Below are 111,999 nucleotides of genomic sequence, written 5' to 3' on the forward strand. Positions count from 1 at the left end.
GACCTGCTCGATTTACCCACTCTTCCCCTCGTAAAGATATACTATTAAATTGTAAACAAAGGGGTGTTTCGGCTATTGATGATATTTGAGAAGCAAACAGTATTACATAAGCGTTAGCGGTCTCGGAAATTTGTTTGTTAAATATAAGTGTTATTTTATTTAAGAGGATAGGGGCCACTCAGAAATTATTGTACCTACAATGTATTTAGCACTTAATACCTATTCGTCGTTTCCTTTCAGAAGTGTGGATGCTGCGTTTTCTACAATGTTATTGTAGAAAATAAATAGAAAAACATAGTAGAACATGTTTTGCCTCCTATCGCGTAAAAATAAACAGGGAGAAAAGTAGGAATACCTGCTACCTGCGTGTGAAATAGCAGTCGTGCCCTATCGTTTTAATAATCATTAAATATTTTTTTAATACCTATTTACTTACGCGTATATTTTCCATACATCTCATGAAAGCTAGTTACATCAAATATGTATATTTTATATCTTTAGGCGTGTAAGTAGGTATAGGTATGTTGCTTTTTCTTTAACTATGCGTTTCTGAACTGTGCGTTTCAAAATAAAAATACATTTACTACGGATAAGTATTTAATATTATTCTGTGCATGGCGTTTCGTGTGGTATGTGCGCTACGAACAAAAAATAATTATTTTATGATAAATAGTATTGCTTTGAGCGGATATTTAATTTATTTCATAACAGAGTTTTGTCTACTTCTGATTTAAAATTGCGTAGTCTAATATGTATGTACTTATAGTTTAAATTGATCGCCAGTCGAGATTAATTAATATACAGTTATAAGTGACGTATCTTAATGTTCGAATCGGACCGAGTGTCAAAGTTATTGCATAAGTTTTATCGCTAGTTATTACCGTAAATACCGCTAAATAATAACATAACAACGGTTTAACACCTTAGTTTCGTATTCAAGTAACTGTTTAGCCGAGCAACAGCAAGGCCCGTGATTTACAGCTACGGTTTAGGTCGTAAGCCGTAACTCCGGCGGTGCCGGTGTCGCCGCGATAAGGCCCACATGCACTTATTATGCACATTCTGTTCACAAGCGAATGTCTTTTTTACGGTACGTTTATAGGAGGTAAACGGGCAAATGTGTCGCCTCGCCTGATTGTAAGCAATTAATACCATAGGGTACACTCGCCTCATTCGGTGACACGCTTAACTCGGTGATAAAAGCTTTGAAGCACTATTCCAGAAGATGATTTTTGGTTGTTTCACCGAATTAGGCGTGTCACCTAATAAGGCAAGTTTACCCTATCTCGCAATCTATTACTTATATTATCAATAAAGATAAGAAGATAAGCACCTTTCGTGTTTTTAGTTTTGCAAAAGTTATTTATTTATTTAAACTTTATTTCACAATTGAAAAAAAAGTACAAATGGCGGACTTAATGCCTTAAGGCATTCTCTACCAGTCAACCATAGGGCCAAACAGAAATTCGCGAATGTAGGTGCAGTGAGAAAAATAAATTTAGAAAGCATGACAACTAAGCAATATTATTCACAATCAGTATAATACATAAATAATACGTTCATATCATTAATACACATATACTTACACAGTTAGGCTTGTGATTTACAACTCACAGTGTTGGTCGTAACTCCGACGGCGGTGTCGTGGTGATAAGCCTTGAATGCATTCCTTTACGCAGCATTTTGCTCATAGGTATGAGCTAAATGAGCAAACAAGAGGCACGATGGTAAGCAATTTCCGTCGCCCAAGGACAGGTATCCTCCTAAAAAAATTTTTTAAAGCGTAGCTGTAAAACGAAGAAATCCATATCCATAAAGAAATTACCTCTGTCTGTATATTGCCTATTTAAGCTTAAACAACTGAATCAATCATAATTAAATTTGGTATGTAGATAGTAGATCCCGCACGGACGAAGTCGCGAAGAAATCTAATTGTAAATAGATAAGACTAAAAAGCCGGCTCGTTCAACTCATTACAGAACCAAACGATAACAAATTAGCACTTTACAATACTTACATTACAATACTAATGAGCATTCTAATTTGCCCGCAGTTTCTTGCGGCGGTTTTTCGAAAAGTCGGCGCCGACTGAAGTCGTGTTCTGCTCGGTGCTCACATGTTTTTGCTCGTGTTCATGTTATATTCACATGAGAGTTTAGATTCCTTAATGTTCTGTTTGGATTTTTGACTTTTTTGAGCGCTGGTAGCGGTGTGAGCATGCGACTTTCAGGTTTCGGGCCCGCCGTCCGCATCAATGAGGTTTTCAGAACGAATATTATTTCAATCCATCTGTGGGACTACTATTTAGATTAAATAATTACCAAAATAACTTGAACGTAGGTATTTTATTTGACAAATCTAAAATCTAGAATAACATAAGTCAGTTTATGACAACGAGGTATAAAAATTATCTTAGCGGCCTGCGTTCGTAGGCGGAGGTACCTAAGCTAACCCAAGGATTCAAAAGAGGTTCGCCACACATCAATCAATCAATCAAAGTTTTATATGCAGATAAGTAACATGCATGCAAACATACTTAATTGATATTTTACCAGCGTATTTTCGTTGAAGAAAACAGACCTCAAAATTCGCAAGGAAAATCCTGGATAGACTGTAAAGAAAAGAGTCATGATATGTATGGTGCCGTATGCATTATGTGATTCTACTCTTTCTGCACATACTTACTCCACATGACTGTCAGCTGAAATAGTCATCGTAATAATAACACATCAAACCGCTATAAAAAATGGCATGATCAACAAGGATGTGGAAAATTTCATAAAACAAGTTGATAAATAATAACGATTCTTTTGCAATACTATCTTGTCCTCAAAATATTCCATAGTTTTCCTAAAACCTTGATCTGTCAGTCACGGATTGGTCAGCATAGATTCCAGTAGCCTTGTTCCGAGAACCGGCGCGCGCGCATCAATAATGGCGGCGTTCCCACGGCTCCGCTCCGAACTACCACCTATTTTTATAGATTTATAGAAAGGCGGCCTTTGGAGGCCTAAATCAAAAGGCACCGGCTAAAACAATGTCTCTTGGAAGAATGTGGACCCGTTTCCTGTTTCGGCGTTTCACTGGACAGTAAAAATTGTGAAACAAAAACATATAGTTACGCGAATAAAAAAAACAACTTATATAATTCGCGAAAATTTTCGCGAATTTTGTAAAAAATCGATTCAGATAAGTATTTGTACAGTTTACTATATAATTCAGGCCCCGTAGCCGAATGGCATTTCTACGACGCCAAACGAAAACGAAACGCCGCGAAAGGTAGTCTGGCTCTGTCGCGCCAATACGCAAGAGCGATAGAGATAGATATTTACGAGCGTTTCGTTTCGTGAGCGTTTCGTGAGCGTTTGTGCATTCGGCTACGCACGCTGATGCGTCCAATGACGAGCCCTGTGATAGTGTAGGTTGGTAGGTAATTCAAGCTTTCTCCAAGTCGCTCATAATACTACCTAAGGCGTATTGAAAAGTTAGAGTATTTCAGAGACTCTGCAGAGTAGGTACTATATACTCTATCGCGCTTGTAAGTAGGTACCTTTTGTTTCTAGCAACTAATTAAAAAAAACATTTCACCCTTTATAAGTTACATCTCGTCACATTTTTTGGAGACAAAAAATAAGGCAATGAAATGAGTAGGATTCACCAACTCGCCATTATCCGTGTGAGATGTCCACGTTCTCTAAAATAAAACTGCTAAGCTTGAAACATAATTTCCATACAACAGAGTACAGATTATCATCTGAGAGTGAGACAAAAAGCAATCGATCGAGTCGAGGGCAATTATAGAGACATCCGATATGAATCACGGCGCGATGCGGACAAAAACTCCATATTTCATATTTCTCTCCATTGCCGTGGATAGTATAGGTACCTATGAGTATGAATAGGTATCGTGTGGTGTATCATATCATAGACATATGTATCTTTTAAGACGAAAGGGGATCGTCTTATGGCTCATGACTGCTTTTCCATTATCTAAGGCCTGTGATACACATACTATTCATTCATATATATTCATATAATCACGCCTGTATCCCATAAAAGGGTTGGCAGAGCACATAAACTACTAAGTTTCAGTGCCACTCTTGGCAAAAAGGGGTTGAAAGAAATCCGAATTGTGACATTGCAGTGACAGGCTGCCAGCCTCTCGCCTACGCTACAATTTAACCCATATCCCACAGTCGACTTCTACGACACCCACGGGAAGAAAGGGGGTGGTGAAATTCTTAACCCGTCACCACACATACTATATATAATGATATACCTGTAGCTTGAACAACTGGCATGCCAGCCACATACATGATACATACTTGCATGGCAGTCCATACGCCAGTAATTTTATATGCGGTAGGCATATGCCAGTTAGGCAAGCTACAGGCACGTGAATCACAGGCCTAAACGTAGTTCTCTGTCTTCGTCTTCTCTCTAAATCTCTAATATTAACTACCTACAGTCCCTTCAGAACATATTTTTCTATGAAATTTTACTTACATACATAAATATTATACAGATGTACCTAGTGCGAAAAGATTTGCCTTCGAATTGTTACGGAAACGTACGAACGTGTCATGCTATTTCAGTCATGTCAGTACAAGATGTACCGACATTGACTGAACTAGCATGACAAATACGAACGTTTCCGAAGGAAACCCTTTTCGCACTACATCTGTACCGGATATCCATGAATTTATTTAGTATGTACAGTCAAGTGTAAAAATATGGGTGTACACATGTTACTCAAAAATATGTCCCATAGCACCTTAGTCCGGTGTAATAAGAGCGTAGTACCATATTTTTGAGTCGACTTTTTCAATACTTATTTTTGCACTTGACTGTACCATGTAATTGACTACTTTTTGGCAGGGCAATAGTTATTTGTTTTACAAGGGGGCAAAGTAGTTGTTTAACTGCACGTGCCAATATGATACCCTAGCCAAGGGCGGCTCACTCCGCGATTCTATCGCCGCGCTACAAGTACATCCTGGCGGCCGCGAGTTCGCGGCCTACTCAGGGGTTGCGCGCGTTCTCACGGAATGCACGTTCGCACTTTCTATTGTTACTTTACGTCGCGAGGTTTTTAAAGCGATTTCCGCGTGTGGAATGGCTAATAATACTTAGTTAAATAGACATATTGAATAAAATAAATACCATAAGACATTCTCACTCAGATCTACTACTGATTAAGTCCCACGGAAAAGTTCAATAAGGCTTGTGATGTTGGAACTTGAACAAAAATATATAAATACAGTATATATACCTAGAAAGTACACAAGACTTGAATGTAATAGTATTAATAGTATAACATTTTATGTGAGTATTAATTCGTTTGGATCCATTGGTAACCCTATCACCGGACGCCGCGCACGTGCGGCTCGTTTCTTTGTAAGAATTTTGTAGGTATTTAAAAAGGCGGCATTTCGTGAACATCAAAGCAGTGGGCCTTCTGTACTTGTACTATTATATATTCTGTGCCCTAGCAAGCGAAAGATTCCAAAAAGTGGAATCTTGAGCGTTGCGAGGGTATCATAAGGCACGAAGGTTAAACAAACTTTGCCACCGAGTGAAACACAACATTTTTCACCACACCAACAAGAACAAAATACTGACTATAAAACATCAAACTAAATCAAATCCATCAATTTATTCAATATTTATTATTCAAAATCATCATTTATAGGTAAAATCTAGCAGCCAGATTAAGACATCGAGTAAAAATTTGTATGAAATTACTTTGCCTCCATGTGGATAAAGTGCAATTTTGCTATCTGTTTTCGAATAGCAAAGAAAACCTTTACCAGTTGGTGTGGTGAAAAATACTTTGTTAAGTTTCATATTTTGTCATGCGAAGATTGCAAAGTGAACCTAACACTAAGTGCTTTTTCACATTATCCGATCCGATATCGGATGTCGGACTGACATCCCAAATATTTACACCGCTATCTTTGAATTTTTCCTTTGAATTCCTTCCTACATTTGATCGGATAATGTGAAAATACACTAACACGTACTAACGGGGTTAATACATACATACAATCATACAATCACGCCTGTGTCCCATGAAGGGGTAGGCAGAGCACATGAAACTACTCAGGTTTCAGTGCCACTCTTGGAAAATAAGGGGTTAATAGATTTACAGAATTTTGACTACCTACACAAATTCGATTGATTCGATTCCGTGATCTAGAAACAAAGACAGTATACACAGTAGACAGTGTCTTTCAAAAAAGTTTTATACATACGTTACATTACATCTCAAGATCACGTAAGTAGGTACATTATGTTTGAGACAAGCATGGATCGTCGATATTCTCACCGCGGCATTGGTGGCTTGCGGCCAGCGTCCGCGCCAAATCTGTCCACTATGACGGCCATCTCGGCAACGCCGAGCATCTGCATGCCTCAGGTGACGGGGCATGTGATACGCTTGTTATATCTTTGCTTATTATACAATAAGCTAGCTGTTATGGCGCGAAAGGATAATTCTAGTTATTCTAGCTGTCGGGAATGTGACGCTAATTGTCGGCCGTCCTGAATATGCATACTGGGTGCATACCGTATGCTTATGAGACACGATTAATCTCAAGGACATACCTGTACTTATATCGTTTTAAATATACTGAACACTCGCATAATGACCGGGTTACGAGTGCTAATAAGCTAGTAAAAGGTATTAGGTACTATCCTCGCTTAGATAATGAGCTAGTGCTGTCTGCATAATGCCTCACCAGTCCACTGATTTCATTGTTCTGGCTGTAGAATCTAGTTTCCGTTCAGCTACAATTTTTTTGACACTGTCACTGTAACTCACTGGCTTTACAAAGTATTTGCGATAGTATTTAGTAAAACGTTCCACTTTGTCGCTAACTACTTAACGATTTGCTTGTATCTTTATACAAATAAACTGACATAGCGTTGGCGGCTTTATTTTAAACTTAGCAAACGATAAATTGGGACGTTTTACTAAATTCACTCACATTTATTTATGCAAGGTCTTTTTTTTATTTATTTTGAAAAAAACAACTCAAACTAATTTTTTACATTAATAAAACTTGCCAAACTGTTACGTTTAGATTGGGTACTTACTACTTACGCGTAGGCTAAATAAATTAAATTAAATAAAAAAAAAAATTGTGCTGCGTAATGGAATAAAACGTAGGTTGGTACTTACGTATTTCTTAAGCAGTCCAAAAGTCTAAAAGTTATGGTAGAAGCCCAGGCAGGTTGTATGAAATTCCTCGTGTTAATCGTCCTTTCTTTAAGATTTCTATAAGTACTTATTCATCCTTGGTAAGGTTCACCCAGCATCAACAAAAGATTACCCGACAATGGTTCGCGGATCAGCGGGCCGGGCCGCGCCAATATCGCGCGACATTACCTCGTTTGTTCCCCAATTTGAGCGTGAGCGCAGTAATGGAGAGGGGGCGAGCAAGGGGACGTCACCGCACCGCGGAAAACTAATAAAAGGCACATATTGCTTTAAAATCCAGTTATGCGTGCGAGTATGTGGATGTTGGGTGCTTGTAGGGAAATGGTTTTTGGGGGCCTTGACAAGTTGTAACAGAATTTTTTTGTCGGTGTATCTTGCTTCCAATTTTATCACTTATCTATGTCGATACCTACAGTATCCGTCACGCTTTGGTCAAGTATGTCGGTGTGAGACTTGTGAGAGTGGATAAGTGATAAAAATTTTACGTCAATATAAAAAGTCTAAGGATACCATCCCTACTTACTCTTTGAGATCCAGCTGAGGTTGAAAAAGTAAGAACCTCTACACCAGCCCTAATATGTATTAAGTAATAATCGTCCTGTACCTATAGGTAGGTATAGGATGATTAGTCCTATTTTTACTAATTTAATTTAATTTATTTATTCAATTCAGACAACAAATGGTCCAAGAAATGTGTTAGTTAAGTCGCTTATTTTCTATGTTAGTAACAAACTTAAACAAGTAATATTTAATAATTAATAATTAAAAGTGACTAAGGTATTATCTACAACAAAAATCGTTTAGCATAATGTGGATACAAAATGAAGCCATTGCGAAGAATATCGCACCAGTCGCATCAAAACCAGTTCCAAGTCAAACAAAATTGTTAAATGAGAATCGGCCACTTGATTTCGTTTGTTCTAGGTAAGGCAAGCTTCTCCGAAGTGTCCTCGTGAGCTTCCTCGTGGTTCGCAGAACGGCGCAGGCGCACAGTAAATCTGTCCAGAGAGTCTAGCCGAGGGTTCGCGGAAAGATGCTTCAACCATAGCGGTTCAACGTGGCGTAAGCCGAAATGACAATCGTCCAGGGTTAGCCGAATGCACAAACGCTCACGAAACGAAACGCTCGTAGATATCTATCTCTATCGCTCGTGCATATTGACGCGACAGAGCCAGACTACCTTTCGCGGCATTTCGTTTCCGTATCGCATCGCAGAAATGCCATTCGGCTAAGCACCTGGTCTGGCTCTGTCGCGCCAATACGGAAGAGCGATAGAGATACTAGCTATCGATAACGATATTATCTCGAGAGTTTATGCATTTGGCTACATACCCTAGACGTTAAAACTAGAAATTTAATAATCAACCGAACAAGTCTGCCGTTGCTGAGCATTTACCTATTGCCTAATCACTGATTAATCTTAAATTAGTAATTTCTACAGGTTAGTAAACGAGCTTAAAAAGCCATTGAAATAAAATAAATAACAAAATTATATTTACAAGAATCGAATGTTCAAGAGTCAATCCCATAGACATTCTATTTAAGTATTTATTTATAGCCATCACCGCTATATTTAACCAACAAAGTATAATGGTTCCAAACAAAAACCCGGGCGGGACACAATTAGACAAGTATCGTACAAGCTCCCTTCAATCGGAGACAATAAAACGAAGAGGGCCATTAATAAAGCTAAAAAGAGCTCCTAAACAAGGCATAATTTAGAGCCAGTGAGCGGCGGCCGAGAATAAAACGGTGACGCGGTTGAAAACTTCAGTGGTTACCGCTTGCCGCTTCCTTACTTACTTATTGTCACATTGTTCAGAAAAGTTACCGAATAATGTAGGGGAAATGAGATTTTATGTCGAGCTACGAAATATTTTCTTTTGATTGTTAGTGTGCAAAATCAGACTGTCGCTGAAAACTTTATTTTAGGTAGATATGCTAAGGCATTTGAGTTTAAATAATACATACATTAATCTAGATATAATTCACGATATTTTTTAAAATAACAATACGCGTCTAAGGTCTTGTCTGTTCTTCAGTTTGGCGGAAAGTGTAACTGATAAGTTGTATAATTTTCCTAAATATTTTTTTTTGGTTTCTGTACCAAAAAAGTGCAAAAGGAACTTTTATGATGTTTTTAATCTAAAATGATCTTAGTTCAATTTCGATTAATTGTATGGTAGCAGATATTTATTATCGCGCTTGATAACTTCCTCACTATAAGTAGTTATCGACAGACAACTTCACTGAATGCTGGTAGACTCTATCCCATCGCAGGAAGGCCCAAGAAAGGCGAGTGGTCACTCGACAGTGTCAACGATGGTAAAGTTTATTCAGTGGCTGATTCTCGTATAGAGTTTGCATTATCCGACGGATTTTTAATATTCGAATAATTCGGATAATACAATTTTTATTATTCGAATATTCGAATAATTCGGATAATTTCGGATAATTTATTAAAGGGAACAAAATTAATGTTACAGGTGCGTATAAGCATGGAATTGATAACGGCTGAGATAGATGAGCGCCATAATGCGAAATTTACCTACATTTTTATTTATTTTTTGCGTAAATCAGCAAACTGTAGAAATTAAAACATGCCTAGCTCTCTATCTTTAGTTCTATGACTAGAATCTTGCAATCAGATAGTGAGCTGTTGATATAAGACAGTTAGTAGTAGTGATTAGTTAGGTGTTAGGTATAACGAGAAGTTTTTCTGACAACACCTTTACCTTGGAAATGGATGGTAGAGAGGATGGCTTCTGTAGAGTGGAACGTGAGACAACATCATTGGATATGATGATGGTTATAGGGCCATACAGCGTTGTCATATTATCCGATCCGATATCGGATATAGGAAGGATGTCAAAGGCAAAAATCAAAGATGGCGCCTTGAATGATTTCGAGAATGTATAGGAGTCGGTCCTTCGCTCGATCGGATCGGATACTCATCTAATCTTAAATCTGCGGGGGCCCTTCCGGATACACTTCGACCCATCGGGATCTTTTGTGCAATTACCCCTTCGATCTTAAGATCCTTCAGCTATTCAGGAGCTTCTCGACCATCTCCACGTATCGGATGATGAGGCTCATGGGTAGCTCTCTGATGTCCTTTGGTACTAGGTAGCCTGCTCCAAAGTTCTTCATTCTTTGTCTGGCGAGGGCGTGACATTCACACATTAGATGTCTGATGGTCTCTTCCTCTTCGCCGCACATGCGACAATCTGTGTAGTCAGCGTGTGCCATCTTGGCCAAAATTCCTTTGATCCCGTAATGGCCTGTGAACACCCCCGTTATAATTTTGAGTTGTCTTTTGCCTAGCTTTCCTAGCTTTTTGCTGCATCCAGATTCTACCCTCCGTATAAAGAGCTTTGAATGCTTCAGACCTACCAGGGCATCCCACTCTTTTTGGTGATTAGCCTTTGTATGGTCTTTCATAGCCGTTTTAATGGTTCCTTGTGACGTTGTCTTCAGACCTGGCCTTGGCAAGTTCATTAGCATTTTCATTGCCAATGAAGCCTTCGTGCCCCGGTATCCATACCAGTTGCACCTTGTTTTGCCTTCCAAGCTTGTTAAGAGCTTGGATGCCGTTTAATACCAGTCTAGAGTCAACTCTGGGCGATGTGAAGGCTTTGACTGCCGCCTAACTGTCGCTGAGTATATAGATATTCTTTTCTTGGGTTTGTCTAACTATATTCTTATGGACACAGGTAATTATTGCGTATGTCTCGGCTTGAAAGACAGTGGCATAATTGCCCATGCTGATACTACCACTGTAGTCACTAGTCATTTGCATAAATGCCTACGCCCGTACCAGATGCCATCTTGGACCGGATCGGATACTTAATATAAAAAGTTGAAAACTCTTTTCGTAGGCTCTAAACAAAAGCGTCCTAGTTAGGGTCTTAGAACAGGAATGAGGAAAGATATAGGTACTCGTTCAAAACAGAATAACCAAAAAAAGAGAAGACCAATTAGTCGAAGACACTTCCTATCCAGGTGTGGATCATTTTAGACCTTAGTTGCACAGTGGCTGGTACCAAAGTACCAATGGAAGGGGAGAGGTGATAAATAAGTAAGTAAATTCTTTATTGTACCACCAACATAAAATATACAAGACATAAAATTTAAAAGAATGAAGAAGGAGGAGGTACAAAGGCGAACTTATTTAAATATTCAAATCCAAAACGCCTCAATTTGCTCGGCAGCGATTTTATGGGTTTTAGTTTCCAAGCTGATCTGTAGATCGACTAAGATTTCAAAGTATAAGTAGTAATTAGACCGATTTTTGTGTATGCATTTAACTAAGGACTTAAAAGGAAATTGCCTTATATTTATTAGTGAAGTGGAGGGAATTCTGGCGTACTAAATTGCCATGGAACTGATAACAGCTAAATTCGGAGTGAGGCGCTAAATTTCAATTTAAAAAAAACAAGGGACCAGGAAATCTAGGTATAAAAAATGCGTGTGTGCGTGTGTTACTAGTGAGACGTGTTGTACTAAGCTCCCGGTCATTTTATAAGATATCCCCGTAAAATGGCCGAAATCGACTTAAATACGGTGCTAAGTGAAGTGAAAACAACGTTATCTTCACTATCAGAAAAAATCGTAAGCCAATCGGCCTTAATTAAATCGCAAAATGAGCAGATTGCATCTCAACAAAAGGTGATAGAAGACCAAAAGAAGGTACTCGATGATTTACTTTTACGTCTTGATAGAGCTTGCGTATCTGTGTGTGCGAGCGCGTCATCAGCGCAACCCGCCGCGGTAGCGTTCAAGAGCGGCAAAGAGATATCGGTAAACCCAACTAGTAGGAAGAGCATAACGCCAGTCAACTCTACGAATATAACCGATCGCGGCCGAAGAGCAGCTGGTCGTGCGAGCAAGACACATATCGCTAATATACAGCAGGCAAAACCAAAACCAAATAAACCATCAGCAATGAGTGCGAAACAGATAACAACATTACCCCGAACTGCATCCGAACAACAGGAACTAAATTCTTAAACAAGATTCACGAATCGAAAGAATATACAGCGACCGGCACGCATAATCGGTTTTCGGAACACTTATATGAGCTGATAAAATCGCCACGTGGCCACACGGCGCACTGTTTCTCGACTGCGACCGAGCAGCGGCACTCCGGCGCAGTGACGCAGATAACACACATGCAGAATGACACAAACAGCGCATCGATTATTGTATGCCATCAGAACGTGCAATCACTGAACAATAAGGTAGATAAGTTAGAAGTGTTGCTTAACAATGATTTAAAATGTGACGTGTTAGCTATTACCGAACACTGGCTATCAGAAGTAAATCTTAAGTGTATTAACTTAGACAAATACCTACTGGTATCATCTTTCTGTCGAAAACAATCGATCCACGGCGGGTCGTGTCTATTTGTGAATAAAAATATTAAAGCAGTTAACGTTCCTGAACTTGAAGACATCTCTAAAGAATTAATATGCGAAGTATCAGCAATTAACTTGTTAGACTTTAACCTTCTTGTCATTTGTTTATATCGAACAAACTTAGTTAATACTAAGGACTTTTTAATTTACCTTGAACGTGTGCTCGAAAAAGCCAACGAATTTAGTCAAAATTTTATTTTAGTCGGAGACATGAACATTAATTGTATTGGGGAAAAGACCCTTGACTTGAAATACCTAGAGGAGGTTTTGACATCACAATACTGTAGGAACGAAATTATGTTCCCAACTCGAGTTAACGGTAATTCATCAACAGCACTCGATCATGCCTACACAAATGTTGAGGTAGGCTCAGTGTCAGCGACTCCCGTTGTTACAAACATAGGGGACCATTACGCGGTGCGGCTAGAACTAACAGGTCGCCGCATAATACCTACACTACAGACCTACCTGACTAGGGACTACTCGCATATTAATCGCGTTAATTTCTCTGCCACGATGGAAAGTATAGACTGGACCAACTTTTTATCTAATAATAATATTTCAGCCGAAACGCTATCATATCAGCTATGCACCATCTTGACAGAGAGAATTAAAATATGTTTTCCCTTAAAAAGAAAAACCTGTAGGAAAAACAGCGAGTCATGGGTTACTCAAAATATTTTAAATATGAAATCGCTATTATTCGATTGTATTAAATTAGGCCATTTATTTCCGTGTAACGACGAGTTGAAAATTCGTATCGACATTTTAAATACAAAATATAACCACGAACTTCAACAATCTAAGAGTCGATTCTATTGCGACCAGATGGCTAGGTCACAAAATACGAGCAAATCTATGTGGGAAGTCATCAATAAAGAGAGAGGAAAGACTAAACGTCCTGCTGTGGATTTCACTGAACTTATTAGGCGGGCAGACGGCACGAAATACAGTACAAAGAAAGATGTTGTCGATGCAATGAACGGTAGATTCGTAGGTGCTGCGCTGGCCTGCGGAGCCCCCCGCGCTGACCTCGAGCGCGTGCGCGCCCTGTTGAGCGCAGCGCGAGCTCCCGCGGAATCCTCGTTGAGACTTACAGCATTTACTCCCGAAGAAGTCCATAATATCATTTTAAAGCGCATTCAACATAAGACCACCAAAGATTACTACGGCATGTCCATGGACCTACTCAACTCAATAGCTGACACTATATCCCCTGCACTCTCTCACCTTTTTAACACCTGCCTGAAAGAAGGCTGTTTTCCCAAGACTCTGAAAATCAGTAAAATATCCCCAATTTACAAAGGTAAGGGTAAGAAAGAAAACATTGATGGGTACAGGCCGGTAGCTGTCATACCCACCATTGCTAAGGTGCTTGAGAATGGTCTATGCAGCCGACTGACAGCATTCCTGGGTGAAACAAAGGTACTATCGGATCGCCAATATGCATACAGACCCGGACGAAGTACGGTGGACTTGGCGCGAAAGGTTGTGCGTAAGATAATCGGTGCTTTGGAGGAAAAACAGCAAGTCGCAATGATTTGCTGCGACCTCTCCAAAGCATTCGACGTTGCAGACCACAACGTGATTGCCGCTAAACTACTCCACTACGGTGTCTGTGGTAATGCGCACAGGCTATTTATGGACATCTTGCACGATCGATCCCAAATTGTGGTGGGAGACGGAGGTCATGCAAGATCCGACCCATTGACCACAGCAATAGGTGTAGCCCAAGGATCATCAGTGTCCAACATCCTCTTCTCTTTGCTGCTTAATGATTTACCTGAAGCCGTCCAAGCAGCCGACGTACTAATGTATGCAGATGACGTGGCCGGCATCGTCATTGCACCCAACTTTGATGCTCTGCAATCAAGCCTCAACGACGCAGCAAATCAATTGTTCAATTGGTTTGGATTGAATGGGTTAGCCCTCAACCTCACTAAAACCCACGTCCTCCACTTCCACGTAGGAGGCCGAACACCAAGACCATTGAGCGTTAAAGCTGGCGGTGTAAACTTGGAGCAGGTAACGTTCACCACTTTTTTGGGTTTCGTGATTGATCAAAAACTAACATGGGCCAACCATATCGATCTGTTGTGTAGCAAACTGGGTGGAGCATGCTTCGCACTAGGCCGTCTCGCGCGTGTCGTACCCCGAAATGTTGTGAGAGCGAGCTATTTTGCTACGATTCATTCGCTGTTGCAATACGGCACGGAAATATGGGGACGTGCGGCGGACTGGCAGCGCATTTTCAGGCTACAAAAGAGAGCCGTACGAGCAGTAGCGCAGGTGCCTCAAGACTCCTCAGCGAAACCTCACTTCAAAGAGTTAGGTATTCTCACATTGCCATCCATACTTATATACCAGATAGCGATCTACGTTCACAGTAACCTCTCGGAGTACAAAACACGCGCAGACGCCGGCCGCCCTTTACGGAACCCAAGCAGCCTTCTTCCGGTACAAAGAAGACTCGCGCGGTCGAACAAGGTCACGCATGTAATGGGCCCAACTATTTATAATAAGCTGCCCGACACAGTCACCTCAGCTACTTCTCTCTCTGGCTTTAAGTCAAAACTGAAACGTTGGCTTCTTGAGCACACGTTCTATAGTTATGAAGAATTTTTAAATAGTTAGTAACCTAATAAAGTATATATTAACCCATTTACAGTTAATAACTAAATTGTATAATGTTTATTATGTGACATGTTATATTATAAATATAATAAAGAATATGAATATGAATATGAATATGAATATGAATATGAATATGAATATGAATATGAATATGAATATGAATATGAATATGAATATGAATATGAATATAAATCTCCCTTATTAAGTACGGTTTTACAGATAACTTCACGTTAGCTATTAGCAGTAATGAAAGTAGGTTGGTAACGTTTTCATATTAAAAAATAATACTTGAACGTTTTTCTGTTTTTTTTAATCATCCAATTAATCGAATATTTGATAAGAACTAAGTGCGTGGGGTGAGGCATTCTGCTTACTTCTTGTCCACGAATGCATTCTTCGTTTTGTAAATATTAGTTTGATTTTGAAGATAAATAGGTGTTAACTTGTTAGCAATAACATTGTCCGTATTAAGAATTGATCGAAATTGGTTTCAGTAACGTCTTTCTATTAAATATATTACTTATAAATAAAAAATAATGTTTATAGAAATTATCCGTTTATCCGGATAATTTCACTTGGATTATTCGAATATTTTCGGATAAAAATATTGGCGGATATTCGAATAATTCGGATATTCGAATATCCGGATTGCAAACCCTATTCTCGTATTAAATAAACGGACGCCGTATAAGGCTCGATAGTGCTGACGAGGCCGGATAGTGCTGGACAACGATATTCCTATTCTTACTAGGAATTAAACAAATGACATAATCATTAAGTAGAAAGAAAAACCGGCCAAGAGCGTGTCGGGCCACGCTCAGTGTAGGGTTCCGTAGTTTTCCGTATTTTTCTCAAAAAGTACTGAACCTATCAAGTTCAAAACAATTTTCCTAGAAAGTCTTTATAAAGTTCTACTTTTGTGATTTTTTTCATATTTTTTAAACTTATGGTTCAAAAGTTAGAGGGGGGGGGACGCACTTTATTTTCTTTTAGGAGCGATTATTTCCGAGAATATTAATATTATCAAAAACGATCTTAGTAAACCCTTATTCATTTTTAAATACCTATCCAACAATATATCACACGTTGGGGTTGGAATGAAAAAAAATATCAGCCCCCACTTTACATGTAGGGGGGGTACCCTAATAAAACATTTTTTGCCATTTTTTATTTTTGCACTTTGTTGGCGTGATTGATATACATATTGGTACCAAATTTCAGCTTTCTAGTGCTAACGGTTACTGAGATTATCCGCGGACGGACGGACGGACGGACGGACGGACAGACAGACAGACATGGCGAAACTATAAGGGTTCCTAGTTGACTACGGAACCCTAAAAAGTCACACAGTAGGAGTCTAGTACCTAGGACTGCATGGGGTCGAACTTACGATAGGCATCTACTAAATATTTCCTCTACGTAACATTTTCCACATATTTTTTTAATACTACGTAGGTGGCAAACAAGCATGACGGTCTGCCTGAAGGAAAGCGGTCACCGTAACCTATGGACGCTTGCAACTCAAGAAGTGTTACATGCGCGTTGCCAACCCATTAGAAACTTGTACACTCCCTTTTGATGTTCCAAATTGAAATAAATCGTTCCAAATTGAACTTGGTGTCTACCTCTTGCCACCCTATAAATAAATTATGTACATACATACAATACATATAGGCTACCTAGAGTTTAGAAAATTTATTGCACACTACTAAAGTTGAAAATATTCTGAAAAAGGTAACGGTAAGTTTCCAAAACTTTTCAGAAATGTCACTGCATTTTTGAGAATACTCTGAAACATGCACATTCGGGACAGGAGAAGCAACTTTCGTTGATTGCGATTGCAGAATACCTGAATGCTGCAGTAAACACTCCTATAATAATTACTTGAGCAAAAAAAGTCATGGTAAAGTTTCAGTCCCATCACTAGTGCCACTAGGCCGCCTCCATAACCATAAATCAGTGCATGCGGGTGCACTACTGCACCTGCAATTATACGTCGCCTCCGATACTTATTGCTGTTTTAATTACTTGTACTCGTCTTTGTGCAGTCATGGATTGAGGAAAAATGTGTAAGTAATTGAACTTTGGGTCGTAAATTATCATCATCCTCCTTGCGTTATCCCGGCATTTGCCACGGCTCATGGGAGCCTGGGGTCCGCTTTGACAACTAATCCCAAGATTTGGCCTAGGCACTAGTTTTACGAAAGCGACTGCCATCTGACCTTCCAACCCGGAGGGTAACTAGGCCTTATTGGGATTAGTCCGGTTTCCTCACGATGTTTTCCTTCACCGAAAAGCGACTGGCAAATATCAAATGACGTTTCGCACATAAGTTCCGAAAAACTCATTGGTACGAGCCGGGGTTCGAACCCGCGACCTCCGGATCGAAAGTCGCACGCTCTTACCGCTAGGCCACCAGCGCTTGGGTCGTAAATTATATGTATTGCCAAATTGCGATACATTGCCGACCACTGGCACCGCTGGGACCGAACTTGGGAGCACTGAAAACTTAGTTTATACCATCAGGGATAACAATGAGCAGGAACACCTACAGAATAAGAAGTGGATGTGACCTTCTGTAAGGTGGATGTCCTTCTATAGTTGGGCGTTGGGCTGTTCCAGATTCTGATAGTGAGATAGTATGTATTTCGTTGATAAAATTTGCCACAGTAGGTACATGGTATGTGGCTCAGAGTCTATGATCTAGTATGGTATGATACGTGATCGGCCAAACGTCTAACCTTGATAAACATTTTTTAAAAGCTGACTCAAAAGCTTTTATAGTTTGATGATGAGGCTGTTTCCTCTAATCACTGTTTTTCTCCAACAGTCACCCTTTAAGAGAGTATAGATACCGATATAGGATGTTACGCAATACACATCTACAGCTCTTTATGGCATATCTAATCCAGCCCAGCCACACCAAACATTTCGAACACGGCCGTTTGTACAAGCCATCAAACTCATTAAAGTCATAAGGAAGAGATATTGCACACAGAACCGATCAGCAGAACAAAACGTTTGTTTCCTTCTTCTAAATCACATTCATGTATTTAAATCGAAGCAGTTTAGCGCTGGGAACATTCCAACAGCGGTCTTGGCATAGAAAATAAAACATTCGCTGGGCATTGGAAGCATTAAATTAAATGACAAGTAGATTACAATGACACCGCGGGATTCGCGGCAGGGCTGGCGCTGTCAATCAGCGTACCGAACGGTTCTCCAGTTTTTTTTTATATACTACGTCGGTGGCAAACAAGCGTACGGTCCGCCTGATGGAAAGCGGTCACCGTACCCTATGGACGCCTGCAACTCAAGGGATGTCACTTGCGCGTTGCCAACCCATTAGAAATTTGTACACTCCCTTTTGCTGTGTTAAGTACACAGCAAAAAGGAGTGTACAAGTTCGAAGCAGGGTTCGGGTTGCCGTCGACTCAAAGGACAATAGACGGAACAACTTAGTCCCATAGGTCCTTCCGTCACCAGCACACGGCACCCTCGTTGAGCTCTGGCTGCCTTACTCACCGGCAGGAACATAACACTATGAGTAGGGTCTAGTGCTATTTGGCTGCGGTCTTCTGTAAGGCGGAGGTACTTCCCCAGTTGGACTCTGTAGGCCTAGCACATGATTGCCGCGGGAGTATGTCGCCGCGAGATAGATCACACGTCTTCTTATAACTGTATTAATGACATAAGGACGGGTAGTCTATCTCGCGGCGACATACTCTCGCGACCATCATGTGCTATATTCGAGCGAGATGATATCCGCTGTGCTGTGCCCTACCATACAAAGCGGAATATCATTCGCTATGCCCTGCCTCCTACAATATATCAGGTTTCCTTCTCTCATTTTAATCGATTATCCCGGTTTTTATCAGCTACGTTATCGGAGATCTAGCTATCTTCAAGCCTGTTTCTCTCCTGGCGCTGTTGCCAATTGAATCAGTGCAGCATCGAACAATAAAATGGTTATTATTATGTTTGTATAAGACGCTCTCTAAGAGTTGAGATTTGTGCATTAGTTTCAGTTTAGGTAGGTAAATTATTGTTATAACGCCTATTTAAGAAATGTATGAGATCTTTGTATGAAAGTACATTATTTAGTCCATTTATCGGCGATGTTTACCAGCTTGAGGCAGCCCTGTATCCGTGGCCGTGCTCCGGCGCAGTCGCAGCGCGCTAGAATGCCAGCGCCGCGCGTTTGATGTCCCCGCCCCTACCCCCTCCACCTCCCACCACCGCCATTCAGACGTAATTATAACTACGCAGGTATGCGCTGAAAGATCGCATCACACAAGAAATCACTGATCACGTCAAATTTGACAGACACGGGCATTTCACGAGACCATCCATCTAGTCTTCAGTCATGTGCACTATAATTAGCAGTTCTCAAATTATTCTTTTTCTAGAATCATTTTGAAAATGATTAAAAGTTTCAGACTTCATATCATGAAGGTATCAATGCGCGCACGCTTGTTCTAATCTTACTAAACATTCCTTTTTTCTTTTGTCCCGTCTGCGTCGAGTGATTTACCGGCGTGCTGTAATTTATGTACGTTTAATTAAAGTATAGGTGCTGTTTGTCCGAAAACCTCCACGCCAAACAAAAGTAACCTTTATAAGCTAGTGTATAAAGGTGTGAAAGGGTGCATAGTGTAACCGGAAGAGCTGCGCAGGCGTCGATCTCGTGAGTGTAGCTGGATCAATCACTGGTGCCATTACGCGGCGTATAGATCACGCGCCGGCCGGCTGATTGATTCAGTCCACTCCGGATTGAGTTATGGACGCGACACGCCCGGACACGAGACACTTTTGGACATGACTGTACAAGTGTACAGTGTACACATCTGTAGTAGGTAAATGTTACCTGGATAGCCAAGGCAATCGATGATGGAAAACTCCAGCTAAAATTCCCAGAGTGACGGGCCCTAAATAACAACAACAAAGGTAACAATAACAACAGTAACAACTAAGTTTTCACAGTGAAGTCGTCTGCATAATCCTATGCAAAGTACCACATACTTAATTACATATCTACTAGTGCAAAGATTGGAAATAATAGAATATATCGTAGCAATAAATCACCGAATTGCCTGAGTCAATGATTTAGACGCGCCATTGCAGTCGAGCAATGTTCAGAATCCGTATAAGCACGTAATATGTATCATAATTATACATATATGTTTAGGGTTGCCCGCGTGCCAGATTCCCTGATTTATTGCATATCCCGAATCCCGACAAAATGAAACATTTCCCGGAAAACAACAAGCGAAACGTCGCTGACTCGCTGATCCCAGATTTTTGAGTCTCACGGCGTTCGAATTCAGAAAATTGTCACTGTAAATAATAGGCAATTCACCGTTTTCAACCGGTATTTTAGTGACAGTGAGACTCAAAAATCGGCCCCCTGGAGCTGTTGAGCTGAAGGTTAAGCTGGAGCGAGGCCACAAGGGTCGCTGAACGAGCTCGTGAAGACCCAGCGCACCTCTGGGGTGCCTTAGGACGACAACAACAACTACAAATGAACAGCCGGTACACTCCTGTCATAAATTATTCATGATGTCATTTTTTTATACTACGTCGATGGCAAAGAAGCATACGGTCCGTCTGATGGAAAGCAGTCACCGTAACCTATGGGTGCATCAAACTCAAGGAGTGTCACATGCACGTTGCCATCCCATTAGAAACTTGTACACTCCCTTTTGCTGATGTGTTAAGTAGGTACACAGCAAAAAGGAGTGTACAAGTTCCAAGGAGGGTTCGGGTTCCGACGACTCAAAGGACAATAGACGGAACAAGTTAGTTCCGTTCCGTAGATCCTTCCGTCACCAGCACACCGCGCCCTCGTTGAGCTCTGGCAGCCTTACTCACCGTCAGGAACACAACACTATGAGCAGGGTGTAGTGCTGTTTGGCTGCGGTCTTCTGACATCATGACAGGTGAAAAGCTTTTAAAAATAATTATATTTTCCCCTCACTATTAGCTCGGAAACACGTGTTTTGTCCTTTAATACCAGCGGGTAAAAACGCATTTTATCCACTTGTGGGTAAAGTAATTTGACCTTGAATAAAGTCAAATTAACTGCTTGAAAATTGATAAAAGTAGGTGAATCTAGTAATAAAGATGATTTACCACCTGTGGAACTACTGGAAGCAGTGATAAACGCATTTTTTGCGTTGTAGTTTCCTCGCTATAGTGAGGGGAAAAGTTTTGTGTTACACTCGGGTGCAAATGTATTTTACTTCTCGTGTGTTAAAAAACTCGCAAGTTCAGGATTCTATTCTCGAACCACTCGCTTCGCTCGTGGTCCAATTATAGAATCCTTTCACTTGCTCGTTTTTCAATTCCACACTCGGCGTTAAAATACAACTTTGCCCCCTTGTATAACAAATAACTATTTCCCCTCACTAGCTCGGAAACACGTGTTTTGTCCTTTAATACCAGCGGGTAAAAACGCATTTTATTCACTAGTGGGTAAAGTAATTTGACCTTAAATAAAGTCAAATTTACTGCTTTAAAATTGATAAAAGTAGGTGAATCTAGTAATAAAGATGATTTACCACCTGTGGAACTACTGGAAGCAGTGATAAACGCATTTTTTGCGTTGTAGTTTCCTCGCTATAGTGAGGGGAAAAGTTTTGTGTTACACTCGGGTGCAAATGTATTTTACTTCTCGTGTGTTAAAAAACTCGCAAGTTCAGGATTCTATTCTCGAACCACTCGCTTCGCTCGTGGTCCAACTATAGAATCCTTTCACTTGCTCGTTTTTCAATTCCACACTCGGCGTTAAAATACAACTTTGCCCCCTTGTATAACAAATAACTATTACTACTCGTTGTTATAAATTTATATAATCATCATAAGTAACATTTTGTGGGTGTTGTCTGAAGTTCTGAACAACGTTTTTTTTGACCCAGGGGACATCCCCTTTGATCTGCAACATTTAAAGCTGATTGTACATAATTTTGTGGTTGACGACCGATTCTCTTATGAAATGAAGTGGCAGCTAGCTATGAAGACTGGCGCCTGCGCCGTGTATTGATGACAAATGGGCGCTCGGCAACTCATATGCAAGTCAAGCAGGCAAAAACGAGGCTGGCTGTTTGCTAAACATTACCTACGACTAAGAAGACGATTCTAATACAATTTTTTTTAAAAGGAATAAGATAGAAAATAAAGTGTTTTATTTTCTCAAAGGGCTGTTCAAGTGGTCACGTCTGCCGCATGCATCCTGACGGATGGGCCAGTGTAGCTACCAATAGGATGCCAGAAATGCGGCATGCCCAGGAGATCTAGCAGGCATGAAGGGCTGTTTGAACTCACTAGTGTTAGCATTTTCAATTATGTACCTAATTATTTTAATGTTTGTAAGTAAAGTGTGTTATTATTACCAACATAAGAATCCCGAAACGTGGATAGATTATAACAGGCCTTTGCATCTATAACAGATGATTCAAGCAGCATCCTTGCGACACTTACGTTCGTGGCTGTATAGCCCAATTCGAGAGAGGATCCCTCGTCCGCACACACGGCAGGTGTATGCTCCCCCAGATGGGCGGGGGTTAGAGGCCTGCTCGTGACGCCTCATGCGTTTATCATTCAAGGAGGAGAACCAGTCGTCGTGCTTGGATTTACCGTCATGGACAACACGGCGCCACGTGGGTCGGTCTTCGGCCAGTCGTTGCCACTGGTTGCATGGAATATCAAATGTGACCATGTCACGCTTCACGCAATCTTTAAAGCGCAGCATTGGCCGTCCGACCGGTCTTTTTGCATCTGCAACCTCTCCCAGCAGGATTCGACGTGGTAAACGAGACTGCTCCTGGATAGATTAACACTTGCACATTTATCTCTAAAAGCGATTTTTCGACCAGTCTTGGTTTACAGAGTCATGAGAAATTTGCTAGCGTCAAGTTCTTGAGGTTTTCGAATCGAAGCATGTCACGTTTACCAACTGCAAGGCTACTCATATCGCTCCCATAACGCTCCGCCGTTCTCAAATAGGCCCCTGACGTGTGTCGGCCGTGGCAGAATGTGAAATAGGGCCGCATAAGCCGCATTCCGCTCTAAAAGGCAATAATAGACATGAATGGAGTCCACTCGTCAGTAACGAAGATGATCGCGTCAACCAGTTTTTAGCGCACGCAAAAATGATGTTTATGTGGAATCACATCGATCAACATCTCCGCATTTGTATGAGAAATTGATCGTTAGTAGGTATATATACAGAAACCAAACTAGTGTCTTAACTCTTCCTGTTATAGAGTTGTTCAAAAAGTGTATTTTTGAACTAGTCACTCTACTAGCTATTATAAGCGCTGGTGGTCTAGCGGTAAGAGCGTGCTACTTTCAATCCAGAGGTCGCGGGTTCGAACCCCGGCGCATATACCAATGAGTTTTTCGGAACTTATGTGCGAAATGACATTTGATATTTGCCAGTCGCTTTTCGGTGAAGGAAAACATCGTGAGGAAACCGGAATAATTCCAATAAGGCCTAGTTACCCTTTGGATTGGAAGGTATCTGACCTTCCAAGGCAGTCGCTCTCGTAAAACTAGTGCCTACACCAAATCTTGGGATTATTTGTCACAGCTGACCCCAGGGTCCCATGAGTTGCGGCAAATGCCGGGATCAGGTCACTCTGCTATTATACTATAAACTTGAAGGGGGCGCCACAAGCCTTCGGAAATTGTCATATACTTGGAATTCTCAACCGTGACCCACCGTGACCCGTTGGTCGAACGGTTTAGGCATCCGTCCGCTAAACAGAGGACGCTGATTCGTTTCTCGGGACACTTGGAGGCCTTGGTCGACTTTCAAGTAACGTAAAAGTTTCGATACGCCTCTTCTAATATGAGAATTTGTAGGTAGGTACATAAGTTGGAGTATGTTCACCAATTTATAGATTTCAGAAGAAGTAAGTCTTCGCCGCGCAAGCCTCGGCGCCGGCGCACCCATCCACTACTCGGAACCAACTACATAGTCATTACAAACGCAGATACAATAGAAATAGAGACTGCTAACCAGTCCATCGCTTCTTAGTCTACCTAGTCTGCTTAGAATGCTTAGTCCATCGCTTTTACCCATAGCCTGGTTCATTTTAGATTCCATCCACTCTCAAAATTGTAAAGGCAGCATCCGCTCGGTGTATGTATATCTAATTGTATATATTGTACATACAGTTTTACCTTACATTTCATTAAAGTGTCAAAATGGATTCTACGTACGTGTGCTGTTCATTCGGCGGTTGCTTCCATTACCTAGTATGTATCAGAAAACTGTCTCTTTGTGAAGAATCTCGACCAACACTGGGTAGCTCGATCAGTAAGATGCAAAAGGCGTAGGCGGTACTCTTCGTTATGGCGTGTAACGTCGCCATCGGTCAGGTCTTTAAAACCACAGACATGGATTAAGTAAACATTGTGGACAATCAATTTTCTCAAACGAGCGTATTAATTACTCTTTCGTAAGTCTTTCTTTTCTTTGAATCAAAAGCTGTGTCACAAGTCCCAAATCCGTCGTTTCTAAAAAACAAAATGCGCCACGAACTGCCAGTCCTTATTCTTATTACTAGCATGTCTCTGTCACTAGAGCAAAAACCAAGGAAATTTAGCTAGTTCTTCCCGTGCGGGTTTTTCGCATGGTCGTCCGGCGCGCGCCCGCCGTTCTCCTAAATGCACAAGGCGAGCTACTTGCTGATTATGGTCGCGGCCTCTGCGCTTATACGACGATAGGATACTACATGCCTACATACTTTATAATTAGACGTAGGGATCACCCATGCCGCTTGTGTATTTTTCAATATATAGTGTATTTTTAACCGACTTCAAAAAAGGAGGAGGTTCTCAATTCGACTGAATGTTTTTTTTTTTATTTTTTATTTTTTTTTTGTATGTATGTTACTCGATATCTCCGAGAATCGTGGACCGATTTTCAAAATTTTTTTTTGATCGAACGGGTATAACCCCGAGATGGTCCCATTGGCACCAAGTCAGGGTCTGATGATGGGATCTTGGAGAAATCGAGGGAACTCTTCAAATGTTATAGGCACATGTAATGTTTTTAGTGTATTTTTCAAAGGTACACCAGTATTTACGCCTGACGGTAGTAATTTTTTGTGGCTGAGCTGATGATGGAAGGTCAACTCCTCAATGGTTAGGAGTTAAAGGATAATTCTTTCACTACTGTACATATATTCGGACTGATACATACATATAATATCACTAGGAACCACTAAAAATCAACAAATAAATTAACTTTTTAACAAAAAATTAAACCGCCTTCAAAAATAAGCGCGTTACAAAACACGGAGAAACTAAAAAGCAAAAAATAATAAACCTTTGAATTCAGATTTCTTATCGTATTGCAATAATCTAAACATCCAAATTATAAACAAATCAATTATTTTTGGAGTCGGTACCAGCCTGTGTATGGTTGGGTGGGGCAAACAGGCAATAGCAAGGCGACGAACAGGTCTGGTACCGACTACAAATATAATTGATTTGTTTTATAATTTGGATGTTTAGATTATTGCAATACGATAAGAAATCTGAATTCAAAGGTTTATTATTTTTTGCTTTTTAGTTTCTCCGTGTTTTGTAACGCGCTTATTTTTGAAGGCGGTTTTATTTTTTGTTAAAAAGTTAATTTTTCAATATATATAGTGTATTTTTCAAGCAGGTGTACGGTTGAAAAAAAACTGTTTTTTTTTCTGGCTTGAAAAAAAATATGGCAAAACGGTGAAAAAAAAAACAAGTTTTTTTTTTGGGGTATGTTTTTTTTCTAAAGTATGAAATCTCTAAATTTGCAAAGCATTTAATACTTTTATACGGTTTTTTAGACTTTATGTGAACTATTAAACGAATTTAATCAAAGAACTTTAATGTCTGGTCTTATAAAAGTAACATTTACGAAATCTGTAGTTGGTAGTTATCACTATTTACTGTTGACAACACCACCGCCTCTCCACGCTGCACGCCGCATCGGGGATTCCCCAATAAACGTCTATATACTGAATGTTAATCGAATTAAAATGTACGTTATTGTTATTGAAACACGTTACTCACGAAAAACCGTTATTGTCGACTTATTTGTTCATCTGAAAAAAAAAGCATATTTAGAAAAAAAACAATGGTGCTCGGTTTTCTTTCATGTTTTGTTTTTATAAATCTGAAAAAAACATTTTTTTTTTATTTTCAACCCTAAGCAGGTGGCAATGGTGGCATATACGAATGCTCTTACCTATTACCCCTTATCCTTAGGCCACTGCCTCAAGAAGATTTCAGCTCCCTCTCAACTCAATAGGAGGAAGATATTATGGGACCGCGGTAACAAAGAAGTTTGCATCTCACACTTATTCGTAGTCATCGTTTTTCATTAAGCCTGATGCAAATATTATCAAGTAAATTTTTGAAAAAACCTGCCCTGTGGATTTTTTTGATGAGTTTGGTACACTTTGTACCTAATAGTATTATAGGTAATAAAAAGTTAGATGTTTCTTTTTAATTTCTGCATTGAAATAGAAAATTCTTAAAGTAAAATTTTTCACCCGAGCCTTGTGTGTTAAGTTAACGAGTGTTCTGGTGTACCTACTCTTAAACGTCAGATAACTTAAACCAAGCAGTTCTAGTTACTCTCAATAAGATCATTTCCCAACAGTTAAGTGATCTCCAGTCCTGTCACGACTCAATACCAGTTCTGCCTATAAATATTCAGCCAGCGGGAGCCGGGCAAAAACCCACAAAACAACTCAATATTCATAGACTCTCACTTAGCTTCGTCGGGCTCGATAACTGTGAAAAATTGACCTAACTGAGCAAATTGAGTGCACCCTGTACATCTGCCAATCAAATCAGCGCGCCACAGTTTACTTAAATCTGTATGGAACATTTTGGAAACTGGTTGCTCTTTAGGATCTTATTACTGAATATTGTTAGTCTGTGAGTGTATTGAGTCTGAAGCACGAGTTACAGCTTACAAAAGACCTTATGAGAGCGTTTGAAAACTGCTGTTTAATATGCGATTACTTAGTAAATTTTATTAGTCTGTGGCATAGGGAAATTTGCCAATCATATTCTACAGCTCATGGAAATATTTCTGAAGGGGCTTAATATAAACTGCAAATATCAATTGTGTTATGTTATAGATTGCTATTCCTCTGTGGCATTTTTTCACGTCCCAACAGTATGCCACAGTTTACAAAAGTTCTACTGAAGATATTTTGGAGCTGTTGGTATCTATGAACATTGTTATAGGTTGTTGCTAGCCTGTGTGCGCGACCGAGAAGGGCGTGGCTGTTAATTGATCGGTGGGAGAGCCGCAGCGTTTCAGAGATAATTTGCTTTCAGACATTTTGTGCTTTGATATTTGGACTGACTTCACAAGACAGGCCTAGCCTAGTGTGGTGGTCAAAGGTAAAATACTTGTAACACTTTTTGGCAAATAAACTATTTTTATTTTATTTATTTATTTTAAAGGTCACACGGGCTTAGGCCTACGGGGCCAGTGATATTGCCATTATATGTGTTATAACCGTTATTTATTATTCTATGGTTATAACTAAATTACACTTCTTGATGTTAGTGCGAACCACGTTCGAGCTAATTATTAAAATGTAAATAACAGGCAGGCTAAATAACATACTTACGAATTACGCTAAAAACAATGAGCTGCTTCAAAGCAATAATCAATCAATCAATCAATCAATATTTATTTGCAAAAATGTAGTATTACAGTGAGATCTTAAGTGTAAGTATACAAAAAGTGCGTACATTCTACTTGAATAAGCATGCAAATTTTACTTATAAGCTACTTATTAATTAAGCTATTCTAATAGCGTATGCTAAAACTTATTGCATACCGATATAAATGCCTCTTTTTTATTAAAAAAAAGCTTAATTAATGACGCAGAACGAAGCTGACGATAAGTGGACAACTCTACATTTTAATTAATTTAATACATTTATTCATATTATGTCAACCGTGGCAGACTTCGTCGTAACCACGACTATGTATTTATAGTATTTATTAATGGCAACTTACAGTGGATAATATGGCGCTGAGGGAATCTGCGTACATCTACAAAGAAATTCCAAGGTGTATGTGAAGCCCCCAATCTGCATTAGGCTGGCGTGGGGACTTATCGCGAACCCTCTCACTCGTGAGAGGAGGCCTGTGCCCAGCTGTGACTATGTAAAATATTAATTAGTTATATTGTTTTAATCGACTTCTACGACACCCACGGGAAGAAAGGGGGTGGTGAAATTCTTAACCCTTCACCACACGGGGCTTAGTAGTTCATATGCTCTGCCTACCCCTTTATAGGATACAGGCGTGATTATATGTATGTATTGTTTTAATATAGCGCTATATTATTTTTCTTATAATTTAAAATACCTACTCGTGTAATTATTGTAAGTATCGCTAGCAGACGTTTTTGTTATGACAAAAATTAAAATCCCCAGAAATACCTAGTAGTGACGCCCTCTACGCAATATTGCGTATTACCTAAGTAATAATGGGACGAGACCCATTTAACAAAATAGTAAAAATGCCTGTAAAGTGTCACCAATACGTGAAGGCAGGATAATGACTCAATGGCTGACGTTTCCGCGTCACCTGCCGCCATATGCGCCTGCGCAGGGTACGTAGCCAAACGTACAAAAGCTCACGCTCACGCTATCTCTATCGCTCTTCCTTATGGGCGCGACAGAGCGCGACTGCGTTTCGACCGGCGTGTAGCGTCAAGTGATTGTCATTTCGGCTTTCGCTAGGCCGGCAGGAATGTACGGAATGCGATATTTTTCTGTCACGCCGGAATTTCGGAGTTCCGGTGAGGATGAGATAATCATTAGAGTTTGAGGCGTGGTATTGAACGTTGGTAATGAATTAATGAGGTGCTTGGGGTGAAATGTGATAAGGGCTCAAAGGGCAACGGAAATTCAAAAGTACCTAAAGATGAAGTGAAAAAGTTTTTTCACCACACCAACTGGTAAAGGCTTTCTTTGCTATTCGAAAACAGATAGCAAAATTGCATTTTATCCACAAGGGGGCAAAGTAATTTCATACAAATTTTAACTCGATGTTTTAATCTGGCTGCTAGATTTTACCTATAAATGATGATTTTGAATCATAAATATTGAATAAATTGATGGATTTGATTAATTTTGATGTTTAATAGTCAGTATTTTGTTCGTATTGGTGTGGTGAAAAATGTTGTGTTTCACTCGGTGGCAAAGTTTGTTTAACCTTCGTGCCTTGATACCCTCGCAACGCTCAAGATTCCACTTTTTGAACCACTCGCTACGCTCGCGGTTCAATATTGGAATCTTTTGCTTGCTCGGGTATCAATATTGGCACGTGCGTTTAAACAACTACTTTGCCCCCTTGTAAAACAAATAACTATTTTTTTACGTCTAGAGCGGTTTATTTAGTGACCCTGCTTAGTGCGTTTTCATGTCGGATCGATATCCCATATATTTAGGCCGCTATCTTTGATTTTTGCCTTTGATATCCTTCCTACGTCCGATATCGGATAGGATAATGTGAAAACGCACTTACAATTCCACGATTTGAGGAAAAACGCGTTTGGGTAATTGAAACATATGACTCATAGTTTGCAAATGCAATGTCTCTCGTAGGTACAAGCAGTACAACCCCATATCACTCTTTTAGATTCTCAACTTGCCGAATACCGAATATTTACCGAATATTGGGCCCATCTCTAGTTTAATTGAACATAATTATTTACATTAGGGTGTGTTCGCTTTAATAACCCTCCGGGGGTTTTTGTTTCCCGTTAAAGTTGCTTTCAAAGGGTGCCTCATGTTACCCTCTTGTGCCGCCATATTTGTAATTCTACAAATTAAATAATCAAATTACTTAGTAGCTTAGAAATACGTTAAGAAGTAACGGGTGTCGTATTTGATAGTGACCTAATAAACTTGGCTGAGGACCTAGAAAATTGGCGTCAACTCTAGTGACATATTATGAAAAACTATATTGTGGTATATCTCGTAGATGGCACCACTGGTACCATCATACAAATTTGTAACTTGATCATCCATTTGGATGATTAGAAAAAATAAAAAGGAATAGGTAGGGCACACATTGAGCCTTTTGAAAACAAAAAATGTTTCAAAAATGTTTAATCTTTAGCTCCATCCTTTCTGCCCTAAACATGACTAATTGATATCTAAATTAAATACCTACCTACCTATAGTACATATAGAATTTATAAGGTTAAATAATGTGTGTAAACATAATGAGGTAAGTAGATACCTAATAAATGTTACACATTAAAAAAATATTGTTACATATTTATTAGGTACCTACTTACCTCATTATGTTTTATTAGGTTATGTACTACCCTCGTGCGCCCGCGCCGCCGTCGGCAACATCAATCGCCCCGCCCCACCCCGCTCCCGCCCCCTCCCCCGCACAAGGGCTGCCGATTCCAATAAATCTTCATTTGCACCACATTTCCACCACCGACGTGACAGACTACATTTATTTTGATTTTTTTAGGCGGGTAAGATTTGTTTAGTTAAGAATCCTTTACTGCACTGGTAGAAAATTGCATAGATTTCAACCTGTGGGCACTGGGCACAGGCTCTGACCACAATCTTATCTTGAGGATCTTTTTTAGAATTTATTTTGATCTTAATTAGTTAGTTTGTAGGTAGGTATATACTGTAGATATTTGGTCCATGTTATGATGTTATGTACACACAGTACCGAGCCTGCTTACACTACAAATCTTCATCAGTAGGTGCAAAGGCCAATATCTAGGTCCACAGTCCACGCAGAGCGAGCCACGCACGTCAAGAGGCAATTTCCTCGCGCGGCAAAAGTCTCTGTTATATAAACAGCCCAGTGTGGGAGCACATAAGGCCATTTCTACGTTTTCTGCGTGAGCACATATTGCAGAGCGACGTGCCTCGCTCTGTGTGGACCAAGCTAATGATGATGATTCCGGTCTTGTTCAGTTGGCTTGTTGCCGGCCAGCCCTGGATGTCCTTCAAACGCCGCCAAAGGGCCAAAGACAATAACGCGGTGGCTTTAATTAAAAAAGCGCAGATTGACGTTTCTTGCGGCTGCCGGAATCGTCCTGGAATGTCGTGCCGGGCCTGCCGACGCAAAAACCAGACCAGTGCGCTATGGGCTAGAATTATTTGACGGTTAGTTCCAAACTGTAATCACGAAATTTAATATATAAATTACTAAATGTAAATATGCCGTGTGCAGAATAAGTAGGTACGCTCACGGACTTTAATTGTTGAGCCATTCGCGGAGGCTAATAATTTTGTCATGTCATATGCTCATGCGCGGATCCAGGGGGGGGGGGCGGGTCATAGGGGTCATGACCCCCCTGGAGCCTAGGTTGGCCATACAAATAGACCACGTGAGTCCAATATAAAATGGGATACAAGTGAATCAACAATTAAAGTCCGTGACGACCGTGACCGTACCTACATACGCCATAGATTATTAATTATAAATGCAATACATGCAGCTGTGCAGCAGCAGCAACTTTAGAAAGAGGTGAGATATTTCAGATATTTGAGTAACTTAGGTAAAACAACTATTCGTTCGTATAATCTTACTGATTGATATCCTATGCCTGCGGGCATTTTCAGAAATTGGGACCCATAATTAGTGACAGTTGTTAACAAAAAATAACTCGATGTCAGTTTTGTGACAATTAAAAATAAAATTTGTCTAAAAACCAACTTTTTTCATGTTCTAAATGAAGATTATGCTTAATAATTAAGCATGAAATTTCAATAAAAATATTGCTTTTGTGTTAATTAAATAAACTACCTTATAAGCAGTAATCTTCATTTAGAACAGCGGTTCTCAAACTTATTTTACCATGGAACCCTTTTAGAAAGTAAAACATCTGACGGAACCCTTAAATAATTTTTCCCCTCACTAGCTCGGAAACACGTGTTTTGTCCTTTAATACCAACGGGTAAAAACGCATTTTATCCACTAGTCGGTAAAGTAATTTGACCTTGAATAACATCAAATTAACTGCTTTAAAATTGATAAAAGTAGGTGAATCTAGTAATAAAGATGATTTACCACCTGTGGAACTACTGCAAGCACTGATAAACGCATTTTTTGCGTTGTAGTTTCCTCGCTACAGTGAGGGGAAAAGTTTTGTGTTACACTTGAGTGCAAATGTATTTTACTTCTCGTGTGTTAAAAAACTCGCATGTTCAGGATTCTATTTGTATAACCCCCTTGTATAACAAATAACTATTTTTTTATTGCAATCTTTATTTTAATAAGCAATCATGATAGTAAAATCTAATCACTAGATTCTAATGTGAGGTATTACATGAAACTGTTTTTTATTTTTTAACAATTGGTGAATATTTGGTTTTATGGAAGAGAGTTGAAGTTGCATATCAGGTACCCAAAATTCACACGGAGCCCCCAGAGAGGCTTTGCGGAGCCCTAGGGGTCCGCGGAGCACACTTTGAGAATGGCTGATTTAGAACATGAAAAAACTTGGTTTTTAGAGAAATTTTATTAGAGTTTTTATTAGAATTTTAGTTAGTTTAGAGTTAATTTTGTTAACAATTTTCACTAATTTTGGCTCCTAATTTTTGAAAATGCCCCTGTCCAACCGGCCACTTTTTGCAATGAAAACAATGTTACATGTGCAAAGATACAAATATTTTCATAATTTGTAATTATTTTATTACTTATTGAGACAATTATCTTATACGTATATGAATAAGTTTATAGCTACTAGGAATGTAGTCTTATAATAAAGACATTCAAATCCTTTATTACTCATATGAACTCTCAACCTAACAAAGGTACGTACACTCTCAACAGCAACTTCTCAATTTAATTACTTGAATGAGTGAAACTGTTCAACTGTCTACGACTGCATCTACAAAAGGGCGTATGTCCGGTCATTTGTGGGGGATAGAACAGAGATACGACTGTTTAGCACCAAGTGGTGCGGGACGCAGAATAGACTGGCAAATTAGTATAACGAGAGAAACCGCGGGAATCATTGTGTGGAATATTAGGGCGTCGTTCACGGTTGTAGCGAGTGTGCCGCGATTTTCATTTGTTTTGTGTACTTTTTTCATTTTGTTGTATTTTTTTGCACTGATCCTACAAATCAGGGCCTACAGGCTACAGCCAAGCGTGCAATCATTGATGATCTGTATCGTTTTGTGTTTATTTTATATCTCACTATTCTCACTATCGCTCTTTCGTATTGATGCGATAATATATTTCACCAAGTATCATATAGGTAATGTATGTTTATACTGATATACATATTTCATACAGTATTGCCTCTATGGTCTTTACCATAGCTGGGCATTAACTCGTTAATCTGTTAATCGTTAATTAACGAAGTTAACATTTCGATTAACGGATTAACTTTTAAGTTAACTTTAAAAGTTGTTAACGTATTCGTTAACTTCCGTTAAATTTATCCTAGTCCGTTAATCGTTAATCTAGCATGGCAGGCGCCAGCGGCGCAGCGAAAAACACGTTGTGAACGCTACTGAAAAAACCCGATGTCGATCGTTAAAAATACGAAGTTATATATAAGCCAGTATTGTTCTCTTTGCTTCGCTTTTTACTAACGTTGACTCAGTGAATCCTAGGTTTTTACCATGGCGATTGTGTCAGGGCCGCTAATTGAAACGATAATTTGTGAGTGTACACTGGAAAACGTCCCACTTTGTCGAATGCTATAAAGCCGCTTAGTCAGTATATTCATATAAATATACAAGTAAATCTCACCTTAATGGTAACCAACAAAGTGGGTCGTTTTAATAAACACACACATTTGTTGACATTTCGGGTTTTGACCTATTGACATCAGCCGGCGTATCATGCTTCCAATTTTATCACTTATCCACGTGGATAAAGCATCCGTCACGCTTTGGCAACTACATGTGTATGTCAGTGTGAGAGTGACAGTTGTCTTATCCGCGTGGATAAGTGATAAAATTGGAAGCATGATAGACCGACAGGGATGTTTTGAGAAGCGTTGCTGTACTGAACAGTATAACATACCTAATACAATATAATGGATTATTGATGCAAGTAAAATTCAAGTTTTATCACGTGTTAACGGATTATCGATTAACTTTAAACTTCCGTTAAATTTGACGAAATGTATCGCTTTAACGATTAACGAAGTTAACTTTTTTAGTAACGGATTAACGATTATCGAAGTTAACTATTTGATTAACGGTGCCCAGCTATGGTCTTTACTATATTCAGAAACAAAAACATTTCAAGCCCTATTTGCCGACATCGGACCTATCGCCTCGCATAGCTGTATATCGCTAACAAGTCACTGGAGGATGGCTTTATCTAAAATAATAATTTGTCGCAAGCAGATGTAATCCGTTCCATTTACCGTCACTCGCTCGCCGAGAGATCCTCGCCCAAGCACGGATCCAGCTCCGTGCCCATGGGGGGGGGGTCACGTGGTCTATTTGTATGGCCAACCTAGGCTCCCGGGAGGGGGTGGGGGGGGGGGTCATAACCCCCAAGACTCTCTTCCTAGATCTTTAATACAGGGTGTTTGGTAACCAGATGCAAAGCCGAAAGTTGGTGATAGTCTAGGCCAATTAGAACATTTTTAGCTACTTATAGGTAATCTCTTAGACAAAGTTTAGTTTTTTTTCAATAGTTGCAGCGAACGAAGTCATTTGTAGAATGGTTGGAAATACGAGTAGGAAGTAAGTATTCGCATAGGTATATGGAGCTTTATGAGGTGTTACAAAATATGTAAAAGAAATCCGTGCCCCTCATCCCATACATATCCCATATCCATAACATACCCATCTATCATCCATCCCATACATAAGTAGACTGCTAAAATCGTAACTCTTCATTATGAGTCCGTCATATTGAAGTAAAAACCAGAGACTACAATGTAGCAGTATCGTTGTCATCGCTAGGTAGCTAGGTACTTAAATACATAGGGTGCGTTGGGGTAAGATAAATTAAAAAAAAAAAACATTAAAAGGGCTTTCATGTGAAAAATAGTGGAATTGCAACCGAGCGCTTAATCAAACCGTGTGTGGTATCAAACTAAAGAGCTTTGCGAATAATTTACAAATATATAACATATATTATAGGACTTTTTCTACTTGGTCTAACAAAATATGAGAAAATGTCCAGAAGTGGTAATAATTGTGACGGTGAAGGCTCGTTTTCAAAAAATTGCCAAATATAATTATATAATAGATATTTATAATCACTAAGGCATAAGAGCAATTTTAGTAAACGTTGAAGATTAATTTTGTACGAAAATAACTCCGATGTGATGTAGATTTTCAAAGAAATTGTCACTTAATTTAAGGTAATTTCTGAAAAAAATTGAATTCGTCTGAGCCTCGTTTACTCTTTTTCAAAACCTTATAATAAAAATGTAGTCTGAGAAGATTGTAGCACAGGATATACGTATTATAAATTTACCAGTTTCATTATTCCAAATTGTTCAAATTTTACAAATAAGATCGACTAATCCAGCTCTATACGCGGGTTTTCCTAAACGTGCATCAGAGAAAAAAATCATAATTCATAATATAGTGAGTTAGTTTTCAAAAATCCAGTCATATAAGAATCAAGATTAAGATGCTCTAATTGAAACTTGAATTAAATATATCTAGTAGATAATGAAAATTGTAATATTTCACCGACTAAAACTATCAATTTTACATTATTTTGAAGTTTTTCTTAAAAGCAGCCTTAAGGTGACAAAGCATAATACCTACTTAATGTACACTACTTATGTATTTCCATTAAAAAGAACAGAGCTTTTCTCAATCTAAGTATTTGTATGTATAATTGTATACCTACTTTTCATCCTTCCCTAGACGTGAGACGGGGGAGACTAGATTCTATACATATTATAGGTAGAAGTTTGTTTAAAAAAATTTTTTTTGAGCCTCAAATATCCTTAGGTAGCTAAAGTCGTCGGCGAAACGATTGTGACGGCTTCCCGTCAGTCCGTTTTCACATTATCCACTCCGATATCGGATGTCGGAAGGATTTCAATGGAAAAAATCCAAGATGGTGCCTGTAATGTAGGTATGAGATATCGGTCCTACATCCGATATCGGATCGGATAAGGTGAAAACGCACTTAGAGGACTTTGACACGATTACATATTAAATACGGAACCCTAAAATTGGAATAGTGTCCTTCCACAGTATAAAGCAGTAATAACTCTTCTAACAAACTTCACTCCGCGCGGTGTGTCGAAAACTACTCTCCATATGCACCGAATACATGCGAAACTGGTAAGTATTGGGCTGGACAGTCGGGGCCGCGTTCGCGCGCTGTGTTGACGTGTTGAGTTCGGGAGAAAATGACGTCAGCACCGAAGACATATTTTCGTTACTGTAGTGTTTATGGGTGTATGGAGAACAGTTCTCAAAATGCGGAAATGTCAGAATGTTCTTTAGAATTCCTAGACACCCAGAAAAGTAAGTGGTTGTTATATTTTTTGCAGTGTTAGGTACATTATTGCTCACGTAAATGGCGTAAAAGTGAGATTTAAAGCTAGAATGACATATTAAAATCAATAAGGATTTATCTGTAACGACATTTAGGTAGATGCTGCGATCTATCTAGCTCGAAAGTTTGGTACCTACTTAAATATTGTGCAAACATCTATTCAAACATTGTATGTAAATACGATTTCGTCAGTATTTAAGAAACAAACACGTACTTGAATCTTTATTAGATAAAAAGGTAGAAAGAGCGTTGGTACTAGCATAGCGCCATACACAGTTACTACGAGTAGGACAGTAGCACAGGTACAACCCTGCGTGACCTTGCGCAGTAGTAACGACCGCGTTGCCGCTGCCGGAGATTAACTACTGATTTATCCTTATACTGTGGTCCTTCTTACCCCAACGCACTCACGCATCAATCGCAAAACATGGTCGTGATCATGCACGAAACCTGTTACTCCCTTACTGACCATAAAAACTCACTACTTATAGATAAACTACATTATGGCAAAGGAGAAAAATAAACTTTTTGTCCATGGCTATTAACAACAATGTAGGTTGTGAACTCTGTGTATTTGCGATAGAAGAATAAGTTTATATTATGTAGTATCTATCGATCGGTCAATATTTATAAACGACGTTTGGACGTTCGACTCCGACTATTTGCTTATGTACTTATTTTAAGGATGTTTTCATTTTCATCGATCGTACACGGCGCAATTTTCAACCAATTCTCCTTAATCGATGTAAGGAACAAATCAAATTATTTTATTAAATATTTTTTTAACTTGTTTTTTTTTTAAGTAGTAACACGTCTTTAGTGTATGGTATCTATTTCAGTTTATAATGTATATAATAATACATTATAAACTGAAATAGATACCATACACTAAAGAAAAAAGCGATCAAGCCGATTCAGTTTACAATTCTCCTTAAATTTAGTCAATCAAATATAAAATTCCATTACATTTGGTTAATTAGGTATGCTAATTGCAGATATTTTATTGAAAATGACATTATTTGCGTTTACTGTGGTTATTAAAAATTATGTTTTTTTATTCCGCTTTTACATTTTGTAAACTTATCGAGCGGTTTACGTCTCACAAAGGCACACAGCTATTGCTTGTAGCAGTACTAGTACTACTACTAGTATTATGTACCTATGTATGAGAGCTGTTACTCTTCTTTAATATTTATTACCTAGCTTACTCTCACTTTCGTCCATATAGACAGTGAGAGACATGTCATTGTGACGCTTGCCCACAACAACTGTCACTTATCTATTCACAGACCATAAACGCACTAGACAAATGACCTAACCATTTACATTCATCTAAGGCATTTAATTCCATTGACATCCATATATGTAACAACATGTATCTGACCGTTTATACACCTTAAACCTTTGCAGTAAGTTTCAGAATCGTAAGGTAATGTGGATGGAATGTGTGTGTGGATAAAATGACTGTGACGTTAGTACATTTACATGAATGATTGGTCGTCAGTGGGGTAATTAGTGATGTTAATGTTAAAATATTGTAATCAGGTGCTCTGCATACGGTGGAGACGCAGACGTGTTTTAAATAGATCTCACAAACGCACTCATAGTCATAGCTCAATATGTATGCTGTTGCTTTTTCAAGGGCCAGCATTCCGCTCCGTCTGTCATTGCTGGTCTAACTGCTGTTTTATAGACTTTTCCTTTAACCCTCACTGGCATTCTAGTACCACACAGCACTCCAGTTAGGTCTCTCCATTTCTGCATTAGTGATATCAGCGTCGATGGTGCCGTCGTTTGCTAGTACGAGTGAATTTCTACTGATGCACGATCTATTCAGCTCCATGCCTGCGGAAATAGTTGAAAGACGATTTACTAGCATCGTATACCGATTGACGGAGATTAACCTAAAACGCGACATGTTATGCACGCGGCCGCCATGCCCGCGCGGCCTGCGTGGCACGCGTGGCACGCATGCTTCGCTGTTTCTGGCAAATTCTATTACGCATGGCCATTAAAAGCGTTGTAATGACGGACCTTTTTAACATAATTTGTCTGTTATTTAGACTTGTACGCGGTTTGTTTCTTGCTGCTGATAAGTACCTACTAGTATGGCTACAATGGGCTCAGAAATGGAAATTATGGTCAAGCGACAGAAAGTGTGAAATTTTATAACATTCGTGTAAATAAGTGTAAGCATATTTTTCCCACCCTCTCTTTCAACCCTTTCACTGCTTTCAGCGAATGGATTTTAAGTTAATAGGTATCGTAATTACTCGTATGGTACCTATTTTCAATCATAAGGTGTGCTAAAGTCAAATTTTAAAGATCAAAGACCTCAAGTTCTAATTTGTTTTTTTTTTTATTGTTTTTGTTTTTGGTAGGAATGAGCTCTTAAAGCTCGATCGCCCTTAAATAAGGGTCCTTTTCATTAGAGCACCCTCATTTCACTCGATTGACTCATTCGTTGTATACGTTCGTATGGTATCTATCTACTTAATAAGATTATTCTACAAGTAATTTTGATATGATAATGAATTACATATTATATTATTTAATTTTGTTTGCTAAATTATAATTTAAAATTCAGCGTTAACTATTTGCATGTAAGAAAAAAAACAATCGAATCTTGTTAGGATTTTTGGTAGGTACCAATAAGATATGTATAGGATAGAGTATAGGAGCTATTGGGTACGTCATGTCATGTAGGATTATTTGTTTTGTGGTAATTTTGCAGTCGGATCATATCAGAATGTGAAATAAAACATGCAAATGAATTACATACAATGCAAATAAAATAATGTAAAACTTTGCCATAAAATATTCAAATATTTATTTAATCGTATGGCATACACAAAAAACAGACAGTTATATGTATATGAATGTCAGAGAATACACATTAAAATACAATTACTTACAATTAAACTAAATGTCGACATTCAGTGAGCTCAGCCACGCAATTGCAAAATTCAAAATAGATAAATAAATTCAAATTGTATTCAAATAGAAGAATGCTTTATATTTTATATCAACCAACCGTCATTACATCGAAGTATGGCAAAAAGCGTCCGAGTTGGCAATGTCAATGTCACCCCAATCAAACGACAAGCGTGTCCGAGCTGCGCGCGCAGCTGACCGCTGCCCACTGCGCCCGCGCACAGTTAAACAAAGTAAGCTATTTTTTAACCCCCGACGCAAAAACGACGGGGTGTTATAAGTTTAACGTGTCTGTCTGTCAGTCTGTCTGCCTGTCTGTCTGTCTGTCTGTCTGTCTGTCTGTCTGTCTGTCTGTCTGTCTGTCTATGTGTGTGTCTGTCTGTGGCATCGTAGCTCCCGAACGGATGAACCGATTTAGATTTGTTTTTTTTTTGTCTGAAAGTTTCGAGACAAGACATTTTTTTGTGGCGCCATCTATGTGTGGTGTAGTGTATGCGCGTTCTTAGGCGGTCGCATTTTAATGTATGGGATGGTATGATCTTCTTATATTTAATCTATGGTTTTAGTGACAACCGGGAGGTACCTATATCTAAAGATGAGTGATGACGGATTAAGAGAAGACTAGACTACTGTTATACTTTGACTTCAACGGTCACCCTGCACAGCAGGGGACAGGTGCCAGCTCCGCATAAATATCGACGCAACAGTGGCGATGGCGGCTGAAACAATGCAGTTCCGGTTCCGGGGCCTTCCGCTACAACTCCTCTGTTTTTGATGGTCGGAATATTTAAGTATTGTTATTGAGGCCAAGGTGCTCAAAAATATTTAAACATACGCTATAAAGTTTTGATATTTTCACGGAAACGCACGAACGTGTAGACGTATAGAACGTGTAGAAAGCATGTGCAATAAGTGCTGACCTTGTGTTCCTGCCGGTGAGTCCCTACTCAACCTGCCAGAGCTCAACGAGGGGGCGGTGTGCTGGTGACGGAAGGAACTACGGAACTAATTTGTTGCGACTATTGTCCTTTGAGTCGTCGGCAACCCGAGCCCTCCTTGGAACTTGTACACTTTTTTGCTGTGTAATAGGTACTTAACACAGCAAAAGAGTGTACAGCAGGTTTCTAGGGGTGTTAGGTGGGGGTAGGTACGTTAGTTCAGGTGTGCGATGCTGAGCTGACAACATCTACTCCTACAAGTCTACCATACCACGTCCCCGTCGTCCATGGCACTGCCGCCGCGGGTCATGGACGAACCCGTCTCACCTGTGGGTCGGGTCGTACACCCTGGTAATGCTGGTGGTCAGTCGGGCGTCGCACAATCACATCTACCCCGGACCACCAGTAGCCGAGTATGGAGGCGAGGTCATAACCCGCAAGGACCTAAAAGCCCAAGCGGGGTATGACAAACTATGGAGTTTTCCCTGCGACGTTGCTAGTAATCTGATTTCGATTGGATTGCTAGTTTCGTTGCACGGGCTCCCGGCTCCGCTTATGGAGTAGGTGGCATAAGCGGACTATACACACCTGCCTGCGTATGTCCTGCGCAGTTGAACGCCGTACGTCGGGATGCAGGAGTCCTGGGGGCTGAGACCTACAGGGGGTCGGGGTTAGTTATCTCCTTAGGACGATACGCCCTTTTCGGTCCGAATTTCAGACAAAACGGTTACCCTGCAGCTAGCCACTGCAGGGCAGTGGACACGCGTCCCGTACGGTCGAGGTGGTACGGTCCGCTGGCCAGATGTGGGGGGGGCGTCCTCTGGGAGGACGCTGGGGCTCGGCCATGCTGAAGGAGCAAGGGCGGGTGGAACCACTGGAGGAAATGGGATCGTTTCCTTCAGCCACTCGTCTGCAGCACCTGATGTCGCGCATGAGACCCAACTCAACACATCTATACCTTCCGGGTATTCCTGGTGTACTATAAGTTACATCCCCAACGTTGCGGGCTCCATGGAGGGTGGGAAGCACGGGAGGTGAAATATAAACAAATATAAAAATGGACAAACACAGATCCAACCCCAAAACCAGCAGCAGGTCGCAGCTTCCACGGAAGCGCCCTGCGCGAACAAGGGAACGGTCGCAGCTTCCTCGGAAGCGCCTGAACCCAAGGCCACAACGACCAACGCTCCCGCCACTAATGTGGCTGGTGAGCAAGAGTGGCAGGTCTCGAAACGTAAGCGCACACCATCAGATATGCGCAAAAAACAAAAACGCGCGGCCCTACGCGCAAACAAGCAAGCCTCGGATAGGGACGGACGGCAACCAGCCGTCGCAGGACAGCCGACAAAGGCCCCTGCTGCTGATGTCAGCGCGAAGCAACCGCAACGCCCCGGCGGAAGCCAGGGTGGTGCACCGCAGCGCGCTGACAAAGGAGCACGTCCTGCACCGGGCGCGAAGGAGAAATCCAACGCGACCGAGAAAGCGAGGCGCAAACGTGGGGGCAGAGGGAAGAAGGGAAAAGCGGCGCCAGAGAAGCAGACTGGCACGGGCCCAGTACCCAAACGTCCTCGCCCTGACGACACACTATCGCCAAAAACGAGCTGTCCGAAGCGAACCAAAACCTCCACTGGTTCGGGTGTGGTAAGGAAGGCCGTCTCCTACGCTGACACTGTAGTCTTAAACGACCTGTATGTCGCAGTGATGACGGAACCCTTCAAGGACCTCACACCGGAACAAGTGGAGGAATTAAAGCTGACTCTGGAGACCAGCATCGTAGATCTGGTGGGCACTCCGAGCTCCAGCCCACACGCTCCGCACTGGCCCTCCTTCCGTGGAAAGCCTTTCCACAGTGAAGGGGTGCTAAAACTACAGTGCGAGAGCAAAAGGGACGTAGAGTGGCTCAAGGACACCATAGCCACCTGCGTGTCACCAATTCCCGACACAAAACTGGTCGTAAAGCGCCAGATTGACATTCCCCGACGGGTGAAGTCCGCTGTACTGCTACCAAGCTGTTCGGAAGACGTTAGGACGATCCAGATCCTCCTACGTAGACAGAACCCTTGGTATCAGGTCAGCAGCTGGTCGCTTTACAATGTCGAGCGCCATGAAGGGACTACGTCTGGAGCCTTCCTGGTTCTCGGCATCCCGGCAGACCAGATTCCGGGAATAATAGCTAGGGAGCGTAGGCTTGCCTATAAACTGGGCAACGCCTACATCCGATTCTTTAACAGCAATGGCAAGCTGCTTGATGCGCCGCCACCTGCTGAGACTGCGACGGCTACTGTAGTGAGCGGTGCCCTCTCCGCTGCGAAGCAGAGAGAATGCACCACTCCTAATACAGAAGCTGGCGCGTCGGTGTCGGAGGTTAGCGAACCGAGCTCCGTTGAGAGACAGAGCTCGACAGGCGAACCTGCGGTCCCCCAACCAACCTCCAGCGCAAGCGAGAGGGCGGGAGGGGCGTCAGCCTGCCCGCTGACAACCCCGCGCGAGGACGCTGATGACAGCGACCTTGAGAGGGATGTCGCGCAGCTGATGGACCACGACGCCCCGCTGGAATCGGACGAGGAGATGAGCATCAAAGATGGCTCCTCCACCCCTAACTAACTTCATACAAACCAACCTCCAGCATAAACAAGCCGCAACGGCTACCTTGCGAAGAATGCTGGAGGTCAACAACGAGACCGTCGCCCTTATCCAGGAGCCGTGGATAAGGAAGGGCAGAATCTGCGGTCTAAACAACATCGGAGGTAAGCTACTTCTGGACACAACCGTAATCAATCCACGCACTTGCATATATCTCCCCAAACAAATCAACGCAGTTTTAATGAATGAGTTCTGTTCCAGAGACCTGACTACGGTCAGGCTCCAGAGTAACTGCGCCAGCAGCCCAGAGATCATCATAGCGTCTGCCTACCTGCCGGGCGACGCGGACATACCGACGGTCGAGCTGGCAAACCTCATCCGACACTGCGAAAACAAGAAGCTTGAGCTGATCGTCTCGGCGGATGCGAACGCGCACCACAGGCTGTGGGGCAGCGAATCTTCCAACAGACGAGGTGAGGACCTAGTAGAGTTTCTATTTTCCACCAACCTTAAGCTCATGAACAGGGGTCGGAACCCACGTTCGTGACCTCCAGATTCCAAACTATTATCGACATCACACTCGCTACGGAAAGAGCATCGCAAATGATTTCTGATTGGCATGTGTCAAAGGACCTGTCATGCTCCGACCATAGATGGGTAAGATACAAACTAAGCGTTGAGACTCCAAAACCAGAACCCTGGCGCAACCCGAGACGTACGGACCGCGTCAAGTTCAACAGGTTATTGTCTAGCAATCCGGAACTCGCAGTACTCCCAGGAAGCTACGCGGAACCTGCTGACATAGAGGCACACGTAAATAAACTAACAGAGATACTAACGGAAACGTTTACTAGCACTTGTCCACTAACAACACCCTCGACTAAGGCCGGCAGCCGGAAAGGCTGGTGGGGACCTGAACTCGAGAAACTGCGAGGCAAACTTCGCAAACTGTTCAATAGAGCAAAAAATACTAGGAGGGCGACAGACTGGGAAGCATACAAGGCGACCCAAGCGCTGTACAAAAACCGCATCCGAGAACGGAAACGCGATTGCTGGAGGGCCTTCTGCACCAACATCGAGACCAACTCTCAGGCTGCCAGGGTAAAAAACATCCTCTCCAGCGACCCCGCCAGAAATATAGGCTCCCTGAGGAAAACTGATAACAGCTACACGACTACCGACAGTGAGACTTGCAAGCTGTTACTCGACACACACTTCCCCGATTGCTCCGTCACGGAGGAGACTTCATGGGGAGGGGCGGACAGGCAAAGGTTAGTACAACCAACTGCAGCCGCCGTGGACACTGCCACTAGAGCCGTAACACTGGAAAAGGTACTATGGGCAATAAACAGTTTCTCTCCATACAAGGCAGCTGGGCTAGACGGCATTTTTCCGGGACTCCTCCAGTGGGGTAAGGACATCATCGCGCCGCACCTAATAGTAATCTACAGAGCCTGCCTAATTCACGGTTACATCCCTGTGAAATGGAGAGAAGTAAAAGTGGTATTCATACCCAAACCAGGTAAGAACGACTATACGCAACCAAAGGCATATAGGCCGATAAGCCTGACATCCTTCCTACTAAAAACAATGGAAAGGCTCTGCGATCGCGATCTCAGAGACGGGGCACTGTTGCGTAGTCCTCTTCACCACCAACAACACGCCTATTCCTCAGGCAAATCAACGGAATCTGCACTACATAGTGTGATATCACCAATAGAAGATGCTCTATCAACTAAATCATCAGCACTTGTAGCCTTCATCGACGTAGAAGGGGCTTTCGACAAGACGCAATTCAACAGCATAAGCCAAGCACTGCTAAACCATGGCGCTGACCAGACCATATCCTCATGGATTGACAGCATGCTAAGGAACAGAGCAGTGCAGGTAAACGTGAATAGCAACACAAGAGCCATTGTATCCAGAGGCTGCCCGCAAGGAGGGGTAATCTCGCCACTCTTGTGGAACCTCGTGGTAGACAGCCTCATTAGAGCGCTCAACGAGGCCGGCTATTATACCGTGGGCTATGCAGACGATGTAGCTATCCTCATTAGAGGGAAGTTCGAGCCAGTCCTATGCGACCTAATGCAGGGCGCGCTCAAAATCGTCGAACAATGGTGCTCGGAGCAGGGACTATCCGTAAATCCATCCAAAACTGAATTAGTACTGTTCACGAAAAAGCGTAGTATAAGGAACCTTCAGTTACCTAAGCTCCAGGGAGTGACACTAGCACTTACCAGAGAGGTAAAGTATTTAGGTATCACACTGGATGACAAACTGCTATGGAATAAACATCTTGAGAATAACTAGATAAAGCCCGCATCACATTCTGGCAGTGCAAGAGACTTCTGGGTAAGACCTGGGGCCTTCACCCAAGAATTACCATGTGGTTATATACTGCAGTGATACGGCCTATTATTGCATACGGCGCTGTGGTTTGGTGGCCTAGAACCAAACTCACCACAGCGAGGAATAAACTGCAGCGTTTCCAAAGGTTAGCAAGCATTGCTACCACGGGCTGCATGCGAACTACACCCTCAGAGGCCCTGGAGGTCCTTTTAGGACTACCGCCCTTGGACCTATTCATACAGCAAGAGGCGGCCTCCGCGGCGGTGAGGCTTAAATCACTCAACCTCTGGGGTGCATCGAACGGGGCTCACACCATGATCCTTAGGAACGCCATTGAATACCAACCACTAATGATGGCTCCTAACGACAGGGTACCCAAAGTATACATCTTCAACAGAAAATACAACATACAACTTGTTGAGGAGGAAAACGATTGGTCGAGAATACACGAACTACGCATATACACCGACGGTTCTAAAACCAAGACAGGGTCGGGTGCGGGCGTGTATTCTCCCGAAATAAACACGCATATCTCAACAGCCTTAGGCGAGTATAGCTCCATCTACCAATGTGAATGCTTCGCCATTATACAGGCTGCCAACGCAGTAGCTAAGCGGCGTATCACAAACCAAGAGATACGCATCGTGTCTGACAGCGCTGCAGTACTGCGAGCCCTAGATAGCAAGACCATTCAGTCCGGGCTCATACTAGAGTGCCACCGAGCATTGGAGGTGATAGGGTCGAACAACCTAGTCACGCTACAATGGATAAAGGGGCACAGCGGCTCTCTAGGGAACGACGCAGCAGACGAGCTGGCCAGAAAAGGTTCGGACCAGAAAGCGACTGGGCCAATCCCGATGCTTCCCTTACCGTTTGGTCAACTCAGGTCATGGATGCGTCAAAAAACCAGAACACAACACGCTGAGCAATGGGCAAACACCAGTACCTGTAGACATTCCCGGGAAGTAGTGCCACACCCGGATGCGCGCTTAACAAAGCGCCTACTAACTCTGAATAGAGCATCGCTACGAATAATCGTAGGCAACATTACTGGACACTGCCCACTTAACAAACATTTACATGTTATAGGTAAGACCGACAGCCCTCTATGCCGAGGATGCCTGTCGGCCGAAGAAACGGTCGCCCACGTCATCCTGGAGTGCGAGGGAGTGAACACACAACGGGCTCAAATCCTCAAAACGACGAGGTCACTCCGAGAAGCCTGTGGAGACACCAGGAGGATCCTGCGCTTCTGGGCGGAGTTAGGCTGGCTAGACCCCTAGCTGGCAAATACAGCACGCACAATGGCCTCTATCTTTGAGGCTAAGTGCGGAAACCGGAGCCCATAACCATAACCATAACCATAAGCAGGTTTCTAATGGGGTGGCAACGCGCACGTGACACTCCTTGAGTTGCAGGCTTCCATAGGTGACTGTGACCGCTGTACCGTATGCTTGTTTGCCACCGACATAGTATAAAAAAAAGTACGATGATCTACGAACGTTTCCGGGAAAATACGAAGGATAACTATTATTATTTTATGTGATTCTGTAAGACTGCTTTTTAAGTCTTATACATTTTCTTGGTTTCAATCTCGCCTGTATCTTATAAAGGGGTAGACAGAGCATGAGAGCACATGAACATGAACTACTAAGTTTCAGTGCCACTCTTGGCAAAAAGGGGTTGAATGAAATCCAAATTGTGACATTGCAGTGACAGGTTGCCAGCCTCTGTACGCCACAATATATATATTTTTTTAATTTTCTTGGGTGCAATTTGCAATAAATGTTTTTTTTTTTTCATTATATCTGTTGGTACGTGCCTGGTGATCACATTTAGACTATTTTACCAAAACTAACACCCGTCCAGATTACCTGCGTGCGCGCCGGCCGCAGCCGCGCTGTCTGCGCGAGCGCATTTCCATACAATGCGCGGCAGATGGCCGCCAACTGACCCTATACCTGGGTAATTCTCAAAATAGTGGCATCGTACCCTGCCATCACGTTTTTGAATAGAAAGTATGCGAAATATATAATTTTCACATATAATTAAAATTTTCATAAGTAGGCATTAACGTGACACATCGAGGCCAACACATATTTTTTCTATAAATATAATACTTTTGTAAAAAAAAAAATAAAGAAGACCGTTTTCTACTGTACCCTGCCTTGTCACAACGCGACACTGCTCAAGTTTTTGCTCTATAAATTATTAAATTGCAGTTTTATGATAATAAAATATCGTTTTTTGTAGAGAATAGACTACTATATTCTTAAATATACGTTGCACGGGATGTTTCGATTACTTTTGAACACTAATTTTCACCTTCAAAGTTTGTCCAGCGATATTTTCTCCATATCCTGTGCGTCCGCGGTATTGCACCTCACTCACACACAGAAAGTCTTATTGAGGCCCTAATATACGTAAAACACGTAGCCAGTATGGTTCTAGCCGCCGGTGTAAAGGTTTGTGTGTGAGGTGCTGCGGTCTTGTGGTTAGAAGTTTTCAAAGTGTGACGTTCGGAGTTTGTAACAGGTATGTCCACTTTATTCTGGCATGATTATTTTAAAATATTAATACGGCAGTTTTTTTACCAATAACATTTTAATGTTGTATTGAAGTATAACTATGTATATTAAAATTATGACAGTTGTATTATCAACAGTTTCGGAGATAATATCTAGTTAATCGGATTTTCACTACACCCTGTGTAACTTTATCCTGCCATCACTCTGCAGGGTAAAGTGACTGTTGACAGGATAAAGAAATATAAGTAAAAAAAAGCTATTTTGACATGGTTTTTACTAACTTGCAATGTATGCATGTATGTATGTTTGTATGTATGTTGAGGTCAAATCTTGCAACCCAATTTGAAGCAGAAATATTCAACCGACTGAGCTGAAATTTTGTATACACGCTGCGGATGACGTTCGCATATAAGCGCCGATATGGGGCATTGGGTCCTTCGATATTGGGCAATAGTCTGCTCAGCGCCGAAGCAGTCCCGTCGAGGCTAGGAACCAATTTGATAAAATGTTCCTCGGAGTACCAATTTTGGTTTGAATTTAAGCCCAAGTACTTAATTTGGGGCGTAAGAGGGACCGCCTCACCGCCAATAGGCAAGGCAACATCCCTATCGCTCTTGTATATAGGCATTACAGAACCAGATTGCATTTCGATCGGCGTATAGCGTCAACGATTATCATTTTGGCTAGGTCGGCAGCAATCACTTTCTTCGGACAGAAGCCAACCTTTCCTTCGAAAACCACGTCATCGGTCGTGGCAAGTAACACCGCAAGCCCAAACAAATTAATGCGCCTAACTGTGAGCTCAGTTGCCACTGTGGCTCTTCTTATTATCCTGGTACTTTCTTCCCTCACGGCTACTATTGTGTCATCGGCATAACAAATGGTGATCATGCGGAGAAGTTGGACTACTCTGATAGCCAAGTCAAAGCCGATGCTCCAGAGCAGGCGCCCAGTACCGACCCCTGTGGAAAACTGTGGGTAGGTTATGATTATTATGAATATGCATGTGGGTAAGAAGAAGAATAAAGAAGTCAGTCTTGATTTGAGCACGTAGTCTCATTGACCTGTCCCTATACGTTTATATGGCGCAGCCGGTAGGAACACCACACTCCATTCGTCTTTCTAGGCATCTTCCTCCTGATTCATTGAGCAGTACTCTATCTGCAAGGTAATGCCCTATGGTGAATGATGATCTTCAAATAGAAAGGCGCATCGTGGAAGCAATGCGCCTATTTTATTATCACATAAGGAAGAAAGCCGAAGTAATTGGCAATGTCAAGAGATACTGCGATAGCTCCCTGCCTTTTCTCTGCTACCAGACCGCTGTATTTATGCAGCGCATCAATTGCGTCTATCGCTTCTCCCAGAACCCGATCTCTGATGTTTGGGCACGTGTCTTTCAAAATGCGTGCACAGCAGTAGATGAGACTTACGATGATGCGCTCAACATCGTGCCAGTTTCATCTAGGAGGGCAATGGGACGGTATCCTAAGGGACAGTCAGCTGGACTACCCTTTTTCGAAAGACACAGTCTGCCCACCTTCCAACGAGAATATATACCCTCTCGGAGGCAGTCGTCAATGTGGCCACGTAATCTACTTCCAAGATGTTTAAAGAGCCAAGGCACACCGTCCGGCCCTAGAGTGACCCTCATTTTAAATACTGACCTCATTATCTCGACATATGTTACCAAGGAGACATCAAGGAGAGGAACCAACTCTTCCACTGGGGCAGCCATTGCAGGCATTACATGCACAAGTACAACTCACATTGTGAATCATGATATGTGCTTTGTTGTTTTACAAGACTGTGATTGTAGGTACTTATTTATTTATTCTTTATTGCACATAAAAAAGTACAAAATGGTGTACATAATGCCTTAAGGCATTCTCTACCAGTCAAAAACTGCAGGCATCGTGACTGAAAATAATAATCAGATATCACTTACTGTACTTCAACTGTTTTGAATAAAAAATAATGGATATTGTTTAAAAAAATACTTTTTTTTGCTTTTGTTTCTACTTAAAGAAAAAAAATTGAATCCTAACGGGTTGTCTATTGTTTGCCCGACAGTCATTTAACATAATATTCATTTGCCCGAATCTAACTTGCCTGAATTTCATTTGCCCGAATGATTTGTTTACCATAAAAATCATATGGCATACTCGTTGTTTATCCGAATATTACCTTCCATAATCATACAATGCCATACTATTTGTTAGCCATATTATTAAGTGCAATAATATGGTTTCATAGAATATTCAAACGCCATAAGCAATTATTGCCATATTAATTGTTGCCCATATTATTACCTAACCTAACCTACTTTCTGATAGCAGTTTCATTTTCCAGGGGTCACAGTTCTAACCTAACCTAACCTACTTTTCCAGCAGTTTCATTCTCCAGGGGGTCACAGTTCTAACCTAACCTAACCTACTTTCTGATAGCAGTTTCATTTTCCAGGGGGTCGCAGTTCTAACCTAACCTAACCTACTGTCTGATAGTATTTTCATTTTCCGGGGGGTCACAGTTCTAACCTAACCTAACCTACTTTTCAAACAGTTTCCTTTTCCAGAGGTTCACAGTTCTAACCTAACCTAACCTACTTTCTGATAGCAGTTTCATTTTCCAGGGGGTCACACTGCTAACCTAACCTAACCTACTTTCTGATAGCAGTTTCATTCTCTAGTCCTTCTAGTACCTATTATAGTAGTTTTCGATTCTGCCAAAGCACATTATGGAAATTGACTTTTCTGGACGCTAATTTGTATGACAAATGATGGTATGGAATGTGGTGATTACGGATTTCGATGATTCTGACAAATGACATTATGGAAACTGACTTTATGGGAAACAAAGTTTCTGGCACTAGATTAATATAGTAAACAATGATTATGGCATAAGATGTTATGAGAAACAATATTATGATTGTTGAATAGGATGGCAAATAAAATTATGGCAAATGAAATTCTGGCAAATGGGGGTATCCCATCCTAACGAAATCATAATAGTCGATATACGTTGAATTATTAGTGGTAAACTTGTTTTTTTATTCAAACTCTCTTTATCCTGCCACGTTTTCCCTGCTACCCTGTCTATTCACTTTCTCCTGTATGTCTAAAATTTCAACTCGCTATAAGTTCTACGTTTTTACGACTATTTCGTTCCCTCCTGAAAATTCCGTATCATTGATGCACTCAAAAACATATTTAAATCCAAAAAGGTACAAAAAACCATTTTCATTTTTTTTCATTCACTTTACCCTGACGGTGCCACTTTTTTGAGAACGAACCACGCAAAAGGAGGGTTATGATTTTGACCGGTAAGTTTAATATTTCAGTATTTTTACTTCAGTATTTTTAAGATGAGGCCTGTAATGTATGGGTTCATCAGTAATGGTGGCTATTTCTATAGAGGCAAACATGAACAAATGACAAACACGTTTTGACATGTTTTTGTACCTCATTTTGCGAATAAATTATATAAACAACAAACCCACTTACCTATTTCATTAGTACAATAGATTGCTCTACCTACTCTATTACGTTACGACTCCGAGGAAGTATCAATCCAAACATTACCATTTACATTTTTCCTACTAATACTACTTTCCGGGAGCGAAAATGCTAAAATGGAAAGGAGCCCTTTCAATTTGGGAATTTCAGTTAATACTAGTGTTACTAGATTTATCTAAAAAAATATGTCCATTAAGAACAACTCATTTAAAAAATATTGCGAAAAAATCTTTAAAATCGAGGTTCCGCTCTCGACTGTTTCCTCCTTCAAAACTTATTTAAAAACGGAATGAAATTTGAGAACCTGAATAACAATGAAATAATCTGTGTCGGACCGTTTAGATTTTTTGGCTAATTGTTACCGATGTTGAGTATCACACCTTTTTTTGAGCCATATTGAAAAAGGCCGTTTTTAGACATTTTTGATTGGCTCTAGCGTCTTTTAAAATAAAAATAGCAAAAAAATCAAAACGGTCCGACACAGATAAAAATAATAATAATGTGTTTTGAAAAAATCATTGCTCTATCTTCAAAAACCAGGGAGGAAATAGTTGAGAGCGTTTGTATGGAGAATTGACCTGTATCGTATCGTCTTAATGTGCGTGGTATTGAAAAACCATGGGTCCTCGCGACGTCCCCGTCAACATCATACCATACACAAACAAGAAGAGAATATTTTAGGTATTTTATTAACCACCCCATAATTTACGAGGTTATAAAAGAGGAAGCTATACCATCATAACATTAACTTGTACAATAATTAAAAAAGCCGTTAATTGCTCATAAAACCCACAGCACGATAAGGACCTTAGATTTTTTGCATCCAAATTTATGTTGTCCTGCGTTTTCCTTATCAAAGGCTGGTGTTATTAATCGGGGGGACCGGACTAATTAGAGCGGTCGTGTGGCCACCCACCGCGCACTAGATTCCTCGCCACGTTTTTTACGCCCTAATTAAACTAATTTATCGAGACAATAAGAGGGAATTATTGGGTCGGGTTTATGAGCGGTATTAAATCGTCGAATTTAAGGCGGCTACCGGGCTTGGGCGATAAATATACAAAAGATCCCGTCAGATAGCGGGTAACGACAGCGGAGCCCGAGGAATGCCTTTGACAGCGCGCTGAGCCGCCGGTGACAGCATCTAGAATGTTAGGAGATAAGAGCTAGGTGGCAGGTGAGGTCGATATAACTTTAACGACTGTCGTAAAGCTCGGGTGCGGTCACTCGATAAAATCGATCCTTATTCTCTTTGATGTTCCGTTTGTTTGTGCACTAACACTACTAACAGTCATAATCAAAGGAACCAAACCCAATTTACATGATTTTACTCGAATTATGCTTTGCCTATGCTTAGTTATCTTTTTTGGAAACGTCTGGAACTTCTAAGCTAGTGTTTTAGTAAAAACTTTATTCTTGCAATGCAGTAGTAGTAGTAGTAATCACTTTATTGTGTACAACAGATTCATATACAGTTTACAGGAACATTATTGCAATGCAAAACATTATTTTGGTTTTTTTCAACCCTCGACACAAAAACGACGCGGGGTGTTATAAGTTTTACGTGTCTGTCTGTGACATCGTAGCTCCCGAACGGATGAACCGATTTAGATTTAGTTTTTTTTTTGTTTGAAAGCTGAATTAGTCGGAAGAGTTCTTAGCCATGTTTCATGAAAATCGGTCCACAATTTCCGTTTATTACTAATCTCTAACGTTTCAAAGACGCCCGCTGTTAGCGTGGTCTCGGATTTCAGAGAAGACACACTTTTACGTGATTAAGTCCCGTTTTTATAATTGCCTGAAAAGTTAAATACAAGGAGATTTGGAACGAGGTAGAACAGTTATCCAATTCAGATTCGTTATCTCGTAAAAATATAAACTAGTGTCGATAAAACGAAGTGCTGGCACATCGAGATAAAGATGTCTTTTGTTAAGGGATAAGGGATGCGGGATGCAGTGCTGCTACGCGAAAAAGGTCGTAGAAGACCTTCCCTCGATTTTAAATTAATTAAGATTGGCATTTACACAGTTCGGGAACAACATGTCGTGTAGAGTGCGAGAAAAGGATCATTTATGACAAACTTTTTTTATGCCAATATCTAGTTGTATGAAAATTTAACGTATTTATTTAATGATAATTTATTACAGCGCACCTAGGACTAATAATTATCATCGAAAAACCGTTAACTGCCCTTTATGTACCAGAATTACAAAAGAGATAAAAGGGATGATTCACGCCCTCTAAACATTTTGAACCATTTTCCCGAGAAACTTATCTATGTATTGCCGGTGATTACAATATTTTCATACAATGTAAATATTGTAAGCAAAATTGTAACTAAACGTTTCCCGTAGCGCCATCTATCGTGGTGGATTAAAACTGCTTGAAACGAAAGTGTACAGTTTATGCAATAGCTTTGATAGTGGCGCCAGTTCTAATCAGTTTCGTAAGATGGCGCTAGTAAAGATACTTAAGAACCCTAGTTTAGTCTAGATTGGTCTAGACTAGATTCTAGGTTTTCGGGCTCACTTATGATTATTTTAACACATTCACAGTCTAATGTCATTATACTCGTATATGCAAGCAAAGTATTGTTACAAAACGGTAAGACATATATTCTTAGCAAGACATGGAACATTTATTATTGGGTTTATAGTTTATTTTCTAAATACCAATGTGTTTAGATGTGATACTATTTGTCAGGTACACTAAAATTAAAAGGAAACACTCAAAACCGTGAACAATAAGAAATAGGGGTTAATTATATTTTTTATTTATTTCTGAAAGACTGGATTACTTACTGAATATGGTATTGGATTGAATACAGACAGAGTTATGGTTATGGTACAACAATTAGTTTCTAATAGGTATGCTATACTATGTTGAATATTATAAAGGTAATTCACATTAATTAATCAGCTAACTACAATGCCAATATGGCTAACAATACATGAATTTAAAGGAAGAGAGACTTAGTCTTTATTTCATTTATAATGATAAGGTACAATCTTGGTGACCATGACAAAATGGTTGAATTACCTACATAAATTAACTTCTAACGAGAAATAGCCTTACTCATAAAATAGATTCATAAATGTGCACAACAGTCAGATTGGATTAATGTAAATTCATAATTAGAGATGTCCTCTACCACAGACCAAAATACTATACCGACACAGCTCTCACTACACCGATCACATCCCGCAGTCCCATTTCTCTCCCCAAAGTTGTGCACCAGCACTCTTCACCTATTTACCACATCTTCAAGGCTCCTTGAAGAAATCGGGACGACTTTTGATCTCCTTGACTAGTCCGCGGGCGATAAGTGGAGCTGAAAATCGGTCGAAGGGTAGAGACGCAGCCACCCACACCGGACGCTGCAAGGCGAGGGCCAACCGCCGCGCCAAGCCGGCTGCGCCGTCGCCAGCTTTCTCCTCGCTGAGCGACGTTGCCAGCGCGCCGCGCTCGGACACCGGCAGCCCTAGCGCTATCTCTCCCAGCTCCTGGCTCGGGCCGCCGACCCACAGCAGCATGGAGCTCTTCATGCGCAGCGCGGACACGCGGCACACCAGCTCGCCGCTCCACACCTCGAACTCGTGCACGGCCCAGCTGCTCCGCCGGTACACCACGCGCCGCTTCGACGTCGACACGAGAGGACCCGACTCCGGCACCATCTTGCTCTTTATAACCTGTCCGTCGTTGACGGATGTATCGATCCGGGTTCGGAGATAGATAGCAAAATGCACAACTTATAATAAAATATGACTATGATTTCACTGCACATTCGCACATGACATTTGCATTTGTGACAAGTGACGTTAATGACACTGACAGATCAGCTGACAGACGTCAATAGTGAGGTTTTTGAAGATAGCTATGATCAGAACGCTTAAAAAAATTGAGTTTCTTTGGTAATTTATATTCATAATAACTTTTAATTTAATAAAATCATTTGCCAAAGCATAAAACTTTTCGCATCTTTTCTTTTCCACGGATCTTTTCATCTACCTTTTCCACTCTTTTTCATTCATTCCAAATGTTATTTAAATGGACCAATAACATAACGACACAAAACACGGCAAGATAATTACTATTGGTTAATTGAATGGCGTGGTATCATGTGATTCGTTGTTAGTGAGATAAGTTGGTTTTGGTCCAACAGCAAATCGAATCGTCACTTCGCTGCGCAAATCCCAGCGAAGCGGAGTTGTTTATCACCTCCTTTCTTATTCTTGATTTTCTTCTATCTGTCAGTTTCAAACGGATCGCGAAGACATTAAGAAGGCGTCGCTGCTGTTTCGTGTGAACCGGCGCAAAATAATTTAGCATTAAAATACAGTTTTTGAATTATTCATTATCACCCGCGAGGGAGATCTAACAATGAAGTACTTTTTGTTGTTGGGATTGGGTCTCCTGTTCCTCTCAGGTAAATATCTTCCCCGTTTTGTCTACGTAGCACAAACCGATTTTTTTTCTTAAAGATTGTACCTATTGTAGTTCCTATTGAAGTCTTAAGTCTTGTATGAATTAAGAAAGGTGTAGTTATCCGTTTAATTCTGATAACATACGTTAAGTACCGTTACCAAGTCGTCGTATTGAAGAGGTCGACGTTCGACGCCGGGTGGCATGGACCTAGAACTTTCGCTCAGCTCTGGTGCTCACCAGGGCTCCGTCCATCTACTTGTCATGTCGACTTCCACTTATTCATGTTGCCCTTATTTTTTCATTCATGTCTACCCCCCTCATGACATATTCCTGTAAGATTAGGTGCATTAGCTGAGTTGTGTGTGTTTCCAGAATGGGCCGTGGCGCAGGAAGGCGTGGGGACCGTGGAGGAGATGACCGTGGATGCGGACCTTGGTCTTTCAAGAGAAGGCTCTAGAACTGGTGAGTACGAGACATTTGCAAGTAGGACATAGTAATAAAAATGAATTGGAAAAACTACAGGCCAGCTAAACTTTACATGTGTAAAAAAACATAGTTGAATGTTTTCATAAAAACATGACTATAATAGTGTACTTCACTATAGCTATTTTATGTTAGTTTTCTCATCTAAGGGCTGGTTGCATCAAATTGTCTGTCGCCATTAAAGCATTCGTTAAATTTTATTGTATGGGAAGTTCCAGAGGCATCTGTTGCGTGACAATAATGTGTCAAAAGTGGTTGATGCAAAGAACTGGCACTTAGTTTTTTTAATCAATATCCAGTATTCAACATTTGCATCACATTTTTAGGGTTCCGTAGTCAACTAGGAACCCTTATAATTTCGCCATGTCTGTCTGTCTGTCTGTCCGTCCGTCCGTCCGTCCGTCCGTCCGTCCGTCCGCGGATAATCTCAGTAACCGTTAGCACTAGAAAGCTGAAATTTGGTACCAATATGTATATCAATCACGCCAACAAAGTGCAAAAATAAAAAATGGAAAAAAAATGTTTTATTAGGGTACCCCCCCTACATGTAAAGTGGGGGCTGATTTTTTTTTTCATTCCAACCCCAACGTGTGATATATTGTTGGATAGGTATTTAAAAATGAATAAGGGTTTACTAAAATCGTTTTTTGATAATATTAAAATTTTCGGAAATAATTGCTCCTAAAGGAAAAAAAAGTGCGTCCCCCCCCCTCTAACTTTTGAACCATATGTTTAAAAATTATGAAAAAAATCACAAAAGTATAACTTTATAAAGACTTTCCAGGAAAATTGTTTTGAACTTGATAGGTTCAGTAGTTTTTGAGAAAAATACGGAAAACTACGGAACCCTACACTGAGCGTGGCCCAACACGCTCTTGGCCGGTTTTATTTTGCAATATTTACATTCAGAAAATAATATTTAACATTGTTATCAGTAGATTTTTTAATCATGAGTTGACCTCTGAAATTCCTCTCTGGCAAAACTGTAAACATTAAACAAAAATTCATTAATATGGTAATATTTCATGCATTTTAACAATTTTATTTAAAGTTTTTTACATACCTACTAATATTTTCATGCAATTTGGTTTTTCTGCGTTGAATTCATACATAATTAACCAATTAAAAGCAAAGAAAGCTGTCTCTTTCAGTTCTGTAAGTATATTTGAATATTTTTAATGATGATTTGTGTGGCCTTCCTTCTACTAAGCAGTTAATCTTTTATTAATTTATCAGACTTACCAGCGGCTTATCTCTTTTACTGATAAAGATGGTCATTAATATTTCCTTAATTGCCTCTGCTAGTAATCCACCTTTACTAAAATATTAATAGGAGGATAATTGAGGGCAATACATGCTTTGCATGCACAGACCAACCCCTATAGACATCCATTACAAGACGACTCGCGGTCGCCAGCCTTCCTAGTATTTGCACTGATATAAGCGCGGGCGCTCGCCGTGCCCGATCAGTAGCGACCAAGTAACAGACCCGAAAGCAGCGCGTGTTTTTCGCAGTAAAAAAATTGAAAAAGGGTATTTTGATGTCTTAAAGATGTCCACCTGTAGTTTGAAATGGTGTGGAAAGGTAACAAGAAGCTCAAATTTAAAAACAGACGTCATTACATTCCACATAAAAGTCATATTTATAATTTATTCAGAGCCGGCATAGGTCAACTTACATTGGCCACTTACGCGTCAGTAAAGGGACTGTCCCTTTCATCTGGCGCGACTGCCCGCCGTCCTTGAAACGGCCAATCACAGCGCGCTTAACACATTCCCCGCCCGCTCCTCGCACCCCTGGCACTGGTGACTCGTATCGCGAACAAAATATACAAGACTGCTACTCTATAGGAGGTCCTCTGTGTTTGCATGTTAAATTGTATCTTGTTATTTAATGCATGTTAATTATAAGATGAAATGTTTTGAAAAGAAGTTGCCCGCCGAGTTTCTTGCCGGTCCCATAGTGGATACCCCCCTCCCAACTGAGGGGGGACTGAAATCTTCTCGAGGCTAAGGCGTAGGGTTAGAGCCGGCGTAGCTTTATTTGACGTTCATATGCGCATTGTAATATGCCTACTTGAAAAATAAATATTTCATTTTCATTTCATTTTCATAAATAAACAAAAAAAGTTTCAACTCTTGAGTTAACCCTGATCACTGATCACACATTAATAAATAGTTACTAATGTGCTATTGGAACATTGCTTGGGAAATATTAACTTATTACAAATTTGGTAAACAGATAATGATTTTGATGAATAGTTTTTGTTTTTGAGAAAGAATGAAGATAAATATTCAATCAAAACTTTAATAATTCAGTCTTGGAGTCAGCAACACCATCGATAACACATGTGAACTTATTGAAGCTGCCAAACTGCTTAAAAATACAGCTATTTACTTAAATACTAAGGCTTACTAAAGTGCTCACAAAATGAAATTCAACAACTGTGATCTCTCTTACAGTATTGTACTGGGGGCGACTATTTACTATTGTTGTTCTATTGTCAGACCGTCGCACATAGTCCCCAACATGGTGCGCCATGCTTCCTTTAACTATCCCATTCCTTGGGCTCCACAAGCTTGTGGGCCCGCACTATATGTGCCTTCAATGAGCCTTCACACTATCGTTTCCGCTGTGGCGGCTCCACTAATTCCCGAGCCCGCAGCTTGAGCCACGCGGAGTCCCTCAGACCATGGTGCAGGCGCCGGTCATTCCTCGGAGCTGCCCAGATCTGAGGGGCATAGGACTCCCACCACCCGTATCTGTCAAAATCAAATTTTTCTTATAGATAAATGCCAAAGGAAAAGAAAAATGACAATTGTTTTCGGGATCGGTTTTGATTAGCTTTTTTTAAGGACGAATAGATGTAGAAAGGGTCTCTGATTTATGAATGAACAAGCATCCTCTTAGCTTGTCCTATTAGAAGCTTTTAGCTGTTCTTCTTCTTCTTTATTAGGGGCAATGTAAGGCTTCATAGCGCCTTATGTATCACTGTGACCATTTCTGATCTATTGTGAGCTGTTAGTTTTCATACCTTTATTATACTTACTCATGCGAAGACTGTACGGGCCTCTCATGTTTCTCTCTCGGCCCCATCTGGAACATGGCTTGCACTTTGTCCAGAGCCCGCTGCTCAGATTCCTCATCCATGGCCTCCTCCCTCCCGGTGCGACGCCAGAACTTGTCCGTCACCACGGCAGCTGGAAACATTAGATTTCATGCTACGACCGGTCTGGCCCAGCGTTATGACCCTGCTTGCTAAGCCTAGCTAAGCTAAGCATTTGTGTGATGAGCACAGATTATTGTTCCATCTTGAGCTTACCGTGGGACTCAGTCAATCTGTGTAAGAAAATAATGTCCAATAATTTTTATTTATTTTATTTGTTGGTGAAAAGGCATCAAAACCATGTAATCGGGTCACACTAAGTTTTCATGCTAAGTTTATGCAAAGTGTGTAGAGTCTGCTGTTGTTTCATTGTCTCAGTGGCGAAGACAAAGGATACATAAAATATTTTGATTTGAGATATATGTACATGGCTTTCCAGTAGTTACTGGTCCTTATGTTTCAAGTCAGGGATCTTTTTACCAGCGTCTGTTGAGATTTCAGATGAAAATTTTTAGTAAGCTGTAGATAAATCTAAGAGTACATGCCGTTTGTCAATTTTAGACAAAACGGTATAACTTTATATTCGTCCTTGAAGGAAATTGTACATTAAAATTCTCATAAACTCGTTCTGATTTGACCGTGTTATCTTGGATTAACAGTCGTAACACGTACACGTATGCTCGCATAACACTGATTTCATAAACATTAATACAATTGGTCATAAATTTCTTTATAGGTTAATCTCAAATCCATCACATTTTGCTTAAAATCTTAAAACATGTGCTTATTAAACTTTGTTTATATCACCAAATAAATTTATTACAGACAGTATCCCCAAATACATTTTTATTTGGCTGATGACACTACATTGACTTTAGTTCAACGAACCTAAAAACTTACTTTCACCCAATTTCAGATTATAGTTACAATAATAGTAGTATGTCTACTAAAAAACACAAATTAAAATATTTCATATGAAATAATTTAATTTGGTCTTTCACCCATCGAGAGAACACCATTCTTCATTGATGACACAAATGGTTGAGACAAGATTTATTGCGAAAAGATACTTCACAGTCTTCACACTGTATACAAGATCTTGAGAAAATGAGTACCTTAGTAGCACACGTTAAGCCGCGAAACAAAACTGGGTGTGGCACTGAGGACCCAGAGGGCGCTGCTTAAGGCCCCTCGCCTGGGGCGATGACAACTTGTCATTGACAAGATAGATTAGCCAAGCCAAGCTGTTCAGAATGCTCGTGAACGTTTAAATTCTTACGTAGCTTAAGCGGGCGGACGGCGGACTGGTTTGAGTGTCCCGGCACGCGCTGGGCCGCGAAGCGAAGCTTGAAGGAGCGCGGGTGTCGCACCGGTGAGCTCGAGGGCACTGGTGGAGGCGGCGGGCGCCGCTTAGGGCTGGCGCGGGAACTTGTCTCGGGCGATGACATATCGATAAAGTCAGAAATTGCGCGAACTAGTTAAATAGGTCGAAAATATGGTATTTGACGGTAGTCGACTTCGAGTTACTGAACTTTTTCTAGTTGCAGGGCGGTAATTTCAAGTTCTTTACTGGGATCTTACAATGTCCGCGTTCTGATAATTGAAATACAGTATTTGATCAAACAATATTCTATTGCTTTCGAAACTTTGTACGAGTATGTTGGATCAATGGACGTCGCTACGCTACGACGACAGGCACGCATGCGTATTGCCACTATAAAGTTGGATTCATAAAGTTTTTAACATTTGTTAGTTTTCAAGAAAATAATATCAGCATGTCGAAGAAGGTGATTTGTAATTGCTTATGAAAGTTATGAAATACACGACTTATGCACTGTTATTTAAATCTACTCAATAAATTACATTCTAACTGTTAAAACACATATAGATGAAGAAACGAATGGAACGAACGGGTGAAGTAAATCTTATACTTTTAAACGAGCAATTCTTGTATATTTATTTATATATATATTTATTTACACTGACGATCTCGGAAACCGCTCTAACGATTTCGCAGAAATTTGTTATGTGGGGGTTTTTGGGGGTGAAAAATCGGTCTAACTTATCCTTAGGTCCCGGAAAACGCGAATTTTCGAGTTTTCATGCGTTTTTCTTCGCGCGCCATCTCGTGTGCAGTAGTTGTACTGTTAAGACAGAATTCTTTCGGTCGATGTAAGTACTATTTATTGCAAACACTAGATGGCGACACAGGTCAAGGCTAAAACGAATAGAAAATACACTATTTGAGTTTTTGTGGCGAAATGCGCGCCATCTCGTGTGGAGTAGTTGTGTTGTTAAGGCTGAGAATTCTTTCGCTCGATGTAGGTACTATTCATTTTTGAACTAGATGGCGACACATGTCAAGGATACAAAACAGAACCGAGCGAAGCTCGGTTGCCCAGATATTGTTAAAATAATTGAATTGTTTATCCTTTCGTATTTTTTATATTGATCCTTTACCAACACTTACATAAGCGGATATTCATGCACTACGGTTTATACATGTTCTAAACAGTTGTTACACTTCTCACACAAAAATGCTATTTCCAAATATCCTCATTTAATTTCAGACGCGGAGGCAGTAGCGCGCGAAGCGGAGGCGATCAACCCAGACGGGCTGAGCCCCGCGCAGTTGGCCGAGCTCCGAGCTAAGGCCTCCAACCACACCTTCCAGACCGAGGTCAACCGCATGATGAAGCTCATCATCAACTCGCTCTACCGCAACAAGGAGGTAAACTATTTGATGCTGTTTCATCAGAAAGGGAATCTTGTCAGTCAGAACGGTATCAAGTTACTTACTGTACAATCGATATTCAAGTCTACATATTTGGACCAAGTCAAGCGTCATTGTAACCGTTCGATCAACATTTATTTGACGTGATTGAAGACTGAATCTGTTGTCACATGCTGCGACCTCTCAAGATGCCTTTCTCATCTTCATAGCTAAAATACTTTCTATTCTACTAATGTTGTATGCAGTGATATTGAGTAAAACCTTTTTTTCTATATAACACTGCAATGTCACAGTTTCGTTTTCTTTCAACCCCTTATTTGCCAAAAGTGGCACTGATGCTTTAGTAGTTTCATGTGCTCTGCCTACCCCTTTATGGGATACAGGCGTGATTGTATGTATGTATGTATGTATGTGTTTATATAACATTATTTTTGTCCCAAGGACACTGCCTAAAACAAGTTCAAATATGAACTAAATCTTTGTCCCCAGATCTTCCTCCGAGAATTGATCTCCAACGCATCAGACGCGCTCGACAAGATCCGTCTCCTGTCCCTCACAGACCGCAAGGTGCTGGACGCGACGGAGGAGCTCGGTATCCGCATCAAGGCGGACGCGGAGCGACGCCTGCTGCACATCATCGACACTGGGCTAGGAATGACCAAGAACGACCTGGTCAACAATCTCGGAACCATTGCAAAGTCCGGCACGGCTGACTTCTTGTCCAAGATGCAGGACGTTGAAAAGGTAACATGCCATAGCTTAAAGTACTATCAAATTGACCTGTCCCATTCGTATTTTGTCAAGTTCTTAAGTTCATCACATTCTGCTTTCGTGACTCATTCTTCATTCTTGCCTTTCGTCAATAATCCTTGTCGCCGTTCATCATATTTGTTGTTTATCTTCTTACTCCGGTTTATGCGTTAGAAAATGGGACGAATTCAAGATATCGACGACACCGTAAATTCTTCCGATTTATCGTTTTACAGTAGGTACCTTAATGTTTAAAAGTTTACATTTAAATCTTCACTTAAGTGTAATCAAGATCTACCAGAATTGAGAATTTTAAATAACAGTATCATTAAACTTCACAGAGTGGCGCGCAAGAAATGAACGACATGATCGGGCAGTTCGGCGTGGGCTTCTACTCGGCCTTCCTCGTCGCTGACCGCGTCACCGTCGTCTCCAAGCACAACGACGACGACCAGCACGTCTGGGAGAGCGACGCCAACTCCTTCAGCGTGGCTCCTGACCCAAGGGGAAATACTCTCAAGCGAGGCACCCACATCACGTAAGTGGGCCATTTTTTTTCAATGTTCACCCCACTTTTTTTGGATTTGGATTTTTTTATGTGGTTTCCACTTAGAATCGCGAGCTCTTTCAATTCTAATAGGAGAAAAAAAAGTGTCCCAAGGTTGTTTTCCCATTCCGTTACCATTTTTTCATACATTTTGTATGGCGGTAACGGAATGGAAGGTTTGAAAAAATCTATATGGAAATCTTGGGACTTTTTTTTCTCCTATCAGGATTGAAATACCCATGTTACAAAAAAGTGGGGTGGACGACTTTGAAAAAAAAAAAAACGGCCCAAGTACCTTAACGGCTCAGCCACAACATTGGTCTAAGCGCGACAGCGGTGAGCGGCGGCCATACATTGGAGCGAGACACAGCGATGGGACTTTTCATTCGCACGTATGGCTGCCGCTCACCGCTGTCGCGCTTACACCAATGTCGTGGCCGGGCCGTAAAGATAGTCAACGGGGACGCGCCTACGTTCAGAATGGCCAAGTTACAGCAACTCGGCCATCCTGATCAGTGATGCGTCACTATGGTCTTAAAGCACAATGTCGATGGCCAGCATGTCTGAGAGAGTGACGCCACTCCTTCAGCGTGGTTCCTGACCCAAGAGGGAACACACTCAACCGAGGCACTCACGTACCTTGTCGTCATGTATTTTATAAATAGATATTTTGGACGCATCTACGATCAGGATGGCCAAGTTGTACTAGTACTCGGCCATTCTGTTCAGTGATGCGTTACCATGGTCTCTAAACAATGTCATAAACTTAGTCAAACATAAGAAATTTGGAAAAAGCTCTGAAAGTATCTACACATTTGACTAACATTTATATTTTCGTCAGGCTCCACCTGAAGGAAGAAGCCGCCGACTACCTGCAGCCGGACACCATCCGCGCGCTGGTGAAGAAGTACTCGCAGTTCATCAACTTCCCCATCCACCTGTGGGCCTCGCGCACCGAGACCGTTGAAGAAGAGGAGGCTGATGAGCCCGCCCCTGCTGGAGATGATGAGGACGCTCAGGTAATCATCACTCTCATCATCCCCTTCTTTCTGAATCCGCTTGGCAATGGCCTCCTCTAGCTTTTTCCATTGGGGTCTGTCGTCGGCCACTTTTCTCCAGTTCGGGCCCGCTGTTAGTTTGAGTTCATCCTTCCGTCTTGTTTGAGGTTTTTTCTGGCGCCGTGTTCAACCTCTATGGTACCAATCCGTTACAATTTTGCTCCTTTTTTAGGTAGTTAGTGTTCTCAAAGGTTTGCGACGCTTTAGTGGCACCACAGTATAAAGCAGTAATAACTCTTCTAACAAACGTACGCCGCGCGGGGTGCACACAAGCGCGTCGTGTACGTACGCAACACATGCAAGCGGATTTGGATAAACGTGGATAAGAATAATATGCAAAATGTAGGTACCTTTCGCGTCGCCGCTGCCGGAAATTAACTACTGTGTCGTCCTTATACTAAGGAGTTTTTAACACACTGAATTTATAAGTGACTGTCAATCTATTAAAATGACCATTCGCTTGTCAGGTTGAGGATGTGACTGAAGAGAAGAAGGAGAAGAAGAAGACTGAGCGCACCGTGTGGGACTGGGAGCTCATGAACGACAACAAGCCCATCTGGACCCGCAAGCCCGCCGAGGTCTCCGACGAGGAGTACATCACCTTCTACAAGTCCCTCACCAAGGACACCAGCCCGCCTCTTGCCAAGTAAGTCAGCTACTCAGCTACATCAACTCATCTGGACCCACCCGTCTATCACCAAGGAGTCCAAAGACTCCAAAGACACCATTCCTCCACTGGTAAATTAAGTAACTTGACTTTTTAATTTACTTGATAAAGATCCTTCCATTTGTTCTTTAGGTTTTTTCCATTGAGGAGGCACACTGACATTTTATCCCGCCAGGCGGCGCCTGTGCAAGTGTCCAGGCATGTCACTGTCATTCATATGTGTGAGAGAGAAAACAAATATCATTTTCACGCTCTCACGTATGAAATTCTTTATCTGTGCAATGGACTAATAAGGTGGCGCCATCTGTCATAATCTTTGAGTGTGCCTCCTCATTGATCTTTATGTATATTTATGAAGCACAGATTGTGTCAGAAATCACTCAAATATAGCGCAAATTAGAGAGAAAGAAGTTTAGTAGCGTTCTTGCACACAAAAACGCAGTCTTACAGCTTACAGCAAAGTAAATACAGAGTTTTCTCATGCTTAACCCTTAATAGCATTAATAAGGGTTAACCTCCACATTAAATCTTATGGTTACGTTATTTCAATGTCATGGTCAAATCTTAGAATAAAATTGACAATCATCTGATATCGACATATCAACTAATCTGGTTTCTTATACAACCTTACATCACATGGCGACCCCGCCAGTTTCCCTCTTAGTATTATTAACATTGTGTGTTGACCGCAGGGCCCATTTCGTCGCCGAGGGTGAGGTTTCGTTCCGCGCGCTCCTCTTCGTACCGCGCGCGCAGCCCGCTGACTCCTTCAACCGCTACGGCTCCAAGACTGACCACATCAAGCTGTTCGTGCGCCGAGTGTTCATCACCGACGAGTTCAACGACCTCATGCCCAACTACCTCGCATTCATCCAGGTATGATCTGTCAAGTGTAGTCAAAGATTAACGCGGTGTCTAATGTAGAAACCTATGGACAGCCAATCCAGCAGCAAACCTCGTTACGTCAGCGGCGGCTCACTCTGCGATTCTATCGCCGCGCTACAACTACGTGCCGGCGGCCGCGAGTCCGCGGCCGACCTTCGCGCGGCGCATTAGAATTCAATGTCGGGTCCGTTTGTTAATGTAGGTAATAAAATAATTTAGAATGGCGGCATTTTGTGAACATCAAAGGAGTGAGCCTTCTGTACTTGTACTATTATATATTCTGTGGTTACGTTAGGCTTAAGATGGTGTTCAACTTACATTCTTCTTTGTCATATCCTCATGGCCGAGGGACGAGACGAATGTGGACAGTCTTCACCAGTTGTCTCCACGCCACTCGATCCTGAGCCCGATGCATGCTGGCCTATAATGTAGCCTTTGTCACAGACGTTATTCTGTCTCAATGAGAATTTAGGATTATGCTGCAAAAACTGTTCTTTGTCTCTTGGAGTGTAACAGCCACCAGCTTGGAGTGTAAAGGCCAGTATGAGAAGGACACATTACACGGCATCCTGTTTTTCGTGTAAATTAATAACTTGTTTTGATCACAGGGACTGGTTGACTCGGACGACCTGCCCCTCAACGTGTCCCGGGAGACGCTGCAGCAGCACAAGCTGATCAAGGTGATCAAGAAGAAGCTCGTCCGCAAGGCCCTGGACATGCTCAAGAAGATCTCGGACGACGAGTATGAAGGCTTCTGGAAGGAGTACTCCACCAAGTAAGTCATAAGCTTTGAAGTTGTTGTAGTCCTAAGGCACCCCAAAGGTGCGCTGGGCCTTCACGAGCTCGAACGTTATTTATTTCCCCTCTTCGAATAGTATGTCCTAGACAAATACATCTCCATTTCCGTGTCGCGATTTCCTAATGGGTTTTTGCTGAGATACAGGGTGTATTTTGATAGCGGGTCAGGTATGAGATTCCGTGGTCCTACGCCAAACTGGTCTAAGAAGACCTTCCCTCGATTTCAAATTGATGAGAAATGGCATTTACAGTTTTAAAAAAACACACGGTGCGAGAAAAAGGGCATTTTTGACTAACTTTTTTTTACGCTAATCGATCCCATTTCTGTCTAGGATCAAAAGCTTGTATGGGACCAAAAAAGAATTTCCAGCTAGAAAAGTCACAAATCGCGAAAAACTTCTTGTTCTTCGAATTCGCGAATCTCTAGAACGGGCCCTTGGCGTGGTACACGAACCCCGCAAGCGATCGTGAGCCCTAGTTTGAACTTGATGATGTTAAAATACTATGAAACTATTGTTTGTTTGCAGTATCAAGCTGGGAGTAATGGAGGACCCATCCAACCGCGCTCGTCTCGCCAAGCTGCTGCGCTTCCACTCCTCCGCGTCGGAATCCATGACGTTCCTGGCGGACTACGTGTCCCGTATGAAGAAGGGCCAGAACCACATCTACTACATCGCCGGCGCCAGCCGTGCTGAGGTAACACATGATTCAAACTCAGTTGATGCTCTGTGTAAGCTCGACTTGCCAAGACCACTATAGTCAGCGAAATTTTGCACCATTGTAATTAGGGTTGATGTCTGAAGGAAGTCTTGGGTGAAACTGATGGCAGTATTTTTTTATTGTCCAATTTATTCTGAGCTTAATACCAGCGATTGTGGACGTTATAGCCTGTTAAGAAATGAATACTCTGTATGTTTACGTCTTGACCGATTTTTCAGAAGCGTTCGATACGGTAAACCATTTTCATTCTTTACAATACAAACAAAATCATGTGAAATTCACGTTGCACTACCAGAAATACAAGATACCTGAGGGCCTACCTCAAACCAATGTTAGTATATCTCAGGTTCTAATGTTTGCTTGTCATATAATTTCGGGTGCACCTCAAGGAACTCATATGGGCCCTTTATTATTCATTTTTATCCTAAGTGATATTTTTTTGGTATTTCAATCAATAAATAGAAACCATATTGACGTTTTTCTTTGTATATTAGGTACTTAGCAATGTGACTATAAGTTTATAGTTAAACAGTAACATTTGACTCCAGGTGGAGAAGTCCCCGTTCGCCGAGCGCCTGGTCCGCTCCGGGTACGAGGTGCTGTACCTGACCGAGGCGGTGGACGAGTACTGCCTCGGCGCGCTGCCCGAGTACGACGGCCACAAGTTCCAGAACGTCGCCAAGGAGATCTTCGACGTCAACGAGAGTGAGTACCAAACAATCAACCACTTTGGAACAGAACAGGTTACCTGGAACCAAAGGACTTCAGAAAGCTACCAATGAGCCTCATCATCAAACACATGGAGATAGTCGAGAAGCTCCAGTAGGGCTAAGATGGACGGCTGTCTATCATTTGTCAGTTTTGTCACTATGTCTGTCACGTTCTAATAAATATGTAAGTGCGAAAGTGACACATGATATGACAAGTTACAAAAAACACGACCATGATACGGCCACCGAATATCTGAAGGATCCTCAGATCGTAGCAATTGCACAAAATATCTCAATGGGTAGATGTGGTAGTAAGAGCCCCCACAAATATAAGATAAGACTAGCTTTTGAATGATTTTAGCTGGGTTTGATGATGGGGATAGAGCGTATTTGAGGCAAAAACAGAAACTTATTTTTCTGTGATTTTGGCACATCGCCTGCTTTGCCAAATTGCCACCATCACCACATTGCGAGCCGACCAGTCAACCCTCTTCACACAATCTCTAGTTGTTACCAAAATCAGGGAGAGTTTATAACTTATAACGAATACTTATTAAACATGTGATTATTTCACAGGTGAACAACAGAAGGAGCGCTGGGAATCCTACAAGGAGCAGTTCCAGCCCCTTACCAAGTGGCTCGACCAGCAACTTAACCAATACATCACTCGCGCCGCCGTCTCCAAGCGTCTGGCCAAGTCTCCTGCTGCCCTGGTGGCTACCGTGTTCGGCTGGACCGGCAACATGGAGCGCCTGGCGCTGTCCAACGCTCATCAGAAGGTAAGACTGATGCAGAAGGCTCTAGAAGCAGTTCATCTCTCGTGCTGCTGTCTCCAAGCGTCTGGCCAAGTCTCCTGCGGCCCTGGTGGCTACCGTGTTCGGTTGGACCGGCAACATGGAGCGCCTGGCGCTGTCCAACGCTCATCAGAAGGCGAGGCTGATGCAGAAGGCTCTAGAAGCTGTTCATCATTCATGCAGCCGTCTCCAAGCGTCTGGCCAAGTCTCCCGCGGCCCTGGTGGCTACCGTGTTCGGCTGGACCGGCAACATGGAGCGCCTGGCGCTGTCCAACGCTCATCAGAAGGTAAGACTGATGCAGAAGGCTCTAGAAGCAGTTCATCTCTCGTGCTGCTGTCTCCAAGCGTCTGGCCAAGTCTCCTGCGGCCCTGGTGGCTACCGTGTTCGGTTGGACCGGCAACATGGAGCGCCTGGCGCTGTCCAACGCTCATCAGAAGGCGAGGCTGATGCAGAAGGCTCTAGAAGCTGTTCATCATTCATGCAGCCGTCTCCAAGCATCTGGCCAAGTCTCCCGCGGCCCTGGTGGCTACCGTGTTCGGTTGGACCGGCAATATGGAGCGCCTGGCGCTGTCCAACGCTCATCAGAAGGTGAGGCTGATGCAGGAGGCTCTAGAAGCAGTTCATCTCTCGTGCTGCTGTCTCCAAGCGTCTGGCCAAGTCTCCCGCGGCCCTGGTGGCTACCGTGTTCGGTTGGAACGGCAACATGGAGCGCCTGGCGCTGTCCAACGCTCATCAGAAGGTGAGGCTGATGCAGGAGGCTCTAGAAGCAGTTCATCTCTCGTGCTGCTGTCTCCAAGCGTCTGGCCAAGGCTGATGCAGGAGGCTCTAGAAGCAGTTCATCTTTCGTGCTGCTGTCTCCAAGCGTCTGGCCAAGTCTCCTGCGGCCCTGGTGGCTACCGTGTTCGGTTGGACCGGCAATATGGAGCGCCTGGCGCTGTCCAACGCTCATCAGAAGGTGAGGCTGATGCAGGAGGCTCTAGAAGCAGTTCATCTCTCGTGCTGCTGTCTCCAAGCGTCTGGCCAAGTCTCCTGCGGCCCTGGTGGCTACCGTGTTCGGTTGGACCGGCAACATGGGGCGCCTGGCGCTGTCCAACGCTCATCAGAAAGCGAGGCTGATGCAGAAGGCTCTAGAAGCTGTTCATCATTCATGCAGCCGTCTCCAAGCGTCTGGCCAAGTCTCCTGCTGCCCTGGTGGCTACCGTGTTCGGCTGGACCGGCAACATGGAGCGCCTGGCGCTCTCCAACGCTCATCAGAAGGTAAGACTGATGCAGAAGGCTCTAGAAGCAGTTCATCTCTCGTGCTGCTGTCTCCAAGCGTCTGGCCAAGTCTCCTGCGGCCCTGGTGGCTACCGTGTTCGGTTGGACCGGCAACATGGAGCGCCTAGCGCTGTCCAACGCTCATCAGAAGGTGAGGCTGATGCAGGAGGCTCTAGAAGCAGTTCATCTCTCGTGCTGCTGTCTCCAAGCGTCTGGCCAAGTCTCCTGCTGCCCTGGTGGCTACCGTGTTCGGCTGGACCGGCAACATGGAGCGCCTGGCGCTCTCCAACGCTCATCAGAAGGTAAGACTGAAGCAGTTCATCTCTCGTGCTGCTGTCTCCAAGGTGAGACTGATGCAGGAGGCTCTAGAAGCAGTTTCAACCTCACCAAGTAGTTGGGTGTCTCCAAGCGTCTGGCCAATACTTCTGCGGCTTTTGTGGTTACCGTGTTCGGTTGGACCGGCAACATGGAGCGATTAGCGCTCTCTAACGCTCATACAGGAGGCTTTAGAAGCAGATCCGACCTCACAATGTCCAAGGTGCTGGCCAAGTTTGTCTTACTGTTACATCTTTAGGCAAAGCTAGACCAGTTTTCCGAGGTTCTGCCAAATCATTATGACGATGAATACACACACATTCTTCTTCTTCAAGTGCCTCCAATTAGTGAAGGTTGTCAGTGAGCGCCGCATATTTTTCCCTATCTTTGGCGTGGTTGAAAAGCTCATCGTCATCTTCGATTTCAGTCCATTCACGGATGTTACCTTGCCACACCCTCTGGGGTGTCTAAAAATGTGTCCCAAATAGGCAACCTTTCTCGTCCTAATGGTGTTCATTAAGTTCGCGTGTCCCACATTACAACATTATTTTATTGTTTCCAGGCTGATGACGCGCAGCGCAAGCACCACCTGTCCCAGAAGAAGATGATGGAGATCAACCCTCGGCACCCGCTCGTGCAGGAACTGCTCCGGAGGGTCAACGACGCCCCTGACGACCCGGCCACTAAGCTGGCCGCCATGTCGCTCTACCGCACTGCTGCACTCAGGTAAATAGCAAAAAGCATTTGTTTTTCTTTTTAATACCACATAAGGCCTGATGCAAAAGCGATCAACGTAACCTATGAACGACTCTTGAAATCTGTTTAAATCTGTCTGGTTTGCTTGCAGTCATCACCTGTTTCCATCTTTTTGGATCACTGGCTTTGTGTGTAGTTCAATATTCGGCGAATTGTATTTCGTGTTCTTTTGGCGTTAGAAGCAGATGATCATTTTTCTGTGCTCTTCATATTGCCTTGGAAAAATATCCGTTTACACCGGCTAGTTTGCAAAACAATCGCGTTTGTACGGGACAACGGTAGACTCTTTCGTAGCGTAGCTCTACGTTGGCAGTCACCGTTTCAGCTCGAATAAGATCGCCCTGACCTTATACAGTCTACCGGAATATCATATAAAAGTGTAGTGTAATAAATAGACAGTTCAAAAAAGCTCTCTCGTTAATTTTCTAGACCATTTTTCCAATTAAGACTTTGAACCAAATAATTTCTCCCCAGGTCCGGCTTCATGCTGCAAGAAGGGCAAGCGGTGGAATTCGCCGAGTCCGTGGAGCTGATGCTGGCGCAGGCGCTCGGCGTGCCGGCCGGCGCCGCGCCCGACGAGGACGACCTCGACGCCGCCGCCGACCACGACGACGCTGCTGACGACGCCGAGGAGGTTCCCGCCGAGGACCACGACGAACTGTAAAACTGTCCTTTACTATAAACCAGGAGTCACCGATTAGTATCTACGGGCGCCCCGATTGGAAGTATAACACGACCACATCGGTCCGTTCCGGACGGCATCGGCAGTGCGACGAAACGCGGCCCACATTAGGTAGGTCGGCGGGCCGGCATTTGGTGATCCCTGCTATAGTGTAGCCTGGAGCTGTGCCGACACGACTAACTAACCCTGTCTCCTTGACATAGGGGTTACGACCGATTATTTCTGTGTCGTAAATGTTAATTATAATGTAAAAAATATTGAGCATATTTTGAATTAGAAAGCGATCATATATCATGAATAGTATTTTTTTTTATTGAAAAAACTTTTTACAGCTCGCAGCAATTTTCAGTCAAATTTTATATATAAAACGAGGTATAGTTACGTCAATGTAATTTAAACTATTTTAAACATTGTTTTGATTGAAACAAGATTGTACCTACTTATTTTATTTGGTGTTCTAAGTTCACAACTCATTCGTTTTTATTCTACAATTGCAAAATACTGTTCAATATTTTCTATGGATCGCAAAATGTGAAATTATTTAACGTATCGCCTGCGTATTGCCTATGTTAGGTCCCAGTTAATAGTTCTTAAGGTTCTTTAAATCGCGTATGTAGAATAATTTCACCCATCCTTAATGAAATTATTGTAATGAAATAAGTTTTCCTTATTGTCACCTAAGTATATCAGCACGGGAAGCATGGTCGCGCGATAGACGATAAAAGAGCAGGCCGTCCCTATCGCACTATTTATAAGTGCGATAGGGACGGCCTGATATTTTATCGTCTATCGCGCGACCATGCTTCCCGTGCTGTATTCCATAACTTCATATGATAGAAATTATGTATAACCCTTTGTATTGTCACAATGAAGTTTTTCTTAATTTATGTTCTTTTATAATCACGAAAATTTATAATAATTGTTGTTATATGAAATTATGGACTTCAAGTAAATACCGCTGGCCGCGACGACCGTATTTGTCATATTGTGATATGACAGCCATTCAGTAGATAAGCTAGCATATCCTTTCGTGAACACATGTGCATTTATTAGTAAAATATTGCAATCAAACAGCTACCTCGCTCTCTAGTTGATGCAATGTATAGTCATGTTTTGACAACTATATAATATCTCAGCGTCGAATTCAGGTGTCTTTTGGTGGCACGTTTAGCGGTATGGTTAAATGTATTTTTATAAACTATAAATATTATATTCCTCTAAGTAAATATATCTACGAACATGTGTTGTAACATCTCCATTTCTACCTAAAACTGAACTGTCACAGGAACCATCATTCAACGCACGAGGTATAATTTGTAAGAGTTACTATGTTCGCGAGTGAAAAGTGTCGGTCGCCGCGGCGGCGCTAGCGATAAGTTGTGTGTGTGAGTGTGCTCGCGCGAATGTTCGCGAGTGTGTGCAGACTTTTGTAACGGGGACGGCGGAAGCTGTAAATAAATTATATTTATTAAGTTTCTTGTTTCATTTCAATGAGTTCCCATTGGATTGGTAAAACATTTTTATCAATAATTGGATATGCCTTAACCCTAAAACCATTTGACATTCGGCATAATCCATAGAAGAGCGTTTGGCAACTTTTCATGAGGGTTAACCTTTAGAGTTTATATTACCTATTTGCAGTTAACTCATTTGCTATGCTATGAGCTATGAGACTTCAGAAAATGATTGTATAGTGGCCCACCATCCAAGGAAAATTTGGCAATTGAAGTTGAAAGTTAGAAAATAGAGTCGAATTATTTTTCTTTCATATCAAATGAAATCATGGAATGAAACAAAGAAAAGATCAAAAAACAGTCTGTTCCTATAAATTGTGTTGAATTTTCTTTGGTGGTCATTTGTAGCAGATTTAGAACATTACAGGGTGAAATATCAGGCAGGCATGGTCGCGCGATAAATGCTAAAACATCAGGCCGTCCCTATCGCACTTACTAGTAGTGCGATAGGGACGGCCTGATATTTTATCGTCTATCGCGTGACCATGCTACCCGTGCAGGTTTCATTGGAAAATAATGAAACGGGTACAATTTAAACAAAATATATATTTTATTCAACAAAATAATTTCTGCTAGTTGCAGGTACAACGACAATGGCTTACTTGACAATATCCCATTATTGAGAATAAGCCACACCTTGCGTTATGATCTATAGGCAGCTAATTTAACAGAACATTGGTAGAAGTGGATTCATACGATAAATGGGTATTATAATACCGCAAAACAATTTCGATCGAAGCAGCGCTATTTGAACAGCTGACTGAGGGTAATCTTGCCGAGAATTGGCCCGGCGAGGCAAACGCACGCGCACGGACGCGAGGCTGGTTGATTAGAGTGGACCCAGCTGTTAACTCCAAGGTAGGTAAATTGACAGAAGCTGCCCCCCTTCCAGTAATAAATTCCTTTTAGCATAACGTGGCCAGTTACTGAGATGTGGTAATAGTAATTGTAATATTAAATTAACTCTGTTTGCAGGTAAAGATAATTAATTTTTAATTTATGGTGGCCAGTTATTAGATGCTGGCCACTCTGGCCAGTAAATGTACTGGCAATTTACCACATTCGATGTAGTTTTTTTGCAGTGTTGCCTTTTTAGGGTACGTTCAGATGACAAGCGTTCAACGCGCGTTGAACGCGCGCAAAATTTTTGTATAGTGTTCACATGACACGCGCTTGCCGAGCGTTGAACGCGCGTTGCCACGACCACTATATGGTTCAGTCAGTAGATTTCTTACATTTGTCGAAGATGGACGTAGGAACAATTTTAACGGTGATATTATACCGACGGTTGAAACGACGCGCCAGAAGACGGAGATATTCGGTCCACCCAATTTTGTCAACCACGCTGACTGAAAGCCATGTCATACTTGTCATATCCCATGACGTTTCTCTTTTTCGTCTATAAATAATTCCGTATCAAAAGCTTCGGTTTCCATTTCGGACGATTTCTGGACGACCCGATGAACCCTAAAATACGTCCATCCGCGTTGAAAGCGCGCGCTCAACTGAACGGAAACATAGAAAACCAATGATCTCAAAGCGCACGTTGACGCGCGCTGACAACAGTCGAGCGCTAGCGCAGCGTTCAACGCGCGTATTAATAAAACGCGCGTTAGCATGTGTACAGCCTGAATAAGTTGTTATGTAGTTGTAAGAGCATGTTCAGATGACAAGCGCTCAACGCGCGTTTTGATAACGCGGATGGACGTATTTTAGGGTTCATCGGGTCGTCCAGAAATCGTCCGAAATGGAAACCGAAGCTTTTGATACGGAATTATTTATAGACGAAATAGAGAAACGTCCTGCGATATGGGATATGACAAGTATGACATGGCTTTCAGTCAGCGTGGTTGACAAAATTGGGTGGACCGAATATCTCCGTCTTCTGGCGCGTCGTTTCAACCGTCGGTATAATATCACCGTTAAAATTGTTCCTACGTCCATCTTCGACAAATGTAAGAAATCTACTGACTGAACCATAGTGGTCGTGGCAACGCGCGTTCAACGCTCGGCAAGCGCGTGTCATGTGAACACTATACAAAAATTTTGCGCGCGTTCAACGCGCGTTGAACGCTTGTCATCTGAACGTACCCTTAGGTGGCATTAATTTCTGGGCCTGACATGAGCATGATCAGTATACAGCACAATGGTTCAACATAATAATATAACTGTGTACAATATGTCTAATCAAAAGGACCTACTGAACTGAATACCTAAAACTTATATTACCTAAGTATGTGATGGGGTTTTAAAATACTGGAAGTTCACAATATCTATTTATAGAGAAACTCAGTAAATTCAATATTTCATACATAATATGTCATTAAATAAATCAAACAATATCAATTCATACATAATTAATAAATATTAACTCATCATTTAAAACAATAAAAAACAGTGTTATGTATTTATTTATAAAAATATAGGAGCAATGATTAATTCTAAATTAATTCAAATATTAAAATTCTAAAGCTTCTAGCTATCATTTTGTTATTTACAGTTGCACACTTTAGCAGAATTTCATGAGCATTCTGATGAGCGTAAGATCAAAATGGCTTGGTCCAACTGTACAGTCGCCATCAGAAATATAGGAGCGGCCAAGGTGGCCACAAATATCTGGACACGCCTCTATTGTCGAGGAGATAAGGCGTGTGCAGATGTTTTTGCGCACTCCGGCCGTTCAGGTAGACCTGGTGGCGAATGATGTATAGTGGTACAGGTTGGCTATATCGTCTTCGAACGTAAAACATTAGTTTTAATATTGAGATTTCAGTTGAACAATATTTTTCATTAAACATAATATAATAGAAGGTCTTTCAGTTAAGATTAATTATGGATGCGAACTCTTTATTTCGCGTTACGATCTTGTGTTATTTTTACGATATAAGATAAAAAACTAAAATATCACGATACTATTAACAGCAAAAGTGGTAAAACTCCACATGTACAAAAATACAGCTAAAATAGCAACTCTATCCTCGCAAACTTAAAAATAAAAATTCAACTAAATAAATTAGCTACTTCATCATACCGGCAACAGCGGCCTGCCGCCTTCCTTCCGCGCATTGAGTTTCGCTCGATTATACTGCAACACGGCCAATGCCGCCAGCGCCATACCCGCTATGTTCAGAGGCGGCGCCGGGTTCCGTAGCAAAAACAAAGATGCGCCTACAACTAAGACCCGTTTGCCACAGGATAACACGGCGTATGTTAAAGGTGTCACATGGGATAGTACACTAAAAGCGGCCGCCGCTTGTAACCACGCTAAAATTCCATCTAGGAGGAGTAAGCCCATTGAGCGCGGGGACATCGGTTCGGTTAGTAAGGCGGTTCCGTCGCTCCACGCCCAAACGGGGAAAAACATAAGAGCGGCTAGCGCGCTTAAGGCTGCTAAGACTCTTAAGGGCGACCAGCCAGCTCTGGCTAGGAGTCGCTTAGAGTATAAGTGTTGTAAGGAGAGTAAGGCGGCGGCGGCGAGGGCGGAGAAGAGGCCGGCGGCGTCGAAGTGCATCTCTGTGGCGGAGGCGAGCGCCACGCCCGCGGCGACGAGCACGAGCGACGCGGCCACGCCGCGCGGCTGCCGCTCGCCGAACAGCAGCCACGCCAGCCCCGCCGTCCACAGCGGCGTCGTCGCTTTCACTGGAACATTACATACAATGTTAGGAAGCTAAAGCCTGTCAAGCAATTCCTATTATGAATAAAAGGTATCTTGGGTCGACACGTTCGTTTTTCGTCACGTTCCTAAATTTGTCCGATTCTGCTTTCATCAGCCATTCTTCATTCCTCAACTTAGTCTGCCGTCATTATCGTCTTTAACCATAATGAGTTGTTGGCTTTTTCTTATTTCGACTTAATCGTTTTTCGTCATTTTGTATCGTCATATTCTAAGTTGGTATGTACCTAAGACTATAAAAAACCACGAAAAACATAGATTTAACAGCGAACATGAAAGAAAATTATAACGAGTAAAGAACGAATGAACAACAAAATTGACTGTAGTTGAGAAAGACCGTCGACGATCGTGACGAATAAAGAATGGCTGACAAAAGCAGAATCGGACAAGGAACGTGACGAAAAATGAACGTGTCGACCCAAGAGTCGTCTGACACCGAATAAAAAGCAGCAAATAAAAAAAAAGTCCATTGTAGGCCACATCTTTGCCTTCAACTAGTCTGTGGCTAAGAGTAAGTCCGTTTTCACATTATCCGATCCGATATCGGATGTCGGAAGGATTTCTATAGAAAAAATCCAAGATGGCGCCTGTAATGTATGGGATATCGGTCCGACATCCGATATCGGATCGGATAATGTGAAAACGCACTAAGCCCAATATAATAATAAAAAAAAGTGAATTGCTGTATTCAATGACTATATCTATACTTATGGCTAAATTTATGATAATAATGTATTTATTTAGTAAGCACTGGTAGCCTAGCGGTAAGTGCGTGCGACTTTCATTCCGGAGGTCGCGGGTTCGATCCCCGGCTCGCACCAATGAGGTAATCACTTTTCGGTGAAGGAAAACATCGTGAGGAAACCAGACTAATTCCAATAAGGTCTAGTTACCCTTCGGGTTGGAAGGTCAGATGGCAGTCGCTTTCGTAAAACTAGTGCCTACGCCAAATCTTGGGATTAGTTGTCAAAGCGGACCCCAGGCTCCCATGAGCAGTGGCAAATGGCAGTGTATTTATTTATTTATTTGGTTCACCAACAACTGTTTACACTGGCTTATAAAATATTGGAATTTATACAAGCAAATGGTTTACAGACTAAGTGCAACAATTACTTACAGGTAAACACAGCTTGCGTTTCAAACAAAGAAATACTAGAAAAGGTCCCGCAAACAATAACTTATGTAAAAAGGGATTTCCAATGTTTATGGCATTATAGCAAAAATTACATCAATAATTAACACACTGTGATACAGGGTTAAAATACCCTTATTAAGTAATTTGTTATAAGTTATTTATTTTCTGATCAAATTTATTGGGCAAAAAAATTTTCTAATGGTAAGTATTTGAGAAATGCCAGAGAACAACAACATAGGGGTTCTAAGTGTCAGTACACTCATAAAAACTTGGTGGTTTTGGTCGCTAGTGGGAATAACCCAGACAAGGTCTGGTTTCATGTTGACTCACCCAACTTGCAGTTGCAGCTAATATCTTTGTAGAGCTAATATCTTTATAACTAAAATGTAGAGGTAAAATTACAAATCTTATCCTAATATATGTCTTGTGGACACATTAACACATGTTGTATGTATGAACTGTATCATTTGATTTGTCACAGTTTCATACTTTGAATTTGAACGGCCAACTGTGAATAAAACCATGAAATTGCTCAGGCCATTTTACTGTTGCTATCAGTATATATAAGGCTATCATTAAAAAATAAAAGATCGAACTTCTCCCATCAACTCTTGGAAAGGGTACTTCTGTTGTTTCCTTTGTTATATGAAATAAATATGAGTAAATATGTATAGTGACCTGTATGCGCGTAGGACACCGGCACCTTCCATATGGAGACCTGGGAGCAGAGCGTCGTGAGGAACTTGGCGAGCGCCAGCGGCAGCAGCGCGCGCAGCAGCGGGCGCAGCGGCGGCGCGCGCTCGCGCAGCACCACCGGCGCCGAGCACAGCGCCGTGCACGCCAGCTGCGCCATGGCCACCGTCAGCGGCCGCGGGAACTCCGTCAGCAGCAGCTTGCCCACGACGTTGCCCAGCGCCGAGCACGAGAACCACGCCGCGCACAGCAAGCCCACCGCCAGCGCCGCGCGCGCCTCCGCGCCGCAGCGCCAGCGCAGCCAGCGCGCCCCGGGGAGTAGCATCACCGAAACAGATCAATCATCTCGTCCTCACGGCTGCCCTTCACAAGTGTCGCAACGCTAACTCGTCACTCTTTCTTCCCGTTTGCTGCGGCCTTTGGCAATATTTCCAGTTTCCACTTTCCAGCTGAAATGTGTCACTTTTCTGTCACTGTCACTGTCTTGGTGACGTTTACCGACTGTTTGAGACTGATGTTTTAAAGCTCTTGCGAATATTTAACGAAATTTATCAATTCATAGTTTAAAGAAAATAGTGAATAGTGTGGAAATATTCAATATTTCATAATTTTTAAATAATTGATACTCATAATCGCTAATTAAAAGGTTTAAATTTATATGAAGAAAAAATTGACAAACTCAAACATGACAACTTAACGTTTTGTTATCATGTGATCGAATCTGTGGTAATTTTAGTTAGACAGCCAAAAAAAGCAAGAGAAAGTTTGTTACTTCATTTAAGTATTAATAATGAATACATTATTTATTGACACATTCGACAATATTTTTTGTGCATACATTTTGTTTACGGTACGTACTTGAGTGTATTGTATCGAGCCAGCAAAGTTTAGACGGTAGATAAGGAGTGAGTGCATTGCTTGTGAAGTGTCGTGTCGTGTGGGAGTGTTTACTGGAGCCAAGACGTCGCGTCGGAGCTTCCCTGGCGCGGGTTGGAGGGTCCGCGCGACCGACAGGTGAGTGCGGGCGACGAGGGTCGCCGCCGCGGGCTCGTCCCGCCCACGAACTCCGCGGGCTGTTTCCTTACATGTTTATGCGTTCGTTTCCTGTTTTCATACGGTTATACATATTTATAAGCTCTGGCTGTGAGCTGTCATGATCCTGGATGGTCTATACGGTGGGAGTGACGCGCCAGGTCCTGGACAGCTCGCGCAGGGCGCCGCGGCGCTGACCGTGGGCGATGACATCATCCTGTATATTATGTTTGTTAGGCAATTTGTTGCCCTGTCAGACTGAGGTCACAGGTTGGTTGACTGAGATTTGTATACAATTGTAGTATCCAATAGAGGCCAAGGTTTTTATGAGTTGCTACTTACATTTAATAGAATTTCCTAGGCTCTTGTGTTCTCTAATATTGTTTAGAATCATAGCCAAGAATGTTTTCAAAAGTCAAAGATGAAATCAAAAGGGAATCTTGAGCTTATTCATTACCCTCCATCTTGGAGTCTACTCTGATGGCTACTGCCCCAGCTTTATCCCTATAATTAATATTCTAGAGAGATCATACTCTCATGTCAGGATGCCAGAGTTCACATATTACAACATTTATTGAAAATCTTCCAAACTATTCTTAAAGGGTTTAATTAGGGTTTTTCACAATGTACCAATTTTATCTCAAAAGTAACTGGTGAATTGCAGAATTAAGATCCAGATAATGGATGAAGCAAACTTCTGCAGTAATCTTCCTGGTTTGCAAAACTTCAGACACTGCTAGGCTGCCGAAGCTTACTGCTATTTTATACAAATTTAGAGCAGGACAGATAGAAGTCATGACTAGGGTGAGTGCCCATGACCTCAGTTGGTATAATAATTATTGTTTTAAAATCCATACAGCATTTTGTTGTGTAAATTACTGATTTAACTAGTCTCTCAAGTATAATTCCTAGGCTTAATGAAATATAAGTAAAATTCTTTTCCTTCCCCTTATCCCATTTGCTTTTTCTTCCATAGCACCCTATCAGATGGATATCATCTCATCTTTCACTTGCATTTGTTTCATATCATCTCTCTTACTGTAGGTGCACTCAGCCAAGAAAGTGGTTTACCACTTTTTAATTCTATTTCAAACATGTAAGGTCGAAAAGTGGTAAACCACTCTTTTGACTGACTGTACATTTGTGAGTGTGTATGGGAAAATGTCCCACTTTGTCGATTGCTATGAAGCCTCTTTGTCAGTTTATTTATATAAAGATACAAGTCAATCTCTCCTTAATGGTAACTGACAAAGTGGGACATTTTACTAAACACACTCACATTTTGTTTCTTCCTTCTGCTTCCATTTGTAATACCTTTATTGTAAAATGACTTAAAGTCATGTTACATACAAATTACAAAGTATAAACACAATAATGGATCTTAAATAGCAAGTTCACATAAAAAACTGCACAGCCAAACTATTTAGTTTAGACAGCAGAATCACCTCATAAAATTAATCATATGATGTGAAATGTTAATTAGTATAAACATTCCTTGCTAATCTTATCAGAGCTAAGCACTTTGATCCAATTCCATGTGCTTAATGTTAATGATTATGTCTGTATATAGTACAGTTTCTAAAATTTATTTATCATCAAAGTGAAACTTAATGAAAATTACACTTAACACATTCGTGGGCATGTATGCTATAGCATATGCATAGTCATTTGTTTCTTTTGGTCTATGACAGATGATGTCACTACTCACTAGCCATCTTTGAACGTGTTAATTTAGTTATTAGCTAAATTATGAAACAGGAAGAGAAAAAAAACATAAAAATATTTTTTGCAAAAAAGGATTAAGTATATTGCATAATTAATTTACAATAAATTCCAAGATTTCGAACCCTTTACAGCTTTACAGCAAATCAAGGGTGAACAGCTGTTCTGGGCGAGCTCGCTCCATCGTAGGCCGCGTCTTTTCCTCGGCGAGTCTGTGCTCATGAGTAAGCCCATGTATAATAATTCTAAAAAAAAAAAAAAAAAACTGCCAATTCGTAAACCTTATTTGGAAAGACCTTATTTTTTATGGTCTGCAAATGGTTAAGTCAGGGTTGTTGTTATTAGCTCAAAGTCACTTGGTTCTTGACCTTTTTTCTGACCTTTCATTTTTATTATATGTATCTATATTTAGACATATAAATAATTACGAGATCTTTCGATTCTAAATAATAACTGAAAACAATGCTTAGAATTCATCTTAGCTACTTGAAGTATTTCACGAATTTTTTTCTGACAGTGGTTTTAGGCACGGCAGAGAAAATATATATATATATTTTTTTTTATTATGAATGGGCTTACTCTAGACCACAGACTAGCTAGCCAAAGGCAAAGACGTGGCCTACGATGAAGTAAGCTCGCCCAGAAGATGCCCTGCATTAATTAACATTACTATCGTGCGAAGTGTACGCAAAACGTGCAGTATAGGTGGGTAATACCTTAGAGATGAAACCCAAACGATCAGGGTTTCAGGGTACGTAGCCAAAAGCACAAATTCTTACGATAATGTCGTTATCGTAGTAGCTCGCTCGTAGATATCTCTATCGGCGTCTAGTCATCTAGTGTCAACTATCGTCATTTCGGCTAGGCCGGCAGATTTAATGTAGGTATTTATTTATATATAGGCGATTATGATTAGACACCTACATCACGCCTGTATTCCCAAACGGGGCAGGCAGAGCACATGAAACTACTTTAACAGTGTTACTCTTGGCAATGAAGGGGTTGAAAATGGACACAATTTAGTCTTAATTGCCATAAATAAATTCTGGGCGCACGGTAGTGCCCCCGTCAAGACGCAAGACGAGTATAATATTTGTCCCTTCTATTCTATATTTTTAATTAAAAATGTTTTGTAAGAAAATTTAGGTCCTTTTTCAAATGACCCTTGTAAGCGGTTGTGTAATTTATAGACAAAGGTGCAGTTATTCGGCCTACGACGGCGCCGCGCCGGGTCGCGGGCCGCGCGGGCCGTAGCGGCACTGATTGGCCCGGCCTTCAACGAGACATTAGGCTGATCCGCTCTTCCTGACATTTGACAGTTGTTTGCTTATTAACTCGTCACTTTCTGGCAGGTACTACCGTTTTGAATCTGCCCCTGACTCCTGAGATTTAATAAGAATGTGACAGGAAAGTCTTAGGCACTAGTCTGTTCACCTCTGTATTATTGTTTCTCTAAGAAATATTTAATAAAGTGACAGACAGACAGACAGTCAGCCAGACAGACGGATAGAATCGCACCATAAGGGTTCCTTTTGTACCTTTTTGGTATGGATCCCTAAAAAAATTAGGGATCAAGTCTATTGGTGGCTGAGGCGGGAACGTCCGAACCGAACCCGCGCCTTCAGCTTACGCGGCTAATGTCCGGACCACTAACCACCCCGGTCCCTTACAGCGCTTTCACACTGTCCGATCCGGTCCTACATCCGATATCGGATCGGATAATGTGAAGACGCACTTACTGTTACGATAATAGCTGATGTTGAGGCGTGTGGATTTGTGGAACCTCTTTTACGACGTGCTTTAGTGCGCACACTATTTGCAGTGTGACGATGCCTTTAATTATAAAAACAAATAAAAAATAAAAATAAAAAAGCCATTTATTCTAATTGCACTATTACATTTTTTTTCTACATTTTTTTTTTATTTAATTATGCTGGTGCATTAGACCCTTTTTGGGTGAAGGCCTCCTCCATCGATTTCCACATGTCCAGTTCTCTTTGGCACATCTTTGGCAGTTTGGATGCAGTTTGGGCCAACTGATTGTTTAATATCTTCGTCCCATCTTGTGTATGGTCTGCCGCTGCGACGTTTGCCTAGAGGGCCGCACCATCTTGTGACTTCCGTTGTCCACCTGCCATCCGTGAGTCGTGCCACATGACCAGCCCATCTGAATTTCAAGCTTTTTGCGTAGCTCAGAGCATCTATATTTTTCGTTATGCTTCTTATTTTTGTATGTCGAATTTTCTGTATTTTTTTTATTTTTAGAATACTGCGTTCCATGGCCCTTTGGCAAGTAATTATTTTGTTAGAAGCTTTGTTCGTGAATTTCCAAGATTGGCTACCGTACTACCGGCTAATTATAAAAATAACATACGGGAATTACCTAGTATGTACTCATTCACGCAGATATTATCGTACCACGTGCGAGCTCGTCATCATCCTATCCTAATCTTATCACTTTTATCGACACGTAAAATTATTGTACTATCAGTGTCCCACATCATTTCAATTATCAGGTTATTGGTCCAATTACTGAGTTTCGTAAGGTAGTTATTTCCGTGGATGCTTCAAAAATCGCTAAATATTTGATTTGAGTGATTTCAGGTGGTCAAAAGCTTAATCAAAGAATACCTTTATAATTAAGGTACGACGGGGCAAATCTCGACTGGGGGACAATTGTACCTAATCCATTTTTTCCATTATTACATTATGATGTTGAGTTCTACATGTATCCACTGAACACGCCTACCATATGTAACCGGTGGACACTTTATTTAATAATGCCAACATTGTAAAACATGGAAAAAATGGACCAGTTACATTTGGCCCCCAGTCGAGATTTGCTCCGCTGTACTATCAGCTGCAAAAGTGCATGGAGAAATTATGAATGAATTCATTGATAAATTCGCCATACACTGTTGCACCTGATAGTACCTTACATATGTTGTAGCTCATTAAAAAATATTGAAAGAGCAAATAGAAGTTTTGCTTTGCTTTTTTCCATTTCTCATAAAAGCAATTTGATGTCTGCTCTGCTCCATACAAGAATTTGTTACATAATCCAAGAATTTGTTACACATCTTGGAAACCTAAAACATTTTTTTTTAAATCGCAGAAGCTTCTTAATTTCACTATTATTAAGTACGACTTTGGCTAAAGCGTACCCTCAACGACTAAGTATACAAGATTTATACGAGATTAGTGGCTTTGATATATGGACTCGCGTGGGAACGCAAGTTGTGCTAAGCCTACAGATGTACCAGTAAAATAGTAAAGTAATTGATAACCATATTGTTACAGATGACGCGGGCACTCGGAGCATGTGCATATGCTCTCAGATACTGAAGAACGTGTGGAGCTCCTACCATACGGGGAAGGTGGGTCACGATAATATCTCCTTCCTAGCTATCTCTGTCGCTCTTGCATATTGGCACGACAGAGCCAACCTACTTTTCTTCGGCGTTTCGATTTCGTTTCGCGTCGCAGAAATGCCATTCGGCTACCGGGCCTGTACTCATTCCATAGTCAAGACCAGCAGGGCTCGGATACCGGTTAAATTTTCAAACTGTTATCATGTACAGTTTGCGGCAAAACCTTTAAATTTTCGTTTTCGCCCGAAAAACCGCTATTTTTAAACCGGTTTTTAGGGGAACGCTTTCATAAGAGGTTTCGTTAGATTAACTCATTTTGAACAAAATAAACCGGTTTATTCTGCGGCATGATAGGTAATACTGTTCTAACTAAACAAAAAAAGTCGCTGCGTGAACGTAATAGGTATTTACGCGGCGCCTGTGCGTGTTGCCGCTCATCGAATAAACTGGTTTATTTCGCAACTATGGGAACAAATCAAATTATTTTAACAAATATTCTGATTTGTGTTTTTTATGTAGTCACACTACTATATATAAATTAAAAATCGAAATAAGATGTCATATATTAAAGAAAAAATGACGAGCACCACCAGTGGTGAAGGCCGGATTCGAACCGGCGTCTTTTAGCAATTTTAATTTATATATAGTAGTGTGACTACATAAAAAACACAAATCAGAATATTTGTTAAAATAATTTGATTTGTTCCCATAGTTGCGTATAGATGGCAGCACCAGTCTCTCTAGCTATATCGCAAACCTGTAAAGGTTTCGTATAGGAGGTGCAAGCACCTACTGCTTGCCCTTAGAGTTGGTCAAAGACGCCTAGTCTTACAAAGATGACATATAGAAGAGAAATTTCGACGGCTTCCGCTGTGGCGAGGTGGCCTAGGGGTGATGGCGTTTGGCCCGGATTGCTAAAAGACGCCGGTTCGAATCCGGCCTTCACCACTGGTGGTGTTCGTCATTTTTTCTTTAATATATGACATCTTATTTCGATTTTTTGGTTTATTTCGGTTAAAATAAAGTTCTCATAACGTTCGCGTTATTTGGAAATTTTGGATTAAAATCGAAACTAACCGGTTTTAACCGGTAAAAAATAAACCGGTCCCGAGCCTTGGTCAAGACCAACCGTTGGCAATGATATTATATTACCCCACTGCTTGTTTGGTGTGCCCCTCTTGTTTAATCCTACGCACTATCCACCGCGTAAGGAAAATGTCACAGGATGCAGGTTTATGTTAACCCGTTCGTGGTAAACCACCTGAGATGGTGATTTACTCGCGAGGCGACTCGTCAATTATCATCAGGATCATAGTAGGATTATTGTAGCTTCTTGTTCATTAAGGAAATGCCATGAGAAGCAGCTTGGATTATGTAGACAGGCCTAGTCAAAGGAATATGGGCGAGGACAGTCTTCACAGACCAAACAGCTTTGCTTAAATCGTCGCTTATAGGTCAAGTGAGGTCAAGGTATTCTTATTTGGCGTGAAATGGCGATATCTTTAACTACGTAAATGCTATTGATTTTGGTTTCTTCAGTAGAATGTCAATAACGTATAATATTTCTATTGATAATTGCAGGGTGAGGTTACACGTAATGGTGAGATGGCGCGGAGGCGCGTGACGCGCAAGTGGGAGGTGTTCGCGGGCCGCAACCGCTTCTGGTGCGACGGGCGCCTCATGACCGCGCCGCAGCCCGGGGTCTTCCTGCTGACCCTGGCGCTGGTCGCGGCCACCTCCGCGCTACACCTCGCCTTCGACGGGCCGTATCTAGGTGAGCCGACAGGAAAGACCGAGACTTGAATGCTCATGCTTAGGGTATCGGTGCAAGGACTCTTGGGACTGCGATTCCTGTAGGGTCGCAATCTTTTCAGGAGCTTCCCCTTTGGAATTAAAAGGGGCGAGATCCCATAGGTCATAAGCCTTGACCCTCGAAAAGAAAGCGGCAAAGCCTTCTAGCCAATTTTGACACAATATATTACAAAAATTTATTTAATTATTGCAGCCCGTCGCGTGTCCCCCGCGCTGCCGGCCGCGGGCGCCGCGCTCGCAGCCCTGACGCTGTGCGCGTTGCTGCGGACTGCGCTCACGGACCCCGGCATCCTGCCTCGCGCGGCGCCCGCCGAGGCAGCCCTCGACGCCCCCACGGCCACGGCTGCCAGGCCGCCGCCTCGAGCGAGGTACAGTATACAAGTATAACAGTGTCACTGCGGACTGCACTCACAAACCTGGGCATTTTGCCTAGCGAGGTCTAACGACTACAGCTGCGAGCCAGCCGCCTCGAGCTAGATACAGTATCATAGTCCAAATATGAATAGGTTGCCTCGGCTTTGAATGCCCCCGTAGTAATCGCTGTTTTGCATCCGTCTCGTCCGGTATACAAACAATATACATACGGTATACTGGACTCTTGATTTCATCAAAATCCCAGTAAGTTCGTTGTATCATAAGTAAATATAAGAAGATTATACCATCCCATACAATAAAATGCAACCGCTTATGCGTGCAAAATAGTACATTGTGCAACAAGGGGAGGAAGTTGAATATTACTAACGAGAGTAAGTTAAATCGCGACGGCTTGCCGGAGCGATTTAAAGACTCGAGTTAGTAATATTCATACTCCCCGAGTTACACACGATGTTTTTCATCACATTTGAGATAAAAATACAGAGGAAACAGTTATAAGGCAAAACCTTCAACCGGCGGCGTTGCGACCAGTAGTGTATCTTGATTTACATCAGATTATTCATATTAAATCCATTGTTTTTGATAACAAACACTTTTTGAACGAAAACAAACTCGAAAATACTGCGTATAAATTAAATGCAATGTTCAAAAAAGCAGATAAATCATATGATTGAACTAAAATTTCACATATCTTTCATTCAGTTCAATAGGTATTTTGATCTGTTGTACTCTCCGTTGCTAGGCAACGGTGGGTGCCTCGCGTACGCACGCGGTCAAGCGCGAGTAGAGAGCATGTTGTCAGATTATAAATTATAACAATTTATCTCAGTTAAGTTTACGAAATAAATGCAAAACACACTGAGATAATTGTAAAAAATAAATAAAATGCATTTCTCATACCTTATAATTTCTTTTATAGCTTAATAGACAAATTTTGGTTGTGCAATAAAAATCCTTGGCAGATTGAAACATCCTTTGCCTGAAGTATTGTACGGATTGTATTCATTTTTAAAACTAAATCCATTATTCCCTTGGGAATAAAATAGTACATTATGCTTCAGTACACGTAGACGTAATGATACCTTTAAACAGCAAATGTGATGAAAAATAATAGCCAGAAATCTGTCCAAAGTGATACACATAACGCCATCTACAAGTTTAATCAATGACAAAGGCATTTTAAGTGGCGCTATCAAGTTTTTGCACGTCTTTAGGCTGCCGCATTTTATTGTAAGGGATGGTATAAACTTCTTCTAGTTAATCTATGGTCTGATTATTAGACGAATTGAATGAACGCGTCTGACGTGATTATTATTGTTTGACAGGGAGGTGCTAGTCCGGGGACGCGTAGTGAAACTAAAGTACTGTTTCACGTGCAAGCTGTTCCGGCCGCCGCGCGCGTCCCACTGCTCGCTCTGTGACAACTGCGTGGAGAGGTTCGACCACCACTGCCCATGGGTGAGACACACATACATACATACACACGTGTACTATACTGTCTCACGTGCAAGCTGTTCCGGTCCACTGCTCGCTGTGTGACAACTGCGTGGAGAGGTTCGACCACCACTGCCCATGGGTGAGACACACATACATACATACACACGTGTACTATACTGTCTCACGTGCAAGCTGTTCCGGTCCACTGCTCGCTGTGTGACAACTGCGTGGAGAGGTTCGACCACCACTGCCCATGGGTGAGACACACATACATACATACACACGTGTACTATACTGTCTCACGTGCAAGCTGTTCCGGTCCACTGCTCGCTGTGTGACAACTGCGTGGAGAGGTTCGACCACCACTGCCCATGGGTGAGACACACATACATACATACACACGTGTACTATACTGTCTCACGTGCAAGCTGTTCCGGTCCACTGCTCGCTGTGTGACAACTGCGTGGAGAGGTTCGACCACCACTGCCCATGGGTGAGACACACATACATACATACACACGTGTACTATACTGTCTCACGTGCAAGCTGTTCCGGTCCACTGCTCGCTGTGTGACAACTGCGTGGAGAGGTTCGACCACCACTGCCCATGGGTGAGACACACATACATACATACACACGTGTACTATACTGTCTCACGTGCAAGCTGTTCCGGTCCACTGCTCGCTGTGTGACAACTGCGTGGAGAGGTTCGACCACCACTGCCCATGGGTGAGACACACATACATACATACACACGTGTACTATACTGTCTCACGTGCAAGCTGTTCCGGTCCACTGCTCGCTGTGTGACAACTGCGTGGAGAGGTTCGACCACCACTGCCCATGGGTGAGACACACATACATACATACACACGTGTACTATACTGTCTCACGTGCAAGCTGTTCCGGTCCACTGCTCGCTGTGTGACAACTGCGTCGAGAGGTTCGACCACCACTGCCCATGGGTGAGACACACATACATACATACACACGTGTACTATACTGTCTCACGTGCAAGCTGTTCCGGTCCACTGCTCGCTGTGTGACAACTGCGTCGAGAGGTTCGACCACCACTGCCCATGGGTGAGACACACATACATACATACACACGTGTACTATACTGTCTCACGTGCAAGCTGTTCCGGTCCACTGCTCGCTGTGTGACAACTGCGTCGAGAGGTTCGACCACCACTGCCCATGGGTGAGACACACATACACACGTGCACTATACTGTCTCTCGTGCAAACTGTTCCGGCCGCTAAATAAAAGCTCGGCGACACATGCGCGTTTTTAGAGCGTAGGCGGAGCGTTAGCGGATAGCAATGATAGCGGCGCGACGGACGAACGCTGGCGTCGCGCCCAGCTGACACCGGCGGAAACTAACGAGCGCGGATTGCGAGCGGAATGCGCACGGCTTGCTCAGCTAACGCTACGCTTTCAAAATGCTTTATGTGTGACGGAGGCTTAAGCCGGTATTAATAGAGCGAAAAATTATCAAATTAGAGGAAAGGCGAATTTCTATTTTTCCATATGGTTGACTGGTAGAGAATGCCGTAAGGCAATCCGCAATTTGTACTTTTTCCAATTGTACAATGAAGTTTACATAAATAAATAAAGACGGAAAAAATACCGAATAGCGAATGCTCTCACCAACTGAACCACGGAGGCCTACCAGATGTGTTCGATTTTGTTCATGTCTTAAATGCCTTAGCGTCGCGTTTAGCTGAAGCTGAGAATTTATGTTAACAGGCACTGGAGTCTCAACTTACGTTGAGGATTCGTCAGTGTGTTAGCTCTTTTTTAACCGACTTCAAAAAAAGGAGGAGGTTTTCAATTCGACTGTTTTTTTTTATTAAACAATTTGGTTGCCTCCAGGTGGGCAACTGCGTCGGTCGACGGAACTACCGCGCGTTCTACACGTTCGTGGTGTCTCTCTCGTTCCTCGCCGTGTTCGTGTTCGCGTGCGCCGTCGCGCACGTGGCGCTCGAGGCCAGGTCCATGGGCCTGGCCGCCGCGCTAAGAAAGGTAACTAATAGTTAATACAGCAGTGGACCCGCGAGCCAAAATGTAGATGTGTGCCTCGGACGAGGCAAAGATACCAATGTACCTCGGACGAGGCATATCGCTTGTCTGAGGAAGACATCCACTCTGCTGGGTCACATCTAGATTGACATTCCCTTGGGACACTCGCTTCTGGAGTGCTATAGATACACACTACATTGACATGCACAGCACTACATTCTACATTGGCATGCCCTTCCGACGCTGCTTGCTCTCTGTGCGCTATAGACTTGCCTTGGCTAGATGGCTAGGTATAGTAGGGATTAACGCGCGTCCTACACGTTCGTGGTGTCGCTCTCGTTCTCGCCGTGTTCGTGTTCGCGTGGGCCGTCGCCAACGTGGTGCTCGAATCGAAGCCAGGTCGATGACCCTGGCCGCCGCGCTAAGGAAGTTGGGGAATATGGCCCTGCGAGGCAAAAATACCAATTTGCCTCGGACGAGGCATATCGCTTGGCTGAGGAAGACTCCACTCTGCTGGGCACATCTACAATAATCTACATTCCCTTGCGACAGTCGCTCTGTGTGCGCTGTTGTAGATAAGGAAGGAAGGTAAATTAACATTTGTGTCCACACAGAGCGACCAGCCTCGCGAGGCAATGTCCTCGCGAGACGAGGCGAGGCGAGCGGTCGAGGTAGCGCGCGTTCCACTAGAGATCGAAATCGTACTCTTTCTTTGTTCAAATCAAAGGAGTGTTAGAAAAAATGGCGCGCGTTGAGATGCCATGTTTGTATTCGACGGTGTTTCGTATGTTAGTGGTGTTTGCGGCAAAGTATCTATTAATCTTTTGTCATCTTTTCTAGGAGCCAGCGTCAGCGTTGGCGGCGGGGGTGTGCTTCCTTTCCGTGTGGTCTGTGCTGGGTCTGGCCGGCTTCCACACGTACCTCGCTTCCACAGACCAGACTACTAATGAAGATGTGAGTATTACGTGTTGCCTCGCGAGGCAAATTGTGCTTCCTTTCCGTGTGGTCTGTGCTAGGTCTGGCCGGCTTCCATACGTACCTCGCTTCCACAGACCAGACTACTAATGAAGATGTGAGTATTTGAACTGGCTAACATATCAAGCACGGAAAGTTCCGCGCGAGGCAAATGGTCGAAGCAGACGTGTTTTGGCAATAAAAATGGCCGAAGCGCTAGGTATTGGTGTGGAGACTTGTAAACCATTTCACGAAGAGATAATAACTTGTAGCTTAGTGAAATAGCCCACTGGGCGTTCATCCATACTTAATATTATAAATGGGGAAGTGTCTGTGTCTGTCCGTCTTTCACGGCAAAACAGAGCGGTGAATTGTCGTGATTTTTGAACTGGAGATAGTTAAAGGGAGTGACGTAAGCTATGTTTGGTCTCTTTCTAACCCCCCACTTCCCTAATATGGGGGGTGGAATTTTGTATGGAGCATTCCGCAATTTTCGAATTTAACAAAAGCTAGTAAGAAAATATATCGGTGCCTAAAAAATATATCGTAACTTTTTTAAAGTTTTTTGATGTGTTTAAATGTTTTGTTACAGATTAAGGGTTCATTCTCGTCGCGGCGCGGCAGCGGCAACCCGAACCCGTACTCGCGCGGCAACGCCTGCGCCAACTGCTGGCACGTGCTGTGCGGCCCGCTAGCGCCCAGCCTTATAGACCGGTACGTAGCGAGTCACCACTGTACACTACACACGTGCCACGAGGCAACCCGGACCCGTGCTCGCGGGGCAACGCCTGCGCCAACTGCTGGCACGTGCTGTGCGGCCCGCTAGCGCCCAGCCTTATAGACCGGTACGTAGCGAGTCACCACTGTACACTACACACGTGCCACGAGGCAACCCGGACCCGTGCTCGCGGGGCAACGCCTGCGCCAACTGCTGGCACGTGCTGTGCGGCCCGCTAGCGCCCAGCCTTATAGACCGGTACGTAGCGAGTCACCACTGTACACTACACACGTGCCACGAGGCAACCCGGACCCGTGCTCGCGCGGCAACTCCTGCGCCAACTGCTGGCACGTGCTGTGCGGCCCGCTAGCGCCCAGCCTTATAGACCGGTACGTAGCGAGTCACCACTGTACACTACACACGTGCCACGAGGCAACCCGGACCCGTGCTCGCGCGGCAACGCCTGCGCCAACTGCTGGCACGTGCTGTGCGGCCCGCTAGCGCCCAGCCTTATAGACCGGTACGTAGCGAGTCACCACTGTACACTACACACGTGCCACGAGGCAACCCGGACCCTTACTCGCGCGGCAACGCCTGCGCCAACTGCTGGCACGTGCTGTGCGGCCCGCTAGCGCCCAGCCTTATAGACCGGTACGTAGCGAGTCACCACTGTACACTACACACGTGCCACGAGGCAACCCGGACCCGTACTCGCGCGGCAACGCCTGCGCCAACTGCTGGCACGTGCTGTGCGGCCCGCTAGCGCCCAGCCTTATAGACCGGTACGTAGCGAGTCACCACTGTACACTACACACGTGCCACGAGGCAACCCGGACCTGTACTCGCGCGGCAACGCCTGCGCCAACTGCTGGCACGTGCTGTGCGGCCCGCTAGCGCCCAGCCTTATAGACCGGTACGTAGCGAGTCACCACTGTACACTACACACGTGCCACGAGGCAACCCGGACCCGTACTCGCGCGGCAACGCCTGCGCCAACTGCTGGCACGTGCTGTGCGGCCCGCTAGCGCCCAGCCTTATAGACCGGTACGTAGCGAGTCACCACTGTACACTACACACGTGCCACGAGGCAACCCGGACCCGTACTCGCGCGGCAACGCCTGCGCCAACTGCTGGCACGTGCTGTGCGGCCCGCTAGCGCCCAGCCTTATAGACCGGTACGTAGCGAGTCACCACTGTACACTACACACGTGCCACGAGGCAACCCGGACCCGTGCTCGCGCGGCAACGCCTGCGCCAACTGCTGGCACGTGCTGTGCGGCCCGCTAGCGCCCAGCCTTATAGACCGGTACGTAGCGACCCATATAACCATAATCGGTCGCCGTTCCTACGCAAATCCTCCTATTTTGTGTACACACAGGTCTTCGGGTCTCAATGCTTAGTCGCAGTACGGTCGACGTTTAGTCGCGGCGACCCAAATGGGGACGATTGGTAACAGGCACAAATGGTCACAGAAGTGACAGAAGTGTGCACTACGCGTGCACACATTGTTACCGTTTGGCGACTACTTTCCCAAAATCATTCGTTCATTTCATTCTTTTCAAATGGCGACTGTCAGAGACGTCAAAGTAAAAAAGAAATAAAATCATTTGACATTAAAATGTAATGGCGTAAGAATTTGTTAAAGATAAATATTGTTTGCATTTGTAATATAATGTGGGCTAATTACCATGGCCAATTAAATTGCTCGAGTGATTTCATAAAATAAGTCTAAATTTATCAACGCGCCATCAATTTACCTCAGTTTAACCAGTAATAATATTATTGACTACTCGGTGTTTGCGTGTTATGTATATTGATTGGTGAAGTTTTAGTGCTCCGGTGCATATACTATACTGAAATAATAAAAATAATGCCTAGAAAACCAATTCCAACCACCAACCAACCACCACCAAAAACCAAACCAATAACAAGAAATAATAATAAGAAATATTAACCAACCAATAGAATTGGTTCGTTAATATTTCTTGTAAGTGGGTAGCTTTTGCGCATTTTAATTTTTCCTCAGTCACCCGTTGACCACGAACGCTGTAAAGAGTTCGAAACGTCGGGATGTATTTTAAATTCATTATACGCGATTTAATCCGTTTCCATAGTTTTATTTCCTAGAAAACCAATAAAGTTGTTAAAATATGGATTAAGACGGTAATATTCCATGTAAAAAACAGTCGCCAAACGGTCACCAAACGGTCGACAAACGGTCGCAAAATGGTCGCAGCGTACACGCGTGACCGAAAGCAGTGAATATTTATTATATTTTCAAAATGGCTTGTATTATTTTTTCCAGGTGTCCTCAAACTTTATAAACAATTAAATATGCCGTCGTACTCAGTTGCCCTCACTAAAGAAGATTAAAAAAAAATTGTAACGTGCGTACCGAGCTGCTGGGTTGTAAAGGATCGGGGATCATATTATTATGGTTTTCTATAGAGCAACTAGTATTTTGCGGCATTTCACAATTGAAACTTGTTGAAGTAGTCGTCATTAATATTACTATCAACATTAATTTCAGCGATCTGTACTTCTTTTGTCAAGATTTTTGTATAGATAAGTGTCTACAAATTTGTAATGTTAAAGAGACATAAATAAAACGTAGTAGAGTAAATAATGTGTTTTTTTTGTAACCCAAACAAAATACTTGTAGATACGAGTGCGGAAAAGAGGAAAATCGATACGAGTAGCGATAAATTAATACACGAACGAAGGGAGTGTTTTAAATCGACACGAGTTGTGAATGTCCTTTTCGCACGTGTATCGTACGACGATTTTCAGTACCTAAATCTAAGCTAAGAGTTTCGACCAGACAATAAATGAATCATTGCTTGATTTGCTCGCACTACTGCGTTAAAAAAAGCAGCATCTGTACTGAAAAAAACTATCATTGCGCAACAGAAATTCTATTAATATCACAGTAAATACTCTATTTCATTTGATTCCTACTTTTATTGTGTAAAGCAACACTACACTTCATTTTTATCAATAAGAATTAAAAATTATATATTTAATACATTAAGTAACTACAAAGTGCTTATCTATTTGTATTATCATTCTGCACTTTTCTTAACTTTCCCACATTTCTATAAAATGTCGAAGAGTGCTTAAATGGTCGTCGTCGTTTATTATTATTTAATTCGCTCATATTTAAATGTTTCAAAGCAACCTGTCCACAACTTCACAAGACAGTTTGAGAAACTATCACAGGGTGCCTTACTGTTAAATAAACTTAAAGCTCCGGCTGTACAAAATTAAGGACACAAGTGATAATAATAGAAAAAAAATACTAAAACTGAAAATAATAAAAAACGGTGTCGAAATAAGCTTGCTAGGGGAAGTATCTGGTGGAGATAAATAATTTAAGATTTTGTATATTTTATAACATTTATTTATAAAGAAAATTCTTGCCAAAATGTGTTTGTTCAGTTGGTTCTTAATTTAGTTACTTACTGCGCTAACCGTGTGAAAACTGACCTATAATTCTCTTGTTCGACACCAATGAAATGTACAGAGCTCAGCGGGAAGCTAGGTCGCTTAAAAGGGTTCTAAGTAAATTTTCACACAAGTTATCTTAATTTTTTAACTAGAAATTATACTATTAAAATACCTAGGTACCAGTTCTCAAAAATATTTGCTTGCTCTAAATTACTGACTCTATGAATTTAATCTAACTAAATTTCAGCTGACGCAGTTGCCCTGACCATTAGAAGGATAAATTGGACCGACCTCTAAGATGGTGAACCTTCGGGAAAGCTGTGGAAGGTGGCACGGGACCTCCCGGGGAATGTTGGCTGCACTGCGGAGACTTTTCAACCCGGAACGCGTGCCACGTGGACACCGAGACGAATGCGGCAGAGGCAGGCCGTCTTCCAGCAAACAGGACTCAGAACTTGCGCCGGTCACAAGGATTTCCAGAGTTAATAATATATATATCTATAAATATCCCGGCTCCTGAAAGCGACATAAAAATACATTAGTCTAATGCTCTCAAGACCAGCATGACAAAATAGAAGACAATCCGATTTACCAGCTCACCGCCGAAGGTCAAAGAAATTTCCTAGCGGAGCGCTCCCAATCCCACAGCAGAAGACAGATCATCCCTGTGAATAACCAAGCACATGGTTAGGAACAAACCCACAACGTTTCACGCCATTATGGAGTTGATCAGAACAATTCAGATACTTACTCAATCCGAGGATTATTGCAGGCCTTCTGCTTCCACCGTTTTGACCACCATGTGGTATGGTCTTGTGGAGAAAGTGCGTGTGCACCCAAAAGGGTCAAAAAAGGAAATGGACCACCCATGATCATTAACCTATTTGCATATGGAGCAATCAAGGACATAGGGTGACAAACCCAGGAAGACATAATATATCGAATTAATATATTATATTTATTTGAGACTCCATCAGAGTCATGAAAGATTTACTATGATGTACATAGCAAGATTGTCACTCCAGACAGGCCTCTTATTTAGAGTATTTATATTACAGCATTTTGTTATGTATTTAAGATAATTTTCTGCATTATTTCTATATAATTATATTAATTTAATTTATCAAAATGTACTGGAGTAACAATTTAAAATCTCATAAAATGGGTTATTTTTAGCTATCTGGCAACCCATGCACAGATTATGCAGAAAAGTGCATACATGTGTGGATGCAAGTATTTTTGCACTAATTGAGGATTTGAAACAAAATAAAATTAAAGAAATTTCGATTTTAGATTTATAAAAAAATATTAATTACGACCAAGAAAATATACTACGTTACAATACCTCCCTCCCCGATTTAAAGGTTCAACGTAGGTGAACCGCCCGCTGTCCCCAGCGGCTTTCATCACATTGAACTGTGAGGAACCAAGGCAACAAACAACCCTAAGGCAAGAAAACTAAACTATAATACTAAAAGAAATAGTATCCCAGAAGGACAATGAAAAAGGGAAAAACAAAACGAGGCTTCGAGATTTTATTTCAAAAAAATGTCTACACAAACCCATCAAAGCTTCCTAACTTTTAAACAATTCTACCATTTTCAACAACTTGCCTGAAAGGCCATATCCACAAAACTCAAAACTAAAAAAATCTCGAACCCACGTAATCAATAACGGCAGGTAAAAAAAAACTATGAGGCCAACCGCGCAACACATAGAAAAAACCTCCGTAATACCTAACAACCAGTGAACGAACCGTTGGCGTTCTCAGCACAACGCGATGTAGCACCTTGTGCTAAGAAAGCCAATATCCAACGCCAGGACCGCTGATCAGCATTCCTTAAAATATACTCTGCTTGTCCGGGCAAAATGAAAATGTCTAGTCCATAAACTATGGGCCGACTCCGAAATCCAAAGAACCTAAGTTCCAAACAAAACAAAATCGTCAAAATCTAAGTTTTAATCCCTCTTAGTTAAACTCCTAAATATTCCAAAAGCGTGTCCCCGACTAACTTGTCGGAGGAAACGAAACATCCAAAATCATGTTGCACAACACCCACAAAACATGGTATACCGTAAACAAAAACTAGGCGTGGCAACATGCGAAATAGTACCTAAACTAAAACGTTAGGTATTTAGCCTAACGACGCGTTACCTAAAGGATACGCTAACAAAATACAAAAAAAACGTACTATTTCTGTGTTTGTCCGGTATGGTAGTACCTGACAAAATTTTTGCATCAAATGTTGCTATTTGGTCATATTAAAGACGGCTCTGACCTTGAGGTTGAGAGGCACAGTAGCTGGTGAGTGGTTTGTCGTCCTTGGCGGCACGACGACAGGTACAAGACGAGGGATCGTGCGTCCAAGGATAACTCTTCCAAACTCTTAACCAAACTATAAGTACCTACAGCCCAATTCGATTTAAGACTGAGCACAGTATCGATCGCGCCTAACACACTTCACACACTTATAATACCTAACATACATCACACAATGCAAACATAGTAACGAAGCAGCTTTTCTGTTCGCCACGTTCCGAACAAAATTCGTGAATTAAATATTTACCGAATATTTAACACTACTAACGATTTCAACCGCATATGTTATGTTACGAGAGCTAGGTGATAGCAGTTGTCAACCCTGGTGGCAAAGCGACAAGTCCTATAGACTCGAGGCTTTGCGTCCAGAGATGACTTCCACCTCAAAACCTGACTCCCGTTAATACCTACTTAAAGTCTTTAATATGCCACGACCCGATTGGTTGACCGTCCAACCTTTCGAGCTCATAAACTAATGGGGACAAAACTTTCTTAACTCTGCACGGTTCATACTTAGGTGCGAGCTTCGACATAAAAAACTTAGAAGCGTCACTTTGCGTGTACGTACGCTTCTGAACAATATCCCCAACCGAAAATCTCGCCTCTCGGCGTCTCATATTATAATACTTGGCATTTGTTTCATGTGCTTGCAACATACGTACCCTAACCTGTTCAAAAATATCTTTCAAACAACCAAATTCGCCCGCATACTCCTCTCTAGGTATACCTACACAATATTGTTTATCGGTATCTTTATAAAAGGAGCCGTTAATGACCGGTTCCCTAGCGTGAACTAAAAAGAAAGGAGAATACCCGGTGGTTTCGCTGACTGCACTGTTTATGGCAAACCTAATCTGGTGCAGTTTTTCGTCCCATGTACGGTGATTTTCCTTTACGTAAGACGCTACGGCGGTCATTACAATTTTGTTATAACGTTCCACTAAATTCACGTGCGGAGAATAGCGCGGACTGTAAAAAATGTTAGGTACGTTGTAGCGTTTCAATAACTGCTTAAACTCTGATCCCGTGAATTGCGCTCCGTTGTCCGAAATCACGGTTTCAGGTACGCCATGTTCCAAAATGACATGGTTTTCAAAATGCTTCGCCACCAAAGCGCTAGTAGCGCGGCGAAGTGGAAACAGCAGTGTATGTTTCGAAAAGCAACATGTAACAACCAACAAAAATGTATAACCTGCCCGAGAGCGCGGAAGCGGACCGACGAGATCGATACTAACTACCAACCATGGTCGATGACATACCTTTGGTTGTCCCATGAGGCCTGAGGTTGGCCCTAGCGCTTTGATCATTAACCTATTTGCATATGGAGCAATCAAGGACATAGGGTGACAAACCCAGGAAGACATAATATATCGAATTAATATATTATATTTATTTGAGACTCCATCAGAGTCATGAAAGATTTACTATGATGTACATAGCAAGATTGTCACTCCAGACAGGCCTCTTATTTAGAGTATTTATATTACAGCATTTTGTTATGTATTTAAGATAATTTTCTGCATTATTTCTATATAATTATATTAATTTAACTTATCAAAATGTACTGGAGTAACAATTTAAAATCTCATAAAATGGGTTATTTTTAGCTATCTGGCAACCCATGCACAAATTATGCAGAAAAGTGCATACATGTGTGGATGCAAGTATTTTTGCACTAATTGAGGATTTGAAACAAAATAAAATTAAAGAAATTTCGATTTTAGATTTATAAAAAAATATTAATTACGACCAAGAAAATATACTACGTTACAAAACCTTCGTATTTCAGATTGTCATTTGCGGATACAGTGGTTTAGGAGCAGTTCGGTAATCAGACCTACACATGTGTGTACAAATTCTGTCAATGTCACTGTCAGAAACCGTTCTGACAGTGACAATGACAGCCACAAATTCGTCCACATGTTGTTACCGTTATGTGTGCAAACGTCGACTAATAAAGTGTCGTTAAAAGTCATTCTGACAGTGACATTGACAGCCACAAATTCGTACACATTTTGTTACCGTAACGAGTGCACACGACGACCACATTTTGTTATTGTATCAATCAATACGGTCGCATTGTTTGCACGACGTTACCACGCGTTATGTCACATTTGACAGTTAGTTACTGATTTGAAGATTTTGCGACTGAAATGGTTGTATGGGGAGTCACCACTGTACACTACACACGTGCCACGAGGCAACCCGGACCCGTGCTCGCGCGGCAACGCCTGCGCCAACTGCTGGCACGTGCTGTGCGGCCCGCTAGCGCCCAGCCTTATAGACCGATACGTAGCGAGTCACCACTGTACACTACACACGTGCCACGAGGCAACCCGGACCCGTGCTCGCGCGGCAACGCCTGCGCCAACTGCTGGCACGTGCTGTGCGGCCCGCTAGCGCCCAGCCTTATAGACCGGTACGTAGCGAGTCACCACTGTACACTACACACGTGCCACGAGGCAACCCGGACCCGTGCTCGCGCGGCAACGCCTGCGCCAACTGCTGGCACGTGCTGTGCGGCCCGCTAGCGCCCAGCCTTATAGACTGGTACGTAGCGAGTCACCACTGTACACTACACACGTGCCACGAGGCAACCCGGACCCGTGCTCGCGCGGCAACGCCTGCGCCAACTGCTGGCACGTGCTGTGCGGCCCGCTAGCGCCCAGCCTTATAGACCGGTACGTAGCGAGTCACCACTGTACACTATACACGTGCCACGAGGCAACCCGGACCCGTACTCGCGCGGCAACGCCTGCGCCAACTGCTGGCACGTGCTGTGCGGCCCGCTAGCGCCCAGCCTTATAGACCGGTACGTAGCGAGTCACCACTGTACACTACACACGTGCCACGAGGCAACCCGGACCCGTGCTCGCGCGGCAACGCCTGCGCGAACTGCTGGCACGTGCTGTGCGGCCCGCTAGCGCCCAGCCTTATAGACCGGTACGTAGCGGGTCACCACTGTACACTACACACGTGCCACGAGGCAACCCGGACCCGTGCTCGCGCGGCAACGCCTGCGCCAACTGCTGGCACGTGCTGTGCGGCCCGCTAGCGCCCAGCCTTATAGACCGGTACGTAGCGAGTCACCACTGTACACTACACACGTGCCACGAGGCAACCCGGACCCGTGCTCGCGCGGCAACGCCTGCGCCAACTGCTGTCACGTGCTGTGCGGCCCGCTAGCGCCCAGCCTTATAGACCGGTACGTAGCGGGTCACCACTGTACACTACACACGTGCCACGAGGCAACCCGGACCCGTGCTCGCGCGGCAACGCCTGCGTTAATGAGGGTAATTTTTTAGGCTAAAAGTCTCACGACTTTTCTTTTACACAATGTATCTATAATAATATTAATAATATTTTAGTAAATCTTCAGCACTGATACATTTACGCCCTAATCGAACAGGTATTTGATATATTTAATTACATATATTTGACGAATGACGAATTGAACATCGTCGCTAAACAATTTCCGGTGTCGACTAAAACGGAAGCATAAAGTAGATTTTAAGTTATTTAGTAAAGTTTGCTGTATATAATTGGTCATGTTTATTGTTCGCAGGCGCGGCATCGTGACCCCGGACAACCACGAGGACTTGCCGCCCGCCTTCGTGGCGGCGCTGGCCGCGCCCGCGCCCGTCACGCTGCAGCCCGCCGCCGACCACAACGGTACGTCGCGTGACACCCCTCCACCCCCACCCCCACCACACCCCTCGCCACCGGTGCTCATCCTCACCCCCTCGAACCTCTATAGTCCCACATTATGCGATTTAGGACGATTTTTTTTCCAAGGTCTACAGGTGGGATCGGATACCGCTATTTTCTTCGGAACCGTTATTTTAACGTTCCCGGTGCCGTTAACCGGTATTCTTTTGTAAGGAAACGTTTATGAGTGAGAAACGGTTCGAAAAACGGAATTAAATTTTTTCGGAACCCGTTCTTTAAAAAACGTTTCGTGCGAATGAAATTGTAATGATTTTTAATCCCAAAAATTTGAACGAGCCCGGTGCTTCGGCATTTACAAAGGGAAACGCTCGCTACCTACGAAGACGAGCGGCTCGAAACAGATAATATTGGTTTTAATAACGTTATAATTCTGTTCTTTTCGAATACTGGTAACCGAAATAATTCTGTTCACTCGTTTAAACGTTACTGTAATAAACCGTTCTTTAACGAAATAAGAGCCGTAAGCTAAATTATTTGGTTCGCACTCAACGAAATATATAACGGTTTACGAACAATAACAAATGGTTTTTGGGAACGGGTTCTGATCCCTGGTCTTCGTAACGGGCGATTCTTCGTAACTTTTTTTTTCCTTTTCGCCTGTTTCTTATACTGCATATGTATACTTGTTAGCAGGTACCGGCAGTTACAGCAACCTGTTCACAGTGACGCCGGTGGGCAACCACGCCTACCTCAACCACAGTCTCGACCTCGACCCCACGCCTCTCAACGGTAACTATTATTTATTTATTTAGACTTTATTGCACGACATAAAATTGTACAAATGGCGGACTTAATGCCTTAAGGCATTCTCTACCACTCAACCATTGGATCAAACAGAAACCTTAGTTAGTGCAGGATTGTCAATATAGAGATGTGACAAGAAACACAAATCAAATTACCTATGTATCCAATAAAAGAAAATGTATATATGAGTGTATAACACATAAATATATAGCTTATAATATAAACTTACATACAAACTATAAATATATAATTAACTATATAATATATAATGTACCCAAGTGTAAGCAATATGCAGATCATTTATCCTTGAGCTTGTTAGAGAGGTGTGTACGTAACATGCGTTTAAAAGAAAATTTGATCTGTTCTTGCCTTAAGGGAAGAGGGAGATCATTCCAAAGACGAGCTGCCTGGAGGGTGAAGGAGTTGGAAATAAAGCCAGTGCGGTGATAAGGAATAGCCAGTTTAAGGGTTCGGGACGTACGCAGTTCACAACTAAATGAAATTAAATTTTGATTTACATAAGATAGTCGGAGGCAACTGGATCAAATAATATAGAGTAAAGAGTGCATAGAATTCTCAGGGATCTGCGTTCACGAATGGGAAGCCAGTTCAGTTTGCGGCGAAAATCTGATATGTGATCGTATTTACGGATCCCGAATATGAACCTAATGCAGCCATTCAACAGTCTGTCTAATTTATTAAGTAAATCCTGGCAAAATTACTGCTGGCCTTATTACTACTGGCCTTATTTATAGTATGCGGCATTATTTATAGTGTGCGGCCCCCGTGCTCGGGAACGCTCACATTGCTCACATTCAACAATTGAAGCTCATACAAGTGTCCACCCCGCTGCACGCCCCGCTGACCGAGCGTTCACTCAAGCTTTATTATTTTAAGCTTAATTCTGGTTGAAATTTGTAGCTTTCCTGGACGGAAGGGTTCATAAGCTTTAGGGATGTTTTTATCTCAAAATTAAATCAGGGTACGCAGCCAAATGCAAACCCTCACGGTAGTATTGTTATCGTAGTTAGTGCGTTTTCACATTATCCGATCCGATATTGGATGTCGGAAAGATTTCAAAGGCAAAAATCTAAGATGGCGGCTTAAGTGTATGGGATACCGGTCCTACATCCGATATCAATCGGATAATGTGAAAACGCACAGTTATGTCTATCGCTCTCCCATATTGGCGTGACAGAGCCAGACTGCGTTTCGGTCTGCGCCTTGCGTCAACAATTTCGGCTAGGCGCAGGTCCTTATTGTAGTAAAGAACTGTGTCAATAAGAAAATTTGCAATCAATAAACTAGGATGTAACAACAAGAATATTTTGTATCCCCAGAGGTGTGCATCGGCGGTTCGACGGTCCCCAGCGCCGCGACGAGCGGCACCGTCAGTACGGTCGCCAACAGCAGCGCCGTCAGCGCGCTCAGTGCGGCGCGGCTGCGGCTGTTGCACGACACCACCATGATAGACGCGGCTCTAGACCTGGACGAGCCCGAGCCGCCGCCGCACCTGCACACCGTCGTGAGTAACATGTCACACACACGGCGGTACTGTCAGTACGGTCGCCAACAGCAGCGCCGTCAGCGCGCTCAGTGCGGCGCGGCTGCGGCTGTTGCACGACACCACCATGATAGACGCGGCTCTAGACCTGGACGAGCCCGAGCCGCCGCCGCACCTGCACACCGTCGTGAGTAACATGTCACACACACGGCGGTACTGTCAGTACGGCCGCCAACAGCAGCGCCGTCAGCGCGCTCAGTGCGGCGCGGCTGCGGCTGTTGCACGACACCACCATGATAGACGCGGCTCTAGACCTGGACGAGCCCGAGCCGCCGCCGCACCTGCACACCGTCGTGAGTAACATGTCACACACACGGCGGTACTGTCAGTACGGTCGCCAACAGCAGCGCCGTCAGCGCGCTCAGTGCGGCGCGGCTGCGGCTGTTGCACGACACCACCATGATAGACGCGGCTCTAGACCTGGACGAGCCCGAGCCGCCGCCGCACCTGCACACCGTCGTGAGTAACATGTCACACACACGGCGGTACTGTCAGTACGGTCGCCAACAGCAGCGCCGTCAGCGCGCTCAGTGCGGCGCGGCTGCGGCTGTTGCACGACACCACCATGATAGACGCGGCTCTAGACCTGGACGAGCCCGAGCCGCCGCCGCACCTGCACACCGTCGTGAGTAACATGTCACACACACGGCGGTACTGTCAGTACGGCCGCCAACAGCAGCGCCGTCAGCGCGCTCAGTGCGGCGCGGCTGCGGCTGTTGCACGACACCACCATGATAGACGCGGCTCTAGACCTGGACGAGCCCGAGCCGCCGCCGCACCTGCACACCGTCGTGAGTAACATGTCACACACACGGCGGTACTGTCAGTACGGTCGCCAACAGCAGCGCCGTCAGCGCGCTCAGTGCGGCGCGGCTGCGGCTGTTGCACGACACCACCATGATAGACGCGGCTCTAGACCTGGACGAGCCCGAGCCGCCGCCGCACCTGCACACCGTCGTGAGTAACATGTCACACACACGGCGGTACTGTCAGTACGGTCGCCAACAGCAGCGCCGTCAGCGCGCTCAGTGCGGCGCGGCTGCGGCTGTTGCACGACACCACCATGATAGACGCGGCTCTAGACCTGGACGAGCCCGAGCCGCCGCCGCACCTGCACACCGTCGTGAGTAACATGTCACACACACGGCGGTACTGTCAGTACGGCCGCCAACAGCAGCGCCGTCAGCGCGCTCAGTGCGGCGCGGCTGCGGCTGTTGCACGACACCACCATGATAGACGCGGCTCTAGACCTGGACGAGCCCGAGCCGCCGCCGCACCTGCACACCGTCGTGAGTAACATGTCACACACACGGCGGTACTGTCAGTACGGTCGCCAACAGCAGCGCCGTCAGCGCGCTCAGTGCGGCGCGGCTGCGGCTGTTGCACGACACCACCATGATAGACGCGGCTCTAGACCTGGACGAGCCCGAGCCGCCGCCGCACCTGCACACCGTCGTGAGTAACATGTCACACACACGGCGGTACTGTCAGTACGGTCGCCAACAGCAGCGCCGTCAGCGCGCTCAGTGCGGCGCGGCTGCGGCTGTTGCACGACACCACCATGATAGACGCGGCTCTAGACCTGGACGAGCCCGAGCCGCCGCCGCACCTGCACACCGTCGTGAGTAACATGTCACACACACGGCGGTACTGTCAGTACGGTCGCCAACAGCAGCGCCGTCAGCGCGCTCAGTGCGGCGCGGCTGCGGCTGTTGCACGACACCACCATGATAGACGCGGCTCTAGACCTGGACGAGCCCGAGCCGCCGCCGCACCTGCACACCGTCGTGAGTAACATGTCACACACACGGCGGTACTGTCAGTACGGTCGCCAACAGCAGCGCCGTCAGCGCGCTCAGTGCGGCGCGGCTGCGGCTGTTGCACGACACCACCATGATAGACGCGGCTCTAGACCTGGACGAGCCCGAGCCGCCGCCGCACCTGCACACCGTCGTGAGTAACATGTCACACACACGGCGGTACTGTCAGTACGGCCGCCAACAGCAGCGCCGTCAGCGCGCTCAGTGCGGCGCGGCTGCGGCTGTTGCACGACACCACCATGATAGACGCGGCTCTAGACCTGGACGAGCCCGAGCCGCCGCCGCACCTGCACACCGTCGTGAGTAACATGTCACACACACGGCGGCACTGTCAGTACGGTCGCTAACGCCAGCGCGTCACCTCAGTTGAAATAGTACATTACGATACAAGTGCGTAAAAAAGGAATTAAAAAATCGACACGAGTTACGAATTTCCTTTTCGCACGTGTATCGTACGACGTTTTTAGGGTTCCGTAGTCAACTAGGAACCCTTATAGTTTCGCCATGTCTGTCTGTCCGTCCGTCCGTCCGTCCGCGGATAATCTCAGTAACCGTTAGCACTAGAAAGCTGAAATTTGGTGCCAATATGTATATCAATCACGCCAACAAAGTGCAAAAATAAAAAATGGAAAAAAACGTTTTATTAGGGTACCCCCCCTACATGTAAAGTGGGGGCTGATATTTTTTTTTCATTCCAACCCCAACGTGTGATATATTGTTGGATAGGTATTAAAAAATCAATAAGGGTTTGCTAAGATCGTTTTTTGATAATATTAATATTTTCGGAAATAATCGCTCCTAAAGGAAAAAAAAAGTGCGTCCCCCCCCCTCTAACTTTTGAACCATATGTTTAAAAAATATGGAAAAAATCACAAAAGTACAACTTTATAAATACTTTCTAGGAAAATTGTTTTGAACTCGATAGGTTCAGTGGTTTTTGAGAAAAATACGGAAAACTACGGAACCCTACACTGAGCGTGGCCCGACACGCTCTTGGCCGGTTTTTCAGTACAGATGAGCCTCCGAAGTTTCGACCTGGCATATAATGAACCACTTCTCGCACTAGTGCGTAAAAAGCACCATCTGATCCAAAAATAGGTGGAGGTGGTTAGGGATTGTTACGTCATGATCCGTGGGAAGAAATGCCTCGTTCGAGGCATTTACTTCGTCGACTGCACCTACGGGTTGCTTCATCGAGCGGATTCTTCAGGACTAAACTTGATATCGCTCCCATAAATACTATTTTCCCCTCACTAGCTCGGAAACACGTGTTTTGTCCTTTAATACTAGCGGGTAAAAACGCATTTTATCCACTAGTGGGTAAAGTAAATTGACCTTGAATAAAGTTCAATTAACTGCTTTAAAATTGATAAAAGTAAGTGAATCTAGTAATAAAGATGATTTACCACCTGTGGAACTACTGGAAGCAGTGATAAACGCATTTTTTGCGTTGTAGTTTCCTCGCTGTAGTGAGGGGAAAAGTTTTGTGTTACACTCGGGTGCAAATGTATTTTACTTCTCGTGTGTTAAAAAACTCGCAAGTTCAGGATTCTATTCTCGAACCACTCGCTTCGCTCGTGGTTCAACTATAGAATCCTTTCACTTGCTCGTTTTTCAATTCCACACTCGGCGTTAAAATACAACTTTGCCCCCTTGTATAACAAATAACTATTCCACTACTACTAGGCATTTACTACTAATAGAAAACGTGACGTGACGTGACTAAAACGTGGATCCCTGGCAAATATTTGCGCTTTTCAATTTAGAACTTTATTTCTTCTTGTAAAAGTTCAAACCTTATGTACTCGTACGAGGACACCAGGACCCAGGAGGTTAAACGTTAATGCTTCAAAAGTAGCACTTGGCCGTTTTCCACAGGTTTTCAAGTGACGAAATTCTGCGCTCGAAATTAGAAAATGGCCGCAATTTACCCGCGAGGCGACTCGTTCTATCTGGACCTGCTTTTATAAGGCGATTTAGTATAGGTACATCATTTTGCCAATTTTTTTTATACAACCACGGTAGCGAATAAGCATACGGTCCGCCTAATAGTACGTAGTCAACTAGTCCTGAACCAAGCAACTCTGGAGATATTACATGCACATTACCGTCCCTTTAGAAACCTGTAGATAATTTTTTTGGTCCCATATTGTAGACGCTTAGTGAAATCTCGACATCAGCTTATTCTACAACTGTAGCGTCCCCAGGAGGGAATCCCTCTTAAACCAAACTATACAACCTGCCGACGGCGCGTAGGGTGCGGAGATATCACTTAGGTGCAGTGGGGTAGTTTCGAAAGTCATATAAAAATCACCATTATTTCCATCATGTCAAGATTCCCTTTTCGAAATTACTCGAGCATTTCTGTCATTCGAAATTATCCCACTGCACCTTATAATAGTTATTGGACAAGACGAATTGGTTCCTCCACATTTAGACAGTGCGTTTTCACATTATCAGATCCGATATCGGATGTAGGACCTGTATCCCATACATTACAGGCGCCATCTTGGATTTTATCCATTGAAATCATTCCGACACCCGATATCGGATCGGATAATGTGAAAAAGGACTAAGAAACAAGGTAATAGAAGTATTTGTTAAGTGTGTGCCTGTACCTATAAATCACACAATGATAAATAAGAAAGAAAGAAGATGCATTTATTGCCACAACAATGTAATCAAACACTGCTTATGTAGTGTAGAAGGTAGTACATATATTTTTCCATATTGTTGAGGCTGCGTACCTAAAGCTACCCTTAAATCCAATAATGACTTCTTTTGCTTTGTTTATTCCTGCTTAAGTGCTTAATTATGAAGTATACAATTATTATGGAGTACCTTAGTTAAAGTATCACTGAGGGCCAGTTGCATCAACCACATTTGACAGACACATCATCGTCACGCAGCAGATGTCTATGGAACTTCCCATACAATACAATTTAACAAACGCTTCAACAGTGACATACGGTTTGATGCAACCGGCCCCAAATCATTAGTATTATTTTTTTTGTATTATCTTATATCTAAGTATAACAAAGTTTTTGGTTGGTTTGGTCGGATCAGTAGCTCCTAATATGTCGTTGCAAAAATTATCCGTCAGGGATGCAGTGGCCAATGATGACGATAACAAAGTTTTCGCATAATTTTGAATGATTCGTGTTTGTTGCAGACGCCGCCGCGGATCGCGACCGCCCAGCTCTGACCAGAGCTCTTCGCTGTAATAATACGCTATTTGTACAAATACCTTATTATTCTTGTAAGATTTTTGAGACTCGCTTTATGAGGAATAAATATAATTATCTAATTTGTTGGCGTTTGGTTTTTTACTTCGCTTTGTGCGAAAAATTTTCCCCTGTCAAGTACATCAACATCCTCTTTGCGTTATCTCGGCATTCGGCTCATGGGAGCCTGGGGTCCGCTTTGACAACTAATCCCAAGATTTGGCATAGGCACTAGTTTTTACGAAAGCGACTGCCAACTGACCGTCAAACCCGAAGGGTGACCTTATTGGAATTATTAGTCCGATTTCCTCACGATGTTTTCCTTCACCGAAAAGCGACTGGCAAATATCAAATGACGTTTCGCTCATAAGTTACGAAAACTCATTGGTACGAGCCGGGGTTCAAACCCGCGACCTCCGGATTGAAAGTCGCACGCTCTTACCGCTGGGCCACCAGTGTTTCCCCTGTCAAGTACAAAGAATATAATACTGGTCAAGTACCTACTGAACGCCTAGACAAAGTTATAATCGCTTACGCTCTCTGGCAATCGGAACGCAGTAATATGGACGAGTGATAGAGAGAAAGCGTTTTGTTGTCGATCAGCGATAGCTTGTAATCTTGATCGGAATTGTGGTCTTGGCTAGGTCGGACATGTAAAATAATAATAAAACCTCGTAGAAAATGAATGGAATTATTTTGGAGATTGAAAAATTCCATCCTAAATACAATAGGTACCTATGTATACTCGTAGGGGGTTAACTATTGTTACGGATAATTCCTGAATCAGAACCTGTCTATCGTGATGGGCACTTTTGCGTCAAAAAAGCCCCCTTGTTCCTCGTAGATAATCAAGTTTGATAACTGGTTTTGTATGAGAAAAAATAATTCTGCCTAGCTAACTGGGTTATGAAAGATTTTTTTTATTTCTTCGTTAACCATTATTTTTTTGCAGTTTTCTACGAATAATTATTTTTCTTCTTTGCTTACCCGGGTTATGAAATGGGATTTTTTTTCCTCGTAGAAAACCATTATTTTTTGCAATTTTCTATGAAGATTTTTTTTTCTTCTCAGCTTACCCTACTTTATTTAGTAGCCTACTGCTAAAAGCAATAGGTTATGTAGGTACGACACAGCGGATACAGATAACAGCAAATGCACAATTTATTTTATTATCATCCGTTTTATTTTATTATCTTGACTTTTGTCCATGTTTTGGCGTTTGGTCCGCTGTAAGCCTAAGTGCGTTTTCACATTATCCGATCCGTTATCGGATGTCGGACCGATATCCCATACTTTACAGGCGCCATCTTGGATTTTTTCCTTTGAAATCCTTCCGACATCCGATATCGGATCGGATAATGTGAAAACGGCCTAACATGAATGTCTAGATATAAATATAATATAGAAATAGTTATTTGTTATACAAGGGGGCAAAGTTGTATTTTAATGCCGAGTGTGGAATTGAAAAACGAGCAAGTGAAAGGATTCTATAGTTGAACCACGAGCGAAGCGAGTGGTTCGAGAATAGAATCCTGAACTTGCGAGTTTTTTAACACACGAGAAGTAAAATACAGTTGCACCCGAGTGTAACACAAAACTTTTCCCCTCACTATAGCGAGGAAACTACAACGCAAAAAATGCGTTTATCACTGCTTCCAGTAGTTCCACAGGTGGTAAATCATCTTTATTACTAGATTTACCTACTTTTATCAATTTTAAAGCAGTTAATTTGACTTTATTCAAGGTCAAATTACTTTACCCACTAGTGGATAAAATGCGTTTTTACCCGCTGCCCGCTGGTATTAAAGGACAAAACACGTGTTTCCGAGCTAGTGAGGGGAAAATATAATAATATTGTATAATCCTAGAAAGTTGATGCTTATTGCTATTATCAATTGTATATTTATAATCATTACATCGTCACTGGTTTTACCTACCTACATGAATGTATATTTATTTTATTATTTCACTAGTTTTAAAAATATCTAGATTACGTGTCTATTTCACACAATAGAGCAAGAGCCCAGAGCCGCCAGACCTTCCTCATTTTCTCAACGATGAAACTTTGGTGTAATGTGGAGTTCGTGTCGACGACGTTTAATGTCCGACGGCCATTTTTCTGTTACAAAGTTTTTTTTTCATAAAACACTATTGTCGACGTTTCGTTATTATTATTGTAGACTAAATAACGACACGTCTAAGTATGCAATGCAATTATCAATTTACCTACGTGACATGCGATGAAATTATCTATTCAAACTCGATCAGTTGACCTTGAATTAAGTTGTAGGTGTCTAACGGTTATCCAATACAAGTTACAAGGTCGGCAAGATATTGACCGCAGTTTTTAAACCTACTTACCTACCTAA

General features: G+C 42.6%; 5 protein-coding genes across 11 annotated transcripts; 3 read left to right on the forward strand and 2 right to left on the reverse strand.

The window, feature by feature from the left end:
• Window positions 1-40,854: 40,854 nt before the first annotated feature.
• Window positions 40,855-43,645, forward strand: LOC125226572. The gene is made up of 2 exons (XM_048130572.1): window positions 40,855-43,406; window positions 43,504-43,645. Exon 1 carries the CDS (start codon window positions 41,914-41,916, stop codon window positions 43,261-43,263), a length of 1,350 nt encoding a protein of 449 aa, XP_047986529.1. The 5' UTR covers window positions 40,855-41,913; the 3' UTR covers window positions 43,264-43,406; window positions 43,504-43,645.
• A 12,233-nt stretch (window positions 43,646-55,878) lies between these two features.
• LOC125226150 (endoplasmin homolog) lies at window positions 55,879-72,611 on the forward strand. 3 transcript variants are annotated; one of them, XM_048130047.1, is made up of 15 exons: window positions 55,879-56,061; window positions 56,433-56,522; window positions 62,221-62,381; window positions 62,874-63,128; window positions 63,476-63,672; window positions 64,523-64,700; window positions 65,207-65,385; window positions 66,099-66,282; window positions 66,900-67,066; window positions 67,617-67,785; window positions 68,358-68,514; window positions 69,096-69,232; window positions 70,506-70,571; window positions 71,449-71,612; window positions 72,117-72,611. In XM_048130047.1, the coding sequence occupies exons 1-15, from the start codon at window positions 56,016-56,018 to the stop codon at window positions 72,304-72,306; spliced, it is 2,340 nt and encodes a 779-aa protein (XP_047986004.1). In that variant the 5' UTR covers window positions 55,879-56,015; the 3' UTR covers window positions 72,307-72,611. The 3 variants fall into 3 exon arrangements, with proteins under 3 accessions (XP_047986004.1, XP_047986003.1, XP_047986002.1); XM_048130046.1 differs by lacking the exon at window positions 70,506-70,571 and adding an exon at window positions 69,519-69,600 and having other exon boundaries at window positions 69,096-69,216; XM_048130045.1 differs by lacking the exon at window positions 70,506-70,571 and having other exon boundaries at window positions 55,880-56,061; window positions 69,096-69,298.
• Window positions 58,851-61,490, reverse strand: LOC125226151. Its single transcript, XM_048130048.1, has 3 exons — window positions 60,930-61,490; window positions 59,594-59,744; window positions 58,851-59,306 (listed from the first exon to the last, which is right to left on the reverse strand). Exons 1-3 carry the CDS (start codon window positions 61,096-61,098, stop codon window positions 59,165-59,167), a joined length of 462 nt encoding a protein of 153 aa, XP_047986005.1. The 5' UTR covers window positions 61,099-61,490; the 3' UTR covers window positions 58,851-59,164.
• A 3,472-nt stretch (window positions 72,612-76,083) lies between the features above and the next one.
• Window positions 76,084-79,788, reverse strand: LOC125226619 (solute carrier family 35 member E1 homolog). The gene is made up of 2 exons (XM_048130652.1): window positions 79,325-79,788; window positions 76,084-77,477 (listed from the first exon to the last, which is right to left on the reverse strand). Exons 1-2 carry the CDS (start codon window positions 79,662-79,664, stop codon window positions 76,864-76,866), a joined length of 954 nt encoding a protein of 317 aa, XP_047986609.1. The 5' UTR covers window positions 79,665-79,788; the 3' UTR covers window positions 76,084-76,863.
• Window positions 79,789-80,059: 271 nt separating this feature from the next.
• LOC125226282 (palmitoyltransferase ZDHHC18) lies at window positions 80,060-109,721 on the forward strand. 5 transcript variants are annotated; one of them, XM_048130216.1, is made up of 13 exons: window positions 80,060-80,353; window positions 81,036-81,175; window positions 85,394-85,470; window positions 87,046-87,238; window positions 87,470-87,644; window positions 88,977-89,109; window positions 90,964-91,113; window positions 91,951-92,064; window positions 92,657-92,778; window positions 102,115-102,221; window positions 102,909-103,007; window positions 104,363-104,547; window positions 109,579-109,721. In XM_048130216.1, exons 3-13 carry the CDS (start codon window positions 85,414-85,416, stop codon window positions 109,609-109,611), a joined length of 1,368 nt encoding a protein of 455 aa, XP_047986173.1. In that variant the 5' UTR covers window positions 80,060-80,353; window positions 81,036-81,175; window positions 85,394-85,413; the 3' UTR covers window positions 109,612-109,721. The 5 variants fall into 5 exon arrangements, with proteins under 5 accessions (XP_047986173.1, XP_047986176.1, XP_047986172.1 ...); XM_048130219.1 differs by lacking the exon at window positions 87,046-87,238; XM_048130215.1 differs by lacking the exon at window positions 81,036-81,175.
• The last annotated feature ends 2,278 nt before the right edge of the window (window positions 109,722-111,999 follow it).

This window comes from Leguminivora glycinivorella, chromosome 5, assembly GCF_023078275.1.
Source record: "Leguminivora glycinivorella isolate SPB_JAAS2020 chromosome 5, LegGlyc_1.1, whole genome shotgun sequence".
NCBI classification, from domain to species: Eukaryota; Metazoa; Arthropoda; class Insecta; order Lepidoptera; family Tortricidae; genus Leguminivora; species Leguminivora glycinivorella.

What these genes read in the sequence shown, in the direction of transcription:
- LOC125226572 (XM_048130572.1), top strand. Translation starts at nt 41,914, where the DNA reads ATGCGCAAAAAACAAAAACGCGCGGCCCTACGCGCAAACAAGCAAGCC.
- LOC125226282 (XM_048130216.1), top strand. Translation starts at nt 85,414, where the DNA reads ATGTGCATATGCTCTCAGATACTGAAGAACGTGTGGAGCTCCTACCAT. An exon ending in CTTCGACGGGCCGTATCTAG is followed by an intron (nt 87,239 to 87,469) that starts GTGAGCCGACAG and finishes TAATTATTGCAG; the next exon opens with CCCGTCGCGTGTCCCCCGCG. An exon ending in CGCCGCACCTGCACACCGTC is followed by an intron (nt 104,548 to 109,578) that starts GTGAGTAACATG and finishes TGTTTGTTGCAG; the next exon opens with ACGCCGCCGCGGATCGCGAC.
- LOC125226619 (XM_048130652.1), bottom strand. Translation starts at nt 79,664, where the DNA reads ATGCTACTCCCCGGGGCGCGCTGGCTGCGCTGGCGCTGCGGCGCGGAG. An exon ending in GGTGTCCTACGCGCATACAG is followed by an intron (nt 77,478 to 79,324) that starts GTCACTATACAT and finishes GTAATGTTCCAG; the next exon opens with TGAAAGCGACGACGCCGCTG.
- LOC125226151 (XM_048130048.1), bottom strand. Translation starts at nt 61,098, where the DNA reads ATGTCATCGCCCGAGACAAGTTCCCGCGCCAGCCCTAAGCGGCGCCCG. An exon ending in CGTCCGCCCGCTTAAGCTAC is followed by an intron (nt 59,745 to 60,929) that starts GTAAGAATTTAA and finishes TAATGTTTCCAG; the next exon opens with CTGCCGTGGTGACGGACAAG. An exon ending in CCCGTACAGTCTTCGCATGA is followed by an intron (nt 59,307 to 59,593) that starts GTAAGTATAATA and finishes TGATTTTGACAG; the next exon opens with ATACGGGTGGTGGGAGTCCT.
- LOC125226150 (XM_048130047.1), top strand. Translation starts at nt 56,016, where the DNA reads ATGAAGTACTTTTTGTTGTTGGGATTGGGTCTCCTGTTCCTCTCAG. An exon ending in CGCTCTACCGCAACAAGGAG is followed by an intron (nt 62,382 to 62,873) that starts GTAAACTATTTG and finishes CTTTGTCCCCAG; the next exon opens with ATCTTCCTCCGAGAATTGAT. An exon ending in TCTCCAACGCTCATCAGAAG is followed by an intron (nt 70,572 to 71,448) that starts GTAAGACTGATG and finishes TATTGTTTCCAG; the next exon opens with GCTGATGACGCGCAGCGCAA.